Source organism: Capricornis sumatraensis, chromosome 1 (genome assembly GCF_032405125.1).
Source record: "Capricornis sumatraensis isolate serow.1 chromosome 1, serow.2, whole genome shotgun sequence".
In the NCBI taxonomy this organism is placed as follows: domain Eukaryota; kingdom Metazoa; phylum Chordata; class Mammalia; order Artiodactyla; family Bovidae; genus Capricornis; species Capricornis sumatraensis.
Window position 1 is genome coordinate 241,898,232 of NC_091069.1, and position 144,179 is coordinate 242,042,410.

Sequence of the window (144,179 nt, forward strand, 5' to 3'; positions counted from 1 at the left end):
TGTGGCATAAAATGAAAGACCTGTGTCACAGGAGGCCAAGCACTCTGCTAGGGAACTCCTTCCAAAAGAGCTGGCTATGAGAAGCAGTGTAGTGGAGCAGGATTACCTGGAAGAAGCCTGTGAAACTGTTGGAATGACAGTCACTCAATTTATACACACTTAGGATACTCAGGCATACCCCTCTGCCAGGCACTTCGACATATTTGGGGAAATTAAGCAGGACTTGTCACAAATAAGCTTGCAAATATGACCTTAGTTGTTTTCAAAAGGTAGTTAAGCCCATGGTACATCCCATACACCTCTACTCAACTTTAACCTGCACTGTCCAATATGGTAGCCACTAGTCATGTGTGTCTATTGAGCTCTTGAAATATGGATAGTGTGGCTGTGGGACTGAATTTCAAATATTATTTAATTTTAATTAAAAAATGGAAGCTAAACTAAATATAATACTTGTCCTGTAAAACTTAAAAGAAAAATTTGAAACATGTTTCATTTTTTATATTTATACATTTAGAATTGATTTTCAATTTGTGCAATACTTTCTTAAATGTGATATTAATAATTAGACATAAGAGTGAATGGATTTAGTTAACTTGAATAGGTGTGATTTTGAAGTTGACATGCTTTTGCTTCAAAGTTACATGAATTCTTCTGATAAAGGTGAATATAAATGGTCAGTATAGTTGTAAACATCAAAGGAAAACAATTTTTTGGTCCTCAATTCAGTTATTGGAAAACTTTTAAGTATGTTTGGAATAACTTGGGTTTGTGAGTCTTAGTTCAGTTCAGTCGCTCAGTCGTGTCTGACTCTCTGTGACCCCATGAATCGCAGAACGCCAGGCCTCCCTGTCCATCACCAACTTCCGGAGTTCACTCAAACTCACGTCCATAGAGTTGGTGATGCCATCCAGCGATCTCATCCTCTGTCTTCCCCTTCTCCTCCTGCCCCCAATCCCTCCCAGCATCAGAGTCTTTTCCAGTGAGTCAACTCTGCATGAGGTGGCCAAAGTACTGAAGTTTCAGCTGTAGCATCAGTCCTTCCAAAGAACACCCAGGGCTGATCTCCTGTAGAATGGACTGGTTGGATCTCCTTGCAGTCCAAGGGACTCTCAAGAGTCTTCTCCAACACCACAGTTCAAAGCATCAATTCTTTGGCACTCAGCTTTCTTCACAGTTCAACTCTCACATCCATACATGATTACTGGGAAAACCATAGCCTTGACTAGAGTAATGGCTCTGCTTTTGAATATGCTATCTAGGTTGGTCATAACTTTTCTTCCAAGGAGTAAACGTCTTGTAATTTCATGGCTGCAGTCACCATCTGCAGTGATTTTGGAGCCCCCCAAAATAAAGTCTGATGCTGTTTCCACTGTCTCCCCATCTATTTGCTGTGAAGTGATGGGACCAGATGCCATAATCTTCGTTTTCTGAATGTTGAGCTTTAAGCCAACTTTTTCACTCTCCTCTTTCACTTTCATCAAGAGGCTTTTTAGTTCCTCTTCACTTTCTGCCGTAGGGGTGGTGTCATCTGCATATCTGAGGTTATTGATATTTCTCCCGGCAATCTTGATTCCAGTTTGTGCTTCTTCCAGCCCAGTGTTTCTCATGATGTACTCTGCATATAAGTTAAATAAGCAGGGTGACAATATGCAGCCTTGACGTACTCCTTTTCCTATTTGGAACCAGTCTGTTGTTCCATGTCTAGTTCTAACTCTTGCTTCCTAACCTGCATATAGGTTTCTCAAGAGGCAGGTCAGGTGGTCTGGTATTCCCATCTCTCAGAATTTTCCACAGTTTATTGTGATTCACATAATCAAAGACTTTGGCATAGTCAATAAAGCAGAAATAGATGTTTTCCTGGAACTCTCTTGCTTTTTCGATGACCCAGCAGATGTTGGCAATTTGATCTCTGGTTCCTCTGCCTCTTCTAAAACCAGCTTGAACATCTGGAAGTTCACGGTTCTCATTTTGCTGAAGCCTGGCTTGGAGAATTTTGAGCATTATTTTACTAGCGTGTGAGATGAGTGCAATTGCCAGCTATAAATTTTGTGAGAGCTAAATACCGATCAAATACTTCAGATAAAAGTTTAGTATCCAAATCAAGATGAAAAAGAAGGGCAAAATATAAGCCAGATTAGAAAATTTAGTACCAAGAAAAGAATGGAAATTTTCTAATGAATTTATAAAATATAACTCAATTATGTCCTGAAATGATAGGATTTTGGATACAGCAATATTAAATAAGTCATTATCAATAACCTCAGATATGCAGATGACACCGCCCTTATGGCAGAAAGTGAAGAGGAACTAAAAAGCCTCTTGATGAAAGTGAAAGAGGAGAGTGAAAATGTTGGCTTAAAGCTCAACATTCAGAAAACTAAGATAATGGCATCTGGTTCCAACACTTCATGGGAAAGAGATGGGGAAACAGTGGAAACAGTGTCAGACTTTATTTTTTGGGGCTCCAAAATCTCTGCAGATGGTGACTGCAGTCATGAAATTAAAAGATGTTTACTCCTTGGAAGAAAAGTTATGACCAACCTAGATAGCATATTCAAAAGCAGAGACATTACTTTTCCAACAAAGGTCCATCTAGTCAAGGCTATGGTTTTCCCAGTGGTCATATATGGATGTGAGAGTTGAACTGTGAAGAAAGCTGAGCGCTGAAGAATTGAACTGTGGTGTTGGAGAAGACTCTTGAGAGTCCCTTGGACTGCAGGGAGATCCAACCAGTCCATTCTAAAGGAGATCAGCCCTGGGTGTTCCTTGGAAGGACTGATGCTACAGCTGAAACTCCAGTACTTTGGCCACCTCATGTAAAGAGCTGACTCACTGGAAAAGACTCTGATGCTGGGAGGGATTGGGGGCAGGAGGAGAAGGGAAAGACAGAGGATGAGATGGCTGGATGGCATCACCGACTCTATGGACGTGAGTTTGAGTGAACTCCGGGAGATGGTGATGGACAGGGAGGCCTGGTGTTCTGCGATTCATGGGGTCACAGAGAGTCAGACACGACTGAGCAACTGAACTGAACTGGAGATTAGTTTCATTGGTCCCCCACTCCCTTTTAAAAATGTGGCTCTTAAAAAGTTTGAAATGACATATGTGGCCTACATCCATTTCTTTTTTTAAAAGATAGCTGTATTTTTTAAAAAAAGTTATTTCTTTATCTTTGCTTGTGCTGTGTCTTCACTGTTGCAAAGGACTGTCTCTAGTTGTGGTGTGCGCACTTCTCACTGAGGTGGCCTCTCCTGTTGCAGAGCACCAGCTCTAGGCACACGGGCTCAGTAGATGAGGCACATGGGTTTAGTTGCCCCATGGCATGTGAGGTCTTCCCAGACCAGGGATCAAACCCATGTCCCCTGCATTGGCAGGCAGATTCCTATCTGCTATACCACCAGGGAAGTCCTGCATTCCATTTCTATTGGACAGTGCTGATCTAGATTATCTGAAAGCAGGTCCACATTTTGTCCTTCCATATCCTCAGTGACAGGTAACAGGGCTACATAAATGGTTGTTGAGGAAGACGATTTAATCTTGGAGCAAGTTTTCTGCAGCTGAGCATGATGGTTGCGCAGGTAAACTGCTAAGACTGAATTCTTAAAATAATGTGTAAAGCCACTCTCTCACTTTCCCAGGAGAGCTTATTACTCTCCATGTTTCTCTAACATCTTATCTTTTGGTCATCACTAGCTAAATGATGAAATGTTGAATCTACCATTGATCTATTGATTCCTGCCCCACCACTGCCCCTTGATTTCTTCCCAAAGCATCTATAGCATCACTGATTATTATGAAGGGAGTTGGCAGTAACTTGTCTCTAGTCAGGTTTGCCAAGAAGTCTTTTGAGTTTGAAACTGTGAACCTCATTCATGCATTTCCTGTCCAGGCCCTCAGTAAGAAATTCAGCTGCACAAAACAAAACAAAATAACATATACCTATGATTTGTCCAAAGATGTTAGGTGGTTTGTTGCTTATCCACTTTATGAAGCCTCTTCCCCTGAAATTCAACATGGCTTAAAAAAAAAAATTATTTATTTGGTTGCACTGGGTCTTTGTTGCTGTGAATGGCTGATGAGTGGGTGCTCTTCGCTAGTTATTGGGCACTGGCTTCTTATTGCAGGGGCTTCTCTTGTTGTGGAATACAGACTCAGTAGTTCTGGTATGCAGGCTTAGTTGCCGCGTGGCATGTGGAATCTTCCTGGAGCAGGGATTGAACTCGTCCCCTGCACTGAGGTGAATTCTTAACTACTAGAACACCAGGGAAGTTCTCAACATGGCTTTTGTGTCCAATCCTAGTATTGCACTGAAAGCCTGACTCTCTGTGATGTGAATTGCCTTTCCCTTTCAAGAGGAGCTGGAGAAAATGGAATATTTTCTCTTATGCTCGACAGGGACAAGTGGGTTTTCTGTTGACACTGCAACACGGCACATCTATGGTGGGATCTGCTCTGGTTCCTGTACAACCTATTGTTCAAAATAACCAGTCTATATGATCTAATTAAGCCAGTCGCTTCAGCAGAGAAAATAGTTTGCTTTATTTCATCACTCAATGAGCAGATTAATTTCTTGAACATGACTGGAACTGCTGTGCTGTTGTGTCAGGAGACTGAATTTTCAATCAAGACTGGGCAAGGGCATGCCCTGGATCACCTTTTCCCCTTCTCGTGTGTTGCAATATCCAAGCTAGAAATGCTGGACAAACCTTCATATATAATTTAAGGTCAGATACTATGTGGGGAATATGAAGTATGGAGTGTTTTTGTCTGATATGATTAGGGCTGCCAGACAATTTTTTGGTAGAAGTATGTCTCATGCAATATGTGGGACATATCATACTTCTATTAAAAATTATTCATTATTTGTATGAAATTCAGATTTACCTGTAGGAGAAGGCAATGGCAACATACTCCATTACTCTTGCCTGGAGAATCCCATGGATGGAGGAGCCTGGTAGGCTGTGGTCCATGGGGTCACGAAGAGTCAGACACGACTGAGCGACTTCACTTTCACTTTTCACTTTCACGCATTGGAGAAGGAAATGGCAACTCCCTCCAGTGTTCTTGCCTGGAGAATCTCGGGGATGGTGGAGCCTGATAGGCTGCCATCTATGGGGTCACACAGAGTCGGACACGACTGAAGCAACTTAGCAGCAGCAGCAGCAGCAGATTTACCTAGGCATCCTATATTTTTATTCACTAAGTCCAGCAACTCCAGATAAAATGCTAGAATGGCCCCAAAGAGGTACCATTTCTTTTACCATTTCTCAAACAAAAAGGTGATGTGTTTAAGAAAGGATATCTGTAGCGCAATAGTATCAGAAACAAATAGTTAGGAATGAGTTTAGCTGGGGAGGGGAAAGATCTCTACACTGAAAACCATAAGACATTGATGAAAGAAATCCAACAAGACACAAATAAATGGAAAGGTATTCTTTGTTCATGGATTGAAAGAATTAATATTGTTAAAATGTCTATTCTACTCCAAGCCATCTAGAAATTTAATGCCGTTTCTATCACGATTCCAATGGTACTTTTAACAGAAATAGAAAAAACAGTTCTAAAATTTACACGGAACCACAAAAGACCATGAATTTGCAAAAACAATCCTGAGAAAGCAGAACAAAGAGAGAAGCATAACACTTCCTGATTTCAAGCTATAGTATCAAATTATAGTAATTAAACTGTATAATATTGGCATAAACTAGTTACACCGATCAATGCAACAGAACTGAGAGCCCAGGAATAAACTCAGGCATATATGGTCAACTAATATTTGACAAGGGAGTTGAGAATATTCAATGAAGAAAACACAGTCTCTTCAATAACTGAGAAAATTGGATATCACATAAAGAATGAAACTTGACGCCTTATCTTATACTACTCACAAAGATTAACTCAAAATGGATTAAAGACCTAAATGTAAGATGAGAACTCATACAATTCCTTGAAGAAAACACAGGAAAAAAGGCTCTTTGACATGGGTCTTGGCAAACGACTTTTTGGATATGACACCTAAAGCACAAGCAACAAAATAAAAGTAAGCAAGTAAGATGACGTCAGACTAGAAAGCCTCTGCCCAGCAGAAACAAACAAACAAAAGCCAACAAAAGACAAGCTATGGACGGGGAAAGCATATTTGTCAACTCTACATATACTAAGAGGTTAATACCCAAATTATAATGAAGAAGACTGACCATTTCCAGTCCTGGGGTCACTGCTGAGTTCTCCAAATTTGCTGGCATATTGAGTGCAGCACTTTCACAGCATCATCTTTTAGGATTTGAAATAGCTCAACAGGAATTCCATCATCTCCACTAGCTTTGTTCGGAGTGATGCTTCCTAAGGCTTACTTGACTTCACATTGCAGGATGCCTGGCTCTAGGCAGGTGATCATACCATCACGGTTATGAGTCATGAAGATCTTTTTTCTAGCCACAGAACTGGAAAAGCTCAGTTTTCATTCCAATCCCAAAGAAAGGCAATGCCAAAGAATGTTTAAACTACCACACAGTTGCACTCATCTCACACACTAGCAAAGTAATGCTCAAAATTCTCCAAGCGAGGCTTCAACAGTACGTGAACCGGGAACTTCCAGATGGTCAAGCTGGATTTAGGAACCAGAGGAACCACAGGAACCAGAGATCAAATTGGCAACATCTGCTGGATCATTGAAAAAGCAAGAGAGTTCCAGATAAACATCTACTTCTGTTTAATTGACTATGCCAAAGTCTTTGTGTGGATCACAACAAACTGGAAAATTCTTCAAGAGACAGGAATACCAGACCACATTACCTGCCTCCTGAGAAATCTGTATGCAGGTCAGGAAGCAACAGTTAGAACCAGACATGGAACAACAGACTGGTTCCAAATCAGGAAAGGAGTATGTCAAGGCTGTATATTGACACCCTGCTTATTTAACTTATATGCAGAGTACATCATGCAAATGCTGGGCTGGATGAAGCACAAGCTGGAATCAAAATTGCCAGGAGAAGTATCAATAATCTCAGATATGCAGATGACACCATCCTTATGGCAGAAAGTGAAGAAGAACTAAAGAGCTTCTTGATGAAAGTGAAAGAGGAGAGTGAAAAAATTGGCTTAAAACTCAACATTCAGGAAACAAAGATCATGGCATCTGGTCCCATCACTTCATGGCAAATAGATGGGGAAACAATGGAAACAGTGACAGATTTTTTTTTTGGAGGAGGGGGTGCTCTAAAATCACTGCAGGTGGTGACTGCAGCCATGAAATTAAAAGATGTTTGCTCCTTGGAAGAAAAGTTATGACCAACCTAAACAGCATATTAAAAAGCAGAGACATTACTTTGTCAACAAAGGTCTAGTCAAAGCTATGGTTTTTCCAGTAGTCATGTATGGATGTGAGAGTTGGACTATAAAGAAAGCTGAGTGCCAAAGAATTGATGCTTTTGAACTGTGGTGTTGGAGGAGACTCTTGAAAGTCCCTTAGACTGCAAAGAGATCCAACCAGTCCATCCTAAAGGAAATCAGTCCTGTTTATTTATTGGAAGTACTGATGCTGAAGCTGAAACTCCAATACTTTGGCCACCTGATGCAAAGAGCTGACTCACGGAAAAAGACTCTGATGCTGGGAAAGATTGAAGGCAGGAGGAGAAGGAGGCAACAAGGATGAGATGGTTGGATGGCATTACTGACTGGATGGACATGAGTTTGAGTAAATTACTGGAGTTGGTGATGCACAGGGAAGCCTGGCGTGCAGCAATCCATGGGGTTGCCAAACGACTGAGTGACTGAACTGAACTGATGTAAAGATAATGGATGTTAACTCATTGTGGTCATCATTCACAATATATCAAATTATTACGCTATATACTTTAAACTTACATGGTGTTGCACATCAGTTTTATCTCAGTAAATCTGGAAAAAATATTTATGTGCTATATGGAGATAATCAGAGACTAGCATGGTGTTTGGTGATTCCTGCTGAATCATCTTACTGAAACCAACAGAGGTCAGATCTGAGTGTCTGTGTTCACGTTTTCTGATAAACTGAGCTCTGTTAAAGGGGTTGTGCAAATTGCAATGTGCTGCTCTGCCTGCTTTGCTTTGTTTCCCCTTTTATGTGCCCATATGAACTCCCCAGTGAGACTGTAAACCCAACAGGGCAGAAACTGTGTCTTCTTTTTACTGGGATTCCCAAAGTCCAGCAAAATGTCTGGGTGCCAACAGATGTTTAGAAGTGTGATACATGATAATGAAAGGGAGACTTACCTTGCTCTGAAATCCAACAGATAGTCTAACAATCTCAGTGGGAGTTTTGTGCCCCAGGCTCCAGGCCAGAGGTCAGTGGAGTAACCTGATCTGGAAATAGAGCTAGTCTGCGCTTCCGGAGGAGTCTGTCGAAAGCCCTTCTCTCCTTTGCCCCAGAACAAGTGCTCCATCCTTGAGGCCAACACAAGCAACAGCCTCCCTGCCACCTGTCAGTGAATTGCTGCCAGAGTGTAATTGTACCGGATGCTGTGAGAGGAAGCCTGAATTACAGGAGGCTTCAGCAGGGCCAACAGTGCCTTTTCTTACCTGTTAATGAAGCCTCATTAGAGACAGCAAGAAACCGTGCTGAGAACTGGAAGCACCAGTCTGCTGGGCTTGCCTTGCCAAAGGATGATTAACTTAATGATTTACGGCAGCTGCTCTTTGAGACTACAGAGCTGAGGAGACTGAGTGTGTGCGGCCGGCACAGTGTGCTGTCTGCTGGAAGCTCAGGAGGGTGTACAAATCCATTCTCCCCTCGCTTCCAGGTTCTGGGAAATGCACAGCCATTCAGATCCAGAAGTACCTCATTCTGATGGCCGGCCTTCTGAGGCTCTCCAGCTGTGTTTAAGTTAGGGATTTAGATCATGGCTGGGGAACAAAAATTCACCATAATAAGTAAAAAAGAAAAGCAGAGCCCAGTGAACGGGCATTCTATAAAGTTGGCTGCACACTCTTCTGGGGAGGCCCTGGTACCCATGGCTTCAGTCACGGGCACCCCTGGGTGTGCAGCTATGGAGGGGATTGGTGCTTTCTGAAATGCAGCTGTAGGTGGTGTCTTGACTATTTCTGTGCTTCAGACAACAAAGGGAATCATGCAAATATGCCACGCAAACTAAATAGCTGTCCTGCCCACCTGACTTAGTAATACAATTCCTTTGATCCTGGGAGCCAAAAGGGAAACCAGTTGGAGTGATTTCAACCAGGGGATCCCTCATGTCTTACCTCGCTTCTCTTTCTAACTTTCTTAAAGGTAAATAAGATTCCATTTGTTTATGTTGACCTTGGCTATTTGGAAGCCCAGGAACTGAAGGAGGGGGTCTTCAAATGTGCCCATGTTGGACACACTGCCCTGTCTGGATTAGCTGCTTATGTGAGGACAGAGACTCAGCTTGGATCATTTTTTAACTTTGGTCTGTAATTCTGAGTGACAGGTGTGCTGATAGGAGCTTGGGGGAGGAATTAAGAAGTTAAGTCTGGGCTGTGTGTGTGTGGTTTTGGAGGCACTGAGAGCCTGTGCTAGGACACAGGTGGTGGTTTCAGTTTTAATCAGAAGGCAGGGGCGTCTCGAATGGGTAGGTGGCAGATTCATGAACTATATTTGGCTGGCCTGAGCCCTGAGAGGGCTGGGGAAGGACCCTGGAAGAATGTTCTGAGGCTGCAAGTGTAGGCAGCCACAATCACAACCTAATTCGTCTCCCACAGATTTAAACTGAAGTTCCCTTTAAACTGATTGAGAGAGGTGCTCTGCCAACAGCAGTGAAATGTGGGTGTCTGCGTATAACTATTCATGCAGAGCACACTAAAGACACCTGAATGCTCTGTGATCACGCTACATGCTGACCCCCTCTAGCAAGAATATTGTTTTTTTCCCCCAATGGTGGCAATCTGGTATGCTGAGCACAACTCTCACCCCAGAAGCACATTTATGTTGATAAACCCATGAGCAGCTGACCCTTGAATAATGAGGAAGATGGCATCATGCTCCAGGACCCTTCTAGAAGCCTTTAAGAATGGCCCCATGAGGGAAGGCCAGGTAGGTAAAGTGATATCCATCTCTATCTGATAGTGGGTTGAACAAGGTGGGCAGACTGGAAGCCACACACAAAGCATTTATTTGAGAGGGGCAAGGGAGGTTGCTCGAGCTACAGACTACTTGAATTAAGGCAGCAGGACCCTATCCTCTTCCAGGAAGCTTTTCAGCTCAAGCTGAACCAACCAGGAAATCCAGCTTGGGGTGGGGAGTGGGAAGGGTGAGGGGAGATGGGGGTTGGGGGTGTAAGGGGGTGGGGGGGAATTCCTCAGGGAACTTCATTGGTCACTTGGTGAGGAAGCCAGCATTTTCTTCATGAAAAATGGGTATTTCTCCATTAGCTGAAACAAACAAAACCCCAAAAACACATCTGAGTGAGAAAAGCCATGGATGATGAAAATTAGTAAAGACATCACAATAGGATTATAGGGAAGGTAGATGTTTCACAGAAAGAATTTGGCCTTTGGAACAAGACAGTTTGAGTTTCAACTCCTACCTCCACGGTTATTAGCTGTGTGACCTTGGGTAAATGACTTAAGCTGTCTTTGATTTTGTTTCCTGTCTGTAAAATGGGCATAATGATGTGGTTCTGGCAGAGTTTTGAGGGGAAATGAAGATAGCGTAGAGCTTGAGACTGTGCTGGCACATAGCAGGCACTCACTGGATGGAGTTCTTGAAGTAAATTTAACCTATCTTGTTACTTTTGTGTTTCAGTTATTCATACGCACCTGAAAAAATGAGCGTTGTTATGAACATCTAGCTTTTATAATCAACAGAAATCAATCCAATAAAAAGACAGATGGAAACAGGAGTTGGATGCCATGTTTTTCGTTTGAAAGGAATGAGTGTTAGGTTGCTTCCTGGCCCTCTCACCTTCTAAGAAGGGGATGGCACAGACCACAGTGAGAGCCAGGACACCTGGGATCCAGCTCTGCCACCCTGTGGGACCATGGGAAAATCTTTTTCTGCTCTGGACTTCTTATTCTCTCTGGAATCATGAGCCATTGTACTACATAATCAACAAGTCATCTCTTAGCCTTGCTATTCTATTTCTCATTCAATGTGTGCCATAGAATGGACCTTGGAGGGCATGAAGATACAGAATTATGATGAAAGAAAGGCTTGAATTTCCTTAAAGAATTGGCAAGGAAGCTGAGCCCCAAGCCTCATGCCTATGCTTCAGGGTGTCCTTACCCATTAAAAAAGTACTGCTATACACATATGTATGTGCATGGTGTATATGTATATCTACCACACATATGAATATATGTGTGTTATATATGTATAGGTACCACATAGACACATAAATGTATATATACCACATACACACATATATGTACATTGACATACACATGTCATTCCCAACCTCTCACCTCTGTCCACTATGGAGGCTGGAAAAGCTAAATAGTTGCTTTCCCAGCTTCCCTTGCAGGTAGATCTAATCATGTGAGCAGACTCTGGTTAATGAGATAAGAGAGAAAGTCTTTTATGGGTTGCCATTGCCTTCTCCACATGAGCAGCCTAGCCTACCTCATTTGTGAAACTTTCAGGTGAACATGGTTTATGCCCTTGCTGCTCAAAGTGTGGTCTGTGGACCAGCAGTACAGGCATCACCTGAGAGTTCTGTCAGAAATGCAGAGTCTCAGGTCCTGTCTCAGACTTAGAGAAGCAGAATTTGCATTTTTAAAAAGATGCCCAGGCTTGGCATGTTTCAGGAGTGTTGGTTTATAGCTTCATTAATAAGGACTTACTACATGCAATGGCACCCCACTCCAGTACCCTTTCCTGGAAAATCCCATCAATGGAGGAGCCTGGTGGGCTGCAGTCCATGGGGTCGCTACAAGTCAGACATGACTGAGCGACTTCACTTTCACTTTTCACTTTCAAGCATTGGAAAAGGAAATGGCAACCCACTCCAGTGTTCTTGCCTGGAGAATCCCAGGTATGGGGGAGACTGGTGGGCTGCCGTCTATGGGGTCACACAGAGTCAGACACAACTGAAGCGACTTACCAGCAGCAGCAGCAACATGCAGCAGAAAGCATTGCTAACAGCTACCATGTAGTATGAGTTAAGTGTGAACCATATAGGTGTGTCTATAGGTGTGTGTCTATATGTCTGTATACATGAATAGATACTGACGTCCACACATATATTTATACACACATAAGTATATACTATATATTCACCTATATATTGTGTTGTTGTTTAGTTGCTAAGTTGTGTCTGACTCTTTGCAAACCCATGGACTGTACCCCCAGTCTCCTCTGTCCATGGGATTTTCCAGGCAAGAATTCTGGAGTTGGTTGCCATTTCCTTCTCCAGGAGATCTTGCCCACCCAGGGATCCAACACTTGTCTCCTCCTTGGCAGGTGGATTCTTTACCACTGAGCCACCAGGGAAGACAAAAACTATGTACATATGAATGGAAAAATCTTGGGAGGACAGTCAGGCTGTGGGAGTTGAGGGGGTGTGCTGGGAGGTGATTTCTCCTTTTTACATTAATTACTTCAATAGTATTTGAGAAAATGTTTAATCGAAACCTATGAGTACCTATCCCTCTCCTAACAAAGCTGAGCAGAGACGCACCTGCTCTCCTCGCGGTCCAGCAGCGCGTGGTAGGATGCCACGTCCCGCTGCAGCTGGCATTTGTGCGACAGCAGGTGCTCCCGGGCCTGCAGCTGCTGCTCCGCCTCCGCGCGCATCTCCCTGAGCTCCGCCTCCAGCCTGTTGACCACCGCTCCCAGGTTCTGCAGCTCGATGTCGTGCCAGTGCTTGGCGTCGTGCAGGGTGTTCTCCAGGCCTCGCTTCTACAAGAGAGGGAACGCGGGCCAAGCCTGAGGCCGACGGACAGGCCCTGGGAAGAGGGAGGCGGGCAGAGCAGTGGGAGGGGCTGGCCTCGGCCTGGTCTGTCCGTTTCTCCCAGGACGGTTACCTTGACCGACGGAGGTAGCTCATTGGGGAAGTAATGAATCCTCCTGGGGGAGGCCAGAGTCTTGTTTAGTCTAATTCACTGATCCTTCCTATGGGGGTGGAGGTGGAGAGGGAGAGGAGGAAGAAAAAGAGGGTAGGAAGACCAGAAGGGAGGGCCTAGGAGAAAGAATGATGAGAGAAAATAGAGGGAGATGAGTGAGAGAAGGAGAGAGAGGAAAGGAGAGAGAAATACACACACACACACACACACACACACAGAGGAGGCAGTCTGTAGGTGTTCAAAGAAATTTTGCAGTCTTCTCCCTGAACTGCCTCCAAGCCCTTTTGCTCCTGACTGCTCACGCTCTGGGCCCCTTCCTTCCTCTGTGAACCCCTACTCACTGTCCTGCTGGGAGGCTGTCTCCTCCTGCACGCTTCCCACATTCCACAGTCAGAAATAGTGTCTCTGGTCTCTATACCCTCGGCATGTCTTTCTTAGTGTTTGGGTAGCACACTGGGCTAGTTCTTCCCCAGCGGCCGCTTCGCCCTACCCTTAGCCCGTCTCTCTCTGAGCTGAGCTGCACCGGTTGGTCTCTACCAGACTCACGACTTGGTCACTCCTGTGTTGATGTGTCCAGCACAGATGTCTCCCTACCCAAGCAGACTTGCTACTGAGGTTCTTCCTAGAAATATACACAGGTTGTGGGCACCTCAAATCAAGGTGTTCAAAATGAAGCCTTTGGTTTCCTTCCAAACCTGCTGGCCCCTCCTTTCCTGTGCTCCAGCTGGTGAACTCAACAGGAGCTAGAAACCAGGGAAAGATATGCCCCTGATCCTGCTTCCCTCCCAAATTCAATTATCAGAGTCCTGCCTCTTGTATATTCTGAAACATTTTCCCATTTGTGCCCCCTCTGCTCCAGCCACCAATACCCTGGATGGATGCTTATCTCCTCTCATCTGGAGGAACCTCCGTGGCCTCCCAGCTCATTTCCTCTGACTGTAGTTCCTCCTCCTCTGCAGCACAGCGCCCCACCACCACCACCCCACTGCTAACAGCAGCCACTGTGTGCTGTCTAAAGCCCAAATCTGCTTGTGTCCCCCTCCTCCTCACCTGGCTACTCCTATTTACCCCATGTCCAAGATCAGGGGTCACCTTTCTTAGGAAACCTCTTGTGCCTGCCACCACCAGGCTGGATTAGGGGGTCCCTTCTCTGGGTTTCACAGCTTCCCAAGCACACACGTGCCCTTGAAGTGGGCTGAGCTTCTTAGGGGCATGTCTCCTCTATCAGATGCTGAGCTCCTTAAGAGCAGGAACCTGGTCTCTATAACCCCAGAGATAAGATAGGACCGGATACAGAGCAGGTGTGTGTGTGTGTGTTGCCTAGATAACAGCACTTGTATTATGGTTACACTTACTGTCCTATCTCCCCACTAGACTGAAACTTTCTTCTCATCTTCCCATATACCAAGCCCTGCAAACTGAAGGGCTTTACTGACCAGTAAACACCTTTAAAAAATGGTATGCATCTTTAACAGTTTTTAGTAGTTCTAATTATGTAGTCCTATAATTTAGAATTTGGCTTTTTATATGACACATAAGAAACAAATATCTTTCTAAATTGGACTGAGTCTTGTTGAAACAAGTTTCTGTACTCTCTTTTGACTATTGTGACTGAAATGGAAGATTCTTGCTCAAGACGTCATCTTGAATCACGACTACTGTTAAGCAGAGGCTACCATATTATCTTATTTAAATCTTCCTATCTTTACAGGATATGAGAATGTTGAGTCAGATTCCCATCCTAGGTATGTCTACAGGTGGCAAAATGTGATTAGTAGAAATAAATATAGATCAGTGTCTGATTTGGTTATTATTTGCTGGTAAGATCTGGGGTGCTAACTCTACCTACTACGCTTGGCATTCAGTATCAGATGATCCTTTGCAGGCCTCAAAACTCTTATGAGCTGTGAGATGGGAAACCCATATGACTACAGTTAGACAGTCGAGAGTTAAACTTGACACAGAAAAGGCCAGGCAGTCCTGGCCTACTCACTAGAGCTCGTAAGGACTCCGTCTCAGCCTGCAGGCTCTGGATTTGGCAGGAAGTGTTGTGCAACTCCACCCTGAGGGCTGCAGCCAGCTTCTCTTCCTGGGTCTGGGCCCTGCGAGCCAGTTCCGCCTGTTGCTGTGGAGAGTCAGGAGTGAGCAGAGGAGCCACAGCCTGAAGCCGTCGTTCCCTCTCACCCTCTTGGAAACAGCCATTTGACTTAAAAATCACTTTTTTTTTTTAATAGGTGCTCACATGAACTTGTATTCCAATGCTTAAGTAATTTGATCATATAATGCTTGCAAATAGAATAAAATACAAAAGATCTTCTAAAGGATATATAGTAGAAAGTCACCTTTTCTTCCTGTGCCCTAATTACTTCATTGTGTTTCTAGTTTCTTATATCTCCTACCAGAGCTATTTCATTCATTTATAAACAGCTGCACATGAGCACCCCTCCTTGCTTTGGTACTTAATACCTTTTTAGAAACTATTCTATAGCAGTGCATGCAGATCAATTACATTCTTTTTAAGGGTTGCATGATATTACCTTGCTTGGAAGTAGTGTGATTATTTGGAAGTTTCCCACTGATTGACACTTAGCTTGTTTCCAGTCTTGGCCTGTTATGAACAATGACGCAATCCCTCATTTTCCATACATGGGGAGATCTTTGAGGGGTAAACTGCTGAGTCAAAAACATAGGCATTTCAGACTTCTCTGGTGGCTCAGTGATTAACAATCTGCCTGCCAACGCAGGGGACACAGGTTCAGTTCCTGGTCTGGGAAGATTCCACATGTTGGGGAGCAACCAAGCCTATGCACCGTAACTACTGGAGCCCTTGTGCTCTAGGGCCGGCAAGTCACATGCTGCAGCTACTGAAGTCTGTGTGCCTAGAGCCCATGCTTAGCAACAAGAGATGCCCCTGCAAAGATAAGGTGGTGCACCGCAAAGAAGGGTAGCTGCAACTTGCCACAACTACAGAAAGCCTGTGTGCAGCAAAGAAGATCCAATGCACCCCCCCAAATTAATTAATAATAAAAAACCCAGTGCCAAGGGGTCATCAGGAAGGATTATAAAAAAAAATGTAGGCGTTGTAACCATGATAAACTTTGGAAATTTGAATTCCTTCCAGCGTTGCAATTGTCCTACACCTTCCTCCAACAAGGGGTGAACCAACTCGACCTGAAAGCTGCTGTTTTCCTGTAAAGATCCATCTGACCACCACTGTGAATACAGGGGGAAGATCTGTATTTCTCCCCAGAGCGAGATGGACACATTCTGATTCCTCCTACATTCAAGAGAGTGGGTCACTGCTACTCCTCTTTGCTTGAGAAAAGGGAAAACACCAGAGTTCTCCCTCATGTTTCTTCAGTGCAGTCCAATGAAAGGTCTCCAGGTCAATGACATAGGAGAAAATAAACTGCTTTCTCTCCTAGGTTACCGGCTTTCTGAGTTTCCCATCTTTACCACATATGAATACTTATTTATAGAATTACGCCCAAATAGTCCAACCTAATTGACTGGCTAGACAATCCCAAATCAAAAGACTCACATCTCAGTAGCGGTTCTGCTAATTCTTGCTGTTTGAGGTCTATTAAGAGCTCAACTAAAATGTCCATTAAATGCCAGGGAGCAGCTGAAGGACAGCAGAACCCGTGGGCTCAGCTCTGACTGGTGGGCCCATGGCTGTGCATCTCTGGCCCATTATTCAGCCTCTCTGAGTTCCAGTCTGTACCCTTAGATGACGTTGGGTGGGGAATGATAAGCATATGATCACTGCCTCCTGGGGTCACTGTGAGGCTCCTATCAGTTATGCATGTGGAAGTTTTTAGAACCTTAAAAGTGTGCAAATATTGGCTCTGTATATTTTCTATATGTAACAAGGAATAGTAGCTAACAAATGAGTTTGAAAAAGTCCCTATAGTTGAATACTCCTAATGATAACTAATGGGCTTCCCAGGTGGCTCAGTGGTAAAGAATCTACCTGCCAATGCAGGAAACACAAGAGATGTGGGTTCGATACCTAGATCGGGAAGCTTCCCTGGAGGAGGAAATGGCAATTCAATCCAGTATACTTGCTTGGAAAATTCCATGTACAGAGGAGCCTTGTGGGGTACAGTCCATGGGGTCACAAAGAGTCAGACATGACTGAGCTTGTAGTTTGAAATCAGCCATGGTGAGAGTACTTACACCATGGAAACTGGCAAACACTACAAATCAGGGGTTGAATTATTGTTTTGTTGATTGTGCAGACTTAAGAAAGGGATGCAGAAAGTGTTAATAATGCAGATTAAACTTAAAAGTGGGTCATGTCTATAGCTATTGCATTGATAATGTCACAAAAATTAGAGGGGCTATCCTTCCAGTATTTGAAAATTACTATGTGATTCACAAAGAAGTCACTCATAACACTGATGAATGAACTCATTAAAGTCAATGAAAATATCAACCAAAATTCACAGCAGAGTTGTCCTCATTCCTATGATGTGAGTGACTTTTTGTTTAATTTGATATTAATAATCAAGCAGTTTTCTGATTTTGTGACACTACAGTTGATGACAGAATTATTAAAATGGCTGGCAGATTTTGTAAGAAATAGCAAGTCACACTGAAGCTATAGGTTCTAATGGAAAAACAAAGTATTTTATCTTAAAATTTGTTATTTCTAAAATAACATAAATAAAATATCAACAGAAACTTTTATGTTACCTCTAAGTAGTATATGCAGAGTACATCATGGGAAACGCTGGACTGGAAGAAGCACAAGCTGGAATCAAGATTGCCGGGAGAAATATCAATAACCTCAGATATGCAGACGACACCACCCTTATGGCAGAAAGTGAAGAAGAACTAAAGAGCCTCTTGATGAAAGTGAAAAAGGAGAGTGAAAAAGTTGGTTTAAAGCTCAACATTCAGAAAACATTCATGGCATCTGGTCCCATCACTTCATGAGAAATAGATGGGGAAAGAGTGGAAACAGTGGAAACAGTGTCTGACTTTATTTTTTGGGGCTCCAAAATCTCTGCAGATGGTGATTTCAGCCATGAAATTAAAAGACGTTTACTCCTTGGAAGGAAAGTTATGACCAAACTAGATAGCATATTGAAGAGCAGAGCCATTACTTTGCCAACAAAGGTCCATCTAGTCAAGGCTATGGTTTTCCCAGTGGTCATGTATGGATGTGAGAGTTGGACTATAAAGAAAGCTGAGCGCTGAAGAATTGATGCTTTTGAATTGTGGTGTTGGAGAAGATTCTTGAGAGTCCCTTGGACTACAAGGAGATCCAACCAGTCCATCCTAAAGGAGATCAGTCCTGGGTGTTCATTGGAAGGACTGATGCTGAGGCTGAAACTCCAATACTTTGGCCACCTCATGTGAAGAGTTGACTCACTGGAAAAGACCCTGATGCTGGGAGGGATTGGGGGCAGGAGGAGAAAGAGATAACAGAGGATGAGATGGCTGGATGGCATCACTGACTCGATGGACATGGGTTTGGATAAATTCCGGGAGTTGGTGATGGACAGGGAGGCCTGGCGTGCTGCGATTCACAGGGTTGCAAAGAGTCGGACATGACTGAGCGACTGAACTGAAGTAATAATATGAATATGACTGGCACATAAATACATGTGTTTACATTTCCCTGCAGAGAGAAGTTGGGAAATGTCACCAGCACAGCATGAGTTAGAGCTGGGCACGAGGGGAAGTCCAGTCCCATGGAGGCACATTTCAGTTCCTTGGTGGCAGGCCTGGGGTAAAGCTGCTGGCCAAGGAATGAACTGTCCCTCTACTGTATTCAGATCATGTAGTCTGTGGTTCAGTGGTACACGCTGGTCTCTGGAGAGATGAATCCACATGCCTCAGTTTTATTAGCAAAATGCTGTACCCAAATGTTTCCCAAGTATTCTTAGACAGCGAGCATGGTTTGTCACATATATGAATACTTATTCAAACTGTTTTTATTTGAATCACTTCACTTTTTCTTTGTAGATAAATGTCTTTAAAAACGTGATCTGCAGTTAAGTTCTCAAATATTAATGTGTGGCCGCATCATCTGCGAGACCTTGTGAAAATTCAGATTCTGAGTCAAGAGGTCCCGAGCAGATCCCAGGAATGTGCATTTAAAACTTCCATGCGATGCCTGGTCCATGGAGGCAAAGTTCTAGGTTGTTACAGAGACTGATAAACTGTATTACTTGCCAAAGATAAAAGATAACTGAAAAGTCAATAAAGTGAAAACAAGCCACTGATTGCATTCTAACAAATGCTGCTTGCCAAGCTGCTGAATCTCAAAGCTGCTTTTCTCTTTGTTGAAAGGTAGAATGAATAAACATAAGAGAAGTGTTAGTGACGTCCTAGCACGAAATGGAAACTTTCTTACACCATTTAAAAAATTAAGGTGGAAAGAAAAAGAAACTAATTTGATCCCTATGGGTTTAGATATTGTTTTATATCACATCCCCAACATTCTCAAGAGGAGAAGGGATGACAGAGGATGAGATGGTTGGATGGCATCACTGACTCAAACAAGGTTGAGCAAACTCCGGGAAATAGTGAAGGACAGGGAAGCCTGCTGTGCTGCACTCCATTGGGTCACAAAGAGTTGGATACGACTTGGCGACTGAACAATAATGACAACCTTCTTAAATCAGCTTGCCGAAAATGATACTTGCCCTTCATATGGGGACAGTCAATTGTTTCAACTCACCTAAAAGTATAACATGTTCTTCTCCAATGGCTTTTATTTATTTAATTAATTTATTTTTATTTTTTATTTTTTATTTACCAATGGCTTTTAGATTTATGTTGACCCAGCACCTCCAGATTTCTCCTCATACACCAAGGAGCAGGTGTGTGTTTCGAGCCCCTCAGCATGGGAAGGGAGGCCCTTGATCTGTGGTTCAGTGCCATTGCTGGGATGTGTCCTGAGGCTTGCCAACCAGCTTGAAACCTTGGCTCCGCCGTGCAGGAGCTGGGCTACTCAGGTTTGCACTCCAGTAATATTTCTGGGGCAGGAGAGCATATTGGCATTTTGAAATATGGTAAAAATTTTCAAATTAATTTTTACAAATTGGTATGGTGTTGCACATGAAGGATGGATGTGAAAGAAGAAGAGCAGCAGGCTGTCAAGGAAGTCAGAATGAAGAATTGGATGGTAAAGAGCCATCCAATTGGAGGGGAAAAGATCCATCTCCATACTTTGCTGATTAACGCTGCCATTCTTCCAAACACCCTGGGCACTGGAAAGGTGACTCGGAAATGGTGATTGTGTGGTATGAGGGGAGAGTGAGAGTTTAAGAGAGGCACAGTATGGAGAACAGTGACGTGGGTCCAAGCTGAGCACTGAACATGAGTCCAGCTGAGCACTCAAGGGTGGACGTGTGCCGTCTGCCTTTCCCTGAGCAGTTGCTGCGTGGGCTCTGGAGTCTCACAAGCTCTCTGGGTTTTGCAGCTGGGGAACAGCTTTATGAGAGCATCGGTCTGCCCACGTCCTTGCTCACGTCCTTGCCCTTAAGCTTCTCAGATCTCACAGGATTACACTGACCTCATTATGGTCACTTTCATAGAGAAAGGGAAAGCAATGGGTTCCTTGGAGAAGCAGGGGTCTCTGATCTTGCTCCACAGAGGAATCTTATGCCCGGTGGGCTACACTCCAAGGGGCTCTCAAAGAGTTGGACATGACTGAGCAACAAACACTTTCATTTTCACATCCACAGGGAAGGCACAGAATTGTGGCCTGGAAAGATCCTGACAGAAGCCTGGCATAACCTTTTGGTTCCTCAAGACAAAGCCCTCCCAACCTCACACATGATGTCATTTGTGCTCATCCTTAAAAAAGAGGATGAATCAAGGTCTCCCTGCTCCCCAGCTCCCCACCCACTTCATGTGATCTGTCTGGGTCAGCCTAGCAGTGAAGAATGTTGATTCTATAGTTAGAACACATGGTTTGAATCCTATCTCTGCCATGTCCTACCTTTGTGATCTTGGGTAATTTATCTAACCTCTCTGTGCCTCAGTTTCCTTCTCTATATAATGGATGAAATCACAGTAGCTATCTCAGGTTAGGAAGAGGAAACAAGAACAGGCCTTTCAAGTGCTCTGGACACTGTTTGGCACTTGGTAAACCCTTAATAAGCTCCTGCTTTCCTGGCTCGGCTCACTGTCTTGCGGAAGAGTGGTCTTTCTGTCCACTACCTCCCACCTGCTCCCCAGCTAACCTCACACTAGGGTGTACCACCTTGTGTGCAGGAACAACTTCGTACTCGCCCCTCAACTTCCATCCCAGGCACCTAAACTCGTTTTTACCCCTAGAACACACCCAATGACCTTTATTTAAGGTCAACAATGTGTCCCAGGTACAGGTTTGGGACTGCAGTAGAGTAAGATCTACCATGGAATTAAATCAAATCTCCTTTTCATTAGGAGGACTAGCTGTCATTAGTATGATTATAAGGCACTTCATAGTCACAAGTGTCATATAAATGCTATTTAGCTGAGGAAAGCTTTTGCCAGGCAGCTACCCCAGCCAGATGTAGGATTTACTAGGGAGAAGGCTGGATGCCACCCAGGAGGACTTGGGTTCTCCTTAGTGGGAATTAAAAAGAAGTTCTTGTCTCCCTCAGTGAAACATCAAGACTGGCAGAAGAGCTGGCCTGGCTTGGCTGAGCCAAGTCTCTTCTTGAATTTACACAAGAGCTGTTTGGCTGCTGAAGGTGCTCTCTTTAGGGTACAGGAGCAATTCGCAGCCTCAGTTGAAGCTGCCAAAGAAAACCCATGGGAGCGCGTGGTCTGGCAGACCCCTGCCTTCTTGGTAGTGTGCAAGCATGCCCGCTGATGAAAGAAGCAGAAGAGGCTTAGGAAGGAGGAGTATTCTGATGAGAAAAATAGATTTTTCTTCCTAAAGTAATTATTGAAAAAGTTGAAAAGACAGCGTTTTTGCTCTGGTTCATGGAGATCACCCCATTCCTAAGAAGGCTCACCTCTGCTCTGTCCCTGCCAGGAGACCAAATGTTGAATACAAGTCACCCTACCTTAATGTCTCAGAGATTTGTGTTGTCTTGTCTTTGCAGATCTCTTGGTTTAGAAGTAAGATCCCTATGCTTTTTTTGGGAAAGAGCTACTGTTAAGAAATATCCAAGACAGCTTTGAGATCAGCAGAATCAGGTGCCAGAAATGGCCAAGAATTGAAGCCAGGGACCTTCTGTCCACAGCACCAAGCTCAGGGCCTAGAGCCTGGTTTGTGCTTGACAAACGGCGTCTGAATGAGTGAGCGAGTGAAGATTTCTTGGTAGAAGGTGTGAGGACAAGGTTGTAATGGCGAGCGATACCGTGATGGCCAACTGGGTGTTGACCAGTCGTGGGGATGAAAACGCAATATAGGAAGTGAGGACCTGGGTGCGCCCTCGACAACACCTGTGATTGTGCTGGGTGGTCAGGTAAAGAAGAGGGTGAGACAGCCTCTTCATCTTTCCTACTCTTGACTCTCCACACCTGCCCCTCCTGCACCAGCTGGGTCATACCACCACAGCACACAGCTACAGGGACCAAATTCTAGCCCCTGGCTCCTATATAACACTTCCTTACAGGCTAACAACAACTTTTGAAAGCTAGCTGGAACCACCATAAAGTAAGTAAAAAGACCAGTGACAGGGAGGTCCCTGGTGGTCCAGTGGTTAGGACTCTGTGCTTCCACTGCCAAGGTTTGGTTTATTCCCTGGTCAGGAAACTAGGATTCTGCAAGCCATGCAGTGTGGCTAAAACAAACAACAAAAAAAGACAAGTGACAAGTGACAAGCTAGGAAGATATTTGCAACTTATATCATGAAGAGAGAATTAATTATTTCTCTAATGTACAAACAGCCACTACAAACCACTAATAGGGTCCAAGACCTAATAAAAATGGGCACAAGATATGATCTGATAGAATACACAAAAGCAAATATGGATGAAATTCAGCCATGATGTTCCAACTTCCTCATAATATGGCAAAGGCAAAATAAAAGTATGCTGAAAAACCATTTTTACCTGTAATATTGGCAAAGATCACAAAGAGATCACAGTGCGAGAACTCAGTCTTGATGAGGATGCAGGGAATATATATTCTCAAACATTTCTAATGAGAATTGTTATAACCTTTACGGAAGGTAATTTGGCAATGTTTATCAAAATTACTGATTGCACATAATTTTTGCTCCAGCAATTCCATGTCTATAAATTTATCCAACAGATACATTTTTATATTGGGAAAGGAGGGACAAAGAAAGTTAGTGACTAATCATTTATAATATTATAGGAAAGATTGGAAGCCACCATTCATCAACAAGGTGCAGGTTAAATAAACCCTGGGATACACATTAGCTGGAACAAAGGTTGGCAACTTTTCTGTAAAGGGCCAGATAGTAAATGTTTTAGGCTTGGCAGACCATATGGTCTCTGTTGCAACTACGCAAATCTGCTGGTATAATGCAAATACAGCTGTAGACAATATGTAAATGATGAGCATGGCTACATTCCAATAAAACTTTATTTGCGGAAAAACAGGCAGCAGGTCAGATATTGCTTGCGGGCCAGATTTAGCTCTGTTGCCCTCTGTGGTACAATATTGTGCAGCTAAGAAGCAGTGTGTTCCAAATAACACTATTTGTGTAAAAAGAGAGAAAATATGTACATATTTTCTTGTATATGCATAAAATGTCTCTGAAAGGGCACATAGGAAAAGGGTGACATTTATTGACCCAGCAACAAAGACTGGGTGCCTGGGACATGGGTGAGGTGACATTTTTCACTGTTTATTATTTTGTACATTTTGAATTTTGAACCAAGTGAAGGTATTAGATATTAAAATGAATAAATAAAATAAGAAATAAAAGTAAGCTGGCGCTCTTTTCAAAGCTGACTCTGTGGTGTTTTTATGAGGTTTAGAAATGCTACATGATTCCTCTTCAGTGCTTACTGTAAGGACTTATTTCACGGAAAAGCCATTGAGATTATAGCCAACTCATCAGCACACAGGGACCCCCAGATTACAGATACTCTCGGAGTCTGCTCCCCCAAAGGAACTCCTCCAGTTGACTATCATGGCAGGACCATATGGAGCTTCTAATTTCCCAACTTACAGTTGAGTGCCTGAAATGCATTTAATCCAAGTTCATATATCCTAGAAAATATTGACTCCTCCAGGTAAAAGCAAGCAAAGAAAAGGGACAGACACGGCAGCCTGTATAAAATATCTACCCCACAGGGCAAGCTGCTGTTTGTGAATGCAGATGACATGGTGCCATGTTATCCAGAGCTTCCAGCTGCTCATGGGAAGATCTAGATCCATGCTGTCCAGTATGGTAGCCACTAGCCAACACACAGTGATTTATGTAAGAAGTCATAAAAAATAAATCAAGAGTTCAGGTTCGCAGTCGTGTCAGGCACATTTCGGGTGCTCAATAACCATGACTGAGCCGCCTCACTGGACTGCTGCACACGTTACAGAACAGCCCCTCCCCACGCCTGCCCACGGACATTGTCATCAGAGGGCACCACTCCAGTCCGTCTCAGTGTCTTCTCCCGCTCTAAGTCAGCAACAACCAGAAACCTCACAATTCATCTCCATCTGTTCACCTCTCTTCATTCTTAACCGTCTCCCCAATCTGTCATCCTGACTATTTGAGGCATGATGGTTACAGCATAGACAAAGTTTCTGACCACAAATGTCTTAAACTGATCTGAGGCAAGTGTGGCCTCCTGTCAGGGCAGGAGGCATGGGGGCAGTCTATTTGCTGTGGAGTCCCTGCCCCTGAGAGATTCATTAGAGCACCGCACCTGCCCACATTAAACAAGCTTTTGGTTATTGTGCACATCACCCAGCTGCAGCGAAGAAGGGACAGAGATGCAACTTCTAGGAATTGGGAGGCGGGCCTCCAGTTCCATCAGGGGCAAACTGAAGTGGTTAAGGTCAACCTTTCAATCCCTAAGCAGCCTGACTCAGAAACTTTGGGAACCCTTTGTCTGCAGAGTGGCCCCATTTCCAGGAGGACCGCACACTGTAAGGAAAACATCAGGTGGAAGAAACATGGGATTATATATACCATGATGGACTGACACTGACATAAAAGGCTATGCATGGGTGTGTGCCAAATCTCTTCAGTTGTGTCTGACTCTTTGTGATACTATGGACTGTAGCCTTCCAGGTTCCTATGTCCATGGGATGCTCCAGGCAAGAATACTGGAGTGGGTTGCCATGCCCTCCTCCAGGGGACCTTCCTGACCCAGGGACCAAACCCCCGTCTCCTGCATTGCAGGTGGGTTCTCTAGCACTGCGCCACAGGGAAAGCCCACAAAAAGACTGTAACAGACATTTAGGACTACATTCCTGAAAGTGTCTTTTTGGCTACCCAGAACATCATTTTCCTGTTGATGATATGATGCTTGATGTATTTGCAGCTGTGAAAGAAAAACTTAGTAGAAACAGCCTGGTTGCAGGGAAACTAGAAGCTCCCAGCTCTTTCTCCGCCTTTTCTCCCTTTCTGCTTGCTTTCCTTTCTTCCTTCCTGGTTGCAGAAAACACCTCTGAGAAGTGGGAATAACAAGAGTTCCTACTTTTGAGGCTGTTTGAATGAACAGAAAGGATGTCAGAGGTCTAGCCAGCACAAATGGCCTCACGTGGTTATTGGTTTAATTTTTGAATTCTATTAATAATCTTCTAACAATAAGGGACAGATGACTTCAATGCACCCGTAAGTTCTGCAAAAGTTTTAGAAAGAAGAGCACTGTAAGATCTTAACCTAGCCAAAGTCTGGGTAGAGCATACTTGCACTCAGGACTCTCTGTTTTCTTTGTTACTCTACAGAGTGGAAATAGCTCAGCACATGAATCTAGGAAACAGGCTAATAATAGTGACCCTGCTGGATTTCCCAAGGTGGTCTTTTTAAGGTCTGCTAGTTGCAGACCGGGTAGTGTGTTCCATGGCTAACCAGGTGGTCTGGAGGGTGGTGTGGCATGCTGTTGGAGGTTCTCAAGGTATACCCAGATATCCTGAGTTGGGTAACCACAGCAAACAGAAAAGAAAGGGCCAGACTTTAAAACACTCTAGAAATTCTCTGGACCAACCTGATGCCCCAGTCACTGAATCTTGCAACTTGAGAAGCTCCAGAAACTGGACCACTGTGGGAATGTAAATTGATACAGACACTATGGTAGACAGTATGGAGATTTCTTACAAAACTAGGAATAAAACTACCATATGACCCAGCAATGCCACTATTGGGCATATATCCTGAGAAAACCATAATTGAAAAAGACACATGTACCCCAATGTTCATTACAGCACTATTTACAATAGCCAGGACGTGGAAGCAACCTAGATGTCCATCAATAGATGAATGGAAAAAGAAGCTGTGGTACATAAATGCAATGGAATATTACTCAGCCATAGAAAGGAACACATTTGAGTCAGTTCCAATGAGGTGGATAAACCAAGAGCCTATTAAACAGAGTGAAACAAGTCACAAAGAGAAAAACAAATATGGTATATTAATGCCTATATATGGAATCTAGAAAGATGGTACTGATGAGCCTATTTGCAGGGCAGCAATGGAGATGTAGACATAGAGAACAGACTTATAACATGGGGCTGGGGTTGGGTAGGAAGGGGAGAGTGGGGATGAATGGAGAGTATAGCATGGAAACAAATACACTAACATATGTAAAATAGATAGCCAGTGGGAATTTGCTGTATGACTCAAAGAACTGAAACTGGGGCTCTGTGATAACCTAGAGGGGCTGGATGGGGTGGGAAGTGGGAGGGACGCTCAAGAGGGAGGGGACATATGTATACCCATGGCTGATCCATGTGGATGTATGGCAGAAACCCACACAATATTATAATTATTCTTCAATTAAAAGTAAAAAAAAACAAACAAAACAAAACCTGGGCCACTGAGGTTCCCAACATCTGTAACACCATGACTAGAGAGAACCTATCGGGAACTTCTTTACAAGATTTACCAATTAAGAGTTGGCAGGAAAGTGGTAGCAGATGCTGATAGCACCCACCTTGACTCCTTAGGTGACACGTTAGTTCTCCCCAGCTTCCTTCCCACTGCCAGATTCTGTACCTGGGAGCTCTCTCTGAAGACTCTGAAAGGTCACTCAGCTAGCAGATGTCAGATGACTGACAGGAGAGGGTATTACTACCCCAGCTTCCTTATCTCTCTTATATTCTTTACTGTCCCCCAGACCCACCGTGGGGATGCTCCAGTCTCTCAGAGTGGGAGCTGGCTGGATAGTGTGTTCTTTGTTGGTTCACTTCTCTGCTTCCTGCAACTTCCAAAGAAACTACCTACACTTCAACATTTGTCTCAGGATCAGTTTCTGGGGGAATGTAAATGAAGACAAATTAATCATGTCAATTAATTTTTAGCCTCTCCAGACTGAGAGGTAATTAAATACATGTCTGTATTCTCTCTGCAAAAGGTTTTGAAAGCAGTGTGTACTAAGCTATTTCACATTTACGCTTTGCTGCCAAGAAACCAACAAGAGATGTTCAGGCCGGACAAAAGTCAGCCCCCGAGGGCATGATGGCAACTGACAAAACTATTTATTGGAGGACTTTGGCTGTCAGTTCTGATTGCTGTGGATGATTAGAATTCACTCATTCTGCAAATATTTTCAGAGCTCCGCCTCTCTGCAAGAGGCCCGCTGGAAGCATTAGCCAAACTGAAACAAATACTGTCTGTATTCTCTGAGATGTAGCTTTCAGATTACTCTATCTAAAATTTAAAAAAAAAAACTCTAATGGATCTGTTTAGAATTAACGTTTGAACGACTGTTGGGCTGATGATGATTCTCAAGAGGGTAAGGGAAGAATAATAACTAACAAATTTTTTCTTTTTCACGTGATGCACAATTTATTTCTGTTTATTACAGTGCCCCTCCACCCTTCCCCAGAGAGATAATCACTATGATGTGGTAAGGACCCCGGGGGTGTTGGGACAGAAGCAAGTTTGCAAACTGCTGGGTCAGTATGATTTAGCTTTGGGAACAGGGCCAAAGAAAAGTGACAGCCCAGTGCAGAGAAAGGGTCCCTGGACCCAGACTCAGGAGAGCTAAACAGTGGTGTTACAGCCAGCTCTGTGACCTCAGGACATCAACTACCCTCTGTGGGTCTTAATTTCCTCATGGCACCCCACTCCAGTACTCTTGCCTGGAAAATCCCATGGACGGAGGAGCCTGGTAGGCTGCAGTCCATGGGGTCGCTAAGAGTCGGACACAACTGAAGCGACTTAGCAGCAGCAGCAGCAGCAAAATGAGGGTATGGGACAGATGGTCTCTAGGGTCATTGTAAACATTCATGAGTCCCCTAAGAAACAATGGACCCAAACCAAATCTATGTTTTGGTTTCACTTTCTCTGTGCTATTTCACCTCTCACCATTGTGGAGGCTGTAGTTCAATGGAGTTACTAGGCACTGTTTGCTGTGCATTTGTTCGTACTGTGTATTTGCTGTGTACTCTTTGTAGTGACCTGGCCCAAGGAGTTGAAAGAAGAGGTGTTGGAAAGGGGTAGAGGGTAGAGAAGTGGGGAGTGGAAGACACTTTCTGGACTGGAGATTTTGGGGGGAATCCACATTTGCGAAGACCCTGTGGGGAAGTTTCCTATTGATATGTGGGAGCAGGGGTTGAGGAGGGCTGAGAAAAGAAAAAACAGAAAAGGCCTTCCTCATTTCCTTTTGGTCGATTTGATCAACCCATGGTCCCCAACCTTGGCTATGTGTTAGAATCATCAGTGAGCTTAAAAGCCAGGAAGTCCCTCTCCTCCTTCTGATTTAATTGGTCTCGAGCCTGGGTATTTTTTGAAAGGGCCCTGAAATAATTTTGCTGTGCAGTCAAGATTGAGACCCACTCAGTGGTCACCAAGACCTCAGAGCAACCCTCTTGCCTTCTTTCAAATTCTATCTTATTTTTCTCACTTCTTTCTGCTTTCTTTCCTCTTCTGGTCTTTCATCCTCTGCCTCAGAATTCCAGAGTCATGAATTGGTGGGAGATGGAGAAGGGAAGAACAAACTCTGTGCTTTCTATTTTCTGGTTAAATTCTTTCTTATTTCTGAGGTCTAATAAAAGATGCTTTCCCTCCACGAATATAAATCATACTATTTAAGAAAAGTTTGAGAAATACTCAAAAACAAGAAAGAAAACACACCACAACATGAAATGCGTCCTTCGCTTAAAGACAACCACTGCTAATGCTAATACCTTTACATTACAGGGTCTTTTTCTTTCTGAGTTGTTTTTTTTTTAAGGGAGACCTTTTCTTTATAGCTTAATTAAGGTATAATTGTGTTAAGTCGCTCAGTGATGTCCAACTCTTTGCAACCTCATGGACTGTAGCCCACCAGGCTCCTCTGTCCATGGGGATTCTCCAGGCAGGAATACTGGAGTGGATTGTCATGCCCTCCTCCACGGGATCTTCCCAATCCAGGGATTGAACTGAGGTGTCCCACATTGCAGGAGGATTCTTTAGCATCTGAGCCACCAGGGAAGCCCAAGAATATTGGAGTGGGTAGCCTATCCCTTCTCCAGGGGATCTTCCCGACCTAGGAATTGAACCAGAGTCTCCTGCATTGCAGGTAGATTCTTTACCAGTTGAACTACCAAGGAAGCCCTAAATTATATAATTATAATGGTATAATTGAAGTACAATAAACTTCCTTCTGACTTTTTCTTGAGGCTTAGCTTCTTTGTTTGAATGCTTTACCCACCGTGTATAGCAGGGGTCAGCGATTACAGTCCAAAGGCCAAATCTGGCCCACTCACTTCCTGTTTCTGAAAATAAAGTGTTATTGGAACACAGCCATGCTCAGTGATACTTTCTGTCCACAGCAGTTTTCATACCACAGTGGCAGAGCTGAGTACTGCAACAGAGGACCTCTGGCCCAGGAAGCCTCAGTATTTACTATCTTGTTCTATACAGAGCAAGTTTGCTGGCCCCAGGTACATACCTTTCTCTACTCTCTTTATTACCCCCATTTTACATTATTGCCTGAGCAGTCCCCATACTGCTGTCAATGCTTCATGAATCTAATTTCTAATAATTGTCTGATATTCTACTGCATGCTCAGGTTGTGGCTTACTCTTTCTCCTGTTGATAAACATTTATCTGTTTTTCCTCCCAATTTTTTCACCCTTGTAGTAATAAATGCTTCAGTGGGTATATACGGATGTAAACTTTATATTTTCAATTATATCTTTAATGGAGCCTAGATTATTCAATTGGCAGGTAAGGGCATTTTAAAACTCTCGATACATACCATCAAATCCCTTCCTCAAAGATGTCAGACTGGTTTGTGCTTCCCAGTACCCACATGCTTGCCAACATTGAGTATTAACATTTTAAACATATTCTGCATTTAGACAGGTAAACAAAAAACTATGGCTGTAAATTGCATGTCTTTTTCTGTCTGATGAGATTGAAATGGTTGCTTTTCTTCTTTCACATCTTGGCTGCTATTCATCTTTGCTTGGCCTCCTTCTGCACAGGGCAGAGTGAGGGTGCTGGTCTTGCCTCTCACCTTAGCTTGGAGCAAGGCTCCCGCCTGCACCCGGTTCTTTTCAACATCTCTTTCCCAGTGAATTCTGATCGTCTCAAGGATGTCATCCAGCCCAGTGCCAATGGGAACATTCAGTTGTTCCAGCTCAGACCCTGCCAGCTGTTTGTACAGCATTTTCACATCCTGAAAATGACAACATACACTTCAGTGAGTTCAAGAGGAGAAAGAAAAGACATGAGGTTCTAGCGGCCAAAGCCCAGCTCCATGAGCGATACTTGGCTTCTCATTCTGCTGCTGCCCATCGTGGGGCTTCACAGAGACAGGCAGCTTGGGCACCATATTCTCTTTCCCCTAGGATGCATTTCTTAAGTTGGTCTTCACAATCCCAGACTCACCCAAAGCAAGACTCAAGATAAATCACAACACAGAGTAAGCAACAAAAGTAAGATGAAACTCATGAATTTCATCAAGTCAGAGTAGGCGGAAAGAAAGTTAAAGATAACTGTGAAGTTTTTAAAAGGGGGTAACTTTCAAAAAGGGCGACAAACATGGAACTAAGAACAGGAGGAAGTGGTTAGCTCAAGGCTAGACAAAAGAAGTGACTTCCCAGTGTGAGCGTGGTTAGGTGGGTTTTCACTGTTTCAGCTGCAAGCATTTTAGGGCTTGGATCAGTGGCAGGTGCGACGTAGTTTAGAATCAGCGCAGTTCTGCAGGACACTGGACCACATCCCCATTGGTGGGCCCCTTTGGTCTTGTCACTCTGATCTGACCTAATTTTATTATAACGTGTGACTAAGCCACAGCCTGGATCTACTCTCAGAGTTATTTCGTTTGTTCTGTCTAGTGTTGAAAGAAGGTCCGAGCTAGAAACCTTGGGAGATGCTCCCTTTAATTCAACACACATTCCATCATTCACTGCTGCCTGGACCTGCTTCCTCCCCATTTATGTATCTGCCTGGTCCCTGAAGCAATTTGAGTTTGAGACTCAAGATAACCTCACCTGCTATAAGAATCTGAAAATATTTTATCGGTGTTTTACCCACAGCCCAGAGTAATTGACACAGAAAGGCTGTCGTCACTTGTGTTGTGAAGCTTAGCCAGACGGGTGAGGGCTTCTGGACCTGTAGACAGCCCGGTCCCCACCTACCTCTTCGTAGCTCCTGGACAGAAAGCCGAGTTCTCCTTTCAGGCTTTCTATTTGACTCTCCAGATCCATTTTTGATGAATTCGCTTCATCAATGACTTTATACAGAGAGTTAATTTCCTCTTCTGCTGCCTTCCTAAACGGCTGCTCATTTTCGTACCTGTAGGTAAAAGAACCCAATCAGCAAGATTGGATAACCCCAAAGAAAAACAATCAGATTATAAATGTGACCAACAGGCTAATTATGGGATAGTCAGGAAATGAATATTAAAAGTCAGTGTTTCAGTGGGTGTGAAAGAAAGAAAAGAAAGTGAAGTCACACAGTCGTGTCCAACTCTCTGCAACCCCATGGACTGTAGCCTACCACGCTCCTCCGTCCACAGGATTTTCCAGGCAAGAGTACTGGAGTGGGTTGTCATTTCCTTCTCCTCAGTGGGTTTGAGGACACTGTTAAGGCAATTGTTACATATTGATTTATTAAAATGAAAATGATTGCAGCCAACTGCTGAAAACAGGGCACCTGGGCTAACAAAGTATGAGTCTCATGGAGCACTGGAAGCAAGGAGCTCTAGGGAAAGCTTCTCCAAGAGACCATATCCAGGTAAGGGGACCAGTACTGTCATCATTGTTCTAATTTGTCATCCTTTTAACCTGGGGATACTTTAACAAACATTACTGAGAATCTGCTAATTACCAGACTGAAGTGAAGTGAAGTGAATTCGCTCAGTCATGTCCAACTCTTTGCAACCCCATAGACTGTAGCCTACCAGGCTCCTCCGTCTCTGGGATTCTCCAGGCAGGAATACTGGAGTTGGTTGCCATTTCCTTCTCCAGGAGATCTTCCCAACACAGGGATCGAACCTGGGTCTCTCGTATTGCAGGCAGACGCTTTACCATCTGGGCCACCAGGGAAGTCAATAATCTCAAAATGAAGAACGTGTTCCTCTCTCCAAAGAGCCCATGTAAAATTTCAGGACTGTGGCTGCAAACCCAGGTGCCTTCAGAGGCCAAGATGGGGATATAGACGAGTGACAAGGGCCAGGTCTGGGCCAAAGTGAGAGATGGGGATTGACGCACCTAGGGACACACATGCTTCAGCAACAGGGGCCCTGCTGCCCATCCCCTCCCCAACACTGCAGCGTCAGAAGGGGTGTGCCTTTCTCTTCTACAGAAACTGGAGACCTGGATTTATATGTGAACTATGCAATAACACGGGGCTTTCCTGGCAGCTCAGATGGTAAAGAATCTGCCTGCAGGAGACCCAGGTTTGATAACTGGGTCAGGAAGATCCCCTGGAGGAGGGTATGGCTACCCACTCCAGTATTCTTGCCTGGAGAATTTCATGGATAAAGGAGCCTGGTGGGCTACAATCTGTGGGGTCACAAAGAGTCAGACAATACTGAGTAACTAACACACAGACACACATACACACACAGATAGAAGTGTGAAACCATCACCTCTGAGTCACTTCAATCTCTGGTTTGCACAGGCCTTTTTTCCTAACAACTATCCAACATCTTTTCCAATTTCTCCCAGTGTCGCTCCTCTCCTCCACCGCCATTCACTCAGTCACATTTCACATGTTACCTTCATCTATCCACAGAAGGGAGATGTCTCATACCTCTCATTCCAGAAAGCATCTTAAGGTCTTAGAATTTTAAGGAACTTTAGCGTTTAACTATTGCAGCTCCTGCCAGGTGACAATCCCCCGACGGTGTTATTGATAGGTGATCATGCAGGCTCGGCTTCAAAACTTCCAGCAATGGGACCTCATTGCCCAAGGCCACCAGGCCATTTTTGAATGATTCTAACTATTGCAAATTTCCTCTTTCAAGAGCTTTAGTTTCAGTTCCTAAAAGAGTCTGAGTTCCATACTCTGCAACACCTGAAGTCAGTCTAAATCCTTCACTGCTGCTAAATTGCTTCTGTCATGTCCTACTCTGTGTGACCCCATAGATGGAAGCCCACCAGACCTCCCAGTCCCTGGGATTCTCCAGGCAAGAACACTGGAGTGGGTTGCCATTTCCTTCTCCAATGCATGAAAGTGAAAAGTGAAAGTGAAGTCGCTCAGTCATGTCCGACTCTTAGCTACCCCATGGACTGCAGCCTACCAGGCTCCTCTGTCCATGGGATTTTCCAGACAAGAGTACTGGAGTGGGCTGCCATTGCCTAGCTGTCCCCAAACATTTGGAGATACTCCCTTACTCATTCTCTCATCCCATCTCCATCCCCTCCACCCCTCCAAGACCTTTCTCCTTCAGGTTAAACATTCCCACTTTCTTCCTCCATTCTTCATGTAAATCAGGTTTCATATCCATCATTATTGAAGGCAGGGTCTATGACCCTTTCCGTTTTGTTTTCCCAGCACCAGGTTTGAGATATATTTGTGGAATGATTAGAAATACTCTCACTAGTCTACATCCTTCTTAAAATGTGATACAGAGAATGAAATGTAAAACTCCAGATATTACCTGATCAGTTCACGGTCCTGTGGGACTGGCTGCCCCTTTGTTTAAACCCTTTAATTCTATTCATCACAAACCCTAAGATTTGCATTGTGAGTTTTGTTTGTGTTTGTTTGTTTCAGTTTGACTGGCTGTATTTGCTGCTAACTAATCAAGGAGAACCTCTGAACGTTTTTCATAAGAGCTGCTTGAAACCCAGTTTTCCTATCTTCTCTAAGTCCACCTAGTATTTGAATCGCAAAATAGAAGTTCATGCTTATCCTCTTACAATTTCATTGGCTTATTATTGCAACGTGTTGGGACCAGAATCATGATTCTGTCAGTTTACTCTTCACCACCCCTACTGGCTTTGGATGGTCGGCCATTTTGTCACATCTGCTTTCAAGCACCTTGCAGTTAAAAATAGTAAATGAGGAGACTAAGGACCAAGCCCTGTGACATACCACCAGAGACTTCCCTCAGAGCTGGACCTGTATCTTTGAATCAGCACTCAAGGGTGGTTTCTGAAGCATTTTCTCTGTGTTCTACATGTGGGATTACATTTTCTACCCAAATGTATTCTTTTTGGAAGGACTGTATTCTTATTAACATTTAGTCCCTTTGGAGACAAATCCTGTCCCTCCAGCTGAAATGGAAAGCCACTCATATAATGGGGATTGGTCCCTTTTGACTCAAGTTGGAAGACTCCCTCACTGCCTCTGCAGTCCTGTTTTGCTCACCTGTCCAGGGAGCCTGGTCCCTTCCAGCACATGATCCATTCAGCATTACTGGAGGTTTTGGTCCGCTACAGACCATTTTTTTGGAAGTCCTCTGAGGATTTGAAATATCTCTGTGACATCCCCCAAGGCCGCTGTTAAACTTTTAGCCTTTTTTTTTTTTACCACCCTACTTTGAGTGGTGCTTCAGTTAGAACCCCTGGGTGCTCATGGCACCCAGAATCATCTTGCCTTGACCTGCAGGCCTCCCTGACATGACGGTGTCTATGGCATCTCATCACTTCTGCTTGACTGCCACCATCAACTCAACTCAGCTTCCCCAAAACCAAACTCATTATCAATGCCTGAATTTTAGACAAGCTTTCTCTCCCCAATTTTTCATTTCATTCAAAGAATCACCAGTGTTCTAAATTACTCAAGTTCAAAGCTTGGAATTTACCCTTCTCTCTTCAGGCTGTCTAAGTAGATAATTTTCAAATCCAGCCAGTTAGTTCTTCAACCCATCCCTCAAGTCTGTCCACTACTACCATCCCAGGCCAGCCCTGAACTACACCTGCCTTCTAGGGTCTTCCCAGACTCACAGTATTGCCCATAGGCTGACTGTACTTAACCACACTGAATCATCTCTCTACTCAGATGGCTTGTTGCATCCTCTGGCTCCTCAATAATCTGATAAACTGACTTTCCAACCACTGTCCCAATCCAGACCCTTCACTCCCATTGTTTCCTATTCGTTTGCCTGCCTCTTCTCTCTACCACTGCAAATCTTCCTTTAAAGCTCAAGTCTGGTCATGATGGGCCACTGCTCAGACCCCTTCTGAGGGTCTCCTCTGCTCTCAGATAATGTCTGAGCCCTTTGGAATGGCTGACGTGGTCCTCCAGGATCGTTTGCTCTACATGCCCCAGTCTCCCAAGCTGCTTGGAATATCACTAACACATCATGTCTTCTCACGCCCTCCCAACTTGGCACATGCTGCTCATTCTGCCTGGGAAGTCATGCATCCTTTATTTGCCTGGTCAACTTCTACAGGAGTTCAGGATCCAAATCAGGTATCACCTGTTTTGCCAACCCTCCCTCATTTGGGCTTATCTCAGTGATGGCATCTATGCTCAGTGAGACCACTGTCTGCTCACTCCTCTGTCTTTGACATTAAACTGTGGGCTCACTGAGGTCAGGAACCGTGCCTGATTCACTTCACTCCCAGCACCTGGCAAGGGGCCTGGATAAACGGACATTCAAACACATGTTGAACTCATTCATTCTCTCATTCAACAAATATTTGTTGAGCATCTATCTCATGTCCTCTGTTTTAGGAGCTGGTGATACAGTGGAGTACAAAATAGATCAAACCCCTGCTTTCAGTGAGTTTACATTCTATTCTGTTGAATGGCAGGACAAAGGTATGTATGAATGTATGAATGAATGAATTGATGCCAAAAAGAATAAATGAATGAAAGACATTTCAGTCAGATGCTGTTTTATCACACTTAATTAAATTCCACCTTAAATTTAGTGTGAATGGTTTGTTATTTACTGGTATTTATCTTTAATTGTGCACTGAGCTATCATGACTGGATGATGGATCCACTTCCTTGTGTGCCTGTAACACTGGCTACCAGTGCTGGGTAAATGGCAACGCTGGCTGATTGAGAGTCTTTTCAACTCCAGAATGCCACTAATGAAGGCCTTTTAGCAGGTAGAGGGGCTTGGTGTCAGAGAAAGGAAAAGACTAGGGATCTTAGGAGATGGTGGGGATTCCCTTTTTCATCACAGTTCAGTTCAGTCCCTCAGTCGTGTCCAACTCTTTTCGACCCCATGGACTGCAGCATGCCAGGCTTCCCTGCCCATCACCAACCCCCAGAGCTTGCTCAGACTCATGTCCATCAAGTTGGTGATGCCATCCAACTATCTCATCCTCTGTCATCCCCTTCTCCTTCTGCCTTCAATCTTTCCCACCATCAGGGTCTTTTCCAAGGAGTCAATTCTTCGCATCAGGTGGCCAAAGTATTGGCGTTTCATCACAATACCCTTCTTATTCCTAAGATAAAAATGACTGTGGGATCATGGTCTTCTCTACAGACTCCCAACTATATGCCTTTCTTCTTAATCTTTGCCAGTTTAGGGAATAACAATCCCATGACTCACCCATTTGCTCAACTCCCAGGACACCTTCCCCACAAAATATTCTCAAAATCACTGTGCTCATCCATAAAAGGGCATCTTCATTTTGCTTTTCCATTAGGCCAGTGTTTTGCAAAACTCACTCTCCTTCATGATTTTGCCCTAAACGTTTATCTCTTTTATCATTATTTATTTTTTATTGTTCCTCAAATTTGTCTACTTAAAGAGCAAACCTTAAATCAACAAACTTTAAAAGCTCTTTATATTAAACAAATTTTACATTGATACTATAAATGGTAGTACTATAGTGGAAAGACAGTTTCATGGGCCATAAACAGAAGGTAACATAAAGATCAATGACCATTAAAAATAAAATATTAATCTTCATACCACTTAAAATGATCTTCATCAGCTACATTTTAGGAAATACTGTATTAGACTCCAAAGAGGTGGTTCTCAAGGCTGGATGGACATCAAGAAAGCCTGGGGAACTTTAAAGATACAGAGGCCTGGCCCCATCCCTGGGACTCTGTTTTAATTAGCCTGTGGGGCTTGTGTACAGGCACTTTGAAGTGTCCAGGTAATTCTCATATACAGCTGGACTTGAGAATCATAGATCCAAACCAGTAGTTCTTAAAGTGTGTTCCCAGGACCAGAGTATCAGCATCATTGGGACCTTGTTAGAAATGTGAATTTTAGGTACCACCTACTGAATCAGAAATTCTGAGTGTGGGCACAGCCATCTGTGTGTTCCATCAGCCTCTCAGGTGATTCTAATGTACAATGAGTTTTGAGACCCCTGCTCTAAACCAAGTGACACTCATGAAATCTCTGAGGTCTTAGACCTATTTGTGTCGACAAGGAGCTCTTGAGTGGGGTGGTCTTGGCTCTGGATTCTCCCAGGACTGCTGTTATCCCACCCAGCCTTCTGTGAAACTGAGGTGCCTACTGCAGACACATTACCCAAGTGGCCCAAGAGTCCCAGGTGTGGAGGGACAGTCCCCTCTGCTGCAGAGTGTTACCTCTCCTTAAAGTCGTCCGCGCCCGCCTGGATATTCTCTGTCTGGAGCATGAGCCGTGCGTTTTCCAGGACTGCCTCGCCCACCTAGAACGACCACACACCGAAGGACAAGGTCACTGCCACGTCTTCCGACTTCCCACTGGGCCTCATGCTGGGCACAGAGGCTTTGGGGCGCTGCGAGAACTTTTCTCACAGCAAGTATTTTTAGAATTCAAGTGTCCCTCTTTAAGAGAGGAGCAGATAGACACTAAAGTCTAAAATCTGGATATATTTTAAGGGCTTTTAGGGTTGGATTTTGGAGCAAAAAGATTACTTAAGGCAGACTTGTCCATAGCCTCTTTCACAACGATGAGCTTTTGGCTCTCCAGAGAAACTTCTGGCTCCTTAAACAAAGTTTCACTGGCTCAACCTAGTGTCTCAACATTTTCTGGTCATGGACATTTTGAGAAGCTGATGAACTCTCTAGACCAGTGCTGTCCAACAGAATTTTCTGTGATGATGGAACTGTTCTACACTGCGCGGGCCAACAAGCGGCCCCACGTGGCTACGGAACACTCAAAATGTGGTAAAGGCAACTGCAGAAGGGGAGCATTCAATTTTATTTAAACTTAACTATTTACATTTAAATATATGCTGCACAGCTCTAGAATTCTGTCCACTCTGAAAACATACATGGGAACATAAACATAGTTCATACAGTTCAGAGGTTTCACGGAGAAGAATGGTTTTTCAAACTTGGACCACAACACCTCTCACGATCCCCACAGGTGGGAATGGGGGGGACGGTCCTCTTTTTAACCTGATAAGCTTCTTTTAAAAAACATATATTTTTTACATATTGACTTTTGCCTAATCTTCAGTTTGGGCTGGGGAATAAACTAACTGGTATTTTATTTTATTTTTTAATATAAATTTATTTATTTTAATTAGAGACTAATTACTTTACAATATTGTATTGGTTTTGCCATACATCAACATGAATCCGCCACAGGTGTACACGTGTTAAGAAGGAGGCAAGAAGCTCTCTTGGTGACTCAGTGGTAAAGAATCTGCCTGCCAATGCAGGAGACACAGGTTTGATTCCTAAGTCAGGAAGATCCCACATGCCCCAGAGCAACTAAGCCCGTGTGCCACAATTACTGAGCCCGTGCTCTAGAGCCAGGGAGCTGCTGCTACTGAGACCTGTGTGCCCTAGAGCCCCGCGCTCTGAAACAAGAGAACCTTCACAATGAGAAGCCTGTACACTGCAACAGAGAAGCCCCTGCTTGCCACAACTAGAGAAAAGCTCACACAGGAATGAAGACCCAGCACAGCCAAAAATAAAAACCAATAATAACATTTTTTAAAAATGGAAGCAAACCTGAGAAAACTTTGGGAGTGATGAAGATGTTCCAGGGACTTCTCTGAAGGCCCAGTGGTAAAGAATCCACCTGCCAAGGCAGGGGACATGAGTTTGATCCCTGATCCGGGAAGACTCCACATGTTCGGGAACAACTAAGCCTGTGCACCACAACTACTGAGGCTGCACATTCCAGAGCCCACATGTCACAACTACTGGGCCCATGTACACAGATACCAAAGCCGGAGTGCCCAGAGCCTGTGCTCCACCAGAGAAGCCACTAGTGAGAAGCCCTTGCACTGCAATGAACAGTAGCCACCACGCGCCAAAACCAGAGGAAGCCTGTGCAGAGCAACAAAGACCCGGTGTAGCCAAAAATAAATGAATAAAATGTAAAAAGCCCAGATGTTCCATATCTGGATCTGTTGATTACACTGATATATAATAAGTAAAGGGACTTCCCTGGGGGCTCAGATGGTAAAGAACCTGCCTGCAATGCAGGAGACCTGAGTTTGATCCCTGGGTTGGGAAGATACACTGGAGAAGGGAATGGCTACCCACTCCAGTATTCTTGACTAGAATACTAGTATTCTTGACTTCATGAAGTCATAAAGAGTTGTGTCTGAACACAACTGAGTGATTAGCACACATAATAGGTAAAGATTTGTTAAGCTGTAACTTACAGATTTGCGTATTTTACTATATGTAAGTTATGTTTTCGGCTTCCCTGGTGGCTTAGACGGCAAAGAATCTGCCTGCAATGCAGGAGACCTGGGTTCAATCCCTGGGTTGGGAAGATCCCCTGGAGGAGGGCATGGCAACCCATTCCAGTATTCTGGCCTGGAGAATCCCACGGACAGAGGAGCCTGGAGGGATACAGTCCATGGGGTCACAAAGAGTTGGACACAGCTCAGCAACTAAGCACAGCACGTTATCTTTAATAAAAATATGTAAAATTGAAAAAATAAAATGATGCAAATGACTGTTTTAAGCTCTTATCAGTCCTTTGCTCTTAAAAATTAATGAGTTGCAATTAATGAGTTCTTTGCTGACTTGGCGGAGGACTTCCAGCACTAGAGGTCAGAGACTGGAGTGAGATGAGAAAGAATGGGGAGAAGGAGACCCCAGTTTCCTTCTCCCCTGTGTGTGTCAGGGTGGGGCTGGAGCAGCAAGAAGATGAGGTTCCTGTTGGAAAAATCAATGAAGTGGAAAAACCACACAGGATGGCCCCACTGGATCAGAAGAGCACCATTCTTTCCACCTGGAGCTGGGACTTGGTCCACGCTGTGTTTCCTGTTTCCCCAGCAAAGTCTCATCTCATCGTGCTGAAGTAGACCTCCCCAGGTCAGCCCCTTGTTCATTGCTGTGTCCCCAAGCTCTGGCTTGTGGTGGCCGTTCCATCAACATCTGGAGAAGCACCAGGGTTGGTCAGGAAGGGGTGAGGGGAAAGCATGGGTAAAGGTTTTATTGTGCTTTTCATGGGAAGAAATGGGCATGGCAAGGTAAGCAGCTGGGATTGGCTGGTTTAAATAATTTCAGTGGTCTCTATGCTACAGTGGGGGTCCCCAGTTTTCTGGTACCTAGCCTTGGGTGGTCGGAGCAGAGGAATATTGCCTACTGGAAGGTGAGAGCCAGCAATGGGAGTCAGGTTGGGGTACTGACTCAGAATGGGCTGATTTGCACCTCAAAAGCATTGTCCCAGGTAAGTGGTTACTATCTTTAGGATTTGCTAGCCCCTTGAAAGCGCAGTCTCTGCCTGTTAATGAGGCCCCAGCTGTCAGAGCATCAAGAATATAGACAATAAGAAGACATAGTTATGTTGTTGAATATAGTTCATTCAAGGGCTCTGGCGAAGTGAGGCCTCTGAGGACTATCTCTGGCAGCTCTGACCCAGCCCTGTCTTCATCCTCTCCACACACTGCCACCCCTATATCAGGAGTCCCTCTCCTTGTCTCTGGATGCTCAGTGATGCCATCTTGCAGATGATGAATTTGAAGCTCAGGGCACTCACTCTGCTCATTTTCTCACAGTTGTACTGCTGGCAAATATTTCACCCTGGTATGGGACCTGGAGGCATAGGAAGTGTCCAGATTGTGGGCTCAAAAACCTTGATACAGAGAAGATGGCTTCAGAAGTGCTCTAAACTATGTGGCTATGTGGGGTCTTTGTGGGCAGAACAGGCCTGCAGCTTGTACCATCTGGAAGACCACCTTTAAGAAAAGGAATAAAACAACGACTAATGCTGGACTTCCCTGGTGGTCCAGTGGTTAAGAATCCACCTGCCAATGCAAGGGACACTGGTTCGATCCCTGGTCTGGGAAGATCCCACATGCTGTAGGGAAACTGGGCCTGTGAGCCACAACTACTGAAACCCACATGCTCTAGGGCCGATGTGCAATTACTGAAGCCCTTGGGCAGCAAGGAAGACCCAGTGCAGCCATAAATAAATAAGTATATATGTATAAAGACTAAGGTGGGGTGTGCCAGTGAGGGAGCTCCAGGTTTAAACTATTCTCTTGGGTACAGCTCCATTTTGTGTCTGCTTTTAAAACTGGGAACCCAGGGGTTGGACAGAAAAAGTTAAAAATAAAACCCAACCCTGGAGCATGAGTATGCTTTTCCACTCTCCTCTTTCACCTTTATCAAGAGGTTGTTTAGTTCCTCTTAGCTTTCTGCCATTAGGGTGGTATCATCTGCATATATAGGAGCGGTATGTGTTCAGAAGCACACAAATCTGGAAAAGCAGAAAGATGCTTGGGGATGCAGTCACCTATGTCTGGTTGTCCAGAATAAACACCCTAGTGCTTACACGTGCTGCGTTACGGCTGGGGCGTGGCTTTTGGGAATCAGTGACGTCTGCCCGGTGGACTGCAGACTTTAAGTAGGAGGGTGCCAGGAGGCCCGGCGCAGGCGTCGGTTGAAGGTGCCGGCTGATGGGAGGCAAGACCGGGACCCTGCCCTTGCTTCTCCTCACCCCGGATGAGGACCGGAGGCGGCTTGGGACCGTTTGGACGTTGCCCAGCAGATGAAGTGGTTCTGTCCGAGGAGGCTGGGCAGCGCTGGGCTCCGGAAAGCTGGGGACCTTCCTGCTTTCACTGTTGTTTAGTAACAACAAGGGGTTTATTCGAGCCTCAGGCAGAGGCTAATTATAGGTCCCAACTTGCCAAAGCACAGTTGGCTGGCGGTGCTACCCCATGTCCACAGACGGGATCCTAAAATAGACCTCCAGCCAGGGCTGAGCCACGGAGAGCCTTCCTCTGTCCTCCTGGGGTCCCTCAGCCCCGCAGAGGCCACGGCCTCTGGGTGTCAGTGGTGGCTCAGCGCCCGCAGCCAGGAAAGGGCCGGGAGGCTGGTCCAGGGCTGGGACTTAGCTGAGGTTTAGCACAGGCTGAGGACTGGGATTGTGGCCGAGGCCAAAAGTAAGCATGGAGCCTGCAGTGGAACAGGGACCATCTTTGTCTATATATCTGGGAAAACCATCTTCTCTGGGGCTGAGGACAGAAAAGGAAGAGGAAGGGAAGTCGGACTTACTGCCCATCCACACGTGTGCCGTCCGCCCCCGGTGCTGGCGCTGGCTTGGACTGGCTTGGACTTGCTTGCCAGGGGAGACTGTTAACTATTTCAGGAGTTTTGTGAGCTAGTTGTTAAACATAGCCATCACGAAAATTTTAATTATGTGAAGTTACATGTTCTGTGTTGTGCTTAGTCACTCAGTCATGTCCAACTCTTTGAAACCCCATGGACTGTAGCCCCCCAGGCTTCTCTGCCATGGGGATTCTCCAGGCAAGAATATTGGAGTGGATTGCCATGCCCTCCCCCAGGGGATCTTCCCCACCCCGGGGTTGAATCCAGGTGTCCTGCATTGCAGGCAGATTTTCTACCATCTGAGCCACCAGGGAAGCCCTACAATTACATAAATTATATTAAAAACAAAAGTAATAAATACTCAGAATACAAAAGTAATGAATACTCATCAGTTCCAAATTGTTTTACTATGTTTGACTGTCATCTCTGCTTTTGAGATTGTTTCTATTATAATGTGTGGACAGGGAACATTGCTTGCCATTCCAGTAAACAAAGAATGTTGCCTGCCATTCTATTAATAGTTCTACAAGGACCAAGCCATTAGCCACTGCAGCTGCCCCTACCCCCATGGTGCACCCTAAGAACCCAGGATGCAGGAAAACAGAAAGCATTCTGTGCTTTGGATACTGGCCTTAGATAGTTAAGATGCACATTGAAGGAATAATTTCAATGAGCTCAGACTCTTCATCTCCCTTTATATATAAAAGCACTGAAATCATCAGCTTGAGATGTCAGTTTCTTATGATTAGCAGTGATCTTTTGATGTTTGTTTTCTAGCATAAAGCTCCTATATCCTGCAGCTTACCTTACCTCTTCTAAACAGTTCCTCAGAGCTATCTGAGAGGCTGTCTTCTGGGCTATAGTCCTCAGTAGGACCCCAAATAAAACTTAATCCTCAACTCTTAGGTTGTGCATTTTTCTTTAATAGACAGGTGAAACTGTGTAACACTGTCCTACATGCGTCTCTTCCTAGCTCTGTGTCTGTGCGGGTAGCTTGATGTCATTGGGTGAGAGTAGCTCCACTAGGGAGACTGGCAAATATTGTACCACAGAACCTTTCATCCATGGAGAGCCAGCTGTTAAACACATCTCAGCTCACCAGCAGTGCTCCACCTCCCACTCAGTACTACATTCACAACTTCACGAAATGTTCATGCCCCCCTATCCCCCCCATGCTGATATCAACACACCCATTTTATGGATGAGGCTGCTAAGGCATATGTTAATTGCCTTAGCAATTAATCTTAGCAATGGCACAGCTGGAATGTGGCAGAGCCAGAAGGCCAAGCCAGGTAAATGTGACTTGAAAGTGTGCAAATCTTTGTCATCAGTTTTGGAAACCAAAAGATACATCCGAATCAAGAGAGACTGTGTTGTGGAGGACTGTTTTCTGTCTTTGCTGTAACACAGAAGAGTCAGGATTCCCGGTTCCTATTTGGACTCCATCATGAAGACAAAGAGACATCTTCCCTACTGTGTGTGAGAATGCTAACCAATCAACCCAAACCATCTCCCACTCTAAGTCCCTGAGCTTTCATTTCTGAGCTCTGTACACTGGGAAGAGCTGAGGCAGATTTGTGGTCCGACTCTGAAGGCCCAGAGGGGTCGTGCGGCTGTATGCTTTGCTGTCAGCCCCTAGACAGCAGAGGTCATTTGTATTTAAGACTGCAAGAGGCATGCGTTAGCTATCTGGTCCTCTTGGATTTATGGCTATAGTGGGTGCAAATTAACCTCACTTCTCCAGTCACCTTTTCTTTCTGGGGAGAAGGCAATAAAAATACCACACACTAAGATTTTCAGTCCCTGACTGATGCTGGGAATGCAAACATGCTTATTCATGACCCTGGGGCCACACCTGTCCACTTTCCTAGTAGGAGAAAAGTATAACATAAACTGATGTAACAGTTGCTCTGAAGGGCAGACTTCAGGGAGGGCAGGCTGGCAGCTTGTCCCCAGGTATGCTGGGGACACCAGCAGGTGACATCCTTTCCTTCTCTCTGTCCCACTGCCCAGAGCAGGGAGTCCTACCATCAAGGCCATGTAATTTAACACCACTTCTGTTAAAAAGAAACACCATCATAGCAGCAAAGAACAAATTGCTATGTGAGATTAGCTGGTTTTGAGGGATTAGTACCCATTGGTTGTGCTAGAAGCAAAAACAAAAGTCACCTGCAAAGCCTAAAATGCTGTGGATGAGAGTAGCTGGGGTTGACTAGCGGGGAAATGGCAGTCAGAGGTCGAGGTGGGCAGGGGTGTGTGGGGGATGGTACTTGTAGGAGGGGCTGCCCACTGGCTGTGTGGGTTCAAGCTGCTCCGGGCGTGGCCTGCAGCTGTCTCATCTGACATCCCTGGACCTATCTTCCTCTGCGCCTCCACATGGAGGCTTCCTTAGCAGACTTTACCCCATTGGTTCTCAAAGTGTGGTCCCTCTGGACCAGCAGGATCAGCATCACCTGAAACTTGTGAGAATGCAAATTCTCAGACCCTACCTCCCATGTCTGAGTCAGAATCTCTGGAGTAGGTCCTAATGATCTCTGTTTTAACCAGCTTTCCAGGGGATTACAATGCACATTGGACTTTAAGAGCCTCTGCTTTGCACAGACCTGCCTCCAGTCCTGCTCACGCTGCCCCCAAGCTGCTCCTGGCCCTCCTTGCTGTCCTGGCCCACGCTGTGGTCTCTACCTAGAACACCTGGTGTTCTACCCTGAACCTGGCCACCTGAGAAACTCTTCCCCACTTTAGTGCTCATCTTGAACATGGCGTTGTCTATGAAGCTGCTTTATTCACTCACTCATTCCTGCCTTCATGTCTCCAGCACGTGATGATGATTTCCTCTGTGCTGGCTATGTGCTGGTTTGGGGGAATTAGCAGGACGGTAGGAGACACGGTTAGAAAGGCAGGCAGAGGCCAGATCTTAGGGTGAAGGTCTTGGGAAGAGTGGAAAGGAGATGGCCTCTGCTGGGAAGTCACTGGAAGCTTGTGAACAGGCACAGGGGTGACCCCCATGGTAAATGGACCCCTCTGACTCCTGCAGGAAGGGAGCTGTAGGACACGAGGGGCCATGCCAAGGGCCCAGCTGAAAAGCTTCTTCATTCACCCAGGAGACGTGATGGCACTTTGTCTAGGAAGGAGGTGGGGATGGAGCAGTTGCAGGGGGCATTAGAGAGAGGAATTAAGGATCAACCCTAAGCTTTCAGACAGAGTTCCTGGGGGCTTCCCTGGTGGCTCAGACAGTAAAGAATCTGTCTGCAATGTGGGAGACCCAGGCTCGATTCCTGTGTCAGGAAGATCCCCTGGATAAGGGAAAGGCTACCCACTCCAATATTCTTGTCTGGAGAATTCCATGGACAGAGGAGCCTGGCAGGCTACAGTCCATGGCATCATAAAGAGTTGGACACGACTGAGCAACTCACCAAAAAACAAATGAAAAAACAAACTGGCCCTTGCTGCCTCCCTTCCTTCCTTCCTCCTTGGGTTATCCTACATCTAAGTCTGGGTGATCACGTCTGGGACTCTCCACACAGTGTAAATGTTGTGTAGGCAATGAACATGTTGGCCTATTCTTGACCCCAGCTCTTCCCTCACCAGTTTGGGCCAGTTGCTGGGATAAGTGATCTAAGATTCAGTTTCCTCATCCATTAAATGTGGATAATGGCATGCTCTGCCTCCTGGGGTAGTTGTGAGAATCACGTGAGCTGATGCATGTGAAGTGGGGCAGGTGAGGGATTTGACTATCACTGTGTTTCAAAAAGGGCAAGGATGAGCAGCATTTTCAAAAGGGTTTATTGTTTGGGCTCAAGGGTATAATGAATGCTTTATTCGGAGTTAATGATATTGACATCCCAGCAGACAGAGCTGCAGAAGGGGAGGAGGTGGGTAAGACTAGGCTCCGGGAATTGAGACTCAGCTGGTGCACTGGCAGATGTAAGAACCCTGGAAACACTTCTCACATTTGTTTGACTTTCAAGTTTAGAATAAATGCTCACCTGTCTCCTGAGAAACTTGTATGTGGGTTAAGAAGCAACAGTTAGAACCGGACGTGGAACAACTGACTGGTTCAAAATTGGGAAAGGAGTATGACAAGGCTGTATATTGTCACCCTGGTTATTTAACTTCCATGCAGAGTAGATCATGTGAAATGTCATGGTTGGTCACAAGCTGGAATCAAGATTGCTAGGAGAAATATCAACAACCTCAGATATGCAGATAATACCACTCTAAAGGCAGAAAGTGAAGAGGAACTAAAGAACTCCTTGATGAGGGTGGTAGAGGAGAGTGAAAAAGCTGACTTGTAAGTCAACATTAAAAAACTCAGATCATGGCATCCAGTCCCATCACTTCATGGCAAATAGATGGGGGAAAAGTGGAAGCAGTTACATATTTTATTTTCTTGGGCTTCAAAATCACCGTGTATGGTGACTGCAGCCATAAAATTAAAAGACCTTGCTCCTTGGAAGGAAAGCTATGACAAACCTAGACAGCGTTATTAAAAAGCAGAGACATCACTTTGCTGACAAAGGTCTGCAGAGTCAGAGTTATGGTTTTTGTAGTAGTCATGTATGGATGTGAGTTGGCTGAGAGCCTAAGAATTGATGCTTTCAAACTGTGGTGCTGGAGAAGACTCTTGAGAGTCCCTTAGACAGCAAAGAGATCAAACCAGTCGATACTAAAGGAAATCAACCCTGAATATTCATTGGAAGGACTGATGCTGAAGCTGAAGCTCCAATATTTTGGCCACCTGATGTGAAGAGCTGACTCGCTGGAAAAGAATCTGATTCCGGGAAAGACAAAAGGAGAAGGGGACGACAGAGGATGAGATGGTTAGATGGCATTACTGACTCAATGGACATGAATTTGAACAAATTCTGTGAGATAATGGAGGACAGAGGAGCCTGTTGTGCTCCAGTTCATGGGGTCACAAGAGTCAGACAAGACCTAGTGACTGAACAATAGCAACAATAACTTGTTTTCAGCAATAAATGAGCAAGAAATCATCATCTGTCCCTGCACCCCACTCTTACTGCAATTTTGTCAAGGTGGTGAAGGCCACCCTATCTCAAGCCAAGCAGATGCATCCCTGTGCTCATCATGACCTGCCCACTGCGCTTGTCACAAGGCACGCTTCCCTCTCTTGGCTCCCATGAGCCACTCTCCCCCCCTCTTCCTTCTACTTTTTGGCCAGCTTTTGACTTTTTCCTTCATGAAGTCTTTCTCTCTTCTCTGACCTCTAAATGCTAGAGTTTCTCAGGATTAGGTCTTTGGGTTTGTTCTTTACAGTCATAAGTGGTCTGATTCATTTGCATGGATTGAAATGTATATGCGACGACGTCTGTATTTTTGTCTCTAGCCCAGAACGTTCCTTTCTATTCCAGGCTTGTGTACCATTCTCCCCTTGACATCTTCTCTACTTAACAAACTTAACATAACTAAAACGGATTTTTTTTTCCCCTCAAATACCGCCTCCCACTTCTCCATGCCAATAAACAGTACCAAGATCTACCCAAAGACCAGAGTCTTGACATCACATTTTCTCTCATCTGCCACATCTAATCCAACACCAAGGTTAGTCAGCTTTACGCCCACTTCTGCCCCAGTGTACCTCAAATCCATCTGCATCTCAAGTTTCCACCCACACCCTGCTGCACATCCCGTCAAGCTCTCTGACCCCAAGACACCATCCTCCTAATACATCGGTCCTCCTCTCCTTGAGTCCGTGCTGCATTCTGCTTCCAGGGAGATTTTCTTCAACTCTTCACATCAGATCATGTTGCTGTGATTAAATTAAATAAAAACTCTTCTGCAGTGTTTCTTTTGGTTAGAGTAAAACCCAAACTCCTGACAGCAGCCCTCAAGGCCCTGCAGGTGTGATGACCTTCCCACTGCTCGCAGGTTAAACCCTGCTGGTATCGGTTTCGTGCACCATGCAGGCCTCCCTCCTACCTCGAGGCCTTGGCGGGTGGTGACTCCTCAGCCTGGACTGCTCTCCCCTGTTTGTGTGGGTGGCTCCGTTCTCATGATCTCCTCACCTAAGGCAGGATCTTCTTCCTCTCTTCCTCTCCCTGCCTTGTTGTCTTTCTTTAAAACACTTATCCCAGCTATGCTTAGTTGCTCAGTAATCCTGACTCTTTGTGACCCCATTAACCATAGCCCACCAGGCTTCTCTGTCCACGGGAATTCTCCAGGAGAATACTGGAGTGGGTTGCCATGCCCTTCTCCAGGGGATCTTCCCAACCCAGGGATTGAACCCAAGTCTTCTGCATTGCAGGCAGACGCTTTACTGTCTAAGCCACCAGGGAGGCCCATGAATGCCGGAGTGGGTAGCCTATCCCTTCTCCAGGGGATCTTCCCGATCCAAGAATCGAACTGGGGTCTCTCGCATTGCAGCAGATTCTGTACCACCTGAGCTACCAGAGAAGCCCATCACAGCTTATAATTATTACAAACTTTTGTTTCTTGATTTATCAGTTGCTGTCTGTGTATTTTCTGCCAGAATATAAACTCCTTGAGGCCAGGCACTGCTTTTCTGTTCTGCTGTTGTTCCATCCCCAGCACAGCATCTGGTACAGGATGAGATGGGTGAATGGGCCCAGAAATGGTGCTGCTTCTTCAGGGACAACCAGACAGGGGAGCCCCTCAAGGCACAGCCAGGTTTGTACCTACTTCCAACCTGAGAATCACCTCCGGCCCCTCCCCTCACTCCCAAATCAAAGATAACAGTTCCCTACACTGACATGCTTCACTCCATTCCCATCCCTTATCCAGCTTGGTCTGAGTCCTAATCATCTCTTTCCTAGTTCAACCTGCTAGTTGTTACCTGTAGATGGAAAAAATGAAGCCCACAGAGTAAGTTAGGGTTGCACCTGCGGGTGGAGTTAGAGGGCATGTCATCAGGGAGTGGAGAAGGTGTCACCTCCCTATGCAGCTCATCCCAAGCACAGACACAGCCACTGGGCATCCAGGGAGAATCAGGGACACCGAGGGCTAATTTTAGCCTTTCTGGGGAAGTTGAGGTTGGGGGAACCCTCCTGAGTCTATACTGCATATGAGTTTTGACCTGATCATTACACTGTGGTCCATCTGAGAGAAGAGGTCTTAGTAGGAGAGGTCAGAGGAGGGTGGAGCAAGAGGCTGATAGTGCTGGTGTGGGTGCTGGTGTTCACAGTGCTGGGCAATCAGGAGCTCCTAGTCCCTAGAGGCTGCCCTCTGTCATGGGAGGACAGAATTCCCTTGTCTTCCCTCTCCCCGGAGGCCTCCTTCATTCCACACCCCCCAACATCCTGCCTCAGTTACCTTGGACTTGCTTTGAGCAAAGAGTTTAACCGCCACAGTATAGCAGTATGTAATCCTGGGTATACATGTCAGAAGGGTTTCTTTGTCATGAGCTGGCCCTAATTTCTACAGATGCCCTGATAAAATCAGAGTTTTGAGCACCAAGCATTTCAAGATATGGTGACTCTGGGAGGCTCTGTTTGGGCAGCCAGCTGGTCTCCATCTGTGACTTCTCTCTGCTTCTCTCCACTTTCTACATTTGAAGCAAATGTTTTCCAACTTCGCATTCCCCTTCCTACTGGAATGAACTTACTAAGAGCAAGTTTCAATTTATTCAGGGGTGTGCTCTTAAATAAACCCTGACAACCTGACCCTGCTCTTCACTCTGGCTTTCTCTCTCCTCTCCCCCGCTGTGGGCTGAACTGTTTTCCTGAACAGATGAGGGCCTTTCCAGGTTCCAGCCCTTGACTCACATTGCTGCCTCTGCATGCCATGAGCAAGCCCGGCCACCCAGCCTCCCCATGGGGAAACTGAGTCCCAGAGAGTTCAGGAACTTGCCTACAGGACTAGGCATCCACAGTTTTCTAACCTCATGTCCTAGTCCCCAGCTGTTTGTCTGTCCAGAGCTTGCCCCATCTTTCTACAGATTTTTCGATTGCTTGAGTTCTCAGCCACAGGCATTATTTATTGACTTCCTGGCGGACATATGAAGATTTACTGCTGTCCCACTCCACCTCCCTTTTCCTTTATTTACTGGCTCTCTTGATAACTTTAAATAATAAAGCTGTATGTCTTGCTGTATCATTTATGGACAGTTTCTTTCTCACATTCACTCTTTCTCTTATAATTGCAGATGTTTTATATTCTAAGGTCAAAAGAGAAGATAGGAAACTGGTTTAATTACTAAACGACTCTAATGATGCCTGTGTGAAATACAGGTTCTTTTTGCTAAGAATTACGATGGAAGTGCCCCTGATTGTGAGAAGCTGTGGGCAGAGAGCCAAATTGTTGCTTTATTTCTCAACTGAGCATCCTTAGACCTGCAGAACAGTCAGCTATTTGATCATTTTTCATGGTGCTAACCTCTCCAGGGCATGCCTGCACCACCCACACGCAACCATCTTGCTTCATCACCCACCATGTTTGAATTGTGATTCTAACACTGAGTAGCTTAGTTTTTTCTCTTGTCAAAGGGAGCAGCTTTATCTTGACAGTACCAGGCACACAATGATCCCTTAATAGATGTTTGTTGAATGAATAAGTGATACATGTTTAAAGAGCCAAACATGAAACAGCAATGAGAAACCAGTTCACAAGCATCAGACTGGCAAACCTTTGGAAGTAGAGGATATGAAGAAGAGGGGCCTCATATTCTGTTTCTGGGAGGGTAGGTTGTGTGGCCACTCTGGGGAGGCATTTGGCAATGTCGGATAAAAGCTGATGGATAAAAGCAGAGCCCAACCTGGAGCCCAGTAGGAAACCCTTTCTTTTTTGGGGGGGTGTCCTGTGGCTGCTTGTGGGATCCTAGTTCCCTGACCAGGGATTGAACAGGAGCTCTCAGCGGGGACAGTGAAGAGTTATAACCAGTGGGCCACCAGGGAATTCCCAGAAACCTTTTCTCTAGTGGGACAGGGAGGAAATACTTTAGGCTTTGTGGTCTTTGTTGCAAATCCACAACTCTGCCTGGGAGTGTGAAAGCAGCCAGTTAGTATACAATTAGCACATGAACAGGTGTGACTATGTTCCAGTAAGACTTTACTTGCAAAATAGATGCTTGGCTGGATTTGACCTGCCTGTAGTTTGCCCATCTCAGACCTAGAAAAAATCTCTCCTGTGTACATGAAGTTTATGCCCCTCTTGTTTGTGACAGGGAACCGAAGCAACATTTTTGGTTTGACAGTGAAGCAACCTCTGTCTATCGACAGAAATATTCATAACCTATGATGTAAATACAATGAAATGCTACATGCATCAACAAGGACAAATCTCAAAATCAAAATGGAGAGTTAAGAAAGCAAGTTGCTTAAGGAAACAGTATATAACAGTTAATTTCTTGTGTCAGTTGGGCTAGGCCATTTCATGCAAAGATGGGCACAATAAAGTACAGAAACAGCAAGGACCTAACAGAAGCAGAAGAGATTAAGAAGCAGTGGCCAGAATACACAGAAGAATTGTTCAAAGGTCTTAATGACCTGGATAACCATTGTGTAGGCAGCAGCAGCAGCAGCAGTCACTCACCTAGAACTAGACATCATGGAATGTGAAGTCAAGTGGGCCTTAGGAAGCATTACTATGAACAAAGCTAGTGGAAGTGATGGAATTCCAGCTGAACTATTTCAAATCCTAAAAGATGTTGTTAAAATGCTGCACTTAATATGTCAGCAAATTTGGAAAACTCAGCAGTGGTCACAGGACTGGAAAATGTCAGTTTTCGTTCCAATTCCAAAGAAGGGCAATGGCAAAGAATGTTCAAACTACTGTACAATTGCGTTCATTTCAGAAGCTTTGAGGTAATGCTCAAAATCCTTCAAGCTAGGCTTCAGTAGTATGGGAACTGAGAAATTTCAAATGTACAAGCTGGGTTTAGAAAAGGCAGAGGAACCAGAGAACAAATGGCCAACATCCATTGGATCATAGAAAAAGCAAGGGAATTCCAGAAAAACATCTACTTCTGCTTCATTGACTACACTAAAACCTTTGATTTTGTGGATCATAACAAACTGTGGAAAATTCATAAAGAGACAGGAATATCAGACCACCTTACCTGCTTCCTGATAAACCTGTATGCAGGTCAAGAAGCAACAGTTCTAAGTGGACATGGAAAAATGGACTGTTTCAAAATTGGGAAAGGAGTACATGAAGACTATATATTATCACCCTGCTTATTTAATTTCTCTGCAGAGTTGAGCTGTGAAATGCTGGGCTGGATGAAGCACAAACTGGAATCAAGATTGATGGGAGAAATATTAACAACCTCACATATGCAGATGATACCACCCTAATGGCAGAAAGCTAAGAGGAACTAAACAACCTCTTGATAAAGGTGAAAGAGGAGAGTGGAAAAGCTGGCTTAAAACCCAACCTTCAAAAAACTAATATCATGGCATCCAGATTCATCAGTTCATGGCAAATAGATGGGGGGAAAATGGAAACAGCGGCAGATTTTATTTTCTTGGGCTTAAAAATCACTGCAGATGGTGACTGCAGCCACAAAATGTTTTCTAAGTCTATAAGTTGCCTTATCTTTAAAAAGGGGATTATAAAAGTGTGGGCCACATAGAGTTGTTGTCAGGTCAAATGGCTCAAGAGATGCAAGAACCTCAGAACAAATTCTGGCATATGGTAAGTGCCCAATAAACGTTAGCTTTGTTACCCTCCACTAGAACTTAAGGGCAATCAGGAATTAATATGCTTTACCCCTGAACCTGGGTCTGAACACCCAGGCTAATGTAATGAAGGAGACAAACCCTTCTCTGTTACATGGACATAAAACCTCAATTTATTACAATGCCGTAGGATGGGCAGGTCGTTAGATTGGCAGCGTGGATGTGGCTAATAGTCTATTGAAAGAACTACAGAAGAATCCTCACCCTTCCTTTGCCTGAGATCCCACCTCACCTTCTAACCCCGGGGCTGGTTGAGAAGCAGGAAGGTGGGTTTGGACTCCGTGTCCAGGAATGGGATTTGATAGAAAGACAATTAGAGAAGGGCACCAGCAAAAAGGAGAGGACAGAACTCAAAGTATTAGATTTGGAATAGGAAATCAAGGTTCCAGTCCTGGCTCTGATCTTTACCAGGCATGTATTTCTCACCTCTGAGCCTCAGTTTCCTCATGGGTAACGGGAGGTAATTACACCGGATCTGACTCCACAGAGAGGCCGTGAGGATCTAGGGAGTCAGCAGAGAACTGCTGTGCGCTGATTCCTACAGATGGCGCCAAAGCAAGTGTTAGGAGAGCAGCGCCATTGCACAGCCCAGATTATCTTTGGAAATCCCTTCGGAGGGCACTATTTAGGGAACCGACAACCAACACATCCAGGACAGCCGGGGTTTTTCTCCAGATAAGATAGCTGATTTAGAAGAAGAGCTATGCCATCTGGAAAGTTCCTCTCTTGAAACACCGCATCCTGCTCAGCAAGGTGGAACCCTCTCAGCAGGAGGGGCGGTGGGAACTGAGCCTGTGGAAGAGGAAGCAAATTCATCTCGTGCTCAGTACAGGGCACATCCTCACGCAGGGAGAAGAAGGCCAGCACCAGTTAAAAGGGGTTTGTCTCTCCCTGCACTGATTAAGGTGCAGGACACGCGGGGCTTTAGGGCAGGAAGTGGAGCGCTGAGCTGTGCTGCCTCTCACACTGGAGGGTGAGGCCCTGCAGATTGCTTTGCCGATGCCTTGCAGGAAACCTCAACTCACACTTCATGATGCAGTTTTAGAATGCAAAGGGCTCTTGGAGATCACGCAAGATGAAGAACCAAGGCCCAGAGAGGTGTGATGGCTGGTCCCTCCGCTCTTTAGTGACCATAGCAAGGACTCATGGGAGAAACATGGCCTTGATCGGAGAGACAGGACTTCAAACCCTGTCTTTGTCACCTGGGGATGTGTGATGCTCTAAAGGCCCCTGTTTGTAGAATGGAATAAGGAAACTTTCTCCCCAGGGTAGCAAGAGGACTAAACAACCTGCATGTGTAACAGAATGTTGAATTGTCTGAGCCCAGACAGGGAAGCTGCTCACTCCTCTTTCAGTGCCCGGAGGTTCACCTGCCCCAGCAGCAAAGGCAGACCCTGCGACAGGCGTGGCAGCCTGGGCTCCACTGAGAGGGGTCTACCAGAGGGCACCTTTGGGGGTGGGGTTGCCGTGGGGGGCACCAGCAGAGGAGAGGCCTCTCCCTGCAGCTAGTCCTGCGGAGGGGGAGGGGCGTCTCAGAAGAGCCAAGAAAAATGTCCTCAGGAGAAGAAACCTGGTTTGAACTCCAGCCACACCCAGACATTGTGAAGCCACCTTATAACAGTGTCTCTCAAGGAAGAACCTTTCTGCCTTCCTTTCCTCTCCTTCCTTCCTGCTTACACACTGACTGCATTAGAAACAGCAGTGGGGAGGGCAGGGCGGGGCCGGGGGTTGCCCACCTGGGAGGAGGGAACACATGGGTCCATGGGTTGAATAATATATTGACCAGCCATGTTGTTTACTGGATTGAGACAGTGTTTTGGGACTTAAAATAAGCATGGAATTTTTCATTACCTATAAGTGATCAGAAAAATCCTGAGACCATTCATGTTTTCAACAAGGGGCAGGAGACAGCATTTACCTCCCTGATTACATTGAAAGGGACCTTGGAAGAGGTCCCTTTCAAACCAAAGCTGCTCTTGTAAGTGGACCTCATGAGGCCCTCCTGTTTAACACACAGTTGACACCCATCACACACCCTGCACTATGCTTTGGCACACGGCAGGCTCTCAACAAGGTGTGGAGTCGTTTGTTCCCTCCTCATGCCTCTTGGCTCTCCAGGTCCTAGAGGCCAAGAATTCTGACCCTCTAATATCTGAATTCCATAGTGGCTGGTACAGAGTAGACCCATCAATGCCTGATGAATGAACAGAATAAAAATGAGTTCTGTGCCAGCTCCACAGCAGCCACCATGACAAAGTTTACACTGTGGAGCCTGCTGCTGAGGAAGGGGGTGGGGCCAGCACACGCCATTATTGCGAAGATTCTGTACTTACATGTGACACTAATTACACCCGCAGGCTGAGGAGCTGCAGCCTAATCTCTGACACTGACAGGGCGTTTTCCCCACTCATATTATTCTCCTTCAGTTTCAAAAGAGTTGGGGCCATGATGGCAGGTGTAATTCTGTCTGTTCTTTTGTAGATGAGAAGATAAAGGTGGAGAGACTGGGGACCCAGGCAAAGTCTTTGGTGAGCTGAGAGCAGGTGGGACTCAGGACCCCTACTGCAAACTTCAAGCTCTTACCTAAAACCCAAAGCCACAGAAAATGCAACTGAAAGAGAAAAGGAGGAGGTGGTTTCTCCCACCACAAATAGAAGCAGGAGAGAATAAGAACCGACTTGCTAGATAATAATATGCAAAGTCTCAGGGCAAAGTGCAATTTTATGGTTGATTTATAATCCTCAGGAAATTGGGAGCTGTCATGAAAATCCTGACATGAACGGACTGACTGAGGGGCAGTATGAAGTGTGTGGCTGGCCTCTCTGGATCAGGGTGGCTCTAGCAATGAAGGGATGATTACAGGCATCCAGAACTTGGCACAAATCAGATTTTGCAGCTGGGTGAGTAGGAGTTCAAGCCAGTTCCTAGAGGAGCCAGAAGGTGACGCCACTTGCCAAGATAATCTGGTCAAAGGCAGCAGCCTGAGACCCCGCCCGCCCTCCGCTCCCCGCCCCCCCCCCCCCCCCCCCCACCTCCTGCCCTGCCTACAAAGGAGTCCCTGGCCGCTCTAATTTGGCCTGGAGTTTACTGTTGGATTTCTATTACATAGTGAGATGATTTTCAGACACCAAGGGTACATCTCTGATTCAGTTCAGTTCAGTCGCTCAGTTGTGTCCGACTCTTTGCAACCCCATGAACTGCAGCACGCCAGGATTCCCTGTCCATCACCAACTCCCAGAGCTCGCTCAAACTCTTGTCCATCCAGTTGGTGATGCCATCAACCATCTCATTCTCTGTCGCCCCCTTCTCCTTTTGCCTTCAATCTTTACCAGTATTGCCAAAGGACTGGAGTTTCAGCTTCAGCATCAGTCCTTCCAATGAATATTCAGGACTGATTTCTTTAGGATGGGCTGATTGGATCTCCTTGCAGTCTAAGGGACTCTCAAGAGTCTTCTCCTACACCACAGTTCAAAAGCATCAAGTCTTTGGTGGTCAGCCTTCTTCACAGTCCAACTCTCACATCCATACATGACTACTGGAAAAACCATAGCTTTGACTAGACTGACCTTTGTCAGCAAAGTAATGTCTCTGCTTTTTAATGTACTGTCTAGGTTGGTCATAGCTTTTCTTCCAAGAAGCAAGCGTCTTTTAATGTCATGGCTGCAGTCACCATCTGCAGTGATTTTGGAGCCCCCCAAAATAAAGTCTGTAACTGTTCCCACTGTTTCCCCATCTATTTGCCATGAAATGATGGGACCGGATGCCATGATCTTCATTTTCTGAATGTTGAGTTTTAAGCCAACTTTTTCCACTGTCCTCTTTTACTTTCATCAAGCTCTTCAGTTCCTCTTCCTTTTCTGCCATAAGGGTGGTGTTATCTGCATATCTGAGGTTGTTGATATTTCTCCCAGCAATCTTGATTACAGCTTGTGCTTCATCCAGCCCGGCATTTCGTATGATGTACTCTGCATATAAATTAAATTAACAGGGTGACAATATGCAGCCTTGACATACTCCTTTTCCAATCTGGAACCAGTCTGTTGTTCCATGTCCAGTTCTAACTGTTGCTTCCTGACCTGCATACAGATTTTTCAAGAGGCAGGTCAGGTGGTCTGGTATTCCCATCTCTTTCAGAATTTTCCACAGTTTGTTGTGATCCACACAGTCAAAGGCTTTGTTGTAGTCAATAAAGCAGCAGAAGATGTTTTTCCGGAACTCTCTTGCTTTTTCGATGCCTCCACGGATGTTGGCAATTTGATCTCTGCTACCTCTGCCTTTTCTAAATCCAGCTTGAACATCAGGGAGTTCACGGTTCATGTACTGTCGAAGCCTGGCTTGGAGAATTTTGAGCATTACTTTCTAGCATGTGAGATGAGTGCAATTGTGCGGTAGTTTGAGCATTCTTTGGCATTGCCTTTCTTTGGGATTGGAATGAAAACTAACATTTTCCAGTCCTGTGGCCACTGCTAAGTTTTCCAAATTTGCTGGCATATTGAATGCAGCACTTTTACAGCATCATCTTTCAGGATTTGAAGTAGCTCAACTGGAATTCCATCATCTCCACTAGCTTTGTTCGTAGTGATGCTTCCTAAGGCCCACTTGACTTCACATTCCAGGATGTCTAGCTCTAGGTGAGTGATCACACTATCATGATTATCTTGGTCTTGAAGATCTTTTTTGTACTGTTTGTCTGTGTATTCTTGCCACCTCTTCTTAATATCTTCTGCTTCTGTTAGGTGCATACCATTTATGTCCTTTATTGTGCCCATATTTCTTTTTGCTTTCATGCATTGGAGAAGGAAATGGCAACCCACTCCAGTGTTCTTGCCTGGAGAATCCCAGGGGCGGGGAAGCCTGGTGGGCTGCCGTCGATGGGGTCACACAGAGTCGGACACGACTGAAGTGACTTAGCAGCAGTGCCCATATTTGCATGAAATGTTCCCTTGGTATCTATAATTTTCTTGAAGAGATCTCTAGTCTTTCACATTCTAGTGCTTTCCTCTATTTCTTTGCATTGATCACTGAGGAAGGCTTTCTTATCTCTCCTGGCTATTCTTTGGAACTCTGCATTCAAATGGGTATATCTTTCCTTTTCTCCTTTGCCTTTAGCTTCTCTACTTTTCTCAGCTATTTGTAAGTCCTCCTCAGACAACCATTTTGCCTTTTTGCATTTCTTTTTCTTGGGAATGGTCTTGATCACTGCCTCTTGTACAATGTCATGAATCTCCATCCATAGTTCTTCAGGCACTCTGTCTATCAGACATAATCCCTTGAATCTATTTGTCACTTCCACTGTGTAATCATAAGGAATTTGATTTAGGTCATATCTCAATGGCCTAGTGGTTTTCCCTACTTTCTTCAATTTAAGTCTGAATTTGGCAATAAGGATTTCATGATCTGAGCCATAGTCAGCTCCTGGTCTCGTTTTTTTCTGACTGTATAAAACTTCTCCTTCTTTGGCTGCAAAGAATATAATCAATCTGATTTAGGTATTGACCATCTGGTGATGTTCATGTGTAGAGAGAGTCTTTTCTTGTGTTGTTTGAAGAGGGTGTTTGCTATGACCAGTGCATTCTTTTGGTAAAACTGTTAACCTTTGACCTGCTTCATTTTGTACTAAAAGGACAAATTTGCCTGTTACTCCAGGCATCTCTTGACCTCCTGCTTTTGCATTTCAGTCCCCTATAATGAAAAAGACATCTTTCTTGGGTGTTAGTTCTAGAGTAGACGGATGTGAGCTCATCTTCTCCTGCGAGAACTCCAAAATTACAACTCACTGCTGAACAACCATCGACAGGAGAATGTTGGATCCCACCAAAAAAAAGATACCCCATGTCCAGTGGCAAAGGAGAAGCCCCAGCAGAACAGTAGGAAGGGCAAAATCACGTTTAGAATCAAGTCCCATATCTGCCAGAGACACTCGGAGGGCTCAAACAAAGCCTTGTACACACCAGGAGACCCCACAGAGATTGAGCCAGACCTGCCTTTGAGTGCTTGAGTGTCTCCTGCAGAGGTATGGGTCAGCAGTGGCCTGCCGCAGGGGGCAGGGGCTCTGGGTGCAGCAGACCTGGGTGTGGCATAAGCCCTCTTGGAGGACGTTGCCATTAACCCCACCATAGAGCTGCCAGAACTTACACAGGACTAGGGAAACAGACTCTTGGAGGGCACTAATAAAATCTTGTGTGCACCAGGACCCCAGAGAAGGAGCAGTGACCCCACAGGAGACTGACCCAGACTTGCCTGTGAGTGTCCAGGAGTCTCAGAAAGGAGGCGTGGGCCAGTGGTGGCCTGCTGCAGGGTCGGGGCATTGAGGGTGGTAGTGGGTGCCTGGGACCTTTCGAAGGAGGTCGCTATTATCTTCATTATCTCCAAACACCAGAGCTTGGTCTCAGGTCAGACAACAGGGAGGGAACATAGCCCTGCCCATCAACAGAAAATTGGTTTTAAGATTTACTGAACATGGCTCTGCCCATCAGAACAACCCCCCACAGTCAGTCCCTCCCATCAGAAAGCTTCCATAAGCCTCGTATCCTTATCTGTCAGAGGGCAGACAGAATGAAAACCAAAATCACAGAAAACTAATCAGACTGATCACATGGACCACAGTCTAACTCACAGTCTTGTCTAACTCAAAGAAAATATGAGCCATGCCATGTAGGGCCATCCAAGACAGATGGATCATGGTGGAGAGTTCTGACAAAACGTGGTCCACTGGAGAAGGGAATGGCAAACCACTTTAGTATTCTTGCCTTGAGAACCCCATGAACAGTATGATAAGGTGAAAATATATGACACTGAAGGATGAACACCCTAGATAGGTTCCCAATATGCTACTGGAGAAGAGTGAAGAAATAACTCCAAAAAGAATGAAGATATGGAGCCAAAGCAAAAACAACACTCAGTTGTGAATGTAACTACGGATGTAAGTAAAGTCCGATGCTATAAAGAGCAATATTGCATAGAAACCTGGAATGTTAGCTCCATGAATCAAGGTAAATTGGAAGTGGTCAAACAGGAGATGGCAAGAGTGAACATCGACATTTTAGGAATCAGTGAACTAAAATGGACTGGAATGGGTGGATTTAACTCAGATGGCCATTATATCTACTACTTGGGTAAGAATCTCTTAGAAGAAATGGAGTAGCCCTCATAGTCAACAAAAGAGCCTGAAATGCAATTCTTGGGTGCAATCTCAAAAATGACAGAATGATCTCTGTTCGTTTCCAAGGTAAATCATTCACTATCCCAGTAATCCAAGTCTGTGCCCCGACCAGTAATGCTGAAGAAGCTGAAGTTGAATGGTTCTATGAAGACCTAAAGACCTTCTAGAACTGACACCCATAAAAGATATCCCTCTCTGATTGCCCCTGTGCAACTGCTAATTCCTTCACCCTGCAGTACTGAAGAGTTGGCTGAGCAGATGGTACTGGGAAGGCCTTGCAATCCAAGCAGTTATTATCATTTTAACTACTACACAATGACATAAATTACCACTACCATTAATTGAGCACGTGCCTGGCTAGACACTAAGCTAAATGCTTTCAGTGAATTATTTGATTCTCATGACAATCCTGTAGGGTATGTATTATTATCCACCTTTTACAGATGAGGATGTGTTGAAATTCAGAGAGGCCAATACATATGTTTTCCATCACAAGTCCAGTCAATTGCAAAGTCAAATTTGAATGCAGTTCTTTCTGGACTCTGTAGCTTGTACCATGAATCACTGTGAGGCACTGTCTCCTTCTGTCTTCCTGCCCTCTCTCCTCTGCTCTCTCTGTGCCTGGCATTGTCCCAGGGGTTAGATTCAGGACCTGCTGGACTAAACCTCTGCTCTTGGGGATGAATAACAGCAGTGGGCCATGGGAGCGTGATTCCCATCTGTCTGAGAACAGGAAAAATATTCACTTGTATCCAAGACCACCTTTAGGTCAGGCATGATGCTGGGAGGTGTTCAAGCTGGAAATTCCAGGTGTCTATTGGCTACATTTAATCTGGGTTTTTGTGATCATGGATCAGGTATGGGCTCTGCGCTCTCTCAGTAAGCCAATTTCTCCCCTCACTGCCAGTTAGCAAGACCTTCAATATATTCTGGCAGGTGTGTGTGTGTGTGTGGTGGTGGGGGGGGGGAGCTGATTTATCAATACTGGAGCACAGGAACCACTTGAAAATGAAGCAGGTGGCCAACATATACTGAACAGTTCTATCCCAGCCAGCCAACTAGCAGAGCCACGAAAGATTAGGGAACCAGGCTCTTGGGAGGGTGGTTTCTTCTCTTAGGCGTCCTCTGAGGCTTGGGGATAATGAGGAACAGTGACAGACGGTCTAGGGCCAAGGCTTGGGAGATCAGAGAATTTTACCCTCTCATGTTGTGTTATTTCACTTGGAATGAAATGGGTTTGCTGCAGGGCACACAGCCCGTTAGCCCTGAAGTGAAGACAGACATGGGGGTCACCTGTATTTGGTGTCCATGGATTGAAGCGATATGAATGGAATCTGACCTATTACCTGTGTGTCTGCAAGATATCAGTTTGACCCAATCTCATTTAACAGTTGAGGAAACTGAGGTTCAGAGATGTCCAAGATCATGCAGCAACTTAGTGACATTTACTGTGTTTCTAATATATAAATAGTACCCTCCTGGGTTCTCTGTACCATGTATGTGGTTTCATACACCACACAGATTTGGAATCCAAGGAAGTGAGGGTGAAGTGAATTAGGTGCAGAAATATTGGCATTTCTGGAACCTTAAATGACATTTGAGGAAACAGGATAAAATGTTGGAAATCAAGACTGTAATGAGATAAAAACAATAGCTGATGTTATGGGTTGAACTGTGTATCAGCCAAAAGATATGCTGAAGTACCTGTAAACGCAACCTTATTTGGAAATATGAGGTTTTTACAGATGCAATCAAGTTAAGATGAGGTCATTAGGGTGGACCCTAGGCCAGGATGACTTGGTGTCCTTATAAGAGGGAATATTGGACACAGAAACACAAGGAAAAGGAAGTTAGAGACTGAAATGATACTCTACAAGCCAAGGAAGGTCAAGGGTGGCAGGCCACCACCAGAAGGTAGAAGAGGACCTGGAGCAGATCCTCCCTTAGGGACCTACGGAGGAACCAGCTCCACTGACACCTAGATTTCCAACCCCAGCCCCAGAAGTGGGAGAGAGTCCACTTCTGCTGTTTAAGCCACCCTCTTCTGGGTGCTTTGTAATGGTAGCCAGCAAACAAATATAATAGAGAACCTCTTATTAAGTAGTTACTTTGCGGATCAGGTCTCTCTGCCAATTTAATCAATATTCATTGTGTATGTGCTATGTGGCAGGCACTGTCTAAGGTGCCAGAGAGAGATCAGGGAGTAGAGAGGCCAAGTCCCTGCCTTCTGGAAGCTTCTAGTTCCCTGCATTATGTCCCAGAATCCTCACAATTCTGTGAAATAGGGTCATCCCCCCTCACCTTGAGATAAGGGCCTCACATTAGGGAAGGACCAAGTTGGGCCTGGTCTCTGTCACTCTGATTTACAGGGAGGTACACGACTGATTCCTGGGGGGGAGAAGGTGAGACAGGCAGGGGTGTGGGGCCCCAGCATTTCTGAGGTCAGAGTTCTGCCTCCCAAAGAAACCATGCCTTGGCCCAGCCTGGAGAGCCCTGCGTAGCCACAGGTGAGGCAGACTTGCCAGCTCTGTCTCCAAGTCCCCGCTTCCCACACTGAGGTCAGGCTGCTCAGGAGGCCCATTTTGGGTGGAGGATGTAAAACCCTGGCCCTGACAGCAGGCAGCTGCAGTTAACAGCTGGGCCGTGGTACGGTCACCTGCATATAAACGTTCGCAGTGTATCAGTGACACCAGAGGGTTGCTCTGTGATCCTGGTGGGAGGGGACAGAGACAAGGCCTCTGCATGATCGCATCTGAACCGAGAGGCAAAGTCAATGCTCTCCAACCACATAAACTCAATGGGGTCCTTCCAGCCAGTGCTGAGAGGGACTGCTGTTTACTCACAACAGCTCTAGGCCTGCTGCACCTTGTCCACCGGGTCCAAACTGTAAGCTACCCCATCATCCAAGAGCCCCTGGTTCCTGACAGCATCAAATGCCGAACAATTCCTTACTCTTAACTTCCTCCAAATTGCCCAGTACAAGCCTACACCTCACAATAAGCTCCTTGCAATCCCTTTTCCTGAGATGCCCCAGGTTCCCTCAGAGTGTTTCTCTCCTGCTTCAGCAAGTGACATACCTGACTTTGTCCCCCTACCTGTGTACTCTTAGTGGTCAGCCTGGCTGTAACTGGTGCCTGCCTCACTCCCAGACCCAGGTCCTTCGAGGTCAGCACACGGGGCTCCTCCCACTGGGCGTGGCCTCTCGCCTCCCAGGAAGAACCCTCAGCACCTCAAGGGGCCCCGTGGGCCTAGGTGTGGTGGCAGCCATCACCCCTGCAGGGGAGACTGGCTCCACTCCCGCAGTCTGTGGGAACCTCTGATGTAGGAGAGCGTTTTCCAAGGAGCACCCCTCTCTCCTCCCCCACAGGCTCCCACCGGAGCTCCTCAGCTCCACTGAGATAAAGAGATTCTGCCTTCAGGGCCGACTGCTCAGCACATTTTTCTAAGCATTAAAAAATCACTGAAGAAGAAAAATAGAAATCCCTGGGGGGCTGCACCATTCCCCGACAGCCAAGCTATTAAACTTTCAAGTCCCAGTACTGAGCGGCCTGACAGCTGGAAAGCGCCCAGCCTCACGCGTCCTCGCTAAAGCAGTTCGTTCCAGTTAGAGCAAGCTTGGGTAAGGATCAATCACTGTTTCTGGCAGTTCCTCTCAAATTAGAAGAGGCAGAAAAGCAGAGAAAAAGGAGGCCTATCCCAGCGTTTAATCTCCTCTCAGAGAAGGACTTTCACTGACTATGAATCCATCTTATCAAACAGTGAGCACTCAGGGGATCACTGGCCCAGTTACCCTTCAGGGTCTGGGGTCTCTTATTTATTTATTTATTATTTTTTAAAGTCTTTATTGAATTTTTTACACTATTGCTTTTGTCTTATGTTTTGGTTTTTTGGCTGTGAGGCATGTGGGATCTTAGCTCCGGGCAATCAGGGATCGAAGTTGGAAGGCAAAGTCTTTACCCCTGGACCACCAGGGAAGTCGGTGGGGGTCTTCTAAATGAGTTTAATAATAGGAGGCTTTTCATAATTTTTGGGGGGCAGGCAACACTGAGTTGGTCCTGACTAGGACACTAACTCAAGGAGAAACTGCATCTCTGTGGGCCTCAGTTTCTTTGTCTATAAGGTGGGTGTTAATGGCCTGAATTGTGTCCCCCTCTCCAACGTGCATGTTGAAGTCCTAACCCCTAGCGTCTCAGAATGTGACTGCATTTGAAAAGGGCTTTTAAAGAGGTGATTAAGTTAAAATGAGGTGGCGGTAGTCTGATATAAGTGGGTCCTTACAGGAAGAGGAAGCGTGGCCACAGGTATAGAGGGAAGCCCATGCGAAGAGGCAGGGAGAAGACGGCCACCTGTCAGGCAAGGAGTGGGGCTTCAGAGGGAGCAGTCCTGCAGACACCTTGACTTCGGACTTCCAGCCTGTGAGAAAACCAGTTTCTGTCGTTTGAGCCACCCAGTATCACCCAGTCTGTGGTAATTTTCTATGGCAGCCCTGGCAGACTGATCAAGTGGGCATGCCTCCATTTTTCTGGGTAACACACTGTTGCGAGAATCCACTGAGACAGTGAATAAAGTTCCTGGAAATATCTGCAGGTGTCACACTGATGAAGGTGCTACCTGAGCGGTGCAGAGTGACTGCACACAGTTCATCTCCATGGGTTTTATCAGAGAGCAGGATTCTTGGGAGGGAATCGTATAGAACTCCCAGGGCACATTTGCCCGCTCCAGAGGGCAGTTGCGATCTGGGTGAACCACCTGGCAAGTGGGGGTTGCCCAGGGGTGCCCCCGGCAGTGAAGGCCTGGCCCGGCTGGCCCTGGGTGAGCTGCCAGGTGCCTGCGGGAGCTAAAATCCCACCAGGTGCAATTCACTCTGCAGGCAGTGGTCCTGGGGACAGCCCAGGAACCTGTCTTCCTTGTCTCATTCACACTTCACAGCCACACATGGGCAAAGAGCCTTTCCACCTTTATTAGGAACATACACCAGCGCTAGTAAGTTAAGAGTCACATCCCTCCCCAAGTAACAATCAGTTCGTTTATCAGATAACCTTCCTCCTCAGAGTTAGCTGGGAACAGGCCTGAGCAGTGGGCCCTTACCCGAAGTGGTCAGAGATGATGAAGAAATAACACAATTAAAGGCTGGAGGTGAGGCCTGGATGGACTCTGGTCAGCCAGGGAGGGCAAGGGAGGGTGGGGCCTGGGTGCTGGGGGAGGGGCCTCTGTCCTTGGTGCTGGGGGACACGGCAGGTGTGGGTGGTGAGGGTTCTTTGCCTCTGGTGAAACTTTGCTCAGTGTCTGCTGAGAGGGGGGCCTTTTAAACTTTACTTCTCTCTCCATGTTTCCCCTAATAATTATTTAGACGGTTGTTCATTGGTCCCTAAAATAGATAAATAAAAACTACCAGTTGGTCGGTTTTGTGATGGAGTTTTCCACTCTGTGCACACTGCTTTTTGTTACTTACTAATAATGGCTGACATAACTTCTCATTTCTGCTAAATAATGTTTTGTGACACTCTGCTCTACCATCTCGTTTACAACCAGGTAAATGAGTCTTTATGTGCTTTTCTCCAGCCCGAGAACGATAAACTAGATTTTATTTTCCTAAATTGAGTCCTCAAATTTGGTAGATCAGGATAAACCTTTTAGGGGAGTGGCAGGGGCATGGATTATGTTCTGCTGGGTTCAACCATTTTTTCAATAACTCCCTGGAAAGAGGCACCACATTTGTCTTCGGTGCTTGCCTGGATTGTTTTAATTTAGTTCTTCTGGAGAGTGGAGGTCAGTGAAGGGTCTCTCCTATTGCTCTTGGGGTTTTGTTTTGAGAGAAGGCTGTTGAGAAAAGTTTTTTTCCCTCACACCTGGTTTGGTACTTCTCTGAGGCTGTGGGGGCTTCACCAGCCCTGGACCTGACTGGAACTCACCCCAAGTCATTGGTAGGAGTTTTATTTATAACTTTATTTTCTTTTAAGATAAATCATTCAAATGGTGCAAGAGCCCAAAGTAAGCCTGTTCCCACCTGTGTCTCCAGTCCCCCAGCTCCACACTAGGAGCACCCATTGCCACCACTTGTGTATGCTTCCAGGGACGGGCTGCACTCCACCTTTCTTCCTCTCTCCCTCCCTCCTTCCCTTCTTCCCTTCCCCTCTTTTTTCCTTCCTTAAGGACCCCTCTCTCTTTCTTCCCCTCTCTCTCTTTCTTTTGCCTTAAACGCAAACAGTAGCATCACATAGATAGGTTTTGCAGTCTGCCTTTTGATTTTTTAAAAAATATACATTTAGTTTCACAGGTGGTTCAGTGGTGAAGAAGCTACCTGCCAAGAAGGAGATGCAGGTTCAATCCCTGGGTTGGGAAGATCCCCTAGAGAAGGAAATGGCAACCCACTCCAATATTTTTGCCAGGAAAATCCTGTGGACAGAGGAGCCTGGTGGGCTACAGTCCATAGAGTGGCAAAGAGTCGGACACGACTAAGCTACTGAGCATGCACCGCAGTTTCTCATTAAGACACAACAGGCTTCCTTCTTTCTTTCTTATAACTGCAGAGGAGTCTGCTGCGTTATTTAGCGTTATGGGGCATTTGGGCTGTTTCTAGTATTTCACTTCAGGGTTCTGATTTGAAACCTTAGACTGCCTGCTTCTGTATTTAGCCCTCACTGCCCAGCTGTTCATGGGCTGCCTTTTGTGAGCTGTGTTGCATCCTCTCTCGGAATAGAGAGCAGGGCGCAGACTGGGAGAGCTTGGCACTTGGAGGGGAGAGCTGCAAACTGCACGACATTCTCCACCCCCCACCCCCCTCCAACTAGGGGACCTGACAAAACTCTAGCGTGGCTTCCATCCCTAGGATGACCTCAGCCCACTTAAAATGCCTTCCTGAGGGAGCTCCAGCTCCCCAAAGAATTTACTGTTCCAGCCTGACAACAGACTCCCACTCTACCTTTTCTTAGACAATTACTTTGGGAAACATGGAACTGTACATCTTTTCTCTACTCTTTTGAGATATGAATCTCCTACAACCCAGAATGTTTCCTCTAGGACCTGGGAGCCGTCTCTGTGAAATGCAAACATCTGGGGACATAGTTCCCCCTCTCCCAGTTCCTGGTATGATGCTAATTTCAGGGGGTCTCCTTGCTCCAGTCTGTTCCCATTATAAAGATGTGAGATGTGTGTTTCTCCTCTGGATAAGTGCCAGTTAGTGAACACGGATGGCCGGATCATCTGGACCACCCTCCTCAGCCTCCTTCAGCATTCTCCTGTAGCACACCAGTGTTTACAAAGCCTCCTACCTTTTGTTTCAGTGGAGTTGAGCTCAGTTCTATTCTGAAGTCTCTCTCTCCTACTGCCGTAGTCTGAATATTAATAAAACCTGTTTTGCTGATTTTTTAACAAATGTCCAATACAGACCTTCCCTTTGACAGTTGGGAGGTCAGCTCCAAGTGCAGATTGCCCTGCAGCTGGTCACAGCTGGTCCTAACTCCCAGCTTGGTCCACGCTGGGCCTGGATTGAAGGGTCGCCCTCTGGCAGGTTCTTTGGGTCTCACATTTGGTCTCCCTTTCTTGGGGGTACCTCTGAGGGCTAGTCAGTACCCCACTCCTCTCAACTTCTGCCGTGTCTGTGGTTTGAACCTCTCATGTAAACGTAGTTGTTTACGTTACCACCCACTTAATGTTGCTATCTTCTCATTTATTCAATTCTACAAACTTAATTGGGTATTAAGTATGCTCCTAGCAATGTACATACATTATTTCATGTTATACCTACGGATCAATCATTCTTATTACAAAAATGTCAAACATATATAAAAAGAGAATGGTATAATGGATCCCCATATACCCATCACCAGTATGATTATAAACACATGGCTTTTTTTTTTTCTTTTGTTATACCAATATCCCCTCACATTTCCATCCTGTCCCAGATTATTTTAAACAAATCCTGGATATTATTTCTTCTTCAGATATTTCAGTATGGTATTGCTGAATTATAAACATGCATTTAAAAAAAACCACATAACTTCTACAAATCTAAAAATACATAGCATCTAAAAAATAAATACAATTCTTCAATAGCACCAAATATCCAGTTCCTCTTTCGTTAATTGTTTGATATATTTTTTACAGTTTCTTTGAAGAGTGGTCCACATAAAGTCCATTTCAATGGGTTGATATGTCAGTGTAATCTCTTTTAACTTATAATCCCCCATCTCTCCTTTCTCCCCTGGTAATTTTTGCATGCTGAAAAAATTAGATGTTTACCCCTGTAGTTTCCTACTGCCTGGATTTGCTGACTTCATTCCCATGGTGTCAGTTAACATGTTCATCTGACCTCTGTATTTCCCGTAGTTCTTTCTTGAGACTTAATCACTTGCAATTTTCTTGTTTGTTTCTTTTTTTGGCAAGGCTACCTCATAGGTGGTGTTGCATGCTCCATCAGAAGGTACAAGTCTACTGGTCTTTTTTTGTGAGATTAGTAGCTATTTGATAATTGTTATTGCCTAGATACATTATTTGCAAACTGGTGATATTCAAATGCTGTTTTAAGAATTACTTTTATGATATACAAATAAAATTAATAATTACATTCTTATTTGTTTTTTAACTGTAATACTTCTACAAAATGATGCTCCCTCTCTTCTTTTTCTTTCTCTTTTTTTAAACTGTAACCATGATATACCTACAGTTCTTATAGGAAAGTCGGGAAAAACGTCTGGCTCATTATCTATCATTTTCAAAAAACTGAGTTGGTTCCCCAGCAGATTCCAAGGTGGATTCTGGAGGAGAAGAGTACAATACTGAATGCATAGATTTAAACATTTTTATGTATTTCAATCTATTATAGTTAATATTATTATTGGTATTTAACCGTCTTTGATTAGTGGGAGTCTATTCAAATTGGCTATTAAGTCTTTTAATGTGACTCGAGTACTTCTTTATGGTTTCCTTGGTTTCTGACTCATTGCCCCCAAACCTGGATCCAGCCATTTCTCCAAGGAGCTTCTGTTCTTATAGTGAAAGATGGTGGTTAGAGACCAAAACCAGAGGTGAAAAATGCTCAGTACCACAGGGCTGGCCATAGTTTCTAAGTCTTTTCACTGATCAGTTGGGAAATGGATATATATTTATTTTATGTTAACCTACAACCAACAACATGATTACTGAAATGACTTGAAATTCTTTTGGCAGTACTCTTCTGCATCCCCACTAGGGATTACTGTGGTTTTAAACTTGAAATAGTTCTTCTCTGTGTGATTATACCACAAATTTGAAACATAGTTGGATTCATTTGTTTCTTTTTCTTTTTGATTTTTAGAGCTTTCTCTTTAAGATTTAATTTTGTTTTATAATTCTCTAAAATATTTGCGTGGTCCAAAAGTCATCTCCACATAACAAGATAAATTAAAACAACTCTAGTGTCTATTTCTTTTCTCTCTACCTGCTTCCTGTAAGTGATCATTTAAAAACATGTTAAAAATTTTTTTTTCAATTATAAGGGAATATGTATGCATGTACTCATATCCCTTCCTCTGTCTTAGATAAGTGGTAAATAACACACATTCTCTCCACCTTGCTTTTTAACCCAATGATATATCCTGGAGATTTTCCATAATAGTTTACAGAGTTATTTCTCATTTCTTTTGTGGATATATAATTCATAGCTTATTCAACTAGTCCCCTACTGATAGGTAGTTGGGTTGCTTCCAATTTTTTGCCATTATTCATAGAATTGATATAAATAGCCTTATGCATACTTCTTGTTCATGTTTTTGCCAGTGTGTCATTGGGAGGGAGTCTTAGAAGTGGGATGGCTGGATCAAATTCAATATACATAAATGCATATAAATTCGTATAGATATTGCCAAATTCTTCTTCACAAGTGGTTGCAATATTTTCTATTCCCATCAGTATTGGATGAACTTCCCTAGAGCTTCACCTTGGCTTCCCAGGTAGCACAGTGGTAAAAAATCCTCATGACAATTTGGGAGAGGTAGAGATGTGGGTTCAATCCCTGGGTTGGGAAGATTCCCCTGGAGTAGGAAATGGCAGCCCACTTCAGTATTCTTGCCAGGAAAATCTCATGGGCAGAGGAGCCTGGCGGACTATAGTCCATGGGGTCGCAAAGAGTCGGACATGACTGAGCGACTGAGGATAGCCCAGCACAGAGCTTCACCAACAAAATACACTGACACCTTTGTGGAGCTTTGCCAATCTGATAGATGTAAATGGTATCTCAGGTAGGTTTTCGTTTTGTTTTATTTTTTGTTTTACTATTATGACTGAAACTGAGCATTCTTTTATGTGGTTAAAAAACACTTTAACTTTAGAGAGGAGAGTTCAAGATGGGGGAACACCTGTGCACCCGTGGCTGATTCATGTCAATGTACGGCAAAAATCATCAGAATATTGTAAAGTAGTTATCCTCCAATTAAAAGAAATTAATTGATTGTAAATTTTTTTCTTTTAATTTTTTATGTAAATGGTCTATTCATATCTCTAGCCCACTGAAAAATAAGAGTGTTGCTGACTTTTTTTAATCCTCAAATTTTAAATGCTGTCTATATAATGGAGATATTAACCCTTTACATTCTAAGTTGCAAATACTTATTTTTTAGTTTGCCATTTAATTTTCAGTTATGCTTATGTTGTTGTTTGAGAATGCAAAATTTAAAAAATTTTGGTAACCAAGTTTATCAATGTTTTAAAATATCAGTAAGTTTGCTTTTAGATTTTGAACTATATCAAGAAAAAATGTCCCCACAGCCAAGTTATAAAGAATTTAGCCTCATATGGCTTCCTCTTTTACATTTAAATCTAGAATGAATTTGGAATTGATCCAAGAATATAGTGAGGAATGGATACGATTTTATTATTTTCCTTATGACTATCCAGTTTCCTGAATACCACTCACTGAAAAGGCTTGGTTGCAAAGGCTGCCTTGATCAGTACTAATTTCCATATGCAGTGGGGCTTACTTTTAAATTTTGTCTTATGTTTCAGTGGCCTTTCTATTCTTTGTTTACTTTAATCATTGAGACTTTCTAGTATGTTTTATTATCTGGTAGAGCTTTCTCTTCTTCGTTTTTAGTTTTTCTTCTTGGCTCTTCTTGCCTTTTTCCTCTTACAAATTAAATTTATAAAGAACCCATCTAGCTCTAAAAAAGCAACGTTACTATTTAAAAAAAATTAGAATTGCATTAGGGAAAACTGGCATCTTTATGCTTTCAAGTCTTTATATTTCGGTGCATGGTATTTCTTTCCATTTGGGTCTTTCAGGAGAGTTTTATGGTGGTCTCATATAGATTTTGGACATTTCTTGTTAAATTCACTTAAAGGCATTTCATTTTATTTTTTGCTATCATAAGTAAGATTTTTCTCTTTCATTGTATCTTTTTTGTTATTTATAGATACAATGACATTGACTTTAATTTTTTAAGTCACCTGGTACTTTACTAAAATTATGTTATTGTTTGTGTTAAAGTTTTCACATGGAACCTTTCGAATACTCCAGAAAGACCAACATTTTCCCTCTTGTATTCAAATTCTTGGTGCTTTCCAATTGTTTTCTGATCACATTGACTACTACCTCTGACCAGTGTTACACAGTAGTAGAGATAGTACTCATCCTTTTCGTTTTGATTTTTCAGGAAGGCTACCAGTGTTTTCTTCTTAGAGACAATTTATCACTGAAGAAAGTGTCCAAATATCCTCATTATCCAGATGAGGAATCAAGATGTAGAGCGATCAAGGAAGAACTTGTCTTCAGGTCTGTGGGGCCTCTGTCTCCCTGGCTTAATAATCCCCAGTCTTTGCAGCACGCCCCTATTTTCATTATCTAGACTCCTCTGCCCGCTTCCTCAACACAGACCTGACGTTTTAACAGATCTTGATGAACGTGAAAGAGGAGAGTGAAAAAGTTGGCTTAAAACTCAACATTCAGAAAACGAAGATCATGGCATCTGGTCCCATCACTTCATGGCAAATAAGATGGGGAAACAGTGGAAACAGTGTCAGACTTCATTTTTTGGGCTCCAGAATCACTGCAGATGGTGATTGCAGCTATGAAATTATAAGACGCTTACTCCTTGGAAGAAAAGTTATGACCAACCTAGATAGCATATTCAAAAGCAGAGACATTACTTTGCCAACTAAGGTCCATCTAGTCAAGGCTATGGTTTTTCCAGTGGTCATGTATGGATGTGAGAGTTGGGCTGTGAAGAAGGCTGAGTGCTGAAGAATTGATGCTTTTGAAATGTGGTGTTGGAGAAGATTCTTGAGAGTCCCTAGGACTGCAAGGAGATCCAACCAGTCCATTCCGAAGGAGATCAGCCCTGGGATTTCTTTGGAAGGACTGATGCTAAAGCTGAAACTCCAGTACTCTGGCCACCTCATGTGAAAAGTTGATTCATTGGAAAAGACTGATGCTGGGAGGGATTGGGGGCAGGAGGAGAAGGGGACGACCCAGGATGAAATGGCTGGATGGCATCACTGACTCAATGGACGCGAGTCTTAGTGAACTCCAGGAGTTGGTGATGGACAGGGAGGCCTGGCATGCTGCGATTCATGGGGTCGCAAAGAGTGGAACACGACTGAGCGACTGAACTGAACTGAACTGAAGAGATTTAAGAGTGACTAAACTTAGCGTGTGGGAAGGGCCTAGAGGCTCCAACTGACAGGACTGTCTCTCCCTTATTTTCTTCAGCAATTCTGCTCCCTCTCAGAGACTCTATGTAGCAAAAGAAGAGCCTCCAAGAAATCAAAAACAACTTTCCTTAGAAAGCAGCTTACTGATCACCTATATTACTCAATCAAGAGCCTCAGGCCTCCTTCCCCTCGCCTCCTTCCATCCAAGGAACTTCTCCAATCTTACACATCACTCTCCCTCAGAGGAACGCTCAATGTATCTCTCTCTCTTGAGTTACATTTCTAATGATACTTCAGTGTCCCTTGGAGACCCACTGACAGAGCGACTGCCTTAGGGGCCTGCTCTCTCGTCAGAAATTGTATCTATCGCGAACAGACTGAGTGGCTTGTCTTGGGTAAATGTATTCAAGCTTGTAAAGGTTCTAAAACTGCTCAGGTTCTTCCTCTCTGCGCCTTTCAGGGATACCAGGTTGTGAATCACAACAGTGACCCTGTGGCCTTTCATTTATTCAGAGGGGGACGGTTCTTCTCATATCTTTTTTTTTTTTTTTTTTAAACAAAACAAAACAAAAAACTGCTAGGACCACAAGTGCTTTGAGGAGAGAAACCTGGCCTGGATCTAGATTCCCTGTTTCTGGTAGTTTCCCCAAATGGGTAGATCCTGAGAGTATGGACTCTTTCTCTGCAAGGGACAGAAAGAGAGACTGTGAGAGTGGGGGAAATATTAAAATCAGGCCCATCTGAAATTTGAATCCTTTTGCCTTTCAGTAGTTTTGACTTCTTGCCTCCAGCTGACAGCCCTTGCCATTGGAGGTATAAGCCGCTGTTTTCTCCCATTTCGGTGGAGACTTAAGCCTCCGTGGTCCCCTTTCCTCCGCCGGCAGCCTCTCTACAGCGCTGGCCTCTGCTCACTCCTGGGGCTCTGACTCTGTGGCTGCCCCACCTCTGTTCCTACTCCTCTTTCATGAGCAGCTCTGAGGCAGAGAGGCTGCCTAATTCCAAGCTTGCGCTTGCCCTATTTGAGGATGAAAGGGCCTGATGTTGCCGCCAGAACTTCCTATCAGCGTTATTCACTTGGCATGGAAAGTCGGAGCACTAAGCAAAGCCAGACAGGGAAAGGACCACCTTCTGCCTGAGCTGGTGCCCGGGCCTCCTTGACCTCTTGGCCACCGTCTGGGAGTTCTTCTATCTGTTTTACTGCTGAGCAGAAGTAGCTGAGAGTTTCTATACTAACTCAGCTGAGTCCCTGAGAGAGAGGTTTGGACATGAAAAAGAACTTCATATACATTTAACTCTAACTAGGACAGGCTTCATACTTTGTGAATCCCAGTGCAAAATGAAAGCACAGAGCTCCTTGTGCTTTCCTGCTTTCAAAAAGCAAGAAAAGGGGTGCCTTGAAAGGTATTAGAATTTTCCTTTCTTTCTGGTTTTTCTCTTGACCTATCATACTCATTTTTGCTGTTTAATCTTGTAATCCTTCAAGTACAGGGGTAATCAAGGCACAGATGCAACCCTCACAGGCACCCAGGGGGCCGTGCCCTGTGATTTGGGGGAGCTGTGAGGCCCGCTACTATGGGGTCACCCTTCCTGCCAGCTACCGGACTGATGTGCTAGGTCCTGGCCAGGGGTGGGGAAGTCCAGCCAGGCATCTCCCTTTCTATAGACTGGGCACCCTAACATGGAGGACAAGGGACCCCTAAGGGTACTGAACCTCAGTACTACTCTGTAGGCACCTGGATCGAGGGTGGGTGAAAGGCTCACCTTTCTCCTGTCAGTTGCCTGTTGAATGCACTGTGGTATTGCCTGTCTTAGATCTGCCCCCCTGAGATACTACCCTGCCCCTCCCTGCCCCTGTGACCAGGCCTTTGCTGGGGTGGGGCAAGGTGGGGAGGTCAGGAGAGGCCTTGAGTTGCAAGGGGTCACAGGACCTGGCTGTCCCAGAGAGACAGGGGAGCCGAGGCTCCAAGTCCCTGACACATGCTTCACTGTGCCATTGGACTTCACCTACAAAACCCGAATTCAAAGAAACAGCTAGTGAAAGTTTCAGTATGGCAGCTACTGAGCCTTAAACCCCAACTTTGGGGCCTATTAGAGTTTGGGCGTCCTAGTGTGGCAGTGGGCCTGCCTCCATGAAGCTGGCCCTGACTCTGACCCCAGTTCTTCCAAGGCTGATAAACTTACACAGTGAAGGGGGATGGACTGCTGGGCTGTGAATTCCTGAGCCCCCATCCTGGGTTACGTTCTGTGCTGGGGCTTTGTCCACAGGGAAGGCACTCTCTTTCCCCCTCTCGCCCTCTTCCTTGTTCTTCTGAAAGTACGCCTGTGTCTCCTCGAGGTTGGTGGTGAAAACTCTTGGTGGAGGTGGAGAGGCTGTCGGAGGCTCTGGAGCAGAGGGGCCTCTTCCCAGGAAAGCTCTGGGAGCTCTCCATTAACACTATCCCCTCTGAATCTTTTTTCTTTTTTCCTTCTCAAACAGCTACAGAAGCGTTTGACACGAAATCATGCTTGGTACTTGCTCTGAACTTCTCCACTGCTCCTATAGCTGAGTCTGAGAAAGTTTCACTGAAATGGACTTCCCAGCCCACCCCTCGTGGGTGACAGGGGTCCAGGCTAGGGAGAAGGGGACATTTTTCTCTAGGTGTCCAACCACCATTCAGCCTCTTTAGGGCTCAGTTACTGAGAGCTTGACCCCAGGCCTCGAGCACAATGTGGGTCCTGAGGAGCCAAAGAAGATCAGGGAGGGCTTCACAGCGGAGGTGCCATTGAAATAGACTTGAAGGATAAGGAGGAGGTGCAAAGAGGGCAGGAAGTGGCTGCAGGTGGAGGAGAGTGGGCTGCCAAGGGGAAAGGGTACGGGGGCGTTGTAAAGTGTCAGGAATGCTGGGGACAGGTGTCTGGAGAGACAGGCAGGAAGCTCCAGGCCAAGAAATCCAAGTGAGGGCAGAGGAGCCCAGGAGCACTCAGCAGGCATGCGTGGCTGCCTCTGAGCCCACTTGAGGGGAAGGCGGCACATTCTGAAACAAATGGACTGTGGAGGTGCGCGGGGCTGATCTCTAGGCCTAAAGGGGTAGAGTGCCTGGGGGACGGGTCCCTCCTGAGCCCTATGGGGACTGGCGGGTGGGAGTCTAGGGCTCCATGACCTGCACCCAGGGAGGCAGTGGGCCCCACTCCCTGAGGGAAAGGCATCATTTTTCAGTGTCCAGAAGCTGGGCCTGCTGTTTGGGGATAGATAGGGCTTAGGAGGGAGCTATCTCCTGCAGCCCTTGAGTGATGAGGACACTGCTTGGGGATTGGGGAGTAAAGGGTCCTTTTAAGGCCGTGACAGTAGCAACCCCAGGGCCCATGGCCCAGCTCCCAGGGGGGCAGGTCCTCTTTGAGGACACCACGCTTCACGCACACAGCCCTTCAGAGTCCATGCAGCCCCCTTTCACATCTTATTTCAGTTCATGCTCATAGTGGCCCCTTTCCACTGGTGAGGTGTTAATCCATCTCAAAGACAGGGCTTTGAGGGTCAGCACTGAGAGGGACCTGTTCCCTTCAAATATGGTTGGTCCATGTGAGGGGCACATGTTGACCATCGATCGTGTATGTGGCTCTAGGTATCTGCAGTGCCAGGAATGAAACTGTCTTTCTAGGCTGTTAGCCGCTGATTTTACCAAGTACATGACATTCAGTTAACCCCCTAACAGCTCCACACAGTAGATAGAGTGACGCCCAAATTGCAAATGAGGAAACAAGCTCAGAGAAGTTACATAACTGACTCAAAGCCACCCAGCTGGAAGGTAGCAGAGCCAGCATCCAAATTCAGGTTCCCCTGACCTTTCCATGTGCCTGAGTGGGCCTAGTATGTGAGGGCCTAGACTCGCAAACGACACAGGACAACAGGGCAACCGCCGCAGCGGATGTGTGTGCAGGCTGTCACGAGGCCACAGAGGGACGGCCAGGCTGAGGGCATGTGGTGTGTTCATGGCCTCCCAGGTGGGTGGTGTGGCTGGGACAGAGGTGACTTTGGGAGGGCCCTGTGGACTGAGCTCAGGGTTGTGGATTTAGTCCTGTCGGTGAGGAGAAGCCCAGAGGGTTCGGGTAGGGTCATAATGCAGAATTTGCATTATGGATTATATGTGTCCAAAAGATCACTCTGGTGACTGGGTGGAGAATACCAGGTGGAGAGAAGGTGTTAGTAAAGCTGAAGGGGGAAGCCTGGAGGCGGATAGCCCACATGGGTCAGTTCTGCAACAGCAACAGAGGAAAAACTGGGTGTCTTTCTCAGATATGTAGGATTTTCTTTTTTTTGGATGAAACAGAGCTAGATATGGCTGGAGGACTGGGCCATGTGAGACAGAAATGATTCCATTTTACAGGTTGTTCTAACTTAATCTTCAAGTCCATGTTTCATAAAAGAGGAGAAAGGAAACTCTGTATTCGTAGCTAGAATCTCAAGTCACTTAAAATGAAAATGGCCCCTATTTGGGGGCTGACTGTCTTGGTGTCCAGCCCACAGCTCTGTACCTGTATCACTCTCAATATGCACTTTTCTGATCTGTAGTCTACCTATGGGCGGGACTTATGCAACTTATTTATCTATGGACTTGCAGGAATACTCATGGCACTATTATACCCATTTTTCAGATAAGGAAACTGAGGCTCAAAGAAGTTGGGCAAGCTGCTGAAGCCTCTGAAGCCAGATTAAGTCAGTCTCTTTTGAATATGGACTAAGTTTTGTCACTGTACTTTTTGACTTAGGAATTGGGACATTTGACTTATGATAAGTCTGTGTGGCAGCTGAGTGCAAGAAATTATCTGGCAGGAGCTGAAATATTGGAATATTCCAATAAATAAATATTTGAATATTCCAATAAAGAAATATTGGAATAGGGGCATTCTCGTGGCTTGTAGGACACAAATATTTGGAATTTTTACTGCTGGAGAGAACCCTGGAGGAATGGCTGGCCAAGAGTTGTCAGCTTCAAGGTCCCAGGCTGCTCTGAGATGGCTCTCCTTCCAACACAGATGGATGTGAGCAGAACAGCAGCTCTGAGGATGAGCCGAGAGGACAGTGTTGGGTGTCATGTGTACTGTGCTGTCTGCCGGGCACCAGCTGGTGGTGGGGAAGCCTCCTGGGGGTGAAGTGGGGGGCAAGAGGGGCAAATGGGGAGCCACTGAGTGTGTCTGCCCAGCATCACCCAGTCACACACGAAAGAAGGTCTGTGACGTCCCCCTGGGGGCTGTGTGCTGAGCCCCAGGGTGCAACGGGTCTGAGCTGGCAATTCCTGGCTGGGCTAGAGGCTGATTTAGCTCAGAGGGATGCCAAGGCCAGCATTTGTGGGAGGAAGGGAACAGAGAAGCCAGCCACCCACAAAGAGACAGATGAAATGTGCAAAGCTGGCTGCGGGCCCAGTGTCAGAACCAAAGGCTGCAAGCAGATGTGACTGATGATCTCAGCGTCCTGCAGAACCACCCTGGAGAGCGGGTCCTGACCAAGCAAGGAGAAAACCTCTGTGCCCTGCCCTGGTCAATAAGGTATACACTGGCCACTTGTGGCTGTTTAAATTTAAAGGAATGAAAATGAAATAAACGGAAAATGTCAGTTCCTCAGTCTCATTAGCCACACATCAAGTGCTCAATAGCCAGAGATAACTAGATGGTATGGATACAGTACATTTCCATCATTGCAGAACTTCTATCCAAATGTAAATTATCTCAGTAATAATTTTAGCATTGGTTATATGTTGAAATAACATTTAAAATATAATGAGTTAAATAAAATACACTAATATGAACCTCACATGTATCTTTTTACTTTTATTACTGTGGGTAGCAAATTTGTCAATTACCTGCATGGCTCAGATTCCTACAGGACAGCCCTGAATTGATGCAAGTAGGAACATGCCTCCATTTAGCCATCGTCTTTAATGCCACAGCCGTTTGGTGGTGATGATGGCTTGATGATGGCTGTAAAAACCATTCTGCTTGATGATGGCTGTAAAAACCCTTTCTTAGCACAAAGTTACAGAGTCAGCCTAGGCTGAGGGGAGAAATGCAAGCTTTGGAGCTGGAACAATTTAGGTTCAAATCTCAGCTCTGTTTCCCCATCGGCTGTGTGATTTGGGGCACATAACTTCTTTGTGCTCAGTTTTTTCATCTAAAAATGCAACCAGTGAACGATCCTCTGCACAGTACTGCTTTGAATCCTAAAGGAGACAGTGTCTGCAGAGGGTCTGGCATAGGCCCGGCCCTGAGGGCACCTTAATAAATGATGCCCCCTTTTATTCTTTTTATCACTGTCGTTAATGTTTTTAGCACGGAAGTGTAAGGGGTTATGGCCAATCTCTCTGGCCTCAGGCCACTCACTTCCCTGCCCCCCTCCCCCCACCCCCCGCCCCAGCCTCAGCACCCTTGCTCTCTTTAATGACCCCCAGAGATGGGGCAGCAGGCAGCCAGTCAGCACCCTCTCTCAGGCACTCACCTGCTGGCAGCTGCTGGCCCATGAGGCCCGGAGGGCACCCCAGTTCTCTGAGCGCGTGGCTTTGCTTTCCAGGTGCATGCGCAGCTGTGCCTCCAGCTCCTGGCTGACTTTCTCCAGGGCATGTACCTTGGCCATGTATTCCACCAGGCAACCCCCCAGGTCCTCGACGGCACCGAGGTCCCTCTCCAGGCTGGGAGCAGGTGCTGTGGCCAGGCCTGAGCTCCGCAGGCCCTGCAGGAAGACGCTGCTGATGCCCAGGGCCCTGCGGGTCACGCGGGCACCTAGGCCACCTGTAGGCCCAGTGGGTGTCATCCCTACATAGACCCTGGGTGTTCGGACAAGACCGCTCACGGCAATGGTCCTGGAAGCTGGGAGGCCGTCCAGGGAGGACGGTGACGGAGCTGCCCTGAAGGGCACCTTGTGCCTCTGCAGAGGCATACTGGAGCTGGCCCCTGCGGGCGCGTCCACCACCACTCGCCTGGTGCTCATCTCCCCTTCTGCCTCTGCTGTGCCTGGGGGACTTACAGAACCCAGTGGTTTTGGGTTTCCAGCCCCAGCCTCCCCGTGACTGGGCCTCTCTGGAAGCTTCCCTGTGCCAGGGCTGCTTTGTCTGCTGTTTTCCATGAGTTTCCACCATTCACCACGCTGAAAGGACAGCGGCCCGCCCAGGGCTGTGTGCAGAGAGGCGCTCAGGCATTCTCAGTAGGATCATGTGCCTGACCGCCTAGATTTTTCTGCGGGTGGTGGGGAGGCTGGATCCGGGTAGGCTGTGGGGGTGGCTCATCTGGGCCTGTGTATTTCACTACCTAGGAGGGCAAGGCCAGCACCCAGCAGTCCCATTTCACAGATGAGAAAACTGAAGCTCAGGGCTATTAGATCAGAGGCAGAGAGAGTGGCTGAGCCAGGACTGACTCCAGATGCTTCGGGGCTAACGTCAGGGCTCTCCAGCTTTATCTGTGCTGTGTGCGTGACTGTGGACATGTGCCCGGAGATGACTGTGAACCAGCCTTGGTGGGAGGCAGCCCCAGGGACTCAAAAGAAACAAACTAAGCCTGTTGCTTCTTTCAGGCTCCCTCAGACCCAGCAGCAGATCAGGTCCCTGCCTGGTGCCTTTCTGCCCCCGAGCATGGTGTTCGTCAGTTGCTTGACCTTGACCATATTGCTTCCCTTCTCTGCACCTTATTTTCCATGCACTGGCCTGGGCTCTAACTTGCTGATGCACCAGAAAGGGACTGTGGGCAAATGCAGTTCTCTCACATGCTGGCCGTACATGCTCTGGATGTTCCCCGCACCTTGCCTTCCCCATCTGCCAGAAAGCTAATAAATATAAAAAGAGGTTTTCTAGTTAAAAATCTTAAACGGTGCTCCAAGCTAGTATTGGATGACACCCTCTGGGATTTAACTTGTGCCCTCAGTATCCAGAAAGGCTCTTGCGGTCCCCAGTGTAATAAAATGGACCTAAAATCCCCTGCATTTAAGTTTAACCCTAGAGAAAAGAAGTAACCAAAACCTAGGTCCTGCAATGTGGGGACGCACCTCGAGGAGAGAAGGGGAAGTGGTGAGCTGAATATAGCCAGTACTGTGCACATTCCCATGCTTACTACACTGAGTTCTCAATTTGACCTCAGGAAGCAGGATCAAGGTTGCCATGCACTGCCGTTAGGGCTGTGCACTGCTCAACTCCAGGAGTATCATCACACAGCCTATGACCACCTGTTCTCCCTTGTGTGATGAGAGTCCTGAGGGCTGCGTGACTTACCTGAAGTCTCCTGTCCAGGAAGTGGCGGAGCTGGGATGAGAAGTCTTCTTCTGACTCCAAGTCCAGTGACTTATCTAGAATCCCCCTGTCTCCTAACACCCAGAAAACAGGGTACCTGCCCCAGGTCACATACGCAGTTAAAAAAGCTGGTCACTTACTGGAACATTCTATGTGCTCTTTCCTTTTTTTCCCCCTTCCACTTTTTCTATTTGAAATGACATGGAAAGTACTTTATGAATATCAATGTTGAATATATGATTATCAGGTTAAGTAACCAATCAGATCAAGTAAAGGCTGGCAGTGCCCCTTGTTTATTTAGACGAGGCTTTCTTGCTGTGAACGGAAAGCACCCTTTCTTGGTGTACCTGAAGGCCCATGGCTCCCACTAATCTGCATTATAATGACATCCTCCTAAAACAGGTGATGCTAATGGGCCCCAGGAGCTGCAGGAATTCCAGGATGGATCACTCAAGAATGAACAGAGAGCTCAAGCCACAAAAATTGTTGCAATGGTGCCACATTTAGGCACTGTTAGTCTATGAAATGGTGACATTCTGTGGTCAGGTTAACTTCATATTTCTCTGACTGAAGATATTTACAATACGGTTCGGAGTCCAGGAAGGGGTGGATGAGGAGGATGTATCTTGACACCAATATCTCCAAAGACCCATAGACAAATGACTTTTGGGGGAGAAATCCCAAGCATGTCCTAAAGAATTTGTTTTATCAAATGATAAATGGCTATTAGCTCATCACACTGATAAAAATCCAATTTACTGTTAAAATAGATACAGATGATACATGGTGTTGGTACTTAAGGAAGACTTAAAAGTTATCTAAAAATGAAAAGAATGCAAAATGTATTAGCAACTTAATCCTCTGGCTAATAAAATAAGTTTATTTATATATACATGATAGCTGAATTCTGTGTATAAGGAAAAATAAGTCATACATCCCACATATGTATATATAACATATGTATCTCTGATTACATATATTATATATAAATTCTACTTTACAAACAGATTTCTTTCTCTATATACACACACATTGATATTGTAAATGCAATCACTGACAGAAATATTATGATAAATTTGAAAGATCAGACAGCAATGCACTGGGAAATGAGTCTCAGAGCAACATGTAACCTGCTTCCTTGTGGATTGAAGAGTCTTTGAAGAGAGACAATCACCAAACTCATGTTTAGTACATTCATACGACATTGAGAACACACAAGTTTAAAGGCCATTTCTTAAAAGGGAAAATGTAGGAAAGGAAAAAGTTATGATAAAAAGACCACAGCAATAACACAAACATATGACTCAACATTCAAGTTCAGGTCCCAATCTGACTATAAGAACATCTATAATCAAAATATACTATCAAACTATCTTTCATTTAGAGAAAGGAAGTGTCAAAGCAGTTATCTTCTCTATCAGCCACTATATATTAGGGGAAAAAATGGATAAGCAGCCATCTCTGGAAGCCCTTCTCCTGTCTCCGGGGGTCTGAGCCTTGGTTTGCGGACCCCGGGGTGGGGGTGGGGCAGCGGGAGACCACCGACAGAGAGACCAGGGAGAGGTGAAGACCCCTGGTGACCCCCAGGCAGGTCCGCAGCGCCCAGCACAGATACAGTGATGTCTTCTGAGAGATCCGCTTTGGCAATCTTGTTATTTTAAGATCCTGGGAGGAAGGTTTAGAAAACTACAGCTCCACTGTACTTTTGGAGCTCCAACTCCAAGGCTTCTTCCACAAACATGTTCCTCAGGGGTGTGATGTGATGGTTTTTTGAGAAAACAAAGGTGAACCCCCAAACATTGGATCCTTGAGGAAGGGCAAGCATTTCAAAGCTCCGGGGCTGGGATCCGCATCCAGACCGTCTCCAGAGAAAAGCACCGTGTCTAATGCATTTGCGGGTGGTGGGAGAATGCGGGGATACACTTGAAGGGGAGCCTCCTGCTGGCGGAGGGGAAAGCAGTCCTGATGTTAGCACAGTGGGGGTTCCCTGAGGGGGCTGTCAGGGGGCGTGGCCCGCGGAGGTCCTCATCCGCCTCCACGCTCCAGCCTTTCTCCACACCTCGGATGCAATCACCCTCGACAGCCAGCGGTGCCGTCACAGGGCTCAGGGCTCCCTCTTCCTTGTCCGCCAGCGTCCTTCTAGGTGCCCAGTTCCCGTCACTGAGGTGCGGATGAGGGGACAGAAATGGGGTCCTTCACACTGAATCGAGAGGAACTAGAGCTGTAAGAAGCCGCAGAGGCCGTGCACTTGGCCATTTCAGTATCCGCTTGTACAGGTCAGTCTCTTCTCTCACCTGCCTGGGGCTGCTGGGACCCCCACGTACAAGGACAGTTATTAAGAGAAGCAATCAATGCAACTGCTTTGCTTAGAAATACCTTTATTTTATAAAGGCCATGGATTGTTCCGCCAAGATTTTTTTTTTTTAAACCACACTTATAAAAAAGATGTTGACAATTCTTAGGAAAAAAAAGCTGCTGAAAATGTTTCTCATCAAGTCAGGGTTACACAAAGATTATATTTATAATATATATTTGTATATTGATAAGTTAGAGATGAAAGGTAGGGACCGGTAAAGCGAGGGCTGCTGCTTAGATCTAAATCTCGGACACTTGATCATTTCCCACAAACAGCGTTTCTTGGCAGAAGGGGTTAACCAGGACCATCCCGGTATCTCTGTAGTCACCATTGGCCGGGGAGCGGGGCTCTGACAGCTGGTCCTGGAGGACAGAGGGAGGAGACAGGGTGAGCTGGGGAGGGGTCATCAGGTGGTCATTCTTACATACCCACCGGAACATTTACTTCCACTTGGGAGCGCTTGGTAAACATGAAAAAAGTTATTGAAATATAGTTGACATACAAAGTTACATGAATTTCGGTGTACTACATAGTGATTTGACATTTATACATATTAAGAAGTGGTCACCATAAGCCTAATTACCATGTGCCCTCAAATAACGTTATTACAGTATTGTTGACCATGTCCCTTATGCTGTACCATTACACCCGTGAGGCTTATTTATCATATAACTGGAGGTTTGTTCCTCTTAATCCCCTTTACCTATTTCACCCTTCATCTTAACCACTGGTCATCATCCTCACTGCTGATGCTGGGGTTCAGAGATTTGCCTGCTCTTTTTTCAGATCTTCATAGCAGCTTCCAAAGAAGAGTTCCTGCTTCCTGAATCATCTCCACTCTAGGCTGCAAGAGGTAGCATTGCTGTCCACACACGTACAGCTGTCCATGGTGTACAGCTCGCTGCCCTAGTGGGCAAAACCGGGTCCCCTTGGGCCCCAGACTCTCCTTCCACCTTTTTCCCACAGACCTCCAGGAGGCCTCACCACTTTTCTTTCCTGAACACACCCAGCGCTTACTCTCCTCTTTCTTCTGCTGAGACCCACCTGCCAGAACCTGCAGAGCTCATTCCACCCTCCCGAGTTCTCCCAGAGCCTGGTCAGAATTCTAAGCCTGTTTCTTATAGCACTGGATGTGCTGAGCTGAATGGATCTGAATTTCTGTGTGACTGCACAATAGGTAGTGAAAAATTCAGTCCATCTACACAGCCCCAGGAGGGGGAAAGCCCAGAAACAGACAACCCGCTCAGGTCATCTAAACGACTTCGGCCTCAGCCGTGGAGGCAGATGGGGGCTATGCAATAGCAGCTCTCAGACTCCAGCCCAGGTGTTGACATAGAGAAAAAAAGCCACAGTTTGTTCCCGTTCCACACAATGGAAGTCTCAGAGTCTGCAGGCTATTGTAGTGCAAAGACTCAGTGGCAGACTTGGGTGTAACTGGTTTAGGCCAGACCAGCTTAGAAATGGCTTCAGTTTAAGATGTCATAATTAATACTCTGAAATTTATTTTTAAACAAAATGTCCAGACTTTTTTGATTTTGTTTTCATTGCACTATACTCCCCCCAAAATGAATAAAAAGCATGCAATTTTTGACAAGTATAATTATTTATGGGTAATAAGGAGAGAAAGGAAGACAGGCCATTTGTTGTAAAATGTCTTCAGAAGACAAGAATGTCCTTCGCTCATCTTAGGGGTGGACGTGGGGCCAGCTGTCTAAGAGAGGAGACCAGGGCGGCGTGTCAGCGAGGGGACAGAAATCCTCTTTCTCCATTGGGCTTTGGGGTTAAGCTGATGGGGAGTTTGGAGCCTGAGATGTGCTGTGGTTTTACAGTCCTCACAAGAGTTTAAGAGCAAACCATGTGGGGGAAGTTATTCTGTGTAAAAAAAAAGAGAAAGTTATATAGAAAATAACTAAGGCAGGAAGGGAAAAACAAGGAAGGAGGGGAGGGAAAAAGAGGAGAAAGCATGAAAGTTTCCAAACGCTTCTGGGCACCACAATTCTGCCCACACAATTCTGTTTTGCTGTTTTCATCAGCCCAGCAGGGGAGCAGGGTGCCAGGGAAACTTGCTTAGGCAAAGCACTTGGCAGCCTCCAAAGCTGGCATCCTGGCAGTGAGCTCATGGCCCTATGACTGCGGTGGCTGTGTGGGTGGGCAGGGCCTCTGTGCCCAGGGGACAGGGGACAACTGCTGTTACTGGGAATACAGCGGGATGAGGGGAGCAGGCCGACTGGGAGAGGGTGAGAAACCCACTCTGAAGCCAGCCAAGCTCGGTGCTGCTGCAGCCCCTGACCCTGGGTCCTGGCAGGGTCTCATGGCCTGTGTCCCACGGTGGCCTAGGGCTGTGGGTGCTGTCCACCAGCAGTGTCCTCTGGCTTTTGGTTTTCAATTACCAATTTGTAAGCAGCTTAGGGTCCAGGCGAACAGAGCCCACACTCAAAGTGGGCCAGCCCTTGGGCCAAGTTACCTGTTTTTTTTTTTTTTTTTTACTCACTGTGACAGTTTTCAGGAACACTCCTGCCACCAAATTGTACCCTGGCCACGCTAAAGATTAATGCCATTGTAAGGCCTGTCCCTCTGATTGTCCTTCAGCTAATTTTTTTTTTTTACTGAGTGTCCACTGTGTGTCAGGCTTTGGGGTGGATGACGGGTAGATCGTGAGCAAAGTTCACCCATGTGAAGACCATTTACTGAGTACCTACCACATACTCAGCACTGTTCTAGGAGCCGGGCACAGGGCGTGAGGAAGCCTCCTGCCCTGGGGCAGCATGTGTTCTAGTAGATGAGATGTATACTCAGCAGTCAACAGAGAGAGAAGGGTACAATGCCAGGGGGAGAGAAGTTCTGAAGAAAATCGAAGCAGGTGGGGACAGAGCACAGAGTCGGGGGAAGGTGGGGTTCTAACCTGTGTCGAGCAGTCAGGGGAGGCCTCTCTGAGGAGGCGGCACCTCAGCAGAGGCTTGGAGGAAGTGAGAGATGGAGGCAGCGGGGAAAAGAGCATTTCAGACAGGTGCCAGGACGAGCTTACTCTAGGGACTGAGACCTGTGCTCCTGGGGGGCCTGGCAGAGCGGGGAGGAGGTAGGCGGGGCCAGCCTGAGAAAAAGCCCACTGGGAGGAATCTGGACTTTGTCCAGAGTGTGAGGAGGAGCCCTGTGAGGCTTGGAAGTCGTGACTGACATGAGGTCCTCCCTTGAAAAGCTGGTCTGGCTGCTGTGTGGAGGACAGGCTGCAAGCGGGGACGGGGGGCAGACAGCGGCTGGGAGAGCCGTTTGCAGAGCAGTGGCAACGATCCCTGGTTCGAGGGCGGGTGTCGTTGGGGTGGGGGTGGCCACAGTGCTGGTAGTGAGACCTGCTCATGTGGAGGAAAAGCCAACAAACGAGGGGCTGTTGACGGATGGGACGTGGAGTGTGTCAGAGGAGAAGGTGGCCAGCAGTGCCATCTGATGAGAAACACCAGGGGGCTTCCGGGTGTCGAGGTGGCGGGGAAACGCTGAGAGGTCAGTCTCGGGCTGTTCACTCTGAGATGCCGGTTAAATGTGTGCATCGGTAGCTGGGCACATGGGTCTGGAGCTCAGGGGAGATGGCCAGGCTAGAGCAGAACTTGATAGTCATGGTGAGAAATGGGACTTAGAGTCATGGGACTTTCTCACAGAGAACAGAAGCAGTGGGAGCACTAAGCCTGGGCCCTCCTGTGACTGGAGCTTGGGGAAAGGACAGGGGGCCATGATGGAGGTTTCGGAGGAGCTGCTGGGGGTGGGAGGGGACAGGACAGGACGGGGCTGGGATGCCAGTGGAGAAATGGTGTAAGGAGGAGATGACTGAACGTGCCAATACTGCTGGTAGGCGGAGTAAAGTCGGTGCCTTAGAACTGCCCCTCGGGGTTAGCAGTGTGGGGGCAACTGGCTATTCTAGTCGGGGAGAGAGATTCAAAATTGTCATGTCAGACCTGTGGCTGTGTAATTACAACCCTGGTACGTGCCACAGTGGAAAAGCACAGGAGCTGAGACCTGATGATAGGAGAGAGTGCCCAGCTCGGCAGTCAGGGGAGGCTTCTCTGAGGAAGTGATGGCTGGACTGCACCCTGAGTGGTGGGTAGGAGTCACTGAGTGGACAGTGAGGGGGATGCCCAGGAGGGACAGGAGACACGCTAGGAGACACACCAGGAGAGGGAAGAGCTTATGCACAGCCCTGCAGTGCGAAATAACTTGGTGCCATAATGAAGTGAAAAGAAATCCAAAGTCATCTGAGCTTCGCAGATGAGGGAGAGGGCATGACATGAGGCTGGAGGGTTGGGTGGGGACAGGTTTACCTCACAGGCTCTCCCTGAAAAGACTTTGAACTTTGACTTACCAGCAATGGGAAGCTACGGGAGAGTTTTGAGCACAGGTGTGATGTGATCACAGGCATGTCTATAAAAGCTCACCTGGATGCTGGGGGGATGGGTCTGCAGGAGGGGAGGGGACTGTTCCACCAGAAGCATGCTCAGCCCCAGCCCCACCTTTACTTAGCTGACCACCACCCTTCTCCTGGACCATCTGAACAGCATCCCTTACTTATTTCTCATCTGTCTTTCTGTCCTCACATCCATTCAGCCATCCAGTAAACCATCCTTCCTTTCCTTCTCATCCATTCACGGATGATGATCATCAGCACAATCTTTCTACAACTAAGTCACAAAAAGCTTAACTTTCATTGACTCTCCGCTGTCCAAGACTAATGCACAAACTCCATCCAACTTCATCCAAGGCCGTGCCTAATCCATCTACTTCTCCTGGGGTACCCTGGTCCCTGCCCCACCCTTCTGTGAGAGTGGAAAGAGCAGTGATCTCTGTAGTCAGGACATGGGGTTCAAAGCCCAGCTCCCTCACTGGCCGGGCTGGGGTTTCCTGCACGCATTCACTCTGCCAGCACTTGCTCTGCAAGGCTCTCCTCCGCGGGTTTCACAGCCTCTAACTCTCCCCATATCCCCCTCGTATCCTACTCTCCCCGTATTATCTGAATGATGCCAAGGTCCAGTACCTTAACCACATCTCGGAGCCTGGACCCCTTCCGAGCAAGCTCCCACCTTCACAGTCCCCTGAACACCTGCCACCAAACTGTCCTCAGTGAACAGTTGTTGGCCTGTTCCCAGAAACCCAAAGTCCCAAGAAACGTGCCTCGCCAAGCAGATGCCCTTTTGGCAGGGCTGGGGCGGGGCCCAGCAGCTCAGGACCCTGCAGGTTCGTGCCGCCAGGAGGAGGCTGTAGAGGCGAGCAGGTGCTCCACTCCCAGTGGCAGTCCTCCCGGGGGCAGCCCTTGGTTTGGGGCTCCTTACCTCAGAGGTTTCCAGGGACTGGATCTCCCTGGGAAGCTCCACGGCATGCTTGCTGAAGTAGTCCATGGTGATGGCGTTGTTCCAGTAGCTCAGACTGTTCTCGGGGTTGGCCGGCTTCTTCTTCCTCCGCAGGCAGCACACAGTCAGCAGGACCGCTGCAGAGAGAGTCCCCGTTAGAGAGCAGGAGGGGCGGCAAGCGGGGCCAGCATCGCGGAGGGAGGGAGGCCAGCCTCCAGGTGGGACCGTGAAAGTCACACATCCAGCCACTTGCCCCGCTCACTGATTCGCTTGTTCATTAGCTCAGCGAATATCTATAAACGTGGAGCGTCTGCTTTGTGCCAGGTGCTGGGGACGGGGGAGAGAAGAAAAAGACAGGGCCACCCTGCTTTCCTAAGCTTCCCTCCTTGCTTGTGTATGGAGGGTTCACAGGGGTTAGACAGTATAGGAAGATATCTGTTCAGAGAAAAGGAAGCACGGGGAAGTGAGGGAGACAGCCGAGGGGAGCTGTGGGAGGGGTTCCATCGTGAAAAGCTTCCCTGAGCAGTGACTTTATGGCTGAGGCTGGCACGTGGGGAAGGAGCTGGCCATGGGTGGGACGGGGGCAGTGTGTCCCAAGCGGAGGGAACAGCACGTCCAAGGGTCCTGAGGTGGGGACAAGCTGCGTGTACGTGAGGAGACAGCAGCATGGCTGGAGTGCGGTTGGTGTGGGAGAGAGTGAGGGGGGAGGTGAGGCAGGGGCAGGAGGGGCAGGAGGCTTGGATGGAATTTCGGATACCTGCCCTTGTTGCAGTGCCAGGGAGTTTGCTCCAAGTAAAGGCCTTGTGCTCTCACTGCAGGGGGGCGGGGGGGGGGGGCTCCCCAGAGCTCAGCTGCAGGAAATGTCACGTATGTGCCAAGCTGTACCTCAGGACTGAGGAGGCGTGTTCCCGAAGTGGGAGTGTGGCATAGAGATGAGCAGAGCCCAGGGAACCTTACAAATGAGCCTTGACTTCCACAGAGGGCAGAGGCTCAGAGCAAAATCTCTAGGCAGAGGTCTTGGGCCCTGATAAAACTGTTGCTCCGGTCTCATTACCACCACCATCATCAAAAACAAATGCTAACAGTCCTATAGCATGTATGTAGGGCTCCAGTACTCTAGAAACATGAATTCACTTAATCCTCCATGTAACTCCATGAGGTCAGTACTATGAGGGTCACTATTTTACAGGCAGGAAAATGGAGACTTAGAGAGGTGAAGTGACTTTGCCCAAGAGCAAATCCAGATGGCTCCAAAGTCCATGCTCTCAACCATCCGTGGTTCTGCCTCACAAAGACAAGCCAAATGCTGACATGGAAACCTCGCTGCACAGAGAGGTCTGATCCCGCCTCCACACAGCTCGACGTGCCACGCTGTTTGTTCAGTCTTGGACTCTTGGGGGCACGGGAGGAAGGAGCATGTTTGGAGGCTGCTGCTGAACCATGTGTGAACAGAGTGGCTTGGACATGCTGACAGGGAAGGCTTCCAAGGTCAGAGAGGTGGGGTGGCCTGTCCTGGGTCTTACAGGGGAACAGGGACGCAATGCCCCAGGGAGACAGGAGCCATCTTGGGGAGAAGCCAGTCAATGAAGACTGGGCACCTCCTGCCCAGGCTAGCCATTCCCAGAGCCCATGGGGTGGCTGAAACTCTGGATCAGGAGTAGGCATGGTTGCACTCAACATCCTGGTGGTGCCCATCATCTGTGCTGGGGGGTGGAGGGCAGGCTGAGCTGTCCATAGAGGCTGGTACTGTGGTGGCACTGGCCACCAGGGGGCAGTGGAGGCCCATCTCGGCCCACAGCGGCCAGCAGGCTTGGTGGTTTTGGGGGCCTGTGCCTGCCAGGGTGTGGGGGAACTGCAAAAGTTGGCATCCACACAGGCTGAGACTTCAGGGCCCAGAGCCCAGAACCTTGCAGGCTGACTGAGGAATTCTGTAGCTCTTTCCTGCTGCTGGCCTTGCTGGCATCTCTACCTGAAAAGGCTTCCAGGCAAGATCAAGAGATTGGGCAAGTTTCCATTCCATCCAATCTGCTTTGATCAAAAAGACTTCTACTTTTCTTACCATTCTTCCAGGTCCTTTCAAAAAAGTTTTAAAAATAGAAATCCAGTTTCTGAATACTTGAGCTCAAAGACATTTTAGATTGGCTGGTAGAGATTCTTTCAAGCTTTGTGGGTTTCCTCCCTTCCTTCCAAAGAGCCCTTTCTTCAGCTAGTTGAAGGAAGAAGGGGTGAGGAGGGAGGCTGCAGAGTTAGCCTGAAAGTCTGCTAATTTAGGGCACACCTGCCTGTTTTATAGAGGAGAAGACTCTGATGTGGAACTCAGCTTGCCACAGGTCACAGCAAGTGGCAAGGCTGGGGTAAGGCCCTGGTCCCTTCTCTTTTCTGGAATTTTTATTCTTCATTGTCATTTTCACCCTACTCCTGGGGCTGGAAAGGTGAAGCAGCCCAGGGAATTCAAGCTGGGGAAACCCAAGCCATAGGGCTAGGGCTAGGCTGCATGACCCACTCCCTCCCACCCCACCCCACCCCCGCCCGCTAACCTAGGCGTGTGCAGGTTGCAGAATCCAGGTCCTCTGGATCCCGGGCCAGTGCCCTCTGAGCCCACACTGCCCCTGCTCCAGGGCCTGGGCATGGTTAGGACGCACGACCAGGGTCCTGCCCTGGGGGAAGGGCTGGGGGTCGGAATGGGGAGTTCTGTTCCTCACCTTCTCCTCCTCCCATGTTGTTAGCACTCCCAGCCTGATTATACATCTATCGGGGAGTTCTTGGTGCCTCTCAAACACCAGTTCACTTACACACCAGAAGCCAGCCTGGCTACAGGAAGAGCATGGGCTTAGAGTCCAAAAGACCTGAGTTCAAGTCTGACTCGGCTGTGTATCTCACTAGGCGTCACTTCATCATGCTGATCACTACAGACCCGGTAGGGCTGTAAGGAGCACGAATGCCGAATGCTGAGAGCACTGCCTGACACACAATAGGTGCTTCACTAATACGAGTTTCCTTCTTGTTCTCACATCATCATCCTTAAAGGGAGACCCTGAAGGAAAAATTGGGCTGCATGACTGTTGCGTGGTTCAAGGCCAAGGGTTAGGTTAGTACTTTCATTATTTTGGGGTCTGAGCTTTCATCTCAGAAAGAAAAGTTCAATCAGATTTATGGAGTCTCTATTTTATTCCCAGGTGCTCTACCGTCTGATTTAACTCACACTATGGCTGCCCGAGGAAGGTGCTGGCACTCTTCCCATTCATAGAAGAGGCAACTGAAGTTGCCTAAACTTCTAAACCACACAACTCTGCACACTCAGGTGTGAGCCACGCCCTCTTCCCATGTCACCGAAAGCTTCAACTTCTCTGTTTCTCCAAAAGGAAACGCTGTCGAGACCCTCGAGGAGGTCAATAGGATCCTTATTTCCTCTAGTTTTGAAACTGAAATGAGAGTGAAGCAAGTTCTCCCAGCTTCTCCAGCACATCAGTAGGGAATCAGCCACAGCTTGTTGGATGTGTGACAGGAAGGAGGAGCGTTGCTGACGTGAAGATGGAGCCTGGGTACTGTGCTAATGTTTCTGGAAGGGGCCTCATTTCAGGGCTGGGACCTGCTATACGATGGGAAATGGACACGAAAGCCTACAGGACCCTGAGGGAGGGTGCTCTCTATCATTTCCCTCTGACCATGTCCTCATTGGGCACCTCCCCATGGTAGATGCCGTGATAGGACTTCAGATGCATCTGCTGTCCCCGACAAGGCTTTGGAGCAGCAGCTGCAGCTCCGCAAGCGCCTGAGCAGCTCTTCTGCTGCACGGGGCGGCCAAGGGACCGCCCCTGCCTCCGCCCCCTTGACCCACCACCACAGGTGTGCTGAGGCCACCCTTCCTAGGCTGCTCCCAGCCATTACTGATGGAGCAGGTCTGTTCCCGTGGGACAGGAAACTCCTCTAATGGTCTGAGGACTGCCCTCACCTCGTGGAATCTTCCTCAGGTTGGCCATCCCAGCCTTTTCCTTCCCAGCCCTCCATCTCCTTCTTCTTCCTTTATATCAATAATTCAAAGGTGTTTCCCCCATAAATCTCTTGCAGGCCTAATTCTGTTTTGGCATCTGCCTCCTGAAGGCCTTGACCTAACAGTGGACATTAGTCCTATTTTTGCAGGTGAGAAAACAGTGGCCCGAGGGTCAAGCTGTCCAAGTCCCAGGGGCAACTAGTGGGAGAGCTGGGTTTACATCCAGGTGTGTCTGGTTCCCAAGTCACGGCTTCCTGTTACAGCAGGGTCCCTCTCAAGCTGTTCACACGAGTTTAAAGTTAGGCAAATGAGAGAGGGCAGGGAGCTCTGAAGTCTCAGTTTGGCCCCTCATTAGGTAGATTAGAAACCAGAAACCCTGGAGGAAAGGATTACCTGAGTGGTGCCAGCCCATCTGTGGACAATCATTTCCTCACTCCGGAGGTTGGGGGAGGTCAAGGGAGGCCTCAGGGTGTGGAAGGAGGCCAGGCTGGACCGGGTGACAGGCCTGGGGGCTCATTGACTTTCTGGCCTGGTGGATGGAGATGTGCCTGAAGAGGCTCCAGAAGGTTCCTGTGGGGGGCGCTGGTTGGGAAGCACAGGGAAGAGCTGTGAGTGTGGCCAGGACACTCTAGTCCAGCCTCAGAACACCCCCGGGTAAGCCTGCCTTGTTCAAAGGCTGCCCCACCTCCTTCAGCTGGTTCATAAACCCCAAGGAGACAAACCTGGTCACGCTTACTTCCCATCCTAATCTATTCTTTTAACTGGAAAGAGTACTTCTGACCCAGGTTTCTTTCTTTCTTTTTTAAAATAACTACAGTCACTGGGGTCTGTGAGTAAAGGTACCCAGACACATACGGATTTGAGTAACATTCACAGAACAACTGGTAATATAGCCACAAGCCACCTGGCATAAGGATGCATTCTCTCTGCTGCTCCAGTGGGATTTCTGCATGTCTGGAAGGAGGCCAGCCTGTCCCGGGTAATATGCATATGAACTCTCACGAGTCCTGGGTCAGGGAGAGGCTGCTCTGCTTTGGATGGCTCAACTTGGATTGATGCTGAAAAATATCTGTAACTGACCTTGTTTCCTGCTTTTGCCCCATGTAACTCCCATCTCTTCCAGGGAGGCTGGATGAAGACATTCTCGACAATGAATGTGGTACGTGCAGGCCAGGCCAGAGAGACTGACAGAGCCACACAACCGACCTCCTGATGGAAACCCAGAGCACTGATAGCCAAGAGCAGGGGCCACTTCAGCACCAGACCCAGAGGCTTCCAGCAGGAGGTGGTGGGCTGTGCGTCCTGATGGTGGCAGCAGAGACCATCTCAGGAGCTACCCAGCTCCCAGACCCTGACCAAATGTGGCCTGGATCCAATCAGTTTCAGTTCTCAGCACATCTGAAACTGAGTGTGGCTGTTTCCAGTGTGGCTCAGGAGACAAAGCATTTCTCAGACCTGGCGCAACATACATCCTTCCAGCTGCTAGAAAAGGGCTAATGATCTGAAGAGCACGTGCGATTGGTGACAGCCCCTCTTGAACAGACCTGAGACTTGCTACAATCACCCTCTGCTTCCACCAGAAACCGGGGACTTGCCGGCCTGCCCAGGCAGCCCCAGAAAAGCTGGACCAGGGCCCGGACTACTCAGAAAAGCCAGATGAGACAATCTATGCATGTACTTTGTTACCAATGCAGATTGCCTGAAATATTTGGCAAACTAGCCAAAGAGGAAACTCTTCTTTGAGGGCTGGAGAGTGTGCTTTAGGATAAATGTTGCTGCTGAGAAGGTCTGACTGTGGGGCCCCTAGACCTGGCCAGGCTATGAGCTTTCAAACAGCACAGCATTTTAAAGCTGGACAAGCATCTTCTTTCTCAGTGCCCCTCTCATCAGGACCTTCACAGGGCCAGCGATGGTCCCACAGGACAGAGGCAGCCAGGCTGGAACCCTGCTGAGTGAGGGCTTGGCCTGAGGATGGTGGAAGTGCAAGACAGACACCAAAGGAAGCAGGGGCTGTGGGTCCCAGGGGAAATCTTCCTTTCTGAAGTAATATGCTCTCGCCCAGCGGCTGAAGGCTCCTGTCAGTGCCAGAAGCATTCTCGCGGTGCAGTTCCAGGCTTGTCCTCGCTTCTGTCTTGGCTGATGTTATTACACATGGTTTAGGCAGCCCATGGGTTTTCTGCTTTGCAGTAAAATTTGATCTAATTTCAAACCCATATATAGCAGAAGGGCTGGAGACATCTTCTTAGACCTGCAAACCCAGGTGGGTGTGGGCTGTGGGAGTGCAGGTAGGGAAAGGGCTCCGGCAGCTGGGTGGGGGAAGCTGTGTCACACATTTCTGGGTCCCTCGTGCTTGAAACAGTGCTTGGCACACTGAGCACTTGGGAGATGCTGTTGAGTCAAATGGATCATGCCACCAGGTCTGGGGTGGCTCAGGTGTGACTGGGACCCTAGGCAAGTCACTTCACTTGGTGACATACTCCTTCTTACCTGTATGGTGTATCTGCTTTGTCTTTTTATTTTATTGCTCTAGCTAGTCTGTTTTAAGGATGAATGATTAAAAATAGTAGGAATTCCCTTTGTAAACTAGAGCCTCTAGACACATGGAAAGAATGGAAAATTAGAAAGCTGTCTCTAATGTGGTTACTTCTCAAATATGAGCATTATTAATAATTTATTGGCTAATAGTGCTACATTTTCTCATTATCATTCTTCTGTTTTAGAAGTGGGCAATCACAGCTTTAAGAATATCTGTGTGCACCCATAAGTGACAATAAATCTGCTTAAGGAAAGAATGAAATATGCAACCTGTAAACATTTTCACTTTTCCCGCACTGGGTCCTTGAGCAGACTGGACTTTCCCCAACATGGAAAGTTTGCTTTGCTTATCAACTAGAAGGAGACAGGGAGCTGGGAGAGGCAGCTCCTGGAAGGAATCCAGATTCCAGATTAAAAAGGATGTTGTCAGAATACAATGCCAAGCAGACATCAGGTTAATGTTAAAGGCACACACCTCCTGTGCTGATGTTTGCTTGACCCATAACGTGAAGACAGGCTGGGAGACCTGGCCGCGTAGCCTCCTCTGAGAAAGTTTCTGGGGCTTCGTTCCCCTTGAGATCAGGCTGAGCCCATGGTGTGACATGAGGACCTGATGCCAGAGCAGGTTGCCTGAATGTGACTGAAGTGTCCAAAGAGAGGAACTGCCATGCACGCTCCTCTGCCTCAGCCGGGCACGGGCTTCTTCTGGCAGCAGGCATGAACTGAGGCCACTGGAGGGGTATATAGGGGCAGGACCAGGGCCAGGTGGCCCCATGAAGAGACTCAAAGGGACAGGGACGACAGCTTGGAAAAGCAAAGCCTGCCCTTGAGAGTGGTTTCATGTATCTCAGGGGTTGGTGGATGGACTTGTTTTGTGTGGTTTCAGAGAGCAGAGGTTAGAACCAAAGAGTGTAACTTACAACAGGGAAATTACAAGGCCCCCAGGAGAGCTGGAAACAGCTAACAGGAGAAGGGGGCTAAGTGGGGAGCACAGGGGTTTCTCACCCCTGAAAGGACTGAGGGGGCACCTGGATGGTGTCTGTGTGTGGGGTGGGGCTGGGGGGAGGGTAGGCACGGTAGGGATTCCTGTGAGGCCATCAGAAGAACTCTTCAGAATTGAGATCAGGTGCAGGGGGGGGAGACATGAAGGCAGCCGTGGGTCCGGAGTGACTGCATCAGCTTCTTTGTGGAGACGTCAGGGAGGAACAGGGCTTCCCCAGTGGCTCAGCCAGTAAAGAATCTGCCTGCAGTGCAGGAGACCTGGGTTCAATCCTGGGTTGGGAAGATCCCTGGAGAAAGAAAATGGCTACCCACTCCAGTATTCCTGCCTGGAGAATTCCTTGGACGGAGGAGCCTGGTGAGCTATAGTCCAGGGGGTTGCAAAGAGTCAGACAAGACAGCAACTAACACTTTCACTGCGCTGAAAAAGGGAGAAAGAAGCCCCTGCCGCTGCTGCTGCTGTTGCTAAGCTGCTTCAGTCGTGTCCGACTCTGTGCGACCCCACAGACGGCAGCCCACTAGGCTCCTCTGTCCCTGGGATTCTCCAGGCAAGAATACTGGAGTGGGTTGCCATTTCCATCTCCAATGCATGAAAGTGAAAAGTGAAAGTGAACTCGCTCAGTCGTGCCCGACTCTTAGCGACCCCATGGACCACAGCCTACCAGGCTCCTCTGTCCATGGGATTTTCCAGGCAAGAGTACTGGAGTGGGTTGCCATTGCCTTCTCTGAAAGAAGCCCCTAGAGTTTTCAATACAGGAGTGATGGTGGCAGCAAGGGGGCGCTGGTGGCCCGCTATTGCTGTGGTCTAGGGGAGCCCTTCCCCATGTACCCAGTGGGAGCAAAGGCAATGACAAGGTCCACAAAGTACCACTTCACACCACTCATGGACAAGCAAAATGGGGAGGAACCACAAAATAGCTAAATTCACATGTAACTTTTAAGCCTCAATTTAGTTATAAGAACTGTTTTTGTCAAGGCTAATAGAACTTCTGCAAAATCAAAACTTCATCTTTTCGTCTTTCTTGAGGGAAGACAGGAGGAGGAGAAGAGAACAGCAGTAAGGCTGATGGAAGAGAGGTGGGGAGGAAGGCTCCAAGGGCTCTGCTACTTGGAGGCTGTCGGTTTGGAAGCACCAGCTCTCACCTTGTGGGGTGTTGGTGTTACGTGGTGAGAGATGAAAGCAGGCAGAGTAGTGTCATGATATGAGCTCTGGGCTGGAAGATGGGTGCTCTGAGCTAACATTCTAACCCTGCCTCTCATGAGCTCTGGGGTCCTGGGGAAACCATGTCCCCTCCCCAGCCTGGTGTTTCTTTCTGCAAAATGCAGACTTGGACTTGACTCCCAGCTCCTAGGAGTTGTGCCTTTATGATCAGTGGGCATCTGAGCCACGGCCTGATGAGCTTGGGACCAGGAGTGGGATAACCTGGGATTCTTGTTCTGCTGCCTTCTCTCCTGGGGTTCTGGAACTCTGCAGCCCACTTGGTGGGGACTGCCCAAGTGTGGGGCAAAGGAATTGTGGGGATGGGCACGCTGCCGTGGTGGCAGGCCAGGGGAGAAGGGAGCGAGTGAGGCACTTACAGCAGGAGGAGATGGGCACGCTGATGGCGAGGATCACCCAGGCGATGTCCATCTTGCTCAGGCAGATGGTGGCTCTGTGCTGGGGTTTGTCCCCTTCGGCCACATGGGAAATGTTCCCTGCTGTTCCAGGCTTCCAGGTCCCGGCAGGGACCAAACGGTTGAGGAAGTTTCCTGTGGCTGTGGACACCACTGTGGAGAGGGGACTGGGTACCCTGCCCATCATGGTGGGTGTGGGGGTAGCCACAGCTTTCTCCTCGGCTTGGGAAACAGTGCTTTCTGAAGCCCCTGTTGGGCGGGCTGGGGCCTGCGGGGCTGAGGATGTTCCCTGAGGAAGCCCCTCGGAAGGGACTGAGACACTGGCATCAAAGGCAGGCTGGATGGGCCCCGTGGTGTCTGTGAAGACCCCAGAGTTGGTAGATGGAGGTCTGCTGGTGCCGGGGGTGACAGTAAGCCAGGAGTCACTGTGGCGGGGGCCGTCCTGCGGGTCACCAAGGGGGCGCTGAGAAGGCACTGGCTGTTGACTGGCAGGGGTGCCTGAGGCTGCTGTGGCGTCTGGCTCCCCTCCTTGGCTGGTGAAGGTGGAACCACCCCCCTGGTCTGCCCTGCTAAGGCTGGGCTTGTCCTCCACAGGCACTAGGGGGGTGGTGGGTGGTACCCACGAGGTCCTGCTGGGCGCCGAGGTTGCGGCCACTGTCTGGGGCTGTGGAGAGGAGGAGAAACCCCAGAGCGGGTTCCTGGGAGTGAAGGTGGAGGGGTCAGGCTCCACAGACCCTGTGAAGTTGCCTTTGTAAATCTGAAAGATTTTCCCCAGGGGCCTCTTCTGCCCCAGATGTGTGGAGCTCTGGTTTCTTCCCCGCTGGCTTTCCTTCCTGCCGGCATGACCACTGGGTGCAGCGGGGCCAGGGCGTGGTGAACTGCCGGCTCCCTTTCGGGAAGAGCCAGGGGGCCTGGGGGGCCGGCGTGTGGTAGCTCTGGAGGGGGCTGTGGGGGGACGGCTGGTGGCTTCCCCTGGCTTTGTCAGCAGGATGGTGGGCGCAGTCTCGCCAGGGGAGCGGCCCTCTGAACGGGAGGATGTGGTTGCCACGGCAGCAGGAAGTGGCCCTGTGGACAGGGGCCCTTCAGAATGGGGGGTGGATGCCGTCGCCATGATGGTGGAGATGGTGTTTGTGGGAGGGTGTCCATCTAGATGGGGGGTTGTCATTGCCATGGGAGCTGCAGCCTGTGAGGAGGGTCCATCAGGATGAGGGGTCGGGGTCACCACGGAGGCAGGGGTGGCCACCACGGAGGAGTGTCTGGTGGAACCGAGGGAAGCTGTCACCATGGTGCCTGGGATGGTGCCTGAAGGGGAGACTTGAAGAGATTCCCTGGGAGATGGTTCCTGGGCAGCAAATACCAGTGCTTCAGTCAGCGCCAAGGTCAGGAGGAAGCCTTAAGAGGGAGACAGAGAACAGAGGTGAAATGCCCAGGAGCAGCTCAGCCCTGTGCCTTCCTTGCCCATGAACCTGAAGCACCTGGGAACTCAAGGGAAACGGTGGGAGGATCCCTGAGGCCCCCGCTCATCCCACACAGGACCATGGGGACCGGGGGTATCTATCAGGTTGGTCCCACCCAGCACCCCTCCCAGAGAGAACCCAACCACAGGGGAACCAGAGACAGCTAAACCAGCCAGGCCTGTCCCTTCCCAAGGGCCTCTGGAATGCCTCCGCCCTCCGCCCAAGGGCAGATGCTCAGACGGGCTGGGGGAGGGGCGTGGAGGAAGACTTGTGGCCCCCGAGTGCCTGCTGGCCTTCTGCACCAGCGAGCCGTCCAAAGTGTAACCACAAGGAAGCCAGCAGCTCTGTGTGAGCTGCCCTGAGTCACTGAGCAGGGCTTGGGTGGGCAGAGCTGACCAGCACCCACGCCTTTTCAGACTCCTCCATTTATGAACTAGACACAGGTACAAATGACAGACCTCTGCTTGTTCACGCCCACCCACCAAAGAGTTAAGGAGGGTCTACCCGCTCCTTGACCCTGGAGACACAAAAATGAACAGGGCCCGGGTGAGGTCATATAAATCCACAAACAATCCTAAAACAAGGCAGAGACATCTCGGTGCCTTTGGTGACCAATAGGCAGGAGCAGACAGGATTCAGAGGGTGACTGGATCTGCTGCCTGTAAAACAGCACAGAGCCTGCAAGAGAAGGTGCGGTGCGTAAACACCAGCTGGTTGTTTGGTTGTTATGTTAATTGCTTGTCCTATGTGCTCATGAGGCTGAACTCTGGAAGACCTCTGGTGGTGCCTGGCCTTCCAGAGTAGGAGGAGCCCTTCTGAGCATTGACAGAAAGCTATGGACTTTGCATGAGGGTGAGTGTGTGTGCTTTTGTTCACTGAGAAAAATGCACAAGGACAAAAACCTATACACTTAAAAACTCTTCTAAAGATGTGTGGATTTTATTAATCACAACAGCATGTGCCCATCTTTAAGAATAATACCTCAGATCAATGTGATACGTAGGATCTATTCGGATTATAAACGTGAAGACAGGCCACCCTGTACAATCCACGGGCTAGGAAGAGCTGCTGCCTACTACCAGGGAGGGCTTGACAGACCTCTACGGTCTGATTCTGACCTGAGACCTCCCCCGTTCACAGGAGCCCCCTGCTCAGTCACTCTCATGCCCTTCCTTCAGCGCGGTTAGCCGCCCAGACCAGCCCAGGTAGAGGTGGGCCTCTGACTGGTCACCCTTTCGGGGCCTCCCTCCCCCACAGATTCCAGCAGGATGAATGGTCAAAGCAGGGGCCCTGGTGGTGATTCTGGGGAACCTGGGGTGGTCAGCAAGGCTGGCAGGGGAAGACAGGGGCTCTGGTGAGTTTCTGGAAACAGGGGGAGACCTCCTGACATGGCTTCAAAGCAAGGTTCAGGGTCACTACTGAGGCCTCCTGCAACTTAGGGGAGGGGATGGGGTGGGTCAGTGCTCCCTCACCCTGCACGTCTAGCTTAGTGGGTGGGGGAGGCTGAGGGACGGCAGATGGAGTAGAGACTATAGCAGTCACATCTCCAGGACCAACAATTCTCCTTAAACGACAGAATTTCTCCACACTTTCATTCATAGTTTAGCCCATACACCAACAGTGTTTTCTCTTTATCTGGGTCAATCCTAAAATCTGGCTACTGAGCATCACTCTGGCCCTCTCATGCTTGATTGAACCCTCAACTTAACCACCTGATGGGGCAGGAAGTTGAGGCTGAGGGAGATTAAGTAATGTGTTCAAAGCCCCTCAGGAGAGAAGTATGAGACACCCGGGCATATCCAAAATGCACAGAATTCCTGGTCACCCAGCACATACGAGGCAGGAGAAGAGGACAGGAAGTGGCAGCTACAGAAAGAACCATGTGCTCAGGGTTACTGCAGCCCCTCTCTGGCAGTTTAGCACCACAGGGACAATCTATTCCTAGAGCTGGTGGTCGTGACTGCTGAGGTTTTAAGGGACATTCTCTAACAAGCCTCTGTTGGCTCACGAGCACCCTGGTTCAATGTGTTGAATGTGTTGAACACATTCCCCTCAAAGCCATCTGTGACACCCTAGTGCTAGCATCTCAGGGTGGAACTGTGTGTTAGGGCCTTTGAAGAGCTGATTAAGGCAAAATGAAGCTGATGGGGTAGGTCCTAACCCAATCTGAAGGGTGTTCTTATAAGAAAATGAGCCCAGGACACAGATGCAAAGAATGCCCGCACACGATAGGCAGTGAGAGGCCAGCTGCCTGCAAGCCAAGAAGAAAGAAGTCAGACTACTCCAACCCCACTGGCACCTAGATCTTGGGGTTCCAGCCTCCAAAACTGTGAGGTGATGACTTCCTGTGGTTTAACCCCCTGGCCAGTGATACCTTGTGCGGCAGACCCAACAGACTGATACCCATGTCTTACCTTAGAGATTCCTAAAAAATGAGAAGTGGAGACTGGGGCTTGTGTGCAGGGAGTTTATTTTGGGAAGTGGCCCTAGGGGACAGCCGTGGGGGCCTGAGATGAGTGAAACAGGGAAAGTCAATCCTAGGGTAGGCTATGAACTGATCAGGGTGCAGCTCAAATCTGCTGGGCGTCTCTGAGGAGCTGAGCACCTCTTGCCAGCAGCTCCCCTTCCAACCGCCAGTGCTGCTCACCCACCTCCTCGCTGTTCCACGAGGCCCACCTGAGTGAGTCAGCGAGGCTCTGGGCAGGGCCTGTCTGCTCACATCTGTACCCAGCTGGTGGCTGCCACAACAGCTGGAGTTAAAACTAAGGGCCCAGAGGATTCCTAGGGTGGAGCACAGATGTGCTCCAAACAACCTGAGGCCCCTGACCAAGGACAAGGACACTGTTGCCTTCCAGCAGCAGCATCAAGGGCAGCCCAGAGTTTTTAGAGAGGCCCCTAGGGACCCCAAGGACAGGCCAGAGGTAGGAGAGGGGTAGCTCGGCCTCCAGGGGGAACTTCTGCAGCCTCTAGAGGCAGAGGGCTTAATGCACCCTGGTCTTCAAAATACTCATGGAAAGAAATCCCTTGACTTTCCCACCATGAACATCCCTGGGGCTAAAATCCTCCCAGGTGGGAAGTATACAGCTAACTGGAGTTCTCCTTCCTGTAAGACTTTCAGGTGAAGTAAACATGTGTGCCCTTGCTGCAGCTCTTTCTAGTTGCCAGCATCCCCTGAAGGTATTTTCACTCTAGGAGGACTGTTAGGGCCCTTTTTTCTTCAGACTTGAAAGCTTTGGTACAATGAATGGATACTGCCATCCTGGGTGCACAGAGTTTTCACCTAGAGGGATGACATTTAGCTGTCACAGTGAGAAGGGCACTCGAAACAACTTAGTCCAGTCCCCTCATTTCACAGAAGGGGCAATGGAAGGAGTTAAGTGACTTGTCCAAGAACACAGCTGGTCGGGACACGGCCTGGATTACAGCCATCATTTCAAAGCAAGTTTTCATTTGTATCATAAAACTGCTACAGCACCACAATGCCCAAATGCCTCCTTCAACATCCACTGTCATCTTCACTATGGAAATCGCCTCTCCTCTTTGGCACAAAAGGTTAAGCACTGAACGCAAAGGCTTACACTGTCACAATTACTGCTCAAGGCCTTCAACCCAGGGCTCCCCTAACAGATGCAAATTTCCACTCCAGGCCCTTTGTGCTGGCCTGCTCACTCCCCTCCCCACAATCTGGGGCTACTGCCTCTTTGAATATAATTTGCATAGATTTGCATAATAGACTTTGCCGGCTCTAATTCCAAATATGTAGGCAAGACTATAACTAAAATCCTACTTGATGTGTTTTAAATGTAGAACCGATTTTTAAAGGATGCCAGAATAAGGACAAGTGTAGGGGGTGGGAGCCAAAGATTGATGGGTGCTCAGATGTGGCAGGAAGGCCTCCTCCTACCTGCAATTCCAGTGCCCAGTGATCCCAGGACCCAAAGGAAGGAAAGGCCTTCCTCCTTCTGTTTATTTGGTTGGCTGCCGACAGCCCATATTGGGCATGATATTTGCATCCGGTAAAGGCAAGGAGGGAATTGGTGAAGAGAGAAACGACTAATCTGTGCTGACTGCTTCCTGCATGCCACGTGCCATTTGAAGGGCTGAGCCTGTTCCTGACACATTTAATCTTCATAACAACCTGATGAGGCAGGTAGTATCATTAGCTCCCCACTGCAGCCGACGAAAAGCAGCACAGAGAGGCACAGGAAGCTGCCTCCTTCCACACAGCCTGGGAGAGTGAGCTGTGATTTGAACCTGGCAGCCTGGCCCCGACGGCTGCACGCTCAACCATGTTCACTCACCTTTCCGCTCTGCATATTCAAAAGCAATGGTTCAAAATCTTTTGGGAGTTGATTTTTTATTACTGATTGTTTGACTTTTCTTTCCTCCTATTTGTTTCCTTCTAGCTCCATTTCAGGGCTCTGTATTAACATTTAGGTTTTTAACAAGTTAGTCAGTTGACTTTATTTTGCAATTTAGCTTCTGCATCTGATGTTTCAACAACAAAAAAAGAGAATCCATGCTCACCAAGTTTGACCATCATGAAGTCTGTTTTCTACATGGGCAATAACATACTATCTTGCCAGGAAACAGGCTCTTCTCATTTCAGGACTATTGTCTTTTAATTGGAAGGGGTGCTAGGGCTCCCTGGTATCTAACTCCTTCACTGACAGATGAGAAGGCTGAAGCCCAGTGAAGTGGAATCCTCACTCTGGGCCACGTACTATGACGCACCAGCCCACAGGGCTCTCTTCACATTACTGTGGGTCTGGTATTCTAGTGCTCTATCCTCTGGACTTCTTTTAAAAATAAAATCCTTTTGTTTTAAAGATCAAAAAGCTTGTCATTCCTAAGAGCATGGTTTCTGTCCATGTTCAGAAATAAATGCACATCACTGACTTTAGGATGAGCTGGGTGACTGCTCTGAAGAGGTACTCATGCCTGTGACCTTGGGCTTCTTTATGAAAGGCAGATTTTTTTTTTTCATAAAGACAAAAAGGAGTTTGGGAGTGTGTATCTTTGCTGCTACTCCCTTCTCAGGCAGACACTTTCCAAATGTTCCCGATCAAGTCTTGCTGGTGACATGCTTCAGGTCACAGAACTTAAAGCACAGAGGGTTTTGCTTAGTTCTGAGAGACACCTGAGGCCATCACCTGGTGGGTTCCAGAAATGTCTGGGGATCACTGATTCAATAGTTGCACTGATCATATCCATGACTCCACTGAGAATTATTGCTCAGAGTACAATCTCTAGAACACATGTGAGCAAGCAAACCCCATGAGATGGGCCTGGGTGACCCAGACACTCCTATGGCCTCCAGCTAGCATGAATTCACTTCGTGCTGCAACTCTGAAGCTGACAGATCACAGCTTTCTATCAAAAACATGTGTACTCACATGTGAGCACACACATACACAAGCTCCTCTCCTGGTAGCAGGAAAAAAGGAAGAATGACAAACATGAGAGCTCCAATCATCTCCATGGTAATAAACAGTTAAGTCATTCATCTGAAGTAAAAATGACCATCGTGTAGCAGTGTCAGGATTTAAACACAGGTTCTCTGATCCTGGCTGCTCGAGACCCTAGGTACTGAGAAAGTTTTGATCCAGGAAAATGTCCTATGCTTTATGAAGACAGGCAATGATATAACAATAGTAGGGGCTATGATGACCATAGCTACAAAACAAAAATTTCCCCCCAAGCAGAAACACTTGGCAACCACACCACCTTTTATCTTCAGCTTTTGCTTCTCTGCCTTAATCACTCAGTTCGTTTGGGGACAAGCATTTTCCAACTAGAACTCCTTCCTCTTGGATCTTGAAGCCATTGTTAGAAGCCCCTCCTGTGTGCCTGTAACCACCATTCCTATCCTTGATCCAACCCCTATCTCTCTAAATGGAAATGCCCAGTGTCCTGTTTCAAACGCCCACTGTTTCTAAGCTGCCAGAGTGCAGAGACTGTGTCTGCATCAATGGTATTTCCCCATATCTAGCCCAGTACCTCAGCCACAACAAATGTTTGCTGAAGAATAAGAAACTCTCCTAAATATCCAAAATATAAGAACTCATACAGCTCAATTCGCAAAAAACTCCAAATAATCCAATTAAAAAGATGCTTGGAGGGTCTGAATAGATGTTTTCCCAAAGAAGACATTCAGATGGCCAACAGGTATGTGAAAAGGCACTCAGTATCACTAATCATCAGAGAAATGCGAATCAAAATCACAATAAAAAAACAAACATCTCTTCACACCCGTTAGAATGACTATAATACAAAGGATAAGAGATAACAAGTGTTGTGAGGATGTGGAAAAAAGGGAATCTTTGTGGACTGTTGGTGGGAATGGAAACTGGTTAGAGCCAACATGGGAAATAGGATGGAGTTTTCTCAAAATATTAAAATAGAACTAATATATTATCTAGCAATTCCACTTCTGAGTACATGACTGTAGGGAACAAAAATCACTATCTTGAAGAGATATTTGCACCTCCAAGTTCACTGCAGCATTATGTAAATAGCCAAGACATGGAAACAAGCACAGTGTCTACTAATGGATGAATGGATAAAGGAAGTGTGGTATTATACACACACACGTGCACACACACACACACAGAAGATTACAAAAAGAAGTAAATGCTGCTATTTGCAACAACATGGATGGACCTTGAGGGCATTATGCTAACTGAAATAAGCCAGACAGAGAAAGACCAGTACCATATGATCTCACTTATGTGTGGAATCTAAAATAAAAATCAGGGCTTCCCTGGTGGCTCCGTGGTAAAGAATCTGCCTGCCAAAGCAGGTGACACAGGTTTGGTCCCTGGTCCAGGAAAATCCCATATGCAGCTAAGCCTGTGTGCTACAACTGTTGAGCCTATGCTCTAGAGCCTGGGAACCATAATTATTGAGCCCACGCTCCGCAACTACTGAGGCCCATGCATTGCAACTAGAGAGTAGCCCCTGCTCACCACAAACTAGGGAAAAGCCTGTACAGCAATGCAGACCCAGCACAGCCAAAAATAAATAACTAAATAAAATTATAATAAAATAAAAATCAAACTCACAGAAATACAGAACACATTGGTGGTTACCATATGTGGGGAATAGAGCACAGGGGAAATGGGGGAAGGTAGGCAAAATTCCAGTTATAATAAATAATTTTGGATATAATGTATAGCATATTGTCTATAGTTCATAATCCCTGGAGAGAGAACGGCTACCCACTCCAGTATTCTTTCCTGGAAAATCTCACAGACAGAGGAGGCTGGTGGGCTACAGTACTTATTGTACATTTGCAACTTGTTCAGAGAGTAAATCTTAAATGTTCAGTACAGTTCAGTCACTCAGCCGTATCTGACTCTTTATGACCCCGTGGACTGCAGCATGCCAGGCTTCCTGTTCATCACCAACTTCCAGAGATTGCTCAAACTCATGTCCAGTGCATCAGTGATGCCATTCAACCATCTCATCCTCTGTTGTCCCCTTCTCCTCATGCCTTCAATCTTTCCCAGCATCACGGTCTTTCCCAATGAGTCAGTTCTTTGCATTAGTTGGCCAAAGTATTGGAGTTTCAGCTTCAGCATCAGTCCTTCCAATGAATATTCAGGACTTACTTCTTTTAGGATTGACTGGTTGGATCTCCATACAGTCCAAGAGACTCTCATGAGTCTTCTTCAACACCACAGTTCAAAAGCATCAATTCTTCGGCCCTCAGTTTTCTTTATAGTCCAATTCTCACATCCATACATGACTATGGGAAAAACCATAGCTTTGACTAGATGGACCTTTGTTGACAAAGTAATGTCTCTACTTTTTAATATGCTGCCTAGGTTGGATACAGCTTTTCTTCCTAGGAGCAAGTATCTTTTAATTTCATCGCTGCAGTAACCATCAACAGTGGTTTTGGAGTCCAAAACAATAAAGTCTTTCACTGTTTCCATTGTTTCACCATCTGTTTGCCATGAAGTGATGGAACTGGATGCCATGATCTTAGTTTTCTGAATGTTGAGCTTTAAGCCAGCTTTTTCACTCTTCTTTTTCACTTTTATCAAGAGGCTCCTTAGTTCTTCTTCGCTTTCTGCCATAAGGTTTGTGTCATCTGCATATCTGAGGTTACTGATATTTCTCCTGGCAATCTTGATTCCACCTTGTGCTTCATCCAACCTGGCATTTCACATGATGTACTCTGCATAGAGGTTAAATAAGCAGGGTGACAATATACAGCCTTGACGTACTCCTTTCTCAGTTTGGAACTAGGCCATTGTCCCAAAGCAACTGTTCTAACTGCTGCTTCTTGACCTGCCTACAGATTTCTCAGGAGGCAGGTCAGGTGGTCTGCTATTCCCATCTCTTTAAGAATTTTCCAGTTTGTTGTGATACACACAGTCAAAAACTTTGTTGTAGTCAATAAAGCGAAAGAAGATTTTTTTCTGAACTTTCTTGCTTTTTCGATGATCCAAGATGTTGGCAATTTGATGTCTGGTACCTCTGCCTTTTCTAAATCCAGCTTTAACATCTGGAATTTCTTGGTTCAGTTGAAGGTACTGTTGAAGCCTGGTTTGGAGAACTCTGAGCATTTTTCTTTGCTAGCGTGTGAGATGAGTGCAATTGTGTGGTAGTTTGTACATTCTTTGGCATTGCCTTTCTTTGGGATTGGAATGAAAACTAACCTTTTCCAGTCCTGTTGCCACTGCTGAGTTTTCCAAATTTGCTGGCATATTGAGTGCACTTTCAGAGTATCATCTTTTAGGATTTGAAATAACTCAAATTCTATCACCTCCACTAGCTTTGTTCATAGTGATGTTTCGTAAAGCACACTTGACTTCACATTCCAGGATGTCTGGCTCTAGGTGAGTGATCATACCATCGTGGTTATCTGGGTCATGAAGATCTTTTTTTGTATAGTTCTTCTATATATTCTTGCCACCTCTTCTTAATATCTTCTGCTTCTGTTAGGTCCATACCATTTCTGTCCTTCATTGTGCCCATCTTTGCATGAAATGTTCCCTTGGTATCTGTAATTTTCTTGACGAGATCTGTAGTCTTTTCCATTCTATTGTTTTCCTCTATTTCTTTGCATTGATCACTGAGGAAGGCTTTCTTGTCTCTTTTTGCTATTATTTGGAACTCTGAATTCAAATGGGTATATCTTTCCTTTTCTCTCTTACCTTTAGCTTCTCTTCTTTTCACAGCTATTTGTAAGGCCTCCTCAGACAACTATTTTGCCTTTTTGCATTTCTTTTTCTTGAGGATGGTCTTGATCACTGCCTCCTGTACAATGTCACAAACCTCTGTCCTAGTTCTTCAGGCACTCTCTCTATCAGATCTAATCCCTTGAATCTATCTGTCACTTCCATTGTAAAATCATAAGAGATTTGATTTAGGTCATAGCTGAATGGTGTAGTGGTTTTCCCTACTTTCTTCAATTTAGGTCTGAATTTTGCAATAAGGAGTTCATGATCTGAGCCACAGTCAGCTTCTGGACTTGTTTTTGCTGTCTGTATAGAGCTTCTCCATCTTTGGCTGCAAAGAATATAATCAATCTGATTTCAGTATTTGACCATCTGGTGATGTCCATGTGTAGAGTGTTCTCTTGTGTTGTTGGAAGAGGGTGTTTGCTATGACCAGTGCATTCTCTTGGCAAAACTCTGTTCACTTTGACCTGCTTCATTTTGTTCTCTGAGGCCAAATTTGCTTTGTACTCCAGGTAGCTCTTGACTTCCTACTTTTGCATTCCAGTCCCCTATAAGGAAGAGGACATCTTTTTTGGGTGTTAGTTCTACAAGGTCATGTAGGTCTTCACGAACCATTCAGCTTCAGCTTCCTCAGCATTACTGGTCGGGGCACAGATTTGGATTACTGTGATATTGAATGGTTTGCCTTGGAAATGAACAGAGATCATTCTGTCGTTTTTGAGATTTCATCCAAGTACAGCATTTTGGACTCTCTTGTTGACTGTGATGGCTACTCCACTTCTTCTAAGGGATTCTTGCCCAGGTAGTAGATGTAATGGTCATCTGAGTTAAAGTTACCTATTCCAGTTCATTCTAGTTCACTGATTCCTAAAATGTCAATGTTCACTCTTTCTGTCTCCTGTTTGACCACTTCCAATTTGCCTTGATTCACGGAGCTAACATTCCAGGTTCCTATGCAATATTGTTCTTTACAGCTTTGGACTTTACTTACACCACCTGTCACATCCACACTGGGGGTTGTTATTGCTTTGGCTCTGTCTCTTCATTCTTTCTGGAGTTATTTCTCCACTCTTCTCCAGTAGCCTATTGGGCACCTACTGACCTATAAAGTTCATCTTTCAGTGTCATACCTTTTTGCCTTTTCATACTGTTCATAGGGTTCTCAAGGCAAGAATACTAAAGTGGATTGCCATTCCCTTCTCCAGTGAACCATGTTTTGTCAGAACTCTCTGCCATCATCCGTCTTGGGTGGCCCTACACGGCATGGCTCATAGTTTCACCGAGTTAGACAAGGCTATGGTCCATGTGATCAGTTCGGTTAGTTTTCTGTGATTGTAGTTTTCATTCTGTCTGCTCTCTGATGGATAAGGATGAGGCTTATGGAAGATTCCTGATGGGAGAGTCTGACTGATGGGAAAACTGGTCTTGTTCTAATGGGCGGGGCCATGTTCAGTAAATCTTTAATCCAGTTTTCTGTTGAGGGGGATTATAAGTCACTTTACAAGTGTGCATTTTCATAAATGTTACATGTGTGCATTTCATAAATATTCTCATCATGTAAAAAAAATTATGCACTTTCACTCACTTTCTCTTTCAAGAGACTGAATCATAAAAGTTCTCATCATATAAAAAACTTGTAACTATGTGGGGTGATTGATGTTAACTAAACTTATTGCAGTAATCATTCCACAATATATTCACAGATCAAATCATTATGATGTAACACAATGTTATATGTCAATTATATTGAAATAAAACTGAGAAAAAAGAAAACTCTTCTAATCAATCACTACCAGCTTTTATTTTCCAAAAATAACCACTGTAACACACCCCAACCAACCTACTCTTCCTAAATGTGACTTCAGCACTCCTACTGAAAGGTGAAGTCTGTTCCATCCCCTGGAATCTGGGTGGGTTTGTGACTATGGCTGATGTGATGCTACATGACTTCTGAGGCCAGGTCATAAGAGATGGTACTGCTTCCTCCGAGTCCTTATTCTTGGGTATTCCTCTCAGAAGTCAGCCACCATGCTGTGAGGAAGCTTGGGCAGTCCATGAAGTGGCCCATCTGGAAAGGGGCTGAGGCCCTGGCCTTCAGTCCCAGCTTGAAGTCAGCACCAACTGCTAGCCAGGGCAGTGAGCCATCCTCAGCCCTATGTGGGCCACCCCAGCTGAGTCCAGGTGGAGTAGAGACAAGTAGAGACTAGATTTATGAGCAAAATGAATGATTAATGTTGAAGTTTTGAGGCAGTTTGTTAGGCAGTCATAGTAACTTGAATACTATCTTGGTAGAAGTGAAATTAAAGTTCTTTCATTAAAAAAAACCCCTGGATTTAAACATCAGGAGTTTTAAGTGCTGGGGCTTAACAGGCTGATCTTGTCTTGGGTCCCCTACTTTTGTCTCCTGCCCAGATGCAAGCAAAGGGAAATAGCTCACTTCTGGGCTCCTTCTTCAGCATCATGATTTCTCTAATCTATAGTTACAATTCCCACCCCCAGATAAGGGAATGGCTACCCACTCCAGTATTCTTGCCTAGAGAATTCGTGGACAGAGGAGCCTGACAGGCTACAGTCCATGGGGTCGCAGAGTCAGACACGGCTGAGTGACTAACACTTCAACTTAACATCAAAGCAGGGAAGGAACAAACGTGTACTAACAGGGGCATGAAGTTCCTGGCATCTAGGTACTTTGTGGACCAGGGCACAGATGGAATGAGGTGGAGGCTAGCATAAGGTGACCACACACTGAAGACATGAGTTCAAAGAGTATATATATGTATGTCTATATGGTGCCTACATATTGAAGACACACATGACCATTTGCTTTAAAGAGCTGTCATTGTGGAAGGGAAGAGAGTCATCTGTGACAGGGGAACAAACCTACACATCAAAGATGTTTTCTCAAAGACCTTCTCCAAACAACAGGAGTCAAAATTAGAGGAATGAAAAGGTCAGCTCAGTTTCTAATAAAATAACAGGATCGTTAATATTCAGGAAACATCTCGCTGACATCATGGGAAAGAACACAAATGCATCAGTCCAGACTGCTTTGTACTCTCCTAAACTAAAAGCAAAAGACTCATAAAAATGTTCCATGCTTTACAGTAGAGAACCTGACAGACACTACCTCAGCCAGGCGATCAAGGTCATGCTGGTAATATGCACCCCGGATATGAAGACAGCACTTTACCTTTGTAGCTCTCCTTTCCCCTATATCCCAGGTCTAATGATAAGCAAAAGATCTGAAAATCCCAAATGAGGGTCATGCCACAAAATATCTGACCAGTACTCCTCACCAAGGTCATCAAAAATAAGGAAAGTCTGAGAAACTCACAGCCGAATGGTGTGTAAGGAGACACGACAACTAAATGTAATGTGGAATCCTGGCTGGGTTCCTGGAACAGAAGAAGGACACTGGGGAAAAATGAAGGAGATGTGAGTAAAGGTTTGGACTTCAGTTAATAATAATGTATCAATACTGACGCATTAATTGTGATAGATGTACACCAGTATTGTAAGACACTGATTACAGTGGGAACCAGCTGCAGGCTATATAGAATCTCTCTGCTTTATTCTACAATTTTTCTGTTAAGTTCAAAACTACCCTGGGACTTCCCTGATGGTGCAGTGGATAAGAATCCATCAGCCAACGCAGGGGACATGGGTTTGATCCCTGGTCCAGGAAGATTCTATATGCTGCAGAGCAGCTAGGTCTGTCCACCACGACTACTAAGCCTGTGCTCTAGAGCCCATGCTCTGCAACATATGGCAATGAGAAGCCTGAATACTGCAGCAAAGAGTAGCCCTGGCTCACCGCAACTAGAGAAAAGCCTGCACACAGCGACGAAGAGCCAGTGTAGCCAAAAATAAATAAATAAAAGTTATGGAAAAAAAAAAAAAAACCCCAACAAAAACCCAAAACAAAAATCTAGCCTGAGATTTAAAAAAAAGTTCCACAGAGGTAAGCCAGCAGGGACAATGTGAGAGTGTGTCCTGGAAGGAAAGTTAGCTGAAGGGAGGTTTGCAGGCAACTTTCCCAGAGCCTTGGTGTTAGATCATGCGTCCACAGATGCATTTTGGAGCCCACTTACAGAGGGGAGTGACTATTGTCATATCTATCTATCCCCTCTGCTTCTCACCATTTAAAGTGTTCTCATACAGAGTGTGGAGATTGGAGGGGAAATGGTCAGGGAGACTAACAGCCTGAACACATAGTTTTTTTAACCTGTTCAACTGAGGGATCAGTTTATATACATGCTACACGTGTAATATAAACACTCTTGACCAAGGAAGCAGGCTGCATGGAAACCAAAGCTTATGTCTCATTACCACCGGGCTAAGTTGCCCTGCTGTCAACATGAAAACTATGAGATATTGGATATGGTTATACAACCAATCAAAGTTTCTGCCCATATCGCTTTCCTGCTTGGATGCCTCTCCAAAAACCCAATCTGTCACCTTGTCTTGACAAGATCATGGTTCCTCAATTTGTCCAGTTGGAATTGGTGGCTCCCTGCCCAGTGCTCACAAGGCAATCTACTCCCATTCATACATGGCCCTTTTCTCCACAGAAACCTTCAGCCAAGGGTGTCATGGGAGGGCAGGGATGGACCTGCGGTCAGTGGGATTTAGGTCCATCCTGGCTCTGGAAAGTCCTAATGGTGGGACCTCAGGCAGATGAATTCAGCTTTGTTTTCCTTCTTGTATGTAAGGAAGATCATGCCTAACTTAGTGTGCTTTCAGGGATGAGAACGCGGCACAGAGGCACAGAGGCCCCACTGAGGTCTGGATGCAACAGTGAAAACTGTAGTTTTATCTTCTGCGACATTTGGGTCAGTTCTCCTGGGTTCCCTTACCCTACTGCTCTCCACCCGGGCGCCCTTTCCCAGTAAAGTCTCTTGCTTTGTCAGCACATGTGTCTCCTCGGGCAATTCATTTCTGAGTGTTAGACAAGAGCCCAGTTTCAGGCCCTGGAAGGGGTCCCTCTTCCTGCAACAAATGGCAACTCTGGTGGGATTCTCCTTCGCTGAGACTGGCATCCTGACTACTCGGGGTACTCAGGGGCCAGCTTGCCTGGCAATGGACCAGACCCAGCGGCCGCAACTGGGACCCTTTTGTCCCTGGTCTCCTCCTGACGTGGACAACTGGCCAGAGTGCCCCGACCGATAAGGAACAAGAGACTTTATTGACCTCTCTCCCCTTCCCTCTCTCTTTCCTCTCCTTAACCCTTCCTATCCTTCCCTGTTTTTCTAGTGCCCTGGTCCTGGACACAGGAATCTGGTCGAAGGGCCCTCAGCCTGAGCTGAGGATTGGAGACTGATCACCTCCTCTTGGCAGAGAACTCGAATTCTGGTTCTGGTCTGGTCTGATTTCTGGTAGGCCGAGTTCCAGTTGTCCCTTCTCTGGAGGCCCAGGGAAAAGTCTCATAATGCCTGGGTATCTGTAGGTGGCAGGAGACTTCTGTAAGGCCACCCCATTCTCCCCCCTCTCCCGCCTCCTCCCCCTTCTTCTTTCAACCTGGCTTCCTTTCCTCCCTTGAAATCTTTGATGTTAGTATTTGGATCTGAAGTTCTGTGTCTCTATAGGAGGTTTTCTGAGAGACTGTATTCTTGTATTTAAGGGCTTCCCTGGTGGTGCAGAGGTTAAAGTGTCTGCCTGCAATGTGGGAGACCTGGGTTCGATCCCTGGGTCGGGAAGATCCCCTGGAGAAGGAAATGGCAACCCACTCCAATATTCTTGCCTGGAGAATCCCATGGACGGAGGAGCTTGGTGGGCTACAGTCCACGGGTTGCAAAGAGTTGGAGACGACTTCACTTTCACTTTCACTTTCACATTTGGGTCAGGCCCCTAGGGCCATGAGCTTCTTCAGCATCTTGAACCCTAGAACTTAGCTCACTGACTTGTACTAGGGGCACAATAATGTTTTCTGTAAAAGATGAGAGGGTAAAAGATGACTTAGAGGATTCCAATCATTTAAGGTATTTGCAGCAGAATGCTTGCCACAAATTATAGATGTTTATTTTGAAGACAATGTCGACAGAAGAAAACAGTATGAGTCCTGAGATGTGGCATTACGGTTGTGTGTGTGTGCGTGTGTGTACAGGCACACATATCTTGTTTTCACTTTGCTTATCTTAACGATTAATAAGTTCAAATGGACACACATCACATTAGCAGGAGGCAGAAGAAAGCTGAGATTCATGGAACCAGCTTCCTGCAGATCCTCCCAAGACCCCCTCCCACTGCTGCACCCACTGCTGCTAGCTCTGGTCCTCATCCCCTAAGCAAATCAGCCTTCGTGCCTTTCCAAAGTTCTAACTGGTGATGTCTTTTTGGCTTTTCATACTGTTCATGGGGTTCTCAAGGCAAGAATACTGAAATGGTTTGCAATTCCCTTCTTCAGGACCACGTTTTGTCAGAACTCTCCCCGATGATCCGTCCACCTTGGGTGTCTCATAGTTTCACTGAGTTAGACAAGGCTGTGGTCCATGTGATCAGCTTGATTAGTTTTCTGTGACTGTGGTTTTCATTCTGTCAGCCCTCTGACAGATAAGGATAAGAGGCTTATGGAAGCTTCCTGATAGGAGAGACTGACTGTGGGGAAAACTGGGTCTTGTTCTGATGGGTGGGGCCATGCTCAGTAAATCTTTAATCCAATTTAGGGCTATGTTCCCTCCCTGTTGTTTGACCTGAGACCAAACTCTGGTGGAGGTAATGAAGATAATGGCGACCTCCTTCAAAAGGTCCCATGCATGCACGGCCGCACTTAGTGCCCCCGACCCTGCAGGAGGCCACCGCTGACCCACCACCGGAGACTCCTGGACACTCACAGGCAAGTCTGGGTCAGTCTCCTGTGGGGTCACTGCTCCTTTCTCCTGACTCCTGGTGCGCACAAGGGTTTTTGTGCCCTCCAAGAGTCTGTTTCCCTAGTCCTGTGGAAGTTCTGTAATTAAATCCCATGGCCTCCAAAGTCAAATTCTCTGGGGATTCTCAGTCCCTTTGTCAGATCCCCAGGTGGGGAAATCTGTTGTAGGTCCTAGAACTTTCTTAACACTGTGAGAATTTCTTTGGTATAATTGTTCTGCAGTTTGTGGGTCATCTGCTTGGCGGCTCTATGATGGGGTTAATCACGACCTCCTCCAAGAGGGCTTATGCCACAGGCTGTGTGACCCAGGTGGCTGCACCCAGAGCCCCTATCTCTGCAGCAGGCCACTGCTGACCCATATCTCACATGATAGCAAAATAATGCTCAAAAGTTTCCAAGTCAGGCTTCAACAGTATGTGAACTGTGAACTTACAGATGTTCAAGCTGGATTTAGAAAAGGCTGAGGAAGCAGAGATTAAATTGCCAACATCCTTTAGATCATAGAAAAAGGAAGAGAGTTCCAGAAAAATATCTACTTCTGCTTTACTGATTATGCCAAAGTCTTTGTGTAGATCACAACAAACTGTGGAAAATTCTTCAAGAGATGGGAATACTAGACCACCTTACCTGCCTCTGAGAAATATGTATGCAGGTTAAGAAGCAACACTTAGAACTGGACATGGAACAACAGCCTGGTTCCAAACTGGGATGGGAGTACGTCAAGGCTGTATACTGTCACCCTGCTTATTTAACTTATATGCAGAGTACATCATGCAAAATGCTTGGCTGGATGAAGCACAAGCTGGAGTCAAGATTGCCAGGAGAAATATCAATAACCTCAGATATGCAGATGACACTACCCTTATGGCAGAAAGTGAAGAGAAATGAAAAAGCCCTTGATGAAGTGAAAGAGAAGAGTGAAAAAGCTGGCTCAAAACTCAACATTCAGAAAACTAAGATCATGGCATCTGATACCATCACTTCATGGCAAATAGGTGGAGAAACAATGAAAACAGTGACAGACTATTTTCCTTGGCTCCAAAATCACTGCAGATGGTGACTATAGCCATGAAATTAAAGAGTGCTTGCTCCTTGGAAGAAAAGCTATGACCAACCTAGACAGCAATATTAAAAAGCAGAGACATTACTTTGTCGACAAAGGTCTGTCTAGTCAAAGCTATGATTTTTCCAATAGTCATGTATGGATGTGAGAGTTGGACTATAAAGAAAGCTGAGAATGATGACCCTATATGCAAGACAGCAAAAGGGACACAGATATAAAGAATAGACTTTTGGACTCTGTGGGAGAAGGTGAGGGTGGGATGATTTGAGAGAATAGCATTGAACCATGTATATTACCATATGTGAAATAGATCACCAGTCCAAGTTTGATGCATGGAACAGGGCACTCAAAGCTGGTGCACTGGGACAACCCAAAGGGGTGGGAAGGGGATGGAGGTGGGAGGGGAGTTCAGGATGGGGTACACATGTACACTGTGGCTGATTCATGTCAATGTATGGCAAAAACCACCACAACATGTTAAAAAAAAAAAAAGGAAGCTGAGCACTGAATAACTGATGCTTTTGAACTGTGGTTTTGGAGAAGACTCTTGAGACTTCCTTGGACTGCAAGGAGATCAAACCAGTCAATCCTAAAAGAAATAAGTCCTGAATATTCATTGGAAGGACTGATGCTTAAGCTGAAATTCTAATCCTTTGGCCACCTGATGTGAAGAACTGACTCACTGGGAAAGATGCTGATGCTGGGCAAGATTGAGAGAAGGGGACATCAGAGGATGAGATGGTTGGATGGCATCACTGACTTGATGGACATGAGTTTGAGCAGGCTCTGGGAGTTGGTGATGGACAGCGAAGCCTGGCATGCTGCAGTACATGGGGTCACAAAGAGTGGGACACAACTGAATGACTGAACTGAACTGGTGATATGAGAGTGTTTGCCAGGACTTGGGATTTACAGACAAGTGCCAGCTTTGGCTTGCTGACTCAAGGTGCATCCTCTTGGGAGGGTTGGATGAAAGCAGGAAGGAAGGAGGATTTGTATTTGATGGTGCTGGCAAGGTAGCCCATGGGGGCTCAACGTGTCTTAGAAGCCATGGTACTCTGAACCTGTGGCTCCTAGAAACCCAGTAAAATGACTCCCCTGGAATCTGTAGCCCCACAGCCTGGGGTCTGGTCCAGTGAGCACCTCAGCTACTATAACAGGATCTCTCGACGCCAGGGGTGCCCTGGTGAGTTCCAGGACCTGCCTGAAGAGGCTGAGGTACCTGCTTGAGCACAGAGGCATCTATCTACCCTCAGCTCATGTGTCTGTGCTAAGTCACTGCAGTTGTTTCTGACTCTTTGCGACCCTATGGACTGTAGCTCACCAGGCTTCCTCTGTCCATGGGATTCTCCAGGCAAGAATACTGGAGTGGGTTGCCATTTTCTCCTCCAGGGGATCTTTCTGACCCAGGGATTGAACCCATGTCTCCTGTGTGTCCTACAACTCAGGAGGGTTCTTCACCATTAGTGGCACCTGGGAAGCCCAGCCCCAGCTCAGAACTCTCCAAAGCCAGGAGGAGAAGAAAAAGAGTGCTGGCCTGATCACATCTGAGAGTCACTTACCTAAAAAGGACATTAGGGCTTTTGACCTGACATCCTCTAGGGCTTGCTAACAGTCTGGTGTCATCTCTCAGCACCTGCTCCTCCACTCGAAAGAGTTTGCCAAGGAGAGAAAGGAAGAGGAGGAGGGGGGAGGCTGGCAGGGATGTAGCAGGGACAGTGGGAAGGTGCCTGGGGGGAGGGGTAGGCAGGCGGGGTGACAGGGGACTGACTGACGTCAAGACTGGTGTCTGCTCTCTGTGGCATTGGCTGCATGGCTCCTGGGCTCGAGGCAGCTCGGTATTCCGGCCCAGCTCCTGTCGGGGGGCTGCAGGCTGGCTGGCACTACTCTCCGGTTGCAAAATGTTCACCGCTTATTCCAGTTTGCCTGGAACAAAAAGGCTCAGGCAACACAGCTGTGCATCCTTGTGAAACTGTCTAATTTTCCATGTCAAGGCAGGATACCTACACTCCAAGGTATAATTAGGCTTTGGGCATGAGTTAGTTTTCACAACTGAATTCTGAAAGTCAGCTCTCCAGGCTGTGTGTGCCTGGTGATGAAAGCTTCCCTCCTATCTCGTCCCTCCTTCTCTCCAACATCTCCATTTATTGAGCACCTACTATGTGCCAGGCAGTAACTCTACTAAGAAATTTTTATGTCATCTTACTCAATCTTCACAAAACTCTCTGAGATAAGAAAGAACACGTCTCAACCCATGTTCTATATAATGATAAGGGTACTCACCCTTCACCTCTTTATTATTCTCTTTTGGAGTAAAGGTCTGTGGATATAGATAACTAAATAATTCAATGTGGACTTGGAGGTAGTTTTTTTGGAGGAAAAAATAATAAAAACATCTTGTTTACATCAAGCCAAGTGTTCTGATGAGAATACAGAACAAAGAGGGAACAACAGAAGGTGGGCTGTAAGGCAGGACTATTTTGGATGGAACACATTTTATGGGAACCTACAAAAGCTGGAGGAACCCAGGAAGGCTTCCTGGAGGAAAATCCACAGCCTCTTACTACCATTCCACCATCCACCCATTTCTTCATTCACACATTCAACAAACATCTACTGAGGGCTAAGTGTGGCTTTTGTTTCTTGGATAAACTGGCATCCTGATCTCAGCCACGGAGATGGCTGCCATTACCTCATTCCCCACCATGGCTAATACGAGGCATCTTGGCAGAGAAAATTCTGATAGTTTCTGAAAAGGTCAGTTTATTTATGGGTGGGAAACACTTTATAGTGTGCTAATGTCCACTATTATGTATATGTATGTATGGACATACATGTATTATGTATGTCCAGTATAATGTAAGACACATATTTATTAAGCATTCTTATATTTATACTTCACTCCTGAAAACCGATACATACTCATAAAACCTGTTTTGAGATGGGTATCATTCCTGAAAACTGAGGTTCACAGAGGTTAAAGGATTTACTCTAAAATCACAAAACTCAAGGCGGACCCATGAGATGCATGCATATTTCTGTTTTTCTCTACCTTCCTTCTTTTCCATTTTCAGTGGACATTGCCAGATGCAAAAGCCCTTTAGTGATAACACTTGATTACTCCCAGCAAGCACACCACCTGGTAAAGGACTCCTAACTTCAGTAGGCCTTGGAGAAGATAAGTGGGTGACTATGCAGAGTCAGCGGAGAAGGCAATGGGACCCCACTCCAGGACTCTTGCCTGGAAAATCCCATGGATGGAGGAGCCTGGAAGGCTGCAGTCCATGGGGTCTCTGAGGGTCAGACACAACTGAGCGACTTCACTTTCACTTTTCACTTCCATGCATTGGAGAATGAAATGGCAACCCACTCCAATATTCTTGCCTGGAGAATCCCAGGGATGGGGGAGCCTGGTGGGCTGCTGTCTATGGAGTCGCACAGAGTTGGACATGACTGAAGTGACTTAGCAGCAGCAGCATGCAGAGTCAGACTCTCAAAGGCTGTTCCACTCTGGTCCGACTCTACTCCAGGCACAGTTCAAACTCTGCCTCCGACCTGAACCCAAGAATATAGGATCAGGATCAAAACTGAGGCACATCTCTGACAGGCTCTGATCCCCAGGTCAAGTCTAGGGGTGGCGTGGGGACCACCATGAACACCCACCTTGGGGCTGCCATCTTTTGTAGACACCCTGCTTAGTAGTAGAAAGGTAGTTGCCCCTTTCTCCTAGGTAGGGAGAATGAGAGACAGTTTCTTTTCTTTGTTTTTAAAAATTATTTATTTATTTGGCTGCATCAGGTCTTAGTTGCAGAACCCAAGATCTTCATAGCATCCTGCAGGCTCTTTCATTACAGCGTATGAACTCTCTAGTCGTGCCTGGGCTCAGTAGTTGCAGCTTGCAGGCTTAGCTGCTCTGTGGCATGCAGGATCTTAGCTCCCTGACTAGGAACTTGGGTTCAAGTCCTAGTCAGGGATTGAACTGACTAGGTGGATTCTTAACCAATGGACCACCAAGGACATCCTGAGATGTTTTCTTGTCACTGAAATGTCCTTAGCTGTTCTCCCCTCACTCCAGACACTGCAGTTAACATGTCAGGTACCCAAGGCACACAGGTAAATGCGGCCTCCAAATGTGGTCCAGATTTCTTGTAGAATCTAGAACACAGTGTTTAAATACTACAGATCAAGGAACAGCACACTTTGTAATAAAGTGTTTAAGTTCTATTTTCATCTCTCTCTCCTCTTTCCTAGAGAGGTATAGACAGAACATAGACATTGGAACCAGAAAGAAAGTGAAGTTACTCAGTCGTGTCTGACTCTTTGCAACCCCATGGGTTGTAGCTTACTAGGCTCCTCTGTCCGTGGGATTTTCCAGGCAAGAATACTGGAGTGGGTTGCCATTTTCTTCTCCAGGGGATCTTCCCGACTCAGGGATCGAACTCGCGTCTCCTGCATTGCAGATAGACGCTTTACCATCTGAGTTACCAGGGAATCAGGAACAAGAGAGAACTAGGTGTAAATTCAGTCACTAATTGCACGGCTTTGCATGAATTTCCCACACAAACTGGCTATGTTGGGATTCTATCCTGTGATTTCCATTCACCCACGTGCTCTCTTGTTGGTTCTTTAGATTTTTCACTGAATCAGTGTAGTGAAAACTGTGGTGCACTACAGATTCCTCCTTCTGCCCCGCAGCAAGGAGGTCTTCATGCTATCACTGCTACAAGTGTTGGCAGCAGAAGATAATACAGCCAAGTTTCTCTTCAGGACCTGCTCTCAGGTCAAAGTGACACCTCCTTTCTGGGAAACCTGCATCCAGTGACTGGTTCATGTGGGGTTAGAAGGACTGGTCCCCTACCTCAATTTGGGAGGACCACCCCAGCCCATGAGGTCTCCATAGGGTCTTTCTGAGGCCTCACAGCTCAGCTTCTTCCCATCTCTCCTGGAAGCGTTGTATGCAGATCTGTAGCTCATAATCTGCTTCCAGGGACTGAGGTCTGCAGTAAACCGCATCCGCTCAGTGCTGATGAGGACTCTTCCTTCTTATCATTCCTTTCCTGTGTCTTACTCCACCACATTCTTTCCATCTCACCTAACACTGCTTTAGATCCACCAACTCTGGGTAGCCTCTCTCAGTGTCACCCTTCCTGGTTCTAGTCACCCTAACTGTGAATGCCACTATAAATAATAGTATGCGAGACCTTCATGTCTTTGTGTATCTTCTCACATCTATTAGCCTGGAAGCAACTTGAGAACAGACAATTTCAAATTTAATTTTAAAATATCCCCTTTCACCCACTCACATACAGTGGTGGTCTGAGGTTACCTGATCCTGTTGATTGAATGACAAAACCTTCCTCTCCATCTCATTAAGCCATTCAGCACGTTTACTGGGTGTTCTATCTGAGCTAACTGTGCTCTCTTTGCTTGGGGACCCACAAAGACAGTGATTTCTCCCTACCCTCCAGGGAGTTGTGGTTGAACACGAGGGCCTTGTGGAAATGTGGCTGACCCTGAAGCCAGATGCCAAGCTCCAGCCCCCTTGCCCCCAATTTCTGGCTCAGGAGTCCTGGGCAAGTTACCTAAAGCTCTCTGGGCCTTAAGTTTCCTTACCTGTAAAATGAGATTAATAACACTGTTTATCCCCTATGGTTATTGTGAGGGGCTAGAGTTAATATACAAGGTTAAATATATATTAAATGAGTTAAAGGGTTTACAACAGTCTCTGGTACACAGTGAGCATGACCTCAGTCTGTCCCACCCAGCGTGGTAGCCACTGATCACATGTGGCCATGGAGCACTCCACGTGTGATTCGTTCAGACTGAAATGTGCTCTGGGTGTAAAATACATACCTAATTTTGAAGACTTAGTACAGAAAATATAGAATATCTGGTTAACATTTATTTTGGTATTGATTACATGTTGAAGTGATAATATTTTGGATATATTTGATTATTAATAAAATGCATTGTTAAAATTGTCTCATGTTTATTAATGTATTACTAGCTACGATCAAATTTAAAATTATATACATAGGTCACATTTCTATGAGATAGTACTGATCTAAGTCCTTCCTATAAAAGTAACAATGAAAGCAGAATATAACAGATATCATAATAGAGGTATATGTACCGTGAGAAGAGCTACTCGGTGTGGATCACCAGCAGCATCAGCATCACCTGGGAACTTGCTAGAAATAGAGACTCTTGGATCCCCCTTCCAAACCTACTGAATCAGGAACCCAGGGAACAGGCTAGGCAATGTGTGTGTGTGTGTGTGTGTGTGTGTGTGTGTGTGTGTTTTAAAAAAACCTCCAGGTGATTCTAATCTCACCAGATTTTTAAAGGTACTGCCCAAAGGGGGTGCAGAGGAATCAGTGACCTGTTCTATTGGAGGAGGAGACTATGTCGTCCGCAGGATAATAATGGAAAAAATGTAGTTGCAGAGGCCACGAAGAAAATGGTCCAGGCAGTTAGTAAATTTGAAATAAAAATAGTCAGGTGAGCTACAGCAATGCTCCGTCCTGCTCTGCCTGGCTCCTTCAGATGCTGCATTTTCTGCAAGCGATGCCCTCCAGCTCTGGCTAGGTTTCTTGGTCTCTGTACCTTTTTAAGCTAAAGTGAGCCAAGAACAAATGGAATTTGAGCTGTCTGCCAGCAGTGAACTTAATTTGCATTTGTAAAGCACAACCTCAGAAAGGTGCAGTTATTATTCCGTGGGTTGTGGATTTGGTGCCAACTGGGCAGCTCAGGTCCTGAAACAGACTGCAAGAGAGAAGCAGTAACTCCTGAGCCAGCTGTGACAAGGGGGTCAGCTTGTAAATAGTCCTTTCTGAAAGCACTGTGAGCCAGTGGAGGATTACAGGGTGGTGGTGGGGAGGGATGCAGGGATCCTCCTCCGTTAGGAAAAGACTCTACACTTGACTCCATGATTTTGCCCTTTGGATTTATGGTCTTTATTTTCTCCTGTGCTCTTACCAAATGGATGCCTTTCAATTGATAAAGTCCAAATTCTGCCATTAGTCTTCAGTGGGGTTGTGCAGAGGGATGCCAGTCCACAGAAGGCCATGCGCGTGGCACATGTGAATGTGCCAAACTCATGCCACATTTCTTTCTAGGGAAGTGGTATGAGAGAGCTGGGAAGAAGGGGCTCCGTGGGGCAATGTCACAGTGGAGGAGGCTGCAGGTACATAACCAACACATCTTTATATGGAAGCCTGTCTCTGCTCTCCCATCATTTTATTTACAGGATGTGTATGCATGCACATATATTTACATTTCTCTTGGGTAAATACCTAGGAGAAGAACTGCCGAGACATACAGTAAGTTTATTTTTTTATTTTTATTTTTTATACAGTAAGTTTATATTTAATTTTGTTAAAAACTGCCAAACTGTTTTCCAAAGTGGTTTATCATTTTACATTTTTGTTTTAAAATGTAATTATGTTGATGGACAGACTGTTTAGATAATGAAGTACATTGGCATGATCCCAAAGTAAAAATGCAGGTAATCAGTACAGTGGAAAGCCTATCTCCCAGCTTCAACACACCTCAAAGTGAGTGGTACTACCAATTCACTATGGATCTTTCAAGAGAGGACTGAAACATCTACAAGCAAACACTTAACCACAGTTTCCTTCTTCATGCTTTACAGTGATGGGTGTGTAATGGATACATCTTGCTTTTCTCACTTAATATCAATAATATATCTTGGATACTGAATGAGAACCATCTTCCATAGTGTCTTTTGAGGAACTCTATACATATGCAGAGTACATCATGAGAAATGCTGGCCTGGCAGAAGCACAAGCTGGAATTAAGATTGCCAGGAAAAATATCAATAACCTCAGATGACACCACCCTTATGGCAGAAAGTGAAGTTGCTCTGCAGGACATGAAATCTTCCCAGACCAGGGACTGAACTCATGTCTCCTGTGTTTTCAGGTAAATTCTTAATCACTGGATCACCAGGGAAGTACCTCAGTTAAATTTTTAAAGTGTTTCTTCAAGGCCTCCTGTCTGTGCTGCTTTCTTCACACATGTCCTGTTCCCTCCCCCACTTCAACTAATCTGCCACTTCAAGGCTTAGAAGGTGGGTGAGAAGGGAGGAGAACAGCGGACAAAAGGAAAGAAAGATGACAGGGCTGTAGGGGGTGAGGGGCACAGTGGAGGGATAAGGGAAAGGTAAGGAGGGGAACTGTAGAGAAGGCATCCACAGAAAACAAATTGTCAGATAAGGGCCAAATGAACAGCTGCCCAACCTTAAACTCCATCCCTTCCCATTTCTCCCCTCTCCTGTCCACTCCCCTTGAAGCCAGAATGTCCACTGGGAGCACTGGGAAAAGGGCATCCATGCCTCACATTCTCATGATCTACTCATTAGATATGTGTCCAGTGACTGAAGAGAGGCTTCTGAATTCTGGGCTCCAGCAGCTCCATCTGTAGGACCATAGAATCCCTAAGACTCCTTTACAGATTCCTCATTCTAGGATTCCATGAAATCTTTGTTGTCCACACTCAAACCATCTGAGGTTGCATCAGCTTGTGGCCAGATTCTGGGAGTGAATTTTATAAATTACCCTGTGCTAACTGTGCTATCTATCCAGGCAATAGACAGAATATTTACCTAAGGAAATTCAAGCTCTTCTGTTTTAAGTACATTTCATCAAACATAAGAGACAACATACTATTGTTTTATGTCCCAGTAAGATAGAAAACATACTGCCAAATTACACTATAACACAACGCTTTCTTACATTTACAATTTTTATTCTCTGCTACTGAGGGAGCGCCTTTAGACTTATCCAGACACTTCAATCATGCATCCCTTCACTTACATCATGTGGTACATAATTGCCAACTCTTTTGCAAATATTTCAGCAACAAAACACAACCCAGTTTCAACTGTTTTGTAAGGGTCTTCTTTCCTTTAGTCCCATTTAGAGCTTGATCGTTGCTCTGGTATATGGAATGGAGACCACTCTTAAATGATGAGCATTTGTTTCACAAATAACACATTTCTGCTCTGCTGCTCTGGTTCTATGCCTTCTGCACACAACACAACTTTTGGAGGTTGAGCCACAATAATCTTTTTGAAGAATTTCAGATAGCAGTTAAAGATGCTCAGTACCAGTGATGCATATGAGTCAAATAGAGATGATGAGGTAAATAACTACAGCTGACACTCACCACTTGGGCTGTGATCACCGTCTGACTGACAGGAGAGAAAGGTGTGTGCTTAAACAAAGTCCTACTTTCCTACTGTAGGAGGTAAAGAAAAAACAAAGTGCCTTGAAGCAGCATGTTGTAGCATCTTTCTTCTTTGCAACCATTTCCCAATGCTATGCAGGGATATTCGGATACTTCAGCTGAATATCTGTGCCATGAAAGTCACCTGGATCAAAACAGGTCTAACCATGGAATTCTTGATATGACCCACAAAAAGTGTATCTTCACACTTGCCCTCCCTCCCATGAGCTCAAAAAAAAAAAAAAAAACCCAAAAAACTTTGGTTTACTTAATGAATTATGCATTAGAGTGTGAAATGCTGATCGTTTTAAAGGGAGAAAATCAGAATTAAACTAGTTTTTTTTCCCCAAGCATGTGCTTAGCACATATGCCAAAGAAATGTGTAAAGGAAAAAGCCAAATTAGAAATTTATATCTGTGTAAAAAATGGTTATATGACATTTAAAGTAAGATCTGACAACTATAGCTACAGTTAAGAAGGCTGCTTGGCTCTTTTAAGCCCCTCTCTGAGCTGGGCCTGCCAGGCTCTGTTTGGCAGGTGGGGGTGCAGGGATCTTGGGAAGTGTGGTTACATGTTGGCATGGCAAGGAAAGCACACACCTTCCTCTCTTGGTGATGGATTTTGTGTCTCTGTCCTGTCCGAGGTTCAGACTCTGGTCTCTCTAACCTTGATCCCCTATTCTCTCCACCTTATGCTGTTTCACAAAAGTGCTGCTAGGATCCACTATAAAAAAACCCTAATATTTCTATTCTGTACAACTCATTGTAGTAAACACGTGTCCTGGCCACGTTCCCCTGAAGATGAGGCTGAGTGACATGCTGTTCTGGGTACCAGCTCACCCTCTGTGCCCCTTTAGCATGGTAGGAGTCTCTCAGATGCTGACCAGGTTTGTTGGGTGCCTCCACGTCAGTCAGCCTCCAGATGAGGGTCCACAGCTCAGACCCTCACTCAAGCACACACCTGACTGGTGCTTGCCAGCCTCCCGCCACAGACGTGGAGGTCCAAAATGACAAAACTGTTTCTGACATATGCCTTTCATGCTTTCAGAAAGGATTTAAGGTGGTGTACAATGGGATGGGCACAAACATAAGCTTTGTAACATAAAAATTGAGATCAACACTTTAGAGAAGACTGAAATGAGCTGAAACAGAGGGTGGACACAAAGACAACAGGGAGAAGCAAGAGTCGCCTGTGAAATCCCCAGCTGCTCGCCCTGCCTCCTGGGGGCTCATTGCTAAGCCACCTTAAAGGACACAAGCACACTGGCGTCTCTCCAGAATGTTGAGGAGCCAAATCTGGCAGAAATCACGTGCCTGCCTGATGCTTGTGAAGGAAAGTTTGGAAAGGGGGCTGTATGGTTAACATGGAGAGTAGGCAGGACACAATACTATTCTTTTTTCTGACAGGGGGAACCAGAACATAGCAATTGGGTAGCAGTGAGGTTCTTGGCTCTTAAACTGCCTCCATGCATGTGAGAGGTGATTATTTCTTCCCACCGCACCAGCTTTCTCCCAGTTCACATCTCACATCTAGTACTTCTCTGTCAATCTAGGAGCAGTGGGGGCAGTAGAGTTAGGGTGACCTCACATGCACACTCTGAGTTAAAGTCTTTATTTACTGTCAGAGATGAGGAGACTGCACAGGGCAGAAGCAGATCAGCAGTCCTTGGCAAAGGAGTCCTGGCTTTCGGTTCCCTGATGGATAGGATCCTTAGGATGTTTGAGGTTACACAGGTTCTTGCTATGTCACTGCCCTGGTAGGCTTGGGTCTTGCATCTTCATTTTGAAAGAACTAAGACTAACAATGTATGTGGTTCCATTTAAGGAATTGTTACAAAAACAGGCTCTTCTAACTCTTAAGCCAAAATCAGCATCAGATTGCTTCCCATAACTTTAATTTCACAAAGGTGGGTGGTAAAGGCAGAATTATCAGCACCCTCATACCCCTTGAACAACATCTTTGTCTCCAACCTCTGGTATGTTAGAAAGAGGTTCTCCCCATCCCCACCCCAGCATGTCATTCTGCTGCTCAAAAATCTAGTTGGCTTCCTTCAGATTAAGGAGGAATTTCAAGATCAAGTCACATAGGTGGTAAGTGGCAGGACTGAAACTTGAACTTGGGTTTTCTAACTCTGTTCAGAGTGATGACTTCCCACCACATGAGAATGCATGGCAGCACCTAAGATTCCTAAGCTTACTGCTGCTGTGTCCTGTTTATGTTTAGTTACCATTTCTGTTAGGTCAATATGAATATCAAGTTGTAAATAAAATGCTCAAAATAGTCATCAGATCATCCATGATGAAATCTCTTTAAAGCATGAGGAGGAGGTAACACTAGCTTTTAAGATGACACCAACTCTATATTCTAGGATATTTTGGGGGTGCATCAGATAAGTGGTTCTCACTGGAACCAGTGGGATTTTAAGACACTCCCTGGATGAATCTAATGTGAAGCCAAGACTGAGAATCAGTGATGTAATAAAAGCTGCACACTAAATCTCCTGCCCCTGGTCTCCGTAGCCCATCTTGCTCAATGGAACCTGAGAGGAACTGAGGGGACAGAAACAATGAGGTCTTTGGAATCAGGGAGATCCTCATTCACATCCAGGTGTCTTAGGAAAGTGCTTTCAGTTGTGTAATCTTGGGCAATTGATCACTCTAAGCCTCATTTCCTCCATATGTAAAATAGAGACTTAAGGTTTGGTGAGGCTTCTTCGTAAAAACACCAAATGAAGGCTAACGTGGGTGCTGTGGGAGGGTCTGGAGGCCCCGGGAGCCCTGGAATAGGAGGCTTGGATAGCATCCGTGGAGACTTTGGCAGTGGTGTCCAGTGCCAGGGCTGCGGCCAGGGTCAGGGCTGGGGTAAACGCCATGGAGCTCTTGGAGGTAAGGCCAAGGACAAGGTGTGGCTCCCCGATACCAAGCTGGGCCCTCTGGTCAAGGACATGAAGATCAAGTTCCTGGAGGTCTACCTCTTCTCTTTGCCCATCAAGGAATCTGAGATCACTGTCTTTTTCCTGGGGACATCCCTCAAGGACAAGGTTTTGAAGACTTTGCCCGTGCAAAAGCAGGTCTGTGCTGGCTAGTGGACCAGGTTCAAGGCATTTGCTGCCACTGGGGATCACAACAGACATGTCAGTTTGGGTGTCAAGTGCTTTAAGAAGGTAGCCACTGCCCTCCTGGTCATAGGGGCCATCATCCTGGCCAAGCTCTCCATTGTCCCATGTGATGAGGCTACTGGGGAAACAAGATCAGCAAGGCCTACACTGTCTCTTGCAAAGTGACTGGCTGCTGTGGCTCAGTGCTGGTGTACCTCATCCCTGCCCTCAGGGGCACTGGTATCATCTTGGCCCCTGTGCCCAAGTAGCTCCTGATGATGGCTGGCACTGATGACTGTTACACCTTTGCCAGGGGCTGTACTGCCACCCTGGGCAACTCTGCCAAGGCCACTTTTGATGCCATTTCCAACTGATCTCTGGAAAGAGATGGTGTTCCCCAAGTCTCCGTATCAGGAATTCACTGACCATCTTGTAAGGACCCACACCAGTCTCCATGCAAGGACCCAGGCTCCAGCGGTAGCTACCACGTAATTTTATCTGAGGAAAAAAAAAAAAATGAATGAAACTGGTAAAAAAAAAAAAAGGTTTGGTGAGATAATATATGAGAGGGCTTCTCACAGTGTCTGGTACAGTCACTGTGGCTGCTATTATCATAATATTAACTCAGAAGATTTCTTTTTCCTTCCTAAAGTGTCATAGTCTCTAACCATTGATCAGCCTTCCAAAGGGTTCAGAATAAAGCAGCAAGTGGGAACACGGGATGTCCAGAAAAAGCCCACATGCTGGATGTTCAGCAGCTTCTATGGCCTTGACTTTCTGTAACAGGCATGCAAAAGTGGGGTGAGGTCTCAGGGGAGGGCAAGTTTCTGGGGGAGGTAGGAGCCAGTGGGAGAATATCCCCTGGAGACTATGTTTTCTTACAAGCATGTTGAGTTTGAAATAGGCAGGACCCTCCAGGTGACTCAAAATCAGCCCCTCCTCACCACACACAAATGTGAAGTAATGCTGTAAACCACGGCTGATGTGCAAGCTATTTGTCAGGGATTTGAGGGAAGTAGCACTGGAAGGAAACATTGTCCTCCAGATGCTCAGCATTTGAGGCAAGAGAGGTCCCTCCTGGACCACGGTGATGCTGGTGGCTTTTCTTACTGCTGCCCCTTTCCACCCACACGCCCTACCTTGATAAAACCTACTGTCATAGATGCTCTACATCTTTTTATCTGATTTGGGAAATATCACAAAAAGTCCTTTTCAATCTCATTTTTGGACTATTTGATATTTCCTTCCATTTGTTTTATAATTTCGTCTTTTACATTTAACCATGTAGAGAATGTTGTGTGTCACTCAGCTCTCCTCTTCAAGACTGAGGCTGTCTTCCCCCAGAAAGGAGTGTTGGTTGCTCACAGCAGAATCCCTCCCTTGGAATTTCCCTGGCCAAAGGAAGGCACAAAAAGCTATATGATTCCATTTGTATACAATAACACACATTTCATTTTATTTTTTAAGCTGAAGTATTTGATTGGTGATGGACAGGGAGGCCAGCTGTGCTGCAATTCATGGGGTCGCAAAGAGTCGGACACGACTGAGCAACTGAACTGAACTGAACTGATAGTTGATTTACGGTGTAACCACTGGTTTGTTTCCTGTGAACCTGTTTGTTTGGCATATACATTAATTTGTATTATTCTTTAGATTCCACATGTAAGTGATATCATATAGTATTTGTCTTTCTTTGTCTGACTTATTTCACTAAGCATAATATTCTCTAGGCTGACCCACTTTGCTGAAAATGGCAGAACTCCATTTTTTAATGACTGAGTAATGTTCCATTACGTGTGTGTTTATGTATGTGTGTGTATATATCTCTGTCTCTCATATCTTTCTTATCCATTCATCTGTTAATGGACCTTTGGGTTGCTTCTATATCTTGTCTATTGTAAATAACACTGCTATGAACATTGGGGTGCATGTATCTTTTCAAATGAATGTTTTTGTTTTCTTTGGATATATACCCAGGAGTGGAATTGTTGGGCCATATGGAAGTTTTATTTATAGTGTTTTGAAGACCTTCCATACACTTTTCCACTGTGGCTGTACCAATTTACATTTCTACCAACAGCATACAAAGATTCTCTTTTTTTCACATCCTCTCCTTGTTTGCAATCTGTAGACTTTTTGATAATAGACATTCTCATAGGTGAGGTGCTATCTTGTTGTTTTGATTTACTTTTCTCAACAATTAGCAATGCTGAGCATCTTTTCATGGATCTGTAGCCATCTGTTGGAGAAGGCACTGGCACCCCACTCCAGTACTCTTGCCTGGAAAATCCCATTGGCTGAGGAGCCTGGCAGGCTGCGGTCCATGGGGTCGCTAAGAGTCAGACACGACTGAGTGACTTCGCTTTCACTTCTCACTTTCATGCATTGGAAAAGGAAATGGCAACACACTCCAGTGTTCTTGCCTGGAGAATCCCAGGGATGGGGGAGCCTGGTGGGCTGCCGTCTATGGGGTCACACAGAGTCAGACACGACTGAAGTGACTTAGCAGCAGCAGCAGCAGTAGCCATCTGTATGTCTTATTCAAAAAAATGTCTATTCTGTCCATTTTTTGACTGGGTTTTTGTTCTTTTGATATTGAGTAGTAATGACTGTTTACATATTTTGGATATTAATTCCTTGTTGGCCATATCATTTTTTCCCATTCTGTACGTTGTCTTTGTTTTGCTGACAGTTTCCTTTGCTGTGCAAACATTCTTAAGTTTAATTAGGCTCCGTTTGTTTATTTTTGCTTTTATTTCTTTTGCCTTAAGACAGTCAAAAGTACTGCTATGATTTATGTCAATGAGTATTCTGCCTATGTTCTCTCATAGGAAGGAGTTTAATGGTTTCAGGTCTCACAGGGAGGTCTTTAATCAATTTTGAGTTTATTTATTTATTTTTTAAATATAAATTTATTTATTTTAATTGGAGGTTAATTACTTTACAGTATTGTATTGGTTTTGTCATACATCAACATGAATCTGCCACAGGTATACACGTGTTCCCCATCCTGAACCCCTCTCCCTCCTCCCTCTCCATACCATCCCTCTGGGTTGTCCCAGTGCACAAGCCCCAAGCATCCAGTATCATGCATCGAGCCTGGACTGGTGATTTGTTTCATATATGATATTATACATGTTTCAATGCCATTCTCCGAAATCATCCCACCCTCACCCTCTCCCAAAAGACTGTTCTATACATCTGTGTCTCTTTTGCTGTCTCGCATACAGGGTTATCGTTACCATCTTTATTTTTGTATATGGTATGAAAGTGAAAGAAAGTGAAGTGCTCAGTCGTGTCCGACTCTTTGCGACCCCATGGACTATAGCCTATCAGGCTCCTCTGTCCGTGGGATTTTCCAGGCAACAGTACTAGAGTGGATTGCCATTTCCTTCTCCAGCAGATCTTTCCAACCTAGGGATGGAAGGTCTCCCACATTATAGACAGATGCTTTACTGTCTGAGCCACCAGGTTCTAATCTCATTGCTTTACATTTAACTGTCCAGTTTTCCCAGTACTACTTGTTGAAGACTGTCTTTTCTTCATTGCATATTCTTGCCTCCACTGTTGTAGACTAATTGACCATGTGTGTGTGGGGTTATTTCTGGGCTCTCTATTCCACTCCATTGGTCTATGTATTTGTGCCTGTACTATGCTATTTTGATTACTGTAGCCTTGTAGTAGTCTGAGGTCTGGGTGGGTGGTATCTCCCGTTTTTTTTTTTTTTTCTTACTTAAGACTGCTTTGTCAGTTTGGGGTCTTTTGTTGTTCCACATGAATTTTAGGATTATTTTCTAGTTCTGTGAAAAATGTCATGGGTACTTTGGTAGGGATTGCATTGAACCTCTAGATTGTCTTGGGTAGCATGGCCATTTTAACAATATTAATTCTTCCAATCCAAGAGTATGGGGCATCTTTCCATTTCTTTGTATCATCTTCAGTTTCCTTCAACAATGTTTTATAGTTTTCAGAGTACAGGTCTTTCACCTCCTTGGTTAAGTTTATTCCTAGGTATTTTATTCCTGTTGATGTGATTTTAAACAGGGTTTGTTTTTTTTTTTTAAAATCCCTTACTGATAGTTCATTATTAGTGTAGAGAAATGTAATGGATTTTTCTAATCTTGTACCCTGCTTTCTTGATGAATTCACTTATTCTAATAATTTTTGTGTGGAGACTTTAGGGTTTTCTATATAGAGTACCATGTCACCTGCAAACAATGACAGTTTTACTTCTTCCCTTCCATTTGGATGACTTTCATTTCTGTTTCTTGTATAACTGCTGTGGCAAGGACTTCCAATATTATGTTAAATATAGACAGCAAGAGTAGAGATCCTTATCTTGTTCTTGGATAAACCTAAGTAAAAGTAAAAGCTGTCAGCTTTTCCCCATTGAGTATGATGCTGGCTGTGGGTTTGTCATAAATGGCCTTCATTATGTTAAGATGTGTTCCCTCTATACCCACTTTGATAAGGGTTTTTTTTTTTTATCATGAATGGATGTTGAATTTTGTGAAATGCTTTTTCTGTGACTATTGAGATAATCATGCAATTTTTAATCCTTCCTTTTATTAATGTAGTATATCACATTGATTGATTTTCAAATGTTGAGACATCCTTGTGCCCCTGGAATAAATCCTACTTGGATCATGGTATATGATCCTTTTTATGTATTGCTGGATTTAGTTTGCTAATATTTTGTTGAGAATTTTTGCATTTATATTCATCATAGATAGTGGCCTACAATTGTATTTTCCTTGTAGTGTCTGTCTGGTTATGGTATCAGGGAAATGGTGGCTTCATAGAATGAATTTGGAAGTGTCCTATCTTCTCCAATATTTTAAAATAGTTTGAGCAAGATAGGTATTAGTTCTTCTTTACATGTTTGGTAAGATTCCCCTATGAAGTCACCTGATCCTGAACTTTTGTTTTCTGGAACCTTTAAAAAAAATAACAAATTCAATTTCACTACTTGTGATTAGTCTGTTCAAATTATCTATTTCTTCTTGATTACATCTTGGCAGGCTGTATGTTTCTAAAAATCTGTCCATTTCTTCTAGGTTGTGCAATTTGTTGGCATACAACTGTTCATTTCTTTTTATGATTTTTTTTGTATCTCTGTGGCATACATTATTATTTATCCTCTTTCACTTCTTATTTTAGCCCTCTCTCTTTTCTCTTTGGTGAGCCTGGCTAAAAGTTTACCAGTTTCAAATTTTTATTAAAACAAAACAAAACAAAACTCAGTTCTTGGTTTCCTTGATCTTTTATATATATTTTTATTTGTATTTTATTTATTTCCTCTCTGATCTTTATTTATTTATTTTTTTGGCCAATTTTGAGCTTTGTTCATTTTCCTAATTCTTTTTTTTAATATAAATTTATTTATTTTAATTGGAGGTTAATTACTTCATTTTCCTAATTCTTTTAGGTGGTAGACTAGGTTGTTTGAGACTTCTCTTGTTTCTTAAGGAAGGCCTGTATTGCTATAAACTTCTCTCTTGGGACTCTTTTGCTGCATCCCATTGCTTTTGAAGTGTTGTGTTTCCATTTTCACTTGCCTTAAATGGTTTTCTAATTCCCCCTTTGATTTCTTCATCAACCCACTGGTTTTTCAAGCAGTATATTGTTTAGTTATCATATGTGTCATTTTCCCATTTTTCTTTCTGTAGTTGATTTCTAGTTTCATACCACTGTAGTTGGAAAACATGCTTGATATAATTTCTATTCTTTTAAATTTGTTGAGACTTGTTTTGTGGCCTAGCTTGTAATCTCTTCTGGAGGACATTCCATGTATACTTGAAAAGAATGTGTATTCTGCTATTTTTGGATGGAATATCCAATATCTGGTCTATTCTGTCTTAGAGTCCTGGTCTATTATGTTATTTAAGGCCATTAGTGCCTTACTGATTTTATTAAAGTCCCTTACTATTATAGGGCTTCCCTGGTGGCTCAGAGGTTAAAGCATCTGCCTGCAATGTGGGAGACCTGGGTTCGACCCCTGGGTTGGGAAGATCCCCTGGAGAAGGAAATGGCAACCCACCCCAGTATTCTTGCCTGGTGAATCCCATGGACGGAGGAGCCTGGTGGGCTACAGTCCACGGGGGTCGCAAAGAGTCAGACATGACTCAGCGACTTCACTTCATTTCACTTCACTTCTACTATTATAATATCATTGCTCATTTCTCCTGTTATGTATGTTAGCATTTGCTTTATATATTTAGGTGCTTCTGTTTGGGGTGCATATATGTTAGTGAGTGTAACATCTTCTTGTGTCGATCCCATTATCATTATATAGTGTCCTTCTTTGTGTTTGTTATAGCCTTTATTTAAAGTCTACTTTGTCTGACATGAGTTTTGCTACCCTCATTTTCTTGTCATTTCTATTTGCATGGGGTACTCTTTCCTGTCTTCTTATTTTCAATCTGTGTGTGTGTTTAGCCCTGAAGTAAGTCTCTTGTAGGGAGCATATTGAAAGGTCCTTTTTAAAAAACCAATCAGCCAACACTCATACTTTAAATGTGCAGTATACATCTGTAAATCACTACTCTAACCAAGATATAGAAACTCTCTATACCCTAAGAAACTTGATACTCCCTTTTAGCCAATATTCCCGACTCAGAGCCAACAATTTGTTCCAATTTCTACTACAGATTAGTTTTGTCTGTTTTTGAACCTCATAAAAATAAAATAATTAGATATTAATTTTTTGTATTTTGACTTTATAACCATTAGTTAGTTCAGTGGCTCAGTCATGCCTGACTCTTTGCGACCCCATGAATTGCAGCACGCCAGGCCTCCCTGTCCATCACCAACACCCGGAGTCCACCCAAACCCATGTCCATTGAGTCAGTGATGCCATCCAACCATCTCATCCTCTGTCGTCCCCTTCTCCTCCTGCCCTCAATCTTTCCCAGCATCAGAGTCTTTTCCAATGAGTCAGCTCTTCGCATCAGGTGGCCAAAGTATTGGAGTTTCAGCTTCAATATCAGTCCTTCCAGTGAACACCCAGGACTGATGGACTGGTTGGATCTCCTTGCAGTCCAAGGGACTCTCAAGAGTCTTCTCCAACACCACAATTCAAAAGCATCAATTCTTCAGTGCTCATCTTTCTTTATAGTCCAACTCACATCCATACATGACCACTGGAAAAACCACAGCCTTGACTAGACAGACCTTTGTTGGCAAAGTAATGTCTCTGCTTTTGAATATGCTGTCTAGGTTGGTCATAACTTTCCTTCCAAGGAGTAAGCATCTTTTAATTTCATGGCTGCAATCACCACCTGCAGTGATTTTGGAGCCCAGAAAAATAAAGTTAGCCGCTGTTTCCCCATCTATTTGCCATGAAGTGATGGGACCAGATGCCATGATCTTCGTTTTCTGAATGTTGAGCTTTAAGCCAACTTTTTCACTCTCCACTTTCACTTTCATCAAGAGGCTCTTTAGTTCTTCTTCACTTTCTGCCATAAGGGTAGTGTCATCTGCATATCTGAGGTTCTTGATATTTATCCTGACAATCTTAATTCCAGCTTGTGGTTCTTCCAGCCCAGAGTTTCTCATGATGTACTCTGCATATAAGTTAAGTAAGCAGGGTGACAGTATACAGCCTTGACGTACTTCTTTTCCTGTTTGGAACCAGTCTGTTGTTCCAGCTTCAGTTCTAACTGTCACTTCCTGACCTGCATACAGGTTTCTCAAGAGGCAGATCAGGTGGTCTGGTTTGCCTATCTCTTTCAGAATTTTCCACAGTTTATTGTGATCCACACAGTCAAAGGGTTTGGCATAGTCAATAAAGCAGAAATAGATGTTTTTCTGGAACTCTCTTGCTTTTTCGATGATCCAGCAGATGTTGGCAATTTGTTCTGACAGAATGTGGTCCACTGGAGAAGGGAATGGCAAACCACTTCAGTATTCTTGCCCTGAGAACCCCATGAACAGTATGAAAAGGCAAAAAGATAGGGACACTGAAAGCTGAACTTCCCAGGTTGGTAGGTGCCCAATATGCTACTAGAGATCAGTGGAGAAATAACTTCAGAAAGAATGAAGAGATGGAGCCAAAGCAAAAACAACACCCAGTTGTGGATGGGACTGGTGACAGAAGCAAGGTTCAGTGCTGTAAAGAGCCATATTGCATAGGAAGCTGGAATGTTAGCTCCATGAATCAAGGCAAATTGCAAGTGATCAAACAGGAGATGGCAAGAGTGAACATTGACATTCTAGGAATCAGCAAACTAAGATGGACTGGAATGCGTGAATTTAACTCAGATTACCATTATATCTACTATTGTGGACAGGAATCCTTTAGAAGAAATGAAGTAGTCATCAGTCAACAAGAGTCCAAAAGGCAGTACTTGGATGCAATCTCAAAAATGACAGAATGACCTCTGTTCATTTCCAAGGCAAACCATTCACTATCACGGTAATCCAAGCCTATGCCCCAACCAGGAACACTGAAGAAGCTGAAGTTGAACAGTTCTATAAAGACTTACAAGACCTTCTAGAACTAACACCCAAAAAAGATGGTCTTTTCATTATAGGGGACTGGAATGCAATAGTAGGAAATCTTTGACAAAGGAGGCAAGAATATACAATGGAGAAAAGATAGTCTCTTCAATAAGGTGTGTTGGGAAAACTGGACAGCTACGTGTGAAAGACTGAAACTAGAACATTCTCTAAAACCAAAAACAAACTTAAAATGAATTCAAGACCTAAATATAAGACCAGATACTTTAAAACTCCTAGAGGAAAACACAGGCAGAACTCTTAGACATAAATCACAACAGTATCATTTTTGAATCCATCATGAAAGAAAAAACAACAACAAAAGAACAAATTGGACCTAGTTAAACTTAAAAGCTTTTGCGCAGTGAAGGAAAGAAACCATCAGCAAAACAGAAGAATAACCTACAGAATGAGATAAAATATTTGCAGATAATGTGACTGATAAGGGATTAGTTTCCAAAATAAACAAACAGCCCAATATAAAAAAAAAAAGAACAACCCAAACAGCAGGCTTATGAAAATATATAAACATCATATTTATTAGAGAAATGCAAATCAAAGTGGGGCTGGTGTATGGGGATGACCCACAGAGATGTTATGGGGAGGGAGGTGGGAGGGGGGTTCATGTTTGGGAACACATGTAAGAATTAAAGATTTTAAAATTAAATAAAAAAAAATTAATTAAAAAAAAAACAAAGTGCAATTATTAAAGAAATGCATTTTATTAGAGAAATGCAAATCAAAACTATAAAGCATACCGAACATTGATCAGAATGAAAGTGAAAGTGTTAGTCACTCAGAATCTGACTCTTTGCCACCTCATGGACTGTAGCCTGCCAGGCTCTTCTGTCCATGGAATTTTCCAGACAAGAATACTGGAAGTGAAGTTGCTCAGTCGTGTCCGACTCTTTGCGACCCCGTGGACTGTAGCCTTACCAGGCTCCTCAATCCACGGAATTCTCCAGGCAGGAATACTGGAGTGGATTGCCAATTCCTTCTCCAGGGGATCTTCCCAACCCAGGGATCGAACCTGGGACTCCTGCATTACGGGCAGATGCTTTACTGTCTGAGCCACCAGAAGAATACTGGAGTGGGTAGCTAAGATATAAGAAAGCCTTCTTCAGCAATCAATGCAAAGAAATAGAGGAAAACAACAGAATGGGAAAGACTGGAGATCTCTTCAAGAAAATTAGAGATACCAAGGGAACATTTCATGCAAAGATGGGCTCGATAAAGGATAGAAATGGTATGGACCTAACAGAAGCAGAAGATATTCAGAAGAGTTGGCAAGAATACATGGAAGAACTGTACAAAAAAGATCTTCACGACCCAGATAATCATGATGATGTGATCACTAATCTAGAGCCAGACATCTTGGAATGTGAAGTCAAGTGGGCCTTAGAAAGCATCAGTACGAACAAAGCTAGTGGAGGTGATGGAATTCCAGTTGAGCTCTTTCAAATACTGAAAGATGATGCTGTGAAAGTGCTGCACTCAATATGCCAGCAAGTTTGGAAAACTCAGCAGTGGCCACAGGACTGGAAAAGGTCAGTTTTCATTCCAATCCCAAAGAAAGGCAATGCCAAAGAATGCTCAAACTACCGCACAATTGCACTCATCTCACATGCTAGTAAAGTAATGCTCAAAATTCTCCAAGCCAGGCTTCAGCAATACGTGAACTGTGAACTCCCTGATGTTCAAGGTGGTTTTAGAAAAGGCAGAGAAACCAGAGATCAAATTGCCAACATCAGCTGGATCATGGAAAAAGCAAGAGAGTTCCAGAAAAATGTCTATTTCTGCTTTATTGACTATGCCAAAGCCTTTGACTGTGTGGATCACAATAAACTGTGGGAAATTCTTCAAGAGATGGGAATACCAGACCACCTAACCTGCCTCTTGAGAAATCTGTATGCAGGTCAGGAAGCGACAGTTAGGACTGGACATGGAACAACAGACTGGTTCCAAATAGGAAACAGAGTACGTCAAGGCTGTATACTGCCACCCTGCTTATTTAACTTATATGCAGAGTACATCATGAGAAACTCTGGGCTGGAAGAACCACAAGCTGGAATTAAGATTGCCGGGAGAAATATCAAGAACCTCAGATATGCAGATGACACCACCCTTATCACAGAAAGTGAAGAAGAACTAAAGAGCCTCTTGATGAAAGTGAAAGTGGAGAGTGAAAAAGTTGGCTTAAAGCTCAACATTCAGAAAACGAAGATCATGGCATCTGGTCCCATCACTTCATGGGAAATAGATGGGGAAACAGTGGAATAGTGTCAGGCTTTATTTTTCTGGGCTCCAAAATCACTGCAGATGGTGACTGCAGCCATGAAATTAAAAGATGCTTACTCCTTGGAAGGAAAGTTATGACCAACCTAGACAGCATATTCAAAAGCAGAGACATTACTTTGTCAACTAAGGTCAGTCTAGTCAAAGCTATGGTTTTTCCAGTAGTCATGTATGGATGTGAGAGTTGGACTATAAAGAAAGTTGAGTGCTGAAGAATTGATGCTTTTGAACTATGGTGTTGGAGAAGACTCTTGAGAGTCCTTTGGAGTGCAAGGAAATCCAATCAGCCCATCCTAAAGGAGATCAGTCCTGGGTGTTCATTGGAAGGAATGATGCTGAAGCTGAAACTCCAATACTTTGGCTACCTGATGTGAAGAGCTGACTCATTGGAAAAGACCCTGACACTGGGAGGGATTGGGGGCAGGAGGAGAAAGGGATTGCAGAGGGTGAGATAGCTGGATGGCATCACCGACTTGCTGGACAGGAGTTTGGGTAAATTCCAGGAGATGGTGACGGACAGGGAGGCCTGGCGTGCTGCGATTCATGGGGTCTCAAAGAGTTGGACACGACTGAGCAACTGAACTGAACTGATTGAATATTATAAGATACTCAATTTCTTGTATAACCTATACTGGAAAAGAATCTGAAAAACAATAGGTAGATTGATAGTTATAGATACTGAATCACTTTGCTATACCCCTAAGTGTATACACCTGAAACTAATACAACATTTTAAATCATCCATGCTTTAATAAAAAGTTGTTTGTTTGAGGGAGGAAAAGACATGAATATGAACTGAGGTTGAATAAATGTATGGAGAAAATTAAGTAGGGTCAGAAGATGAAGGGTGTGATGTGGGACAGTCAGGAAGAGCCTCCATTGAGTGGAGAGGCCCTGAGGGATAATTTTTGGAAGAGCAACATGGAAGTCAGTGTGGCTGAACCAGAGTCGGGGTGGGGCAGGGAATAAATGAAGTCAGAGCAAAGGTCAATGGCATTGTTAATACTTGGGTTTTGCTCTAAGTGAACTGGAAATCCTAGAGAGTTTTGAGCATAGAAATAACATGTAATAACTATTATATGTTTATCATGTAATAACTATTACATGTTTAACATCATTTTCTCTGAACAGTATTTCTGCCCCCCGTTTTTAAGCCTTCTGGGAAATTCCATTATGTCTCAGTCCACTCCAGACTCTGATTTAATGCTCTTTTTTTCTGAGCCATCCAGGCAGAGTTAGGTCTGAGGACGTCAATCCCAAATCCATTTCCCCTGGGCTAGCAGCCTCATTTCCTCATAGCCCACATTTTACTCTAGTCAGAAGTTAGGCACATAGAGAAGTAAGCAGACAGCACCTGCACTCCACATTTTTTCCCATTCTAACCCCACCTTTCCTGCCACAGCCACATGAGAAGATTGTGAGCAGCACACAGCCCTGTTATATGCACACTCCTGCCATGTGAGCAGGATAACATCCCAAGAGGCAGGCACCTTTTGACTAATGAGGGACGGAGCCAGATTTTTCCCCCTCCTGTCCCCTGCAGGGACATAAGATCCTACTTTGCTCCTCCAATGATCCTTAGTGAGAATGCATCCCAACTGTCCACAGTGGTGATCAGCTCAGTAACATATGTTCTTTTTCCCTTCCACTTTTTCACTCTTTCCAGTCGCCTACACAAGTTCCCTGAAAGCACTCTCCAAAATTTAAGCCATATGTCAGCTTACTTTGGGGAGAAAAAAACAGGGTTAAAACATCCCTCTCCTTTCACCTTACTCTTCTCCTGCTTCTTTCAAAAAATTTCATGTCAGCTTCAGCCTCAAGGAACAGAAGACGAACACCAATAACCCCTTCTCTAGCAGGACCATACCCTACCCACTCCTGCTGGACAGACCCAGCCACTGTCCTGGCTGATCTCAGGCACACAACTTTTCTCTGGCTACTTTCCTACATTCATAATAATTTTTTCCTTTCAACCATTTTTTCAAAGATCAGTTCAAATCTCAGTGATTTTCCTAACAGCTTGCTTCTCTAAATGGCCAAAGTGGAAGTTGTTCTGTTTGTGAGATCTCATCTGCTGTCTTATAATAACTATTCTGTGTGCTAAGTGTCCTTTCAACTTGATTATGGGATCCTTCAGGGAAGAAACACCATCTTATATTTCAATCATGGAATTATAAGACTTCATGGTTGGGAAGAATCTCAAAACTCATTCATAGAGGACCAGGATTACGATGCCATATCTGATTCTAACTTCATGACTTTCAGAGACTCACTTCATTTCTTTGGACCTGCAGAATGAGGATGAGCTCCAAGCCACTTTAAAAGTCAACCATTTCATGATTTCGTGAAAAGACAAATAGTCATTTCAACAAAGAAGGAACCAACAAACAGCCCAAAGAGAGGAAATGACTCGCTCAGGTTCACAGACTCAATGGCCAAAATATAATTAGAAGTTCAATTTCTTGATCTCTAGCCTGCTGGGAGCTATTTTGGAAAGCCCTTTGACTTTCCTACAACACCACTATGAACCTCAAGAAAATGCTCAATGAAAACATACAGATTGACTTACTAAGAAACTAAACTCTCCAGAAAGACGCAACTGACCACAATCCTTGAATATTCTTAAACACTATTACTTATCACAGAATTGTACATTACTTCTCCATTTCAATTTCTAGGCACTGATTCCTTTTATGCCATGCCAAAGGTTAGCTTTCATTTTTGTCTGTTAATAAAGTCTTATTCTTAACTTTGGAACTGTCTGACAAGCTCTGCTGTCCCTGACATGTTTTTGATTTTCCACTTGCTCTTATCTTTTTCACAAAGACAAGTTATAGCAGAGGCATATTAATCTCTTTAGACTTCTGTTTCCTTACCTGTAACCAAAAGTTGTGGAAATGAATGTTCTCTAAAGGTTTTTCTGACTTTAAGATTATTTGAGAAGATCTGACTTATCTCAGTCTATAGCAGAAGGAAGTAAAATGTGGAAACTGTGACCAAGATCTCTTGTAATAATTAAACAAATAGTTAAAACTGCTAATTTCTGTTTTGTCCTTCAATTCAGTTCAGTTCAGTTGCTCTGTTGTGTCCGACTTTTTGCGACCCCATGAATCGCAGCACGCCAGGCCTCCCTGTCCATCACCAACTCCTGGAGTTCACTCAAACTCACATCCATCGAGTTGGTGATGCCATCCAGCCATCTCATCTCTGTCGTCCCCTTCTCCTCCTGCCCCCAATCCCTCCCAGCATCAGAGTCTTTTCCAATGAGTCAACTCTTCACATGAGGTGGCCAAAGTACTAGAGTTTCAGCTTCAGCATTTTGGCCTTAAGCAGTTATATTTTTAAGTGACATTTTAAGCATAATTGATACACAGTGTCCTTGGCACAAGGACTAGTTAGAAAACTCAGTAAAATAATGAAGAAAATTTGTCATTTTTTGCTAATAGTTCTTTGGAAGATCATTTAAATGACTGCAATTGTTTAGAAACAGAAATGTATGAGGCCCATTCAGATTGATAAATTCCTGTTTTGAGTGGAATTGGTGGAAAGGTGAGAGAGAGATTCGATTTTTTTGTGTTTGGCATGGATAATTAGAGATAATTATTGAAGGACAATAAAAGTTTGTATACTTTAAAAACAAAGAAACAAGTCAGCAGCCATCAAAAAAAATAGAATAGAAATCATAAAAGAAACTGAGAAAAATAAGACCTAAATTTATATGAATAAATGTAACCAAAGTCTCTTATTAGGTGACAGAGATGTTCACCTAAAATAGAATATAGCTGATATTCTCCATTAACCTAAAACACGACACAAAATATTGGTAAATACAAGGATAGAAGAAAATCAGCAAAACTCAAGTAGAAATATATTTTATTCAAAGCTCAATTCAGACAAATTCATAACCTTGAAAGTTTTCATCATTTAATGAGGAAGAATGAAGATAAATTATCTGTGAATTCAGCTAAATTTTTTTCCAAAACAACAAAATGAAATTAAAGCAAAAAGAGGAAAAT

The 144,179-nt window shown here is 45.7% G+C and overlaps 2 protein-coding genes and 1 pseudogene across 2 annotated transcripts; 1 reads left to right on the top strand and 2 right to left on the bottom strand.

Moving 5' to 3' along the window:
* Positions 1-8,465: 8,465 nt before the first annotated feature.
* BFSP2 (beaded filament structural protein 2) lies at positions 8,466-80,331 on the bottom strand. Its single transcript, XM_068969327.1, has 7 exons — positions 79,843-80,331; positions 38,013-38,095; positions 31,691-31,847; positions 30,565-30,726; positions 15,014-15,145; positions 12,636-12,856; positions 8,466-8,502 (listed from the first exon to the last, which is right to left on the bottom strand). The coding sequence occupies exons 1-7, from the start codon at positions 80,329-80,331 to the stop codon at positions 8,466-8,468; spliced, it is 1,281 nt and encodes a 426-aa protein (XP_068825428.1).
* A 3,883-nt stretch (positions 80,332-84,214) lies between these two features.
* Positions 84,215-99,983, bottom strand: TMEM108 (transmembrane protein 108). Its single transcript, XM_068969337.1, has 4 exons — positions 99,920-99,983; positions 98,409-99,836; positions 89,288-89,442; positions 84,215-84,337 (listed from the first exon to the last, which is right to left on the bottom strand). The coding sequence occupies exons 1-4, from the start codon at positions 99,981-99,983 to the stop codon at positions 84,215-84,217; spliced, it is 1,770 nt and encodes a 589-aa protein (XP_068825438.1).
* Positions 99,984-129,000: 29,017 nt separating this feature from the next.
* LOC138087623 (small ribosomal subunit protein uS5 pseudogene) lies at positions 129,001-129,861 on the top strand (annotated as a pseudogene).
* Positions 129,862-144,179: the final 14,318 nt, after the last annotated feature.

Excerpts from the sequence above, each read along its gene's own strand:
- TMEM108 (XM_068969337.1), bottom strand. The coding sequence starts at position 99,983 with ATGGTCCTGTGTGGGATGAGCGGGGGCCTCAGGGATCCTCCCACCGTT. Across the intron at positions 89,443-98,408 it reads CGTGCCCATCTCCTCCTGCT|CGGTCCTGCTGACTGTGTGC; the intron begins GTAAGTGCCTCA and ends CTCTCTCTGCAG. Across the intron at positions 84,338-89,287 it reads AGTCCCTGGAAACCTCTGAG|GACCAGCTGTCAGAGCCCCG; the intron begins GTAAGGAGCCCC and ends TCTGTCCTCCAG.
- BFSP2 (XM_068969327.1), bottom strand. The coding sequence starts at position 80,331 with ATGAGCACCAGGCGAGTGGTGGTGGACGCGCCCGCAGGGGCCAGCTCC. Across the intron at positions 31,848-38,012 it reads GCGGACGACTTTAAGGAGAG|GTACGAAAATGAGCAGCCGT; the intron begins GTAACACTCTGC and ends TTTTACCTACAG. Across the intron at positions 8,503-12,635 it reads CTGGACCGCGAGGAGAGCAG|CATCCGGTACAATTACACTC; the intron begins GTGCGTCTCTGC and ends TTCCTCTCACAG.